The sequence below is a fragment of the Mustela putorius genome, unplaced genomic scaffold, assembly GCF_011764305.1.
Source record: "Mustela putorius furo isolate JIRA1106 unplaced genomic scaffold, ASM1176430v1.1 tig00000242_pilon_pilon_pilon, whole genome shotgun sequence".
Taxonomy (NCBI): domain Eukaryota; kingdom Metazoa; phylum Chordata; class Mammalia; order Carnivora; family Mustelidae; genus Mustela; species Mustela putorius.
Genome location: NW_025421325.1, coordinates 648,887 through 793,065, shown reverse-complemented (window position 1 = coordinate 793,065; position 144,179 = coordinate 648,887). Strand labels below are relative to the sequence as shown.

The window sequence follows — 144,179 nt, the reverse complement described above, 5'->3', positions numbered from 1 at the left end:
CTGAGCAGTAATCACTTATCAAGATGTGAAGAAAGAAAATATGATGGAAAAGTATAGGTTCCTTTCAATGTGGACAGCTGACAGCATAAGACATAGTGTGAGAAGCTGGGCAGTGGTCAAAGAATGGACTATGTATCATGCTAGGTCCTGGATAGTGAGAAGATAGCATTAGAGTTTGGGGTCTATACAGAGTAGTAGAAGTTACATTGTGGAGTAGGGAAAAAGAAGAGGAAAGATGAGTGTCAAAAAGATCTGAAGTCCCCAAGGGTAGAAGAAAGTACTTAAGCCACACTTGACCTCCCTTACAATTGCCCCAGAGTGGATCCAGCCCATTATCCTCCTTCTAGAATCCGGAGCTTTCCATGGAAATTGCAAAGACAAATCTTAGACTAAAACTAAATTATTAATGGTCCTTAAACAAAATGGCCTTTTTATCTGACAACACACTTGTTCTCATTGCTTGCTAACTGCTGATCACACAGCTTACATTTTCCTTTGTTCTCCAAGTGGTGCATAAACTTTATGAATTCTTGCCGTATTAAAGAATGACAGGATGGGATTTCTTCAAAGAGGTGTGATGGTAAATCCAGGCAGCCAAGTACTAAGTTTTCACTAAGTCTGTTCCTATTCTAAACAAAGACTCTTAGGAAAGCACAATGAAAATGAATTCTTTAGAAATAATATTCACTAACCTCAAAAAATATAATTAGAACTTCTAGTACTATGTTGAACAATAGTGGGGAGAGTGGGCATCCCTGTCATGTTCCTGATCTCAGGGGAAAGGCTCTCCGCTTTTCTCCCATTGAGAATGATATTCGCTGTGGGTTTTTCACAGACGGATTTTATGAAATTGAGGAATATTCCCTCTACTTTGAAGAGTTTTAATCAGGAAAGGATGCTATATTTTGTCAAATACTTTTCCTGCATCAGTTGAGACCATGCAGTTCTCTCTTCTCTTATTAGTTTGTTCTGTCACATTGATTTGCAACTGTTGAACCACCTTTGCATCTCAGGGATAAATCTCACCTGGTCGTGGTGGATAATGCTTTTAATGTACTGTTGGATCCGATTAGCTAGGATCTTGTTGAGAATTGAGGCATCCAAATTCATTAGGGATATTGGTCTGAAATTCTCCTTTTTGATGGAGGTCTTTGTCTGGTTTTAGGATCAGGGTAATTTTTTGGCTTCATAGAAAGAGTCTGGAAGTTTTCCTTCTGATACTATTTTTCGAAACAGTTTCAGGAGAATAGGTATTATTTCTTTGAATGTTTGGTAGAATTCCCCAGGGAACCCATCAGGTCCTGGACTCTTGTTTTTTGGGAGATTTTTGGTCACTGCTTCAATCTTGTTACTGGTTATTGGCCTATTCGTGTTGTCAACTTCTTCCTGTTTCAGTCTTGGAGATTTATGCATTTCTAGGAATGCATCCATTTCTTCTAGGTTGCTCAGCTTATTGGCATATAACTGTTAATAATAATTTCTGATGAATGTTTCTATTTCCTTGGTATCAGTCATTATCTCTCCCCTTTCATTCATAATTTTATTAATTTGGGACCTCTCTCTTTTCTTTTGGATTAGTTTGGCCAATGGTTTATTGATCTTATTGATTCTTTCAAAAAACCAGCTTCTAGTTTCATTGATGTGTTCTGCTGTATGTCTAGTTTCTATCTCATTGATCTCTGCTCTAATCTTAATTATTTCCCTTCTTGTGCATGGGGTAGGCTTAATTTGTTGTTGATTCTCCAGTTCTTTAAGGTGTAAAGATAGCTTGTGTATTCAGGATTTTTCCTTTCTTTTTTTTTTTTTTTCTTCAAGTGAGGCTTAGATGTCAATGTATTTCCCCCTGAGGACTGCCTTTGCCATATCCCATAGATTTCAGACAGATGTGTTTTTGTTCTCATTGGTTTCCATGAATTGTTTAAGTTCTTCTTTAATTTCTTGGTTGACTCAAACTTTCTTGAGCAGGATGGTCTTTAGCTTCCAAATGTTTGAATTTCTTCCAAACTTTTTCTTGTGATTAAATTCCAGTTTCAAAGCATTGTGGTCTGAGAATATGCAGGGAAACATCTCAGTCTTTTGGTATTGGTTGAGACCTGATTTGTGACCCAGTATGTGGTCTCTTCTGGTGAAAGTTCCATGTGTGCTCAAGAAGAATGAGTATTCTGTTGTTTTAGGGTGGAATGTTCTGTGTATATCTATGAGGTCCATCTCGTCCAGTGCGTCATTCAAAGCTCTTGTTTCTTTGTTGATCTTCTGCTTAGATGATCTGTCTATTGCTGACAACAATCAGACAACAAAAAGAAATAAAAGGTATTCAAATTAGGAAAGAAGAAGTCAAACTCTCTCTCTTTGCAGATGACATGATACTTTATGTGGAAAACTCAAAAGACCCCACCCCCAAATTACTAGAATTCATACAGCAATTCAGTAATGTGGCAGGATACAAAACTAATGCACAGAAACCAGTTGCTTTCTTATATCTTAACAATGAAACTATAGGAAGAGAAATTAGAGAATTGATTCCATTCACAGTAGCACCAAAAAACATAAGATACCTTAGAATAAACCTAACCAAAGAGGTAAAGGACCTATACTCTAGGAACTACAGAACACTCATGAGGGCGCCTGAGTGGCTCAGTGGGTTAAGCCACTGCCTTCGGCTCAGGTCATGATCCCAGGGTCCTGGGAACGAGTCCCGCATCGGGCTCTCTGCTCAGCAGGGAGCCTGCTTCCTCCTCTCTCTCTGCCTGCCTCTCTGCCTACTTGTGATCTCTCTCTGTCAAATAAATAAATAAATTCTTAAAAAAAAAAAAAAGAACACTCATGAAAGAAATTGAAGAAGAAACAAAAAGATGGAAAAACATTCCATGCTTATGGATTGGAAGAATAAACATTGTTAAAATGTCTATGCTTCCCAGAGCAATCTACTTTCAATCCTATCCTGATCAAAATACCATTGGCATTTTTCAAAGTGCTGGAACAAACAATCCTAAATTATGTGTGGAACCAGAAAAGATCCTGAATTGCCAAGGATATGTTGAAAAAGCAAAATGAAGCTAGGAGCATCATGTTGCCTGATTTCAAACTATATTACAAAGTTGTGATCACCAAGACAGCATGGTACTGGCACAAAAACAGACACATAGATCAGTGGAACAGAGTAGGGAGCCAAGATATGGATCCTCAACTTTATAGTCAAATTATCTTTGACAAATCAGGAAAAAAATATCCAAAGGAAAAAAGGCAGTCTCTTCAATAAACAGTGCTGGAAAAATTAGACAGCTATATACAGGAGAATGAAACTTGACCACTCCCTTACACCATACACAAAGATAAACTCTAAATGGATCAAAGACCTCAATGTGAGAGAGCAATCCATCAAAATCCTAGAGGAGAACATAGGCAGTAACCTCTTCAACATCAGCCACAGCAACTTCTTTCAAGACATGTCTCCAAAAGCAAGGGAAACAAAAGTGAAAATGAACTTTTGGGACTTAGATCAAAAGTTTCTGCACAGCAAAGGAAACACAATCAACAAAACAAAGAGGCTACACAGGATGGTAGAAGGTATTTGCAAATGACACTACAGACAAAGGGCTGATATATAAGGTCTATAAAGAACTTCTCAAACGCAACACACACAAAACAGATAATCACATCAAAAAATGGGCAGATGGGGGGTGGGATTATGGACATTGGGGAGGGTATGTGCTTTGGTGAGAGCTGTGAAGTGTGTAAACCTGGTGATTCACAGACCTGTACCCCTGGGGATAAAAATATATGTTTATAAAAAATAAAAAATTATATTAAAAAAAAATGGGCAGATGATATGAACAGACACTTCTCCAAAGAAGATATACAAATGGCTAACAGACACATGAAAAAATGTTCATCATCATTCGCCATCAGGGAGATTCAAATCAAAACCACATTGAGATACCACCTTACACCAGTAGAATGGCAAAAATTGACAAGGTAAGAAACAAAAATTGTTGGAGAGGCTGTGGAGAAAGGGGAATTCTTGGGGACCCTGGGTGGCTCAGTGAGTTAAGCCTCTGCCTTTGGCTCAGGTCATGATCTCAGGGACCTGAGATGAAGCCCCACATAGGGCTCTCTGCTAGGCAGGGAGCCTGCTTCCCCCTCTCTCTCTGCCTGCCTCTCTGCCTACTTGTGATTTCTGTCAAATAAATAAATAAAATATTTTTAAAAAATTAAAAAAAAAAAAAGAAAGAAAGGGGGGTGTGCCTGGGTGGCTCAGTGGGTTAAAGCCTCTGCCTTCGGCTCAGGTCATGATCCCAGAGTCCTGGGATCGAGCCCCGCATCGGGCTCTCTGCTCAGCAGGAAGCCTGCTTCCTCCTCTCTCTCTGTCTGCCTCTTTGCCTACTTGTGATCTCTGTCTGTCAAATAAATAAACAAAATCTTAAAAAAAAAAAAAAAGAAAGGGGAACGCTCTTACACTGTTGGTGGGAATGCAAGTTGGTACAGCCACTTTAGAAAATAGTGTGAAGGGTCATCAAAAAATTAAAAATAGGGTCACCTGTGTGGCTCAGTGGTTTAAGGCCTCTGCCTTAGGCTCAGATCATGATCCTGGCGTCCTGAGATCAAGCCCCGCATCGGGCTTTCTGCTCAGCGGGGGGCCTGCTTCCCGCCCCCCTCTCTGCCTGCCTCTCTGCCTACCTGTGATCTCTGTCAAATAAATAAATAAAATCTTTTAAAAAAAATTTTAAAATAGAGCTACCCTATGACCCAGCAATTGCACTACTAGGTATTTTCACAGATATAGTGAAAAGAAAGGCCATATATGCACCCCAATGTTCATAGCAGCAATGCCCACAATAGCCAAACTGGAAAGAGCAGAGGTGTCCTTCAACAGATGAATGGATAAAGAAGATGTGGTCCATATAAACAATGGAGTATTGTGCCTCCATCAGAAAGGATGAATACCCAGCTTTTGTATCAACATTGACGGGACTGGAGTACATTATGCTGAGTGGAATAAGTCAACCTGAGGAAGTCAACTATTATATGGTTTCAGTTATTTGTGGAACATAAGGAATAGCACGGAGGACATTAAGAGAAGGAAGGGAAAAATGAAGAGGGAAAATTGGAGGGGGAGATGAACCATGAAAGATTATGAACTCTGAGAAACAAACTGAGGATTTTAGAGGGAAGGGGTGTGGGGGATGGGTGAGCCTGATGATGGGTATTAAGGAGGACACATATTGCATGGAGCACTGGGTGTTATACACAAACAATGAATTATGGAACACTATAACAAAAACTAATGATGTACTGTATGGTGACTAACATAATGTAATAAAATATTTTTTTTTAAAGATTTTATTTATTTATTTGACAGACAGAAATCACAAGTAAACGGAGAGGCAGGCAGAGAGAGAGGAGGAAGCAGGCTCCCTGCTGAGCAGAGAGCCTGATGCGGGACTTGGTCCCAGGACGCTGGGATCATGACCTGAGCTGAAGGCAGCGGCTTAGCCCACTGAGCCACCCAGGCGCCCAATGTAATAAAATATTAAAGATTAAAAATAAATACTTACATACTTATTAGGTGCAAAGAACCCTCAAAAAAAAAATAAAATTGCATCAATATTCCCATCAAAAATCAAAGTGAACTTATAGGTACAGGAGTGAGTAATGACTTTGCAACCCAATAAGTACCTAGAGAGTTTAGGTAATGTTACTTTCTCATCAAAATGTTTTAGGATAAATTTGACCTAAACTTTATCTTTCTTTCTTTCTTTCTTTCTTTAATCTGAGAGAAAGAGAGAGAGAGAGAGAGAGCACAAGCAGAAGGAGCTATAGAGGGAGAGGGAGAAGCAAGCTCCCTGCTGAGTGGAGAGTCCAAGGTGGGGCTTGATCCCAGGACCCTGAGATCATGACCTAAGTGAGCCAAAGGCAGATGCCTAACCAACTGAGCCACCCAGGTTCCCGTAACCTAGCTTTTATCTTTGCCCATGTAAACAAATGCCTATGAGCCATGGATAAGTAAATGAAATTAGTAACTGCTTGACAGAAGACCAACAAATGCAGTTGCTATGATTAGGTACTAAGATAGAATTGTTCTAAACAGCCAAACTTTACTGAGTACTAACTATGTACCAGGATTGTTCTAAGCATTTTATACATGCTTATTTAAAGTTTGCCACAACCCTATGAAATAGGTAATGTTAGTATCTCCATTTATAAAATGAGGAAATGAGGAAAAACTGAGAGCTTTCTTCCTAAAGTCAGGAACAAGACAAGGATGTTCACTCTCACCATTTGTATTCAAAAGCGTACTGCAAGTCCTAGCCACAGCAATTAAACAAAAACAACAACAAAAGTCAGATTGGTGAGGAAGAAGTAAAACTTTCACTATTTGCAGATGACAAGATACTCTATAAAGAAAATCCCAGGGACGCCTGGGTGGCTCAGTTGATTGGACAACTGCTTTCGGCTCAGGTCATGATCCCGGAGTCCCGGGATCAAGTCCCGCATCTGGCTCCCAGCTCCACGGGAAGTCTGCTTCTCCCTCTGACCTTCTCCTCATTCATGCTCTCTCTCACTGTCTCTCTCTCAAATAAATAAATAAATAAATAATCTTTAAAAGAGAAAAAAAAAATCCCAAAGACTTCACCAAAAGACTAGTGAAACTGATAGATGAATTTAGTAAAGTCACAGGATATAAAACTAATGTGCACAACTCCGTTGCCTTTCTGTACACTAATAATGAAGCAACAAATAGGGAAATTAAGAAAACAATCTAATTTATAAACAAATTGTACCTCAAATTATAAGATACCTAGGAATAAAATCAATCAAAGAGGTCAAAGGCCTACTCTGAAAATTAAATCATCGATGAAAGAAATTGAAAGACACTCCATGCTCATGGATCAGAAGAACAAATATTGTTTAAATGTTTATACTATCCAAAGCAATCTACACATTTAATACAATCCCTACAAAAATACCAACAGCATTTTTCACAGAGCTAGAACAAATTATGCTACAATTTATATGGAACCACAAAAGACCTCAAATAGCCAAAGCAGCTTTTTTTTTAAATTTTTTAATTTCTTTTCCGCGTAACAGTATTCATTGTTTTTGCACCACCCCCAGTGCTCCATGCAATCCGTGCCCTCTCTAATACCCACCACCTGGTTTCCCCAACTTCCCATCCCCTGCCCCTTCAAAACCCTCAGATTGTTTTTCAGAGTCCATAGTCTCTCATGGTATACCTCCCCTTCCAATTTCCCTCAACTCCCTTCTCCTCTCCATCTCCCTATGTCCTCCATGTTATTTGTTATGCTCCACAAATAAGTGAAACCATATGATAATTGACTCTCTCTGCTTGACTTATTTCACTCAGCATAATCTCTTCCAGTCTTGTCCATGTTGCTACAAAAGTTGGGTATTCATCCTTTCTAATGGATGCATAATACTCCATAGTGTATATGGACCACATCTTCCTTATCCATTCATCCGCTGAAGGGCATCTTGGTTCTTTCCACAGTTTGGCAACCGTGGCCATTGCTGCTATAAACATTGGGGTACAGATGGCCCTTCTTTTCATTACACCTGTATCTTTGGGGTAAATACCAGTAGTGCCATTGCAGGGTCATAGGGAAGCTCTATTTTTAATTTCTTGAGGAATCTCCACACTGTTCTCCAAAGAGGCTACACCAACTTACATTCCCACCAACAGTGTAAGAGGGTTCCCCTTTCTCCACATCCTCTCCAACACATGTTGTTTCCTGTCTTGCTAATTTTGGTCAAAGCAGCTTTTAAAAAGAAAAGCATAGTTGGAGGCATCACAATTCTAGACTTCAAATTACATTACAAAGCTATAGTAATCAAAACAGTATGGTACTGGCACAAAAATAGACACATAGATCAATGGAATGAAATAGAAAACCCAAAAATGAACCCATAATTATATGGTCAATTACTCTACAACAAAGCAATAAATAATATCCAATGGGAAAAAGATGGTCTCTTCAATAAACAGTGCTGGGGAAATTGGACAGCCAAATGCAAAAGAATGAAACGGGACCACTGTGTTATATTTTGTATACACAAAAATAAACTCAAAATGGGTTAAAAACCTAAATGTGAGATCTGAAGCCATAAAAATCCTAGAAACAGTAATGTCTGCATAGGCAGTAATGTCTCTGACATTGGCCATAGCAACTTTTTTCTACACAGGTCTCCTCGGGCAAGGGAAACAAAAGCAAAAATAAACTATTAGGACTACAGCAAAATTAAAAACCTTCTGCACAATGAAGAAAACAATCAACAAAACTAAAAGGCAACCTACAAAATGGGAGAAGGTATTTGCAAATGGCATATCAATAAAAAGCTAGTATCCAAAATAAAAAAAGAATTTATAAAACTCAACAATAAAATAAAGCAAATAATCCAATTTTTAAAAATGGGCAGAAGACATGAAAGGACATTTCTCCAAAGAAGATATCTGGATGTCCAACAGACACATGAGAAGATGCTCATCATCACTGATCAACAGGGACATGCAAATCAAAACTCCAATGAGATATCACCTTCCATCTGTGTAGAATCAACAACAAAAGAAACAATAGGTGTTGGCGTGGATGTGGAGAAAAAGGAACCCTCTTACACTCTTGGTGGGAATGCAAACTGGTGCAACCACTCTGGAAAACAGTACTGGAGTTTCCTCAAAAAATAAAAATAGGGGCGCCTGGGTGGCTCAATGGGTAAAAGCCTCTGCCTTCGGCTCAGGTCATGATTCCAGGGTTCTGGGTTCGAGCTCCGCATTGGGTTCTCTGCTCAGCAGGGAACCTGCTTCCTCCTCTCTCTCTGTCTGCCTCTCTGCCTACTTGTGATCTCTGTCTGTCAAATAAATAAATAAAATCTTAAAAAAAAATAAAAATAAAAATAGAACTACCCCACAATCCAGCCATTGCACCCCTGGGTATTTATTCAGAGAATACAAAAACACTAATTGGAAAGGATATATGCACCCCTATGTCTATTGCAGCATTATTTACAATAGTCAAATTATGGAAGCAGCCCAAGCGTCCACTGATAGATAAATAGATAAAAAGAGGTGGTATATATACACAATGGAATGTTACTCAGCCATTAAAAGAATGAAATCTTTGCAACAACATGGGTGGATCTAGAGAATATAATGCTAAGTGAAATAAGTCAGTCAGAGAAAGACAAATACCAAATGACTTGACTAATATATGGAATTTAAGAAACAAAACAAAGAAACGAAGAAAGGGACAAATGGAAAAAAAAAACTCTTAAATATAGAAAACAAACCAGTCGTCATCAGAGGGGAGATGGGTGTGGAGTTGGGTGAAATAAGGGAAGGGTGTTAAGAGTACATTGATCGTAATGAGCACTGACTAATGCATAAATGGTTGAATTATATTGTACACTTGAACTTTTAAATTCTTTTTTTTTATTTTTTAGATTTTATTTATTTATTTGCCAGAGAGAGAGAGAGAGTACACAAGCAGGAGGATCAGCAGGCAGAGGAAGAAACAGACTCCCCACTGAGCAGGGAGCCTGACATGTGGCTTGATCCCAGGACCCTGGAATCATGACCTGAGCCAAAGGCAGACGCTTAACTGACTGAGCCACCCAGGCGCCCCTTTATACTTGAATCTAATATAGCACTGTATGTTACTTCTATTTGAATTAATAAACAAGAAAAAAAAAAAGAATGAAATCTTGCCATTTCCCATGACATGAATGGAGCTAGAGAGTAAAATGCTAAGTGAAAATAAGTCAGTCAGAGAAAGACATTTGATAGGATTTCACTCATATGTGGAATTTAAGAAACAAAACAAACAAGCAAAGGGGGAAAAAGGAGAAAGAGAGAGGTAATCCAAGAAACAGACTCTCAGCTATAGAGAACACACTGATGGTGCCAGAGGGGGCGGTGGGGGGTTTGGGGGAAATAGGTGACGGGGATGAAGGAGGGGACTTGCCGTGATGAGCACTGGGCATTGCAAGGAAGTGTCAAATCACTGCATTGTACACCTGAAACTAATAAACACTGTATGCTCACTATACTGGAATTGAAATACATTCTTTTTCAAATGGGAAACAAAGGTTCCAGACTGGTAGTGACAGGAGTAAAACAAAGAGCAGAGAAATCCCAAATTTAAAGTAAAAATCAAGAAGGCAAGTGGGTTTGGTTAGTTCTCCCCTCTCCTAGAAATTCTCCTTCTGATGCTAAAATTAGAAGGTTCTGGGTGATGTCTCATTATGTCAATTCTAAGGTATGTGACCTTTAATGCCTTGCCCAAATCCCCTAGGATTGTTATGATTCTGTATGAACTCTGTGGATATAGATCTAGGACCTCCAAGACTAAAATGAACTTAGATGCTTTGCGCCTGTTACCAAAGAGCCATGGTAAGGACTTCTGACTTGACTGAGGGTGAGATGGCAAGTCATTTGAGCAATCTGAACAGAGAAATGTCATGATTTTTTGTTTTTCCCAGATCACTCTGGCTGGATGTGTAGAAAATAGATTGGGATGAGGACAAAGATTGAAACAGAGAAACTAATTAGAAAGCCATTGAGATAGTCCAGGTGAGAAGTAATTATGGTCTAGATTAGGGAGGGGTAGAGGAGGTAGTGGGAAATAGATTTTTAAATATATTTTAAATGTAAAGCCAGTAGGGTTTGCTTATGGCTTAATCATGGGCTATCTCTAAGTTTATTGGCCTTAACAACAGATTAAAAGGAGTCTTTCTAGTCAATAATATGGAGAAACACATGAAGAAGGATAAAAAATTAAGAATTCACTTTTTGATGGGCGCCTGGGTGGCTCAGTGGGTTAAAGCCTCTGCCTTCAGCTCAGGTCATGATCCCGGGGTCCTGGGATCAAGCCCCGCATCGGGCCCTCTACTCAGCAGGGAGCCTGCTCCCCACCCCTCTCTCTCTCTGTCTGCCTCTCTGCCTACTTGTGATCTCTGTCAAATAAATAAATAAAATCTTAAAAAAAAAAGAATTCACTTTTTGAGATTTTAAGTGCGAGATGCCCTTTAGACACTCAACTGACAGCATTTAATAGGCTTTGATATACATGAGTCTGTGCTGTAGAAGAGAGATACCTTTGTTTTTTTCCTCCTCCTCCCACCATGTTCTCAAGCAAAGATTAAACTCATATCAAGCTACAAATTAAGATGGAAATTTTGCACATTCTCCTTTTAGAAATAGTTTAATTTCAACAAGGGACAAAATGTTATGCCATTTCCTGGTGGCAAAATTTCAGACATTCATATTACTGCAACTGGGGCCAATAAAAAGGGCATGTTAAGTGATGCCTGGGCCATACCACAGAAGTAGAGATGTATCATACTTGATTGCCACTCCTCAGGATTATCTCAGTGTTCAAGAAGCGGACATCCTTAGAGAAATGTCAATGAGTATCTTGACATTTTACCACTTTGCAAAAGAAATTTCTTGGGTTAAGTATGTTCTTAGATTAAACAGATAGTTGGTAAAATTGTGCTTAAAATAAATTCACTCCCTTTTGCTCACTGAATGGTTTTAAAATATGGATGAAGAGGAAGAGGTAGGTAATGTGTTCACAAGCTGCAATTTTATCAGGAAATACATGGAGACACTGAAATCACAGCACCCTATCAGAACGTGTGAAAAAAATAGAGTATACATGAAATGGTTTGAAGTCAGACCTTTTTATATGCAAAAAAGACACATATTTTTCTTAGATAATACACCTAAAGTTAACTGCATTTCTCAATACTAAATTTTATTTCTGTAATTGGATGTATAGTTGAAAAAAAAGGAACATTCCCTTAAATGGTCCAACAGATAACACTGCCAAAACCATTGTTACTTTGTTTTATTTATTTATTTTAAAGATTTTATTTATTTATTTACTTGAGAGAGAGAAATAGAGAGCCCGAGCAGGGGGAGGAGCAAAGGGTGAAAAATCTCAAACCAAAAAAAAAAATCTCAAGCCGACTGCTGTGTGCTGAGCGTGGAGCCTGACACAGGGCTCCATCCCATGACCCTGAGATCATAACCTGAGCCAAAACCAAGGTCAGACACTTAACTGACTGAGCCACCCAGGTGCCCCATATTTCATTTCCATGTTATTGTTTGTTATTCCCAAATGTTCTTCAAAATAAAAACCCTTATTTTCTTATATCTCACACTAAATTTAGAGTGCTGTATTTAGCTAACATGTCTAACACACAATACTTTACAAAATAAACATACATTGTATTTATCTGGTTGACCTGTACAACAATATTTTGGAACATGTTATTAATATCCCCATTTTGCAAAGGAGAAAATCTGAGGCTCAAAAAAAGGTTAAATGATATGCCTAAATTTATATAATCAATTGATTGTTTTAAACCAGGATATAGTTTGGTTCTTCAGATTCCGTATCTTGCTGCTGCTTCGCATTTCCCCTCCTCCCAACACACAATACCTGTTCAAATTTCATCCATTTTCCTCTTCCTTGAGACCATAACTTTTCTATTAATAGAGGCTTTCTTGAGAAAATACACACCCCCCTTGCCAAGATACTTACCCTTGCCCAGACTGGAAGAACAATCAAATGTTTTCTGTGAGCCTGACAGAGGAAGGGAAGAGCTTGTCTGACTATGCCATTTGTCCCTCTTTCTCCCTGACTTCCTTCTCTTACCTTGCAAATCCCATCTAGATCTAGGTTAACAGTTGCTTTAAAGTCTTTTTAGGTGCTCTTGAATGGCTCAGTCTGATAAGCGTCTGCTTCTGCTCAGGTCATGGTGCCAGGGTCCCAGGATGGAGGCCCGCATTGGGCAAGGAGCCTACGTCCTCTCTCTCTCTCTGTCTCTCATGAATAAATAAAAAATAAATTTTTAAAGATTTTTATCTATTTATTGACACAGAGAGAGAAAGAGAGATCACAAGTAGGCAGAGAGGCAGGCAGAGAGAGAGGGTTCCCCCTCTTTGCTGAGCAGAGATCTGGGATCTCTGAGATCTCAGCCCCTGCAGGCTCGATCCCAGGATCCTGAGATCATGACCTGAGCCGAAGGCAGAGGCTTAACCCACTGAACCACCCCGGCACCCCAATAAATAAAATAATTTAAAAAATAAATAAGGGGCACCTGGGTGGCTCAGTCATTAAGCATCTGCCTTTGGCTCAGGTCATGATCCCAGGGTCCTGGGATCAATCCCCACATCAGGCTTCCCCTCACTGGGAAGCCTGCCTCTCTTTCTCCCACTCCTCCTGCTTGTGTTCCCTCTCTTGTTGTGTGTCTCTCTGTCAAATAAATAAATAAAATAAATAAGTAAACAAATAGAAAATGAAAAAATGTCCTTTTAATTCCAACATCTGAGTCATGTCATAGTTGACCTCTATGGATTGCCTTTCCCTTGAGAGTGACCAACAGTTTTCTGGTACTTTGTATATCACGTAATTTTAGATTGTATCCTAGAGATTGTTGTAGAATGTTGCAGAGACACTGGATTTTATTATATTTCTCTTAACAATATTGTCAGTTTTGTTGTAGCCGGTAATGAATTTGGTTAGACTCAAACTGCAAACTCTGTCTCACCTGTGGTGAGTGGCAGCTCAAGTCTCGGTTCCGTTCTGTTCTTTTCTCTTTAGCTGTACTGCTTGCAGTCTGACACCTTGTATACTTTGGGAGTCAGCCGGAGTCTTGGGCAAAATTTATATGCAAAAGTTGGGGCTCCGTTCTCTAGCTCTTCCCTTTCTGGGATTCCTCCCTCATGCTCTGTGTCCCCCCTATTTGCCCCACACTTATTCTTCACATCAGAAAGATGGCTAGCTTTCTATTGGTGTTTTAGCTGCTATCTGCCCTGAAATGACTGTGACCTGAACTCAGTCAGGGAGAAGCTGCAAGGAAATAGGAAACTCACGCTGACACAGTCTCTTCCTTCAAGTTTTGTTTTTTTTTTTTCAAGATTTTATTTATTTGTCAGAGAGAGAGAGGAGAACAGCAGGAGAAGCAGGAGGCAGAGGGAGATGGAGAAGTATACTGCCTGGTGATCAGGGAGTCCGATGCAGGACCTGATTCCAGGACCCCGGGATCATAACCTGAGCCAAAGGCAGATGCTTAATCGACTGAGCCACCCAGGCACCCCTCAAGTTTCAACTCTTATCAAAAACATACTGCTTGGGTGCCTGGGTGGCTCAGTGGGTTAAACCTCTGCCTTCAGCTCAGGTCATGGTCCCAGGGTCCTGGGATTGAGCCCCTCATCCGGCTCTCTGCTCAGCAGGGAGCCTGCTTCCTCCTCTCTCTCTGCCTACTTGTGATCTCTGTCAAATAAATAAATAAAATCTTAAAAAAAAAATTGCTTTTGTCCGCTCTTTACAGGTAGGTTTTGTTGTTTTTTGGGTTTTGTTTTGTTTTTTGTATTTTTTTCCAGACTTCATAATTGTTGTCTTCAGGAGGTTTGGTGTATTAGTTTCCTATACCAGAAGCATAATCTCCCATATAGATCTTCATTTCAGTTGTCTGTTGCATCAGCGTAAAATTTGGTGGTTTAAAAAAACAACTATTTGTTTATTATTGTTGTTGTTGTTGTCGTTGTTTTAAAGATTTTACGTATTTGTCAGAGAGAGAAACACACAGTGAAAGAGGGAACACAAGCCAGGGGAGTGGGAGAGGGAGAAGCAGGCCTCCTGCCAAGCAAGGAGCCTGTGGGGGGCTTGATCCCAGGACCCTGGGGTCATGACCTGAGCAGGAGACAGGTGCCTAAGGCCTGAGCCACCCAGCTGCCCCAAAATAACAACTATTTGCTCACAATTCTGCAACCTGGGCTGGACTTCACTGAGTACTTCTTCTCCATGCAGTGTTGGATGCAGCCATCTGGAGGCTTGAATGGGGCTGAAAATCCAAAATAGCTCCACTCACATGCCCGACACCTCAGATGGAATGGCTAGAACAGCTTGGGGGCTGATCAGATGGCTCTCTTTCTGCTTTCTTTCTAGCAAGATAGCTGGACCTCTTTATGTTATGGCTTAATGTTTCAAATGGAAGTATTCCAAGAACAGAAGCCCCAATATACAAATATTTATAAAGCCTCCGTTTTGCATTGCACTTGTTAATGTACCACTGGCCAAAACAAATCACATATCTAAGCTAAGAGTCAGTGCGGGAAGGGACTACACAAGAGTGGTATGGCCCACTGAAGTCACCAATGGAACAGTCTAGCATCATCTCTTAGGCACCTTTCCTACATTCAAGTTACAGGTTGCCTCTCCCCACTTTTTTTTTTAACCTCCAGGATCTTTCTCTATCCTTTGTCCCTCCATTTCCTGTATCCTCAGTCTCTTTCTCTCTCTATTGATTCTTCCCCTACCTTCCTCTTAAAATAACACAGAACTCAACTTAACCCTAGCACCCATCTCTCTATTGTCCCTCAAAATCAGACTTCTTAAAGCAGTTGTCCCATTCTTCTGTTTCCAATTCTCCATCTTGGGGTTATTTGACACCACAAGTGATACGGCTTCACTCACACAACTACACTGGATTGCTCTTGCCAATGTCACTCACACCTTTTCATTGCTAAACAGAATAGATGTGGCTTGGTTCTCTGAATTAACTCTCAACAGCATTGAGCCATGTAGACAAATTCCTTCTTAAAACACTCTCTTACGTGGACTCAGCTTACTTTATCTTACCCTCTTGACAGCACAGTTCCTGGCTGCCCCATTTATTCCATGTCCATTTTTTAAAGTGTTGCCATTCCTAAGCTTTTATCTTGTATCTTTTTTCATTCCAAACATTGTTTCTTGTCATCTCCTCTTTTTCAGTACCTTTAGTTACCCTCTATATGCTGATAACTCCTGAATGTAAATCTTTGGCCCAGATCTCTCTCCTTTAGCTTCAGAAGTATACATCCAATTACATACTCAACACTTCTGCTTGCTTACCCCATAGGGAACCCAAAATCAAGTCATCGCCCCTCTCCCCAAAACTACTTCTCTTCTTAGGATCCTTCTCTTCATGATCGACACCATCAATGGCTCTAGCCAGATGCCTGATTATCCTTTTACCCACTGCCAGCTCTATCCAAAACAGTGTTCCATCCCCAAGTTGATCAACCACCAATGATCTGATTTTGATTTCTGCCAGACTCGTAACTAATTTTTCTGAATACACTGTCAGGTTTGCTGCCATACCCCATCCACATCCCAGTTCCCCATGCACACATATACAAAAGCTATTTATCACAGAAAATCCAGAATGATCTTTCTATATGAAATTTTTCACTTGTTTTAAATCCTCCAGTGGGTCTCCAACACCTGTAGAATAAAGTCTCAACTCATTACTTGAGTTACAAGGTCCTTACAGATCCAGCACCTACCGCTCAAAGCTCCTTTTTTTAGCTCCCTTCAACTCCTCTCAAATCTCACCCTTGATTCATTTTCCCTTTGCTGCTTTTCCAGTGACACACAACCTCACCCAACCTGGCACCAGAAATTCAACATGCTATCTCTGACGTTAGGCTAATTGGCTGTTCTGTCACTCACTTAGATGTGTGACCTTGAGCAATTTACGTGACCTCTCTGTGCTTCAGTTTCTTATCTGTAACATCAGAATGGTATCTAGTTCATAAAGCTGTTGAGAGAATAAACTTAGGTAATGTATGCAAACTCCTTGGCATAGTGCCTAGCATGTAACAAACACTGAATTAGCACTATGGCTTTTAGGAGTGCCTGGGTGGCTCAGTCAATTAAGTGTCTGCCTTTGGTTCAGGTCATGATCCCAGGGTCCTGGGATTGAGCCCCGCATTGGGCTCCCTGCTCAGTGGAGAGCCTGCTTCTCCCTCTCTCTCTGCCTGCTGCTCTGCCTAACTGTGCTCTCTCTTTCTCTGTCTCTGTCAAATAAATAAATAAGATCTTTTTTAAAAAAACACTGTAGCTTTTATTCTTTTTCCCCAGCCACACTACTACTTTTAGTTGTTCAAACTGTCTATTCTTTTCCTTCCTTCGGAACCATTTGTGGGCTGTTCTCTCAGCCTAGAACATTCTCCTTCCCCACAACATTCCGCTGACAACCTCCCCCTCCACCACCACCATCCTCTAACTACCCTTTGCCTGGCCAGCCCTTACTCATACTTCAAGTGTTAGTTTGGAGATCACTTTCCACTAGAAGACTCACTTCCAAATCACTGTATTTCTTTCTGTTATAGTATTTTTCACACTGAATCATCATCTCCTGTTTATTTCTTTGCATCTCACTAGATTGGAAATTCTGTGAGTATTTTTTCTTTCTCACTCTGTTCCTGTAATGGGCTGAATCATGTGCCCCCCAAAATACATATGAAGTCCTAACTCTCAATACCTCAGAATGAAGTTATATTTAAAGATAAGTTCTTTTTTAAAAAGGTGATTGGAGGGCACCCAGGTGGCTCAGTGGGTTAAACGTCTGCCTTCAGCTCAGGTCATGGTCCCAGGGTCCTGGGATTGAGCCCCTCATCCGGCTCTCTGCTCAGCAGGGAGCCTGCTTTCCCCTCTCTCTCTGCCTACTTGTGATCTCTCTTTCTCTGTCAAATAAAAAATAATAATAAAAAAAATTTTTTTTAAAGGTGCTTAGAGACACCTTGGTGGTTCAGTTGGTTAAGCATCTACCTTCAGCTTGGGTCATGATCCCAGGGTCCTGGGACTGAGGCCCACATAGGACTCCTTGCTCGGGGTTTGGGGTCTGCTTCTCCCTCTCCCCCTCCACCCGCTTGCACTTTCTCTTTCTTTCCCTCTCTCAAATAACTTAAATCTTTTTTTTAAAGGTAATTAATCCAATATAACTGATGTCCTTTGAAGAAGAAAAGATTTGGACACAGAAATGTATGTATAGGTGGCTCAGTCAATTAAGCCTCTGCTTTCAGCTCAGGTCATGCATGATCCCAGGGTCCTGGGATTGAGCCCAGTGAACTGGGCTCCCTGCTTGGCAGGGAGTCTGCATCTCCCTCTCCCTTTACCTGCTACTCTGCCTACTTGTGCTCTCTATTTCTCTATCAAATAAATAAATAAAATCTTTTTATTAAAAAAAGAAATATATATGCAGAGAAGAAAGATCATATGAGGGCAGGGGAGAAGACAGCCATCTAAGTCACCTACACTAAGGAGAAAATCTTCAGAGATATAAACCCTGCTAACATCATGGATTTCTCCATAATTGTGAGACAAGAAGTTTCTATTGTTTAAACCACCCAGTCTATGATACTTTGTCAGCCAACTAATACATTACCTCATGTAGCATTTAGCAATATGCCTTGCAGAAATAAGAACCCAAAAATATTTGTTGCATGAAAACAAATCATCCCATTTTTTGCAATCTTATTAGAAAATGCTCCTGTTGTGGAATACTGTGCAGCCATCAAAAATGGAATCTTGCCATTTGCAGCCGTGTGGATGGAACTAGAGGATATTACGTTAAGCGAAATGAGTCAAACAGAGAAAGACAATTATCATATGATCTCATTCCTATGTGAAACTGGAGAAACAAAACAGAGATCATAGGGGAAAAGAGGAGAAAATAAAACAAGACAAAATCAGAGAGGGAGATAAACCAGAGGAGACTCTTAACTATAGGAACACACTGAGGGTTGCTGGTGGGGAAGGGGGTAGGGAGATGGGATAACTGGATAATGGACATTAAGGAGGGCACGTGATGTAATGAGCACTGGGTATAAGACTGATGATTCACTGACCTCTACCTCTGAAATCTATAAGTTAATTATAAGTTATAATTAATTATATAATTATATATAATTATAAGTTAATTAATTGGAATTAAATTTTAAAATAAAGTTAAAGAAAATGCCCCCAGTGAATTGGAGTAATTAACAATAATGAGCTAAGCCTTCTTTTCCAGACCAAAGATACTGTGAGACTACACCAAAATCTAAATCTGAACATCAAGTTTCCAACACTTGCAAATCATGTCCTTTTTTTCCTCCTTTCAGAAACAGAAGGTAGGAAATCTTAAAAGATGTTTATAAACAGCTGAAGCAAAAGAGAAAATTTACAGTACCTACATTCCAAGAAAATTTGCTTTTGATTGGTTTCATCACTGTAATTTAGTCAGTGGGGGTATGTACTTGAAAAGTCACCAAAAGTGCTTAGGTTGCCTGCAACAGTCATCAGATACCCCCAAGTCCTTCAGGTACCCAAAAGTAGTACCAAGGAGAAAAGAAATATTCTAATAGATTCTCTTTCTAGGAAACAACTTTCATTTCCTCCTTAACTTTCTCTTGATGGGCTAAGACAACCAAAAGCAGAGAATCAAAATCATTCCTCTACCTTCAGTATGCTGCTATGTTAGTACATAAAGGTTATTTAATCTTCCTCTCAAGAAAAAAATGAGGATCCCTAAAATTTACAGAGTCCATTTGAATATAATATCTGCTGGAAGATTAGAATTAATGGGAACTCAAAGTCTATAATGAAAAAAGGTCTTTTAAAAGATTTTATTTATAAAGTTAGGGGCACCTGGGTGGCTCAGTTAGTTAAGCAACTGCATTCAGTTCAGGTCCTGGGATCAAGCCCCACATCAGGTTCCCTGCTCTCCAGGGAGCCTGCTTCTCCCTCTTTGTCTGCTCCTCCCCCCACCTTCCGTTCATGCTCTCTCTCTCTCTCTCAAAATAAATAAAATATTGAAGGGGCTCCTGGGTGGCTCAGAGGGTTAAAAGCCTCTGCCTTCAGCTTGGGTCATGATCCCTGGGATCGAGCCCCACATTCGGCTCTCTGCTCCGCGGGGAGTCTGCTTCCTCCTCTCTCTCTGTCTGCCTCTCTGCCTGCTTGTGATCTCTGTCTGTCAAATAAATAAATAAAATCTAAAAAAAAATATATTGAAAAGAACAGATTTTATTTATAAACTTATTTGAGAAAGAGAAAAGGCAGGGGGGAGGAATAGAGGGAGAGAATTCCCCAGTAGACTCAATGCTGGAAGCAGAAACCCATGCAGGGCTTGACCTAATGACCCTGAGATCATGACTTGAGCTGAAACCAGGAGTCGGATGCCTGACCCACTGAGCCACCCAGGTGCCCCACAATGAAACCGTTTTATATTGCATTTAGTTTAAAACCCTCAATCATCTAAGATTTCTATAAAGGCAACATTGAAAAATATGGTTTAAAAAAAACAAAGAATGGGGACACCTGGGTGGCTCAGTGGGTTAAAGCCTCTGCCTTCGGCTCAGGTCATGATCCTGGGATCCTGGGATCGAGCCCCGCACTGGGCTCTCTGCTCAGCGGGGAGCCTTCCTCCCACCCCCCTCTCTCTCTGCCTGCTTGTGATCTCCGTCTGTCAAATAAATAAACTCTTTTAAAAATAAATAAATAAATAAATAAAGTATAACATTGATTTCTAGACAATGCAACAAACTTATTATTTCCTAATATTATAATTTTAAAATAACTTCAGAAAACTGAAAACATCTTCTCTTATTTGAAACATTTGCCTTCCTTTTGTTGTTATTGTTTGTATTATTGTATGTGTAGTGTGTGTATTGTGAAAACCATGACTTCAGTGTCACATGTATTTTAACTTACACTTTGATGTAGCTCTGTGACTTTGGTCATGTCATCTGGCTTATCTGAACCTTGGTTTCCTTTTCTGTAAAATAAGCATACTTACCTCATAAGGTTATGAGGCTTAATGAGATAACATTTATAAAATAGCAACATTGTACCTCTTACATAGTGGACATTTAATAAATACTAATCTCCTTTCCATGCTTTCCTTCCTTTTTTTTTTCTCTAAAGATTTTATTTATGTATTTGACAGCAAGAGAGAGAGAGAAAGAAAGCACAAGCAGGTCAGAGGGGCAGAGGGAAAGGAAGAAGCAGGCTCCCTGCTGAGCAAGGAGCCCACTGGGGGCTCTATCCTAGGACCCTGTGATCATGACCTGAGCTGATGGGAGATACTTAGGGGATTGAGCCTCCCAGGCACCCTCCCTGCTATCCTTCGTGAGAAAGGAAAATAAAAGACACCCAGAATGTGTCTTCCCAAACTCACAAAGAAATTTGGTTATATTATCTGGCTTCATGCTCCTGCAGCCTGTGCGAAGAAGAGAGTCTCATACTGCCACAGATCAGTGTAGAAAGAGTCTGGCCTTAGTGATGATGATGATGATGATGATCATAGTGGAGGTGTGTGAGTAACGTCTCACACATTAAAATTCTCTCTTCAGATATTAAGGAATGTCAACCTCCTAACACAATGCTTGGTGCACACTAATTGCTATTCAAATCATAGTTCACTTTATTTTTTTAGTATCTACTTCGGAGCTTCTTCATATATGTCACTAAAAGGAAACATATCTTTGATTAAAGATTATTTATTTAGGGACATCTGGGTGGCTCAGAGGGTTAAACCTTTGCCTTCGGCTCGGGTCACAGTCTCAGGGTCCTGGGATTGAGCCTCCCATCGGGCTCTCTGCTCAGCAAGGAGCCTGCTTCCTCCTCCTCTCTCTCTGTCTGCCTCTCTGGCTACTTGTGATCTCTGTCTGTCAAATAAATAAATAAAATCTTTTTTTAAAAAGATTATTTGGGGCGCCTGGGTGGCTCAGTGGGTTAAAGCCTCTGCCTTCGGCTGGGGTCATGATCCCAGGGTCCTAGGATCAAGCCCCATGTTGGGCTCTACTGCTTAGCGGGGAGCCTGCTTCCCTTCCTCTCTCTGTCTGCCTCTCTGTCTACTTGTGATCTCTGTCTGTCAAGTAAATAAATAAAATATTAAAAAAAAAAGATTATTTATTTATTTGAGAGAGAGAGACAGAGGGCATGGGCAGGCCTGAAAGAGAGTGCAAGGGGAGGGGCAGGGTGGAGGGAGAAGCAGGCTTCCTGCTGAGCCAGGAGCCCAAAGGGGGACTGGATCCTAGGACCCTGGGATCATGATCCCAGTCCAAGTCAGACCCTTAACTGACTGAGCCACCCGGATGCCTCCAAATATCTATCTTTAAGTGTTCAGCCAGAAACCCATTAAGGGCTTAGCCAGTCCCATTTGATAAGGAAAAGTATACTTGAGTCCCAGGTCTCCATCTTACAAATAGAGGCACAGTGCTGCTTAGTGGGCTGGTTGAGAACTGCACCTCTAGATGTATGTGTGGTTTGGAAAGCCTACAACTGCATTTTTTTAGCTATTAAGAAGCAAGACGGTTTTTCTTAAAGTTTTGGATAGTTTGCTGTCCTAGAAGCACTGGGATGGACATATCATCCTGCCCAAACCTCACTGCTTACTCCTAGAGAGCAGTCCCAGAGCACTGCAGGGGATGCGATGTGGAGCAGAAGAGGAAGGAGGAAGGGGCCATGAGATGGAGAAGATTTCATACCATAGAATATATCCCAGGGAGAGCTCTAAGTGTGTTTGGAAGAAATTCTTTGATAAGCATCTTGGAGAGGAGCCTAGGGCGTCAAGGTCCTGCTCAGGCAACAGACGATGTAAGCTAAGCAGATATGCATGAAGCAAGAAAAAATATTTTTTGCTCCTGAAAAGGACGAAAATGTAGAACAGAGGAAATGGACTGAACCAGTAGGACAGCAGAAAACCTTACCTTCACCAAATCCTCAGAAAATCCTATAGAATCCACAAGCACCTGGTGTCAGTTGGTTTCCTGTAGTGATTCATGAAGGCAGAAGAGCAAGGAGACCCCAGCTAACGTCTGGGCTCCTTTCGAGAGCCGCATCTGGTCCTGACTGTGAAGGGGTGGGTGACAGTAACACGAGATAAACCACTTCCTCGGTCTCTCTGACTAGTCCCCGGCTTCTCCATCTCTTTGCCTCTGTGTTTGGTAACCACGTTATTGACCAGAAGGTAGGCCATCGATTCTAGACAGCGACTGTCCAATGGCACACAGAGGCGTGAAACAGGTGTGAGAATGATCATCCCGTCCCGAGGAGGAATGAAGTATCACTACGCGATTTGCTAAAACAACACTGAATTTATCATTGGCGCCATCTGAATTTCTGCCAAGGAAAAACATCTAATCAGGGTGATTGCGCGAAGTGTTTCTCGCCCACTATGATGCTGCTGAAGTTAATCAACAAGCATTTATTAAGTACTTAATTACATGCCGTGCTGTGCTGGATATCCGCAGAGAGAACTGTGTGCACAGGCCCCCGCTCTCCGGCAGTTCACACATGGAGAATTGCGTAGGGGTAGGGGAGGAGACCCAAAGGAAGCGAAAATGCCGTGAGTTCCTCATATGGCCAAGTCCATGTACAGATTCGACATGCGCTTTTCTTGTAGATAAGGAAAAGGAGGTGCACAGGGGTCTGTCGTGGAGCTGAAGTTCAAACGGAGTTTTCCAGCTCTGAGGCTCTCTCTCCAGACCACATTGTGGGAGGAGGGCAGGCTGACGTGGGAAAGGGTACTCAGAATAAAAGGACACCTTATAACAGTAAGATGACTTCTAAGCATTTAGGGGTGCAAGGCAGAGATACGTATGTTGCACGTAATTTGTGATCAAAGAAAATGTGCCGCGTAGATACTTTGTCTCAGGCCCTAAAATTTGAGATGAAAACATTCTACTCATGATCTCAGGCTTGAGGAGTGCTGTAGGGCAGTGGTCCGAGAATTAGCTGCGCTGCTCTCTCCTAACCCTCCCAACCCACCCCCCAGGTTATTTAAGAGATTCTGACACCGCCTTTAGGATTTTCTTTTTATGCCTTGCCTTGCCTTTCTCCTTGAGTAAGGTCAACTCAGCCACCATTTCTTGCATACTCAGTTCTGGGCTGTGTGTGATGGATTCTGACTTAGGATGTAGTAGGGGCTGGAATGGGGGAAGTAAGGCATGTCCCGGCAACTTTTAGTGATTACAGGGAATAATTATTATTGGGAGTCAGACAGGAACACCTGTCTCAGTTGGTAGATCATGTGGCTCTTGATCTTAGGGTTGTGAGTTCAAGCCCCACACTGGGCATAGAGATTACTTTAAAAAAATAAATAAAATAGAGACCTCGAGATGGCTCAGCCGGTTAAGTGTCCAACTTTTAGTTTCAGCTCAGGTCATGATTTCAGGATTATGAGCTCAAGCCTCAGTCCGGCTCCACACTGGGCATGAATCCTGCTTAAGATTCTTTCTCAGGGGCACCTGGGTGGCTCAGTGGGTTAAACCTCTGCCTTCCGCTCAGGTGGTGATCTCAAAGTCCTGGAATAGAGCCCCACATCAGGCTCTCTGCTCAGCAGGGAGCCTGCTTCCCCCCTCCCTCTGCCTAACCTCTCTGCCCACTTGTGACCTCTCTCTGTCAAATAAATAAATAAAATCTTTTTTTTTTTTTTAATTATCTTTCTCCCTCTGGCTGTATCCTGCATGAATGTATGCTATAAATAAATAAATAAATAAAATATTGGGAGTCAGACAAAAATGGTATGTGCTTGTATCTAAAGAGATAAGAAAGATTTTTGTCGTCTTTTTAGCCCTCTAAACTGTGAACACCTGGCTTAAAATTTGTTCATTTCTCACTCGATAAAAGATAAACATTGGTTAGAATAATGTAAAGAAAGAAAATGATACTTTTTTAAAAATTCAGGGTTATTACTTTCAAGTGGCTGGAGAAATATTGTTAGGGAAGGAAGAGGGAGTGGCATGTTGCTAACTTTTGTGAGTGTGTTGAGTGGGTAGACATTATTTCTGATAAGCCAGAGATGACTCTTGGTCTCAGCTCAGGTCATGATCTCATGGGTCCTGAGACCCAGAAGACCCCCCCCCCCAACAACTCCCCCACACACCTCACCCCCCAGGCTCTGTGATCAGCAGGGAATCTGCTTAAAGATTCTCTCTCTGCCCCTCCCCCTACTTGCATGGCCACACACACTCTCTCTCAAATAAATAAATCTTTATATATATATATATACATGATTTATATATAAATACATATATAAACTTCAAAAGCTGACACTGTTTCAGACATGGACTATGAGGAGGGTTCTTAACTCATTTTTCTCCAATTTTATTTCTCTTGGCTACTTTGCAATGACACACAAAAAAACACTTTAATCTTTTAGATATATATTCTATTTATATTGCAGGATATTTTTGTCTAAAAGAAATTTTTCTACCTATTTTCCAAAGCATGATTCTTTTCTAAACTTTTTTTTTAAAGATTTTATTTATTTATTTGTCAGAGAGAGTGAGAGAGCAAGCACAAGCAGACAGAGTGGCAGGCAGAGGCAGAGGGAGAAGAAGGCTCCCCACCAAGCAAGGAGCCCGATGTGGGACTCGATCCCAGGACGCTGGGATCATGACCTGAGCCGAAGGCAGCTGCTTAACCAACTGAGCCACCCAGGCGTCCTCTAAACTATTTTTCATTGTAAAACTAGAATACCTGCTAGAGAAATATACCTCTACTTATGCACTAAGTGGCACAAAGATACATAAAAAAAGAGGTAGAAGAATGTTCACTTACTGCATTGTTCAAAATAACAAATAACTGAAAGCAAACTAAATATCCATTATTTAATGACAGGTTAATAGACTATGGTATTCATAACTAAAACACTATTCAACAATTTTTAAAAATGAAGAATGTTTGGGCGCCTGGGTGGTTCAGTGGGTTAAGCCTCTGCTTTCAGCTCTGGTCGTGATTTCAGGGTCCTGGGATGGAACCCTGCATGGGGCTCTCTGCTCAGCAGGGAGTCTGCTTCCCCCTCTCTCTCTGCCTGCCTCTCTGTCCCCTTGTGATCTCTCTCTCTGTCAAATAAATAAAAAAAATCTTTTAAAAAATTTTAATAAAAATAAAAATGAAGAAGATCTATTATATGTCATAAAAACAACAACAATCTGGTTCTGTAATGTAGGAAAAAATAATTAAAATATAATTTTATTTCTGGAAAAAATGTATATGGACTAGAAAAACCAAATGTGTGTGTGTGTGTGTGTGTGTGTGTGTGTGTGTGTGTGTGTGATTTATTGTTTTGTTTTGTTTAAAGTAGGCTCTATGCCCATGGTGGAGTACAACACTGGGCTTGAACTCACAACCCTGAGAATAAGACCTGAGCTGAGATCAAGAGTCAGACACTTAATCAACTAAAGCATCCCCAAAAACAAATGTTTTAATAAGCAAATATATGTTATAAAAGTGTACAAAAAAAATCTGGAGAAATACAAACACAAAGATGCTTATAAGTAGGCTTGAATCACCTGTTCAAAAATTTAGAACTTAAGTGTTTGAAAAGTCATACGTTGTAAAAATTTCAGAGTGCAGAAAAATTTAAAGTGGAAACAAAACATTTCTCTACATCCTCAGTCCTACTCAATAGAGGTAACTGAGAATGATTCTTGTATATTCCTATAGAACATTTTCATAAGTATACAAAGACAAATACATGAATAGTTATTTTGCCTCAAGTGAAAATACTTATGTATAATTGCAAATTGAAATTTTTTACTTAATATATCGTTCTGCAGCACATATTTATCAATGCATATCTATTCCTGTACTTTTTAATGGCACGTCTCATCAGCACAGTAATTTATTTAACTAGTTTTCTATTGTTGGAAATTTAGATTGTTGCTGTTTTTAATAGAGAATGTTCCAGAAACAATGTTGCAACAAATGTCCATAAACAAATATCTTTCTTATTTTTTCTAGCATAACTTAGGGAAAAGTTTAGCTACAATTAAAAAATAAATGTCTATTTTATTTTTAATTTTTTACGATAAATATTTAAAACTTGGATAAATGTTGATTTGGTAAGTTTGACACACTTTGCAAATTGTTCTCAAAATGTTGCTGTAATTCACAGGGTTTCTAACAGTGTGCAATTCTCACCAATACTTTTCATCTTTGTCAATCTAATAAATAAAATGGCATCTTTTGTTGCTTTCATTTGCATTTTAAAAATTATGAGTGAAGTTTGCATTGAACATTCTTATGTTGTATGCATTTCTATTTCTGTGAACTACTTTTTGTTTGCACATTTTTTTTTTTATTTATTTTTTTTAATATAATTTTTTATTTTTTATAAACATGTATTTTTATCCCCAGTGGTACAGGTCTGTGAATCACCAGGTTTACACACTTCACAGCACTCACCAAAGCACATACCCTCCCCAATGTCCATAATACCACCCCCTTCTCCCAAACCCCCTCCCCCCAGCAACCCTCAGTTTGTTTTATGAGATTAAGAGTCACTTATGGTTTGTCTCCCTCCCAATCCCATCTTCTTTCATTTATTCTTCTCGTACCCACTTAAGCCCCCATGTTGCAACACCACTTCCTCATATCAGGGAGATCATATGATAGTTGTCTTTCTCCGCCTGACTTATTTCGCTAAGCATGATACCCTCTAGTTCCATCCATGTTGTCGCAAATGGCAAGATTTCATTTCTTTTGATGGCTGCATAGTATTCCATTGTGTATATATACCACATCTTCTTGATCCATTCATCTGTTGATGGACATCTAGGTTCTTTCCATAGATTGGCTATTGTGGACATTGCTGCTATAAACATTCGAGTACACGTGCCCCTTTGGATCACTACGTTTGTATCTTTAGGGTAAATACCCAATAGTGCAATTGCTGGGTCATAGGGCAGTTCTATTTTCAACATTTTGAGGAACCTCCATGCTGTTTTCCAGAGAGGTTGCACCAGCTTGCATTCCCACCAACAGTGTAGGAGGGTGCCCCTTTCTCCGCATCCTCGCCAGCATCTGTCATTTCCTGACTTGTTGATTTTAGCCATTCTGACTGGTGTGAGGTGATATCGCATTGTGGTTTTGATTTGTATTTCCCTGATGCCGAGTGATATGGAGCACTTTTTCATGTGTCTGTTGGCCATCTGGATGTCTTCTTTGCAGAAATGTCTGTTCATGTCCTCTGCCCATTTCTTGACTGGATTATTTGTTCTTTGGGTGTTGAGTTTGCTAAGCTCTTTATAGATTCTGGACACTAGTCCTTTATCTGATATGTCGTTTGCAAATATCTTCTCCCATTCTGTCAGTTGTCTTTTGATTTTGTTAACTGTTTCCTTTGCTGTGCAAAAGCTTTTGATCTTGATGAAATCCCAGTAGTTCATTTTTTCCCTTGCTTCCCTTGCCTTTTGCGTTGTTCCTAGGAAGATGTTGCTGCGGCTGAGGTCGAAGAGGTTGCTGCCTGTGTTCTCCTCAAGGATTTTGATGGATTCCTTTCGCACATTGAGGTCCTTCATCCATTTTGAGTTTATTTTCGTGTGTGGTGTAAGGAAATGGTCCAATTTCATTTTTCTGCATGTGGCTGTCCAATTTTCCCAGCACCATTTATTGAAGAGGCTGTCTTTTTTCCATTGGACATTCTTTGCTGCTTTGTCGAAGATTAGTTGACCATAGAGTTGAGGGTCTATTTCTGGGCTCTCTATTCTGTTCCATTGATCTATGGGTCTGTTTTTGTGCCAGTACCATGCTGTCTTGATGATGACAGCTTTGTAATAGAGCTTGAAGTCCGGGATTGTGATGCCACCAACGTTGGCTTTCTTTTTCAATATCCCTTTAGCTATTCGAGATCTTTTCTGGTTCCATATAAATTTTAGCATTATTTGTTCCATTTCTTTGAAAAAGATGGATGGTACTTTGATAGGAATTGCATTAAATGTGTAGATTGCTTTAGGTAGCATAGACATTTTCACAATATTTATTCTTCCAATCCAGGAGCATGGAACATTTTTCCATTTCTTTGTGTCTTCCTCAATTTCTTTCATGAGTACTTTATAGTTTTCTGAGTATAGATTCTGTGTCTCTTTGGTTAGGTTTATTCCTAGGTATCTTATGGTTTTGGATGCAATTGTAAATGGGATTGACTCCTTAATTTCCCTTTCTTCTGTCTTGCTGTTGGTGTAGAGAAATGCAACTGATTTCTGTGCATTGATTTTATATCCTGACACTTTACTGAATTCCTGTATAAGTTCTAGCAGTTTTGGAGTGGAGTCTTTTGGGTTTTCCACATATAGTATCATATCATCTGCGAAGAGTGATAATTTGACTTCTTCTTTGCCGATTTGGATGCCTTTAATTTCCTTTTGTTGTCTGATTGCTGAGGCTAGGACCTCTAGTACGATGTTGAATAGCAGTGGTGATAATGGACATCCCTGCCGTGTTCCTGACTTTAGCGGAAAAGCTTTCAGTTTTTCTCCATTGAGAATGATATTTGCGGTGGGTTTTTCATAGATGGCTTTGATGATATTGAGGTATGTGCCCTCTATCCCTACACTTTGAAGAGTTTTGATCAGGAAGGGATGCTGTACTTTGTCAAATGCTTTTTCAGCATCTATTGAGAGTATCATATGGTTCTTGTTCTTACTTTTATTGATGTGTTGTATCACATTGACTGATTTGCGGATGTTGAACCAACCTTGCAGCCCTGGAATAAATCCCACTTGGTCGTGGTGAATAATCTTTTTAATGTACTGTTGAATCCTATTGGCTAGTATTTTGTTGAGTATTTTCGCATCTGTGTTCATCAAGGATATTGGTCTATAGCTCTCTTTTTTGGTGGGATCCTTGTCTGGTTTTGGGATCAAGGTGATGCTGGCCTCATAAAATGAGTTTGGAAGTTTTCCTTCCATTTCTATTTTTTGGAACAGTTTTAGGAGAATAGGAATTAGTTCTTCTTTAAATGTTTGGTAGAATTCCCCCGGGAAGCCGTCTGGCCCTGGGCTTTTGTTTGTTTGGAGATTTTTAATGACTGTTTCAATCTCCTTACTGGTTATAGGTCTGTTCAGGCTTTCTATTTCTTCCTGGTTCAGTTGTGGTAGTTTATATGTTTCTAGGAATGCATCCATTTCTTCCAGATTGTCAAATTTATTGCCGTAGAGTTGCTCATAGTATGTTCTTATAATACTTTGTATTTCTTTGGTGTTAGTTGTGATCTCTCCTCTTTCATTCACGATTTTATTTATTTGGGCCCTTTCTCTTTTCTTTTTGATAAGTCTGGCCAGGGGTTTATCAATTTTATTAATTCTTTCAAAGAACCAGCTCCTACTTTTGTTGATTTGTTCTATTGTTTTTTTGGTTTCTATTTCATTGATTTCTGCTCTGATCTTTATGATTTCTCTTCTCCTGCTAGGCTTAGGGTTTCTTTCTTGTTCTTTCTCCAGCTCCTTTAGGTGTAGGGTTAGATTGTGTACCTGAGACCTTTCTTGTTTCTTGAGAAAGGCTTGTACCGCTATATATTTTCCTCTCAGGACTGCCTTTGTTGTGTCCCACAGATTTTGAACCGTTGTATTTTCATTATCATTTGTTTCCATGATTTTTTTTCAATTCTTCTTTAATTTCCTGGTTGACCCCATTCATTCTTTAGAAGGATGCTGTTTAGTCTCCATGTATTTTGGTTCTTTTCAAACTTCTTTTTGTGGTTGAGTTCTAGCTTTAGAGCATTGTGGTCTGAAAATATGCAGGGAATGATCCCAATCTTTTGATACCGGTTGAGTCCTGATTTAGGACCGAGGATGTGATCTATTCTGGAGAATGTTCCATGTGCACTAGAGAAGAATGTGTATTCTGTTGCTTTGGGATAAAATGTTCTGAATATGTCTGTGATGTCCATCTGGTCCAGTGTGTCATTTAAGGCCTTTATTTCCTTGCTGATCTTTTGCTTGGATGATCTGTCCATTTCAGTGAGGGGAGTGTTAAAGTCCCCTACTATTATTGTATGATTGTTGATGTGTTTCTTTGATTTTGTTATTAATTGGTTTATATAGTTGGCTGCTCCCACGTTGGGGGCATAGATATTTAAAATTGTTAAATCTTCTTGTTGGACAGACCCTTTGAGTATGATATAGTGTCCTTCCTCGTCTCTTATTATAGTCTTTGGCTTAAAATCTAATTGATCTGATATAAGGATTGCCACTCCTGCTTTCTTCTGATGTCCATTAGCATGGTAAATTCTTTTCCACCCCCTCACTTTAAATCTGGAGGTGTCTTCGGGCTTAAAATGAGTTTCTTGGAGGCAACATATAGATGGATTTTGTTTTTTTATCCATTCTGATACCCTGTGTCTTTTGACAGGGGCATTTAGCCCATTAACATTCAAGGTAACTATTGAGAGATATGAATTTAGTGCCATTGTTTTGCCTGTAAGGTGACTGTTACTGTATATGGTCTCTGTTCCTTTCTGATCTACCACTTGTAGGCTCTCTCTTTGCTTAGAGGACCCCTTTCAAGATTTCCTGTAGAGCTGGTTTGGTGTTTGCAAATTCTTTCAGTTGTTGTTTGTCCTGGAAGCTTTTAATCTCTCCTTCTATTTTCAATGATAGCCTAGCTGGATATAGTATTCTGGGCTGCATGTTTTTCTCATTTAGTGCTCTGAAAATATCATGCCAGCTCTTTCTGGCCTGCCAGGTCTCTGTGGATAAGTCAGCTGCCAATCTAATATTTTTACCATTGTATGTTACAGACTTCTTTTCCCGGGCTGCTTTCAGGATTTTCTCTTTGTCACTGAGACTTGTAAATTTTACTATTAGGTGACGGGGTGTGGGCCTATTCTTATTGATTTTGTGAGGCGTTCTCTGAACCTCCTGAATTTTGATGCTCGTTCCCTTTGCCATATTGGGGAAATTCTCCCCAATAATTCTCTCTAGTATACCTTCTGCTCCCCTCTCTCTTTCTTCTTCTTCTGGAATCCCAATTATTCTAATGTTGTTTCGTCTTATGGTGTCACTTATCTCTCGAATTCTCCCCTCGTGGTCCAGTAGCTGTTTGTCCCTCTTTTGCTCAGCTTCTTTATTCTCTGTCATTTGGTCTTCTATATCACTAATTCTTTTTCTTCTGCCTCATTTATCCTAGCAGTGAGAGCCTCCATTTTTGTTTGCACCTCATTAATAGCTTTTTTGATTTCAACTTGGTTAGATTTTAGTTCTTTTATTTCTCCAGAAAGGGCTTTTATATCTCTCGAGAGGGTTTCTCTAATATCTTCCATGCCTTTTTCGAGCCCGGCTAGAACCTTGAGAATTGTCATTCTGAACTCTAGATCTGACATATCACCAATGTCTGTATTGATTAGGTCCCTAGCCTTCGGTACTGCCTCTTGTTCTTTTTTTTGAGTTGAATTTTTCCGTCTTGTCATTTTGTCCTGAGAAGAGTATATGAAGGGGCAAGTAAAATACTAAAAGGGTGGCAACAACCCCAGGAAAATATGCTTTAACCAAATTAGAAGAGATCCCAAATCGTGAGGGGGGAGAAAGGGGATAAAAAGAGGTTCAAAAAGGAAGAAAGAAAGAAAAAAAAGAAAAAAGAAAAAAAAAAAAAAAAGAAAAGAATTTAAAAGAAAAGAAAACACCTAAGAAAAATATAAAAAAGAAAAAATATATATGTTAGATAAACTAGTAAAAAATCGTTAAAAAAGAAAAAGGTAACAGTTAAAAAAAAATTTACCCAAAGGCGAGAAGAAAAAAAAAAAATCAAAAAGAAAGAAATTAAGTTAATCGCAAGACTAAAAAAAAATCACAGGGAAAAAGCCATGAGTTCCGTGCTTTGCTTTCTCCTCCTCTAGAATTCTGGTGCTCTCCTTGGTATTGAAACCGCACTCTTTGGTAGGTGAACTTGGTCTCGGCTGGATTTCTTGTTGATCTTCTGGGGGAGGGGCTTGTTGTAGTGATTCTCAAGTGTCTTTGCCCCAGGCGGAATTGCACCGCCCTTACCCGGGGCCGGGGTGAGTAATCCGCTCGGGTTTGCTTTCAGGAGCTTTTGTTCCCTGAGCGCTTTCCGTAGAGTTCCGGAGGACGGGAATACAAATGGCGGCCTCCTGGTCTCCGGCCCTGGAGGAGCCGAGAGCCCAGGGCCGCACTCCTCAGTGCGCGCTCAGAGAACCGCGCCCAGTTACTCCCGTCTGCCTGACCTCCAGCCGCGCTCCGAGCTCACCAAGCCTGCGACCGGTTCAAGGTCACCCCGAGCTGCGAGCTTACTGTCGGCTCAGTCTCTGTAGCCGGCTTTCCCGTTCCAATACCCACAAGCTCTGCGACACTCAGACACCCCCGATCCTTCTGTGACCCTGCGGGATCTGAGGCCACGCTGACCCCGCGTGGGCTTCGCCCCGGGTAGCCTCTGGAGCGATATCCCTCAGCGGAACAGACTTTTAAAAGTCCTGATTTTGTGCTCCGTTGCTCCGCCGCTTGCCGGGAGCCGGCCCCTCCCCCCGGGGTCTATCTTCCCATCGCTTTGGATTCACTTCTCCGCTGGTCCTACCTTTCAGAAAGTGGTTGTTTTTCTGTTTCCAGAATTGCTGTTCTTCTTCTCTTCGATCTCCGATGGATTTTCAGGTGTTTGCAATCTTTAGATAAGCTATCTAGCTGATCTCCGACTAGCTGAAGTAGTCTCAGCTTGCTACTTCTCCGCCATCTTGACTCCTCAACCTTGTTTGCACATTTTTAAGAACTTTCTTGTTTGTCATTAACTTAGAAAGCTTTTTGCATAATAAAAGAATTGGCTCTTTATCACATGAGTTAGCATTAGGATCATGGCATGATTCATAATTACAGAGTAAACAATTTTGTGTTTGTATTCCAGACTTTTAAAAAACTATTATTTTTATTGTAGTAAAATATTTATAACATACCATTTGCCCTGTTAACCATTTTTAAGTGTACAATTTTGCGGCATTAATTACATTTATAATAATATGTGATGATCACCACTATTTATTTCCAAAAATGTTCATCATCTTAAACAGAAATCTTTAGCCATTATGGAATAATTCCAGTTCTCTCCTTTCCCCAGCCCATGGTAACTTCTAATCTACTTTCAGTTTCTCCTAGATATTTCACAAAAGTGGAATCATATAATATTTATCCTTTTCGATCTCACTTATTTCACTTAGCAAAATATTTTCAAGGTTTACCTCACCCACATTGCAGCAAGTATCAGAACTTCATTCCTTTTTATGGCTAGATAATATTCCATCTTATATATACATACTTTATTTTGTTTATCAGTTCATCTGGTGATGGACACTCAGGTTGTTTCCACATTCTGTCTATTGTGACCAGTGCTGTAATGGACATCTATGTACAAGTACCCATGTGAGTGCCTGCTTTCAAATTCTTTGGTTATACACCTAGAAGTGAAATTCTCTTATGGTAACTTTATGTTTACCATTTTGAAGAACTGTCAAACTCTTTTGGCTTCATCACTTAATTCCCATCAGCAATATACAAGAGTTCTAATTTTTCTACATTATCGACATTTGTTATCTTCCATTTTTCTAAGTATAGTAATTTTTGTCGCTGTGAAGTACCATCTCATTGTAGTTTGACTTGTATTTCTTTAATTGAGGAAAAGAGTTGAGCATATTTTCATATGCTTCTAGGGCATTTGGAGATCTTCTTTGGAAAAAATGCCTGTTCAAGTTCTTTGCCCTTTATTTTAATTGGGTAGTTTGGTTTTGTTATTATTATTGTCAGTGTTGGTGTTGTTCCTATTTTTGAGATGTAAGAGTTCTTTCTATATCCTGGATATTAAAACCCTCTCAGATATAGGATTCACAAATATTTTCTCATTCTGAGGGTTGCCTTTTCACTTTCTTGATAGTATCTTTTGATACACAAAAGTTTTTAAATACAATGGTGTCCAATTTATCTATTTTTACTTTTGGTGTCATATTTTTAAAACCATTGCTTAATTCAATCAAGGTCAAACAAATTTGCCTTATATTTTAACAGTTTTATAGCATTAGCTCTTAAATATATCCTTATTTATTTGAGAGCAAGAGAGAGAGAAAGAGCATGAGCAGGGTAAGGGGCTGAGCAGGGAGCCCTATGTGGGATTCAGTCCCAGGATTCTGGGATCATGACTTGAGCTACAGGCAGATACTTACGGATTGAGCCACACAGGTGACCCTTAAGTTTATATCTTTAATCCCTTCTGTGTAATTTTTGTATATGGTGTGGATATTCAGCTTTTCCAACACAATGTGTTGAAGAGATCATCTTTTCCCTCATGAATGATCTTAGTATCCATGTTGAAAATCAACTGAACATAGATGTGTGGGTTTATTTCTCAGATATCAGTTCTATTCCACTGGCCAATACATCTAACTTTATGCTAGTAGCACACTTTTTTTTTTTTTAAACAGTGATTTTTTCTTTAAAGGTTTTATTTATTTATTTGACAGAGAGGAATCACAAGTAGATGGAGAGGCAAGCAGAGAGAGAGAGAGAGGCAAGCAGGCTCCCTGCTGAGCAGAGAGCCCAATGCGGGACTCGATCCCAGGACCCTGAGATCATGACCTGAGCCGAAGGCAGCGGCCTAACCCACTGAGCCACCTAGGCGCCCAGTAGCACACTCTTTTGATCACTATGGCTCTGTAGAACGTTTTGAAATCAAGAAGTGTAAGTCTTCCCAATTAGCCCTTTTTTTTTTTCAAGAATATTTTGGTGATGCTGGATTCCTTGAAATTCCCTGTGATTTTTATAATGGGTCCCATTTCTGAAAAAAAAATATTGTTACGCTTTTCCTAGTGATTACTTTGAATCTATATTATCCCTTTGGATAGTATGTGATCTTAACAATATTAATTCTTTTTTTTTTTTAAAAGATTTTATTTGTTTATTTGACAGAGATCACAGTAGACAGAGAGGCAGGCAGAGAGAGAGGAAAACAGGCTCCTTGCTGAGCAGAAAGCCCGATGCGGGACTCGATCCCAGGACCCTGAGATCATGACCCGAGCCGAAGGCAGCGGCTTAACCCACTGAGCCACCCAGGCGCCCCAACAATATTAATTCTTGCAATCCATGAACATAGGATGTCTTTTCATTTGTTTAGGTCTTTAATTTTTTTCAGCAATATTTCTTAGTTTTCAGTGTACAATCTTGAACTTCCTTGGTTAAATTTATTCTTAAGTGTTTTCTCTTGGTTTTGGCCCTGATCATCTCAGGGTCATGAGATTGAGCTCCACATCACGTTCTGTGCTCAGTGTGGAATATGCTTAAGAATATCCCTCTCCTTCTGCCCCTCCCCAATGTTCACTCTCTCTCATAAATAAATAAATATTCCTCAGTGTTTTATGTTTTCTGTTGCTTTTGTAAATGGAATTACTTTTCTTAACTCCTTTTTTGTAGTGTTTGTTGATTGTATATAAAGATGCAACTCATTTTTTGAATTGACTTTATATCCTGAATCTTCCATGAATTTGTTTATTAATTCTAACAGTATTTTAGTAGATTCTTTAAAGTTTTTTAGATATAACATTATGTCTTCTTTTTTTAAATGATTTTATTTATTTATTTGACAGAGAGACATAGCGAGAGAGGGAACACAAGCAGGGGAGTGGGAGAGGAAGAATTAGGCTTCCCACTGAGCAGGGAGCCCAATGTGGAGCTTGATCCCAGGACCTTGGGAAGGCAGACTTTTAATGACTGAGTCACCCAGGCACCCCAACATCATGTCTTTTAAGAATAGAGGTAGTTTTAGTTTTTTCTCCCCAGTTTATTTTTTTAAGATTTTATTTATTTATTTGACAGACAGAGATCACAAGTAGGCAGAGAGGCAGGCAGAGAGAGGAAGGGAAGAAGGTCACGCTGAGCAGAGAGCCTGACTCAGGGCTCCATCCCAGGACCCTGGGATCATGACCTGAGCCAAAGGCAGAGGCCTTAACCTACTGAGCCACCCAGGTGCCCCTTTTCTTCCCAGTTCAAATGCCTTTTATTTTTCTTGCCTAATTTCTCTAGCTTTGTATACTTTCATAGCATATATTTGCATATCAAAACATCTTTTTTATATGTGTATTCTTTTTTCATTAAAAAAAATAACATGGGGTGGCTGGGTGATGGACATCAGGGAGGGTATGTGTTGTGGTGAGCATTGTGTATTGTATAAGACTGATGAATCACACATCTACACCCCAAAACAAATAATGCATTATATGTTAAAAATAATTTAAAAATTGTTAAATAGAACATGACTATTATTTTGCTACTATTACTACTACTTTTATGACACACTATATTACAGAGCCTCTTTTTGCCAACATATATAGAGCTATCTTATTTTTAAAATTGTTGGATGATACCAAAGGGGAACCTGCACCTCAAAGTTTAGAGCAGCAATGTTCACAATAGCCAAACTATGGAAAGAGGCTAGATATTCATCAACAGATAAAAAGATAAAGAAGATGTGGTAAATATACAGAATGGAATATTATTTAGCTATCAAAAAAGTGAAATCTTGCCATTTGCAATGACTTGAATGGGACTAGAGGGCATTATGCTAAGTGAAATAAGTCAATTAGAGAAAGACAATAATCATACGATCTCACTCATATGTGGAATTTAAGAAACGAAACAGAGGATCATAGGGGAAGGGAAGGAAAAATAAAGCAAGATGAAATCAGAGAGGGAGACAAGCTATAAAAGACTCTTAATCATAGGAAACAAACTGAGGTTGCCAGAGGGGTGAGGAGTAGGGGAATGTGGTGGCTGGGTGATAGACATTTAAGAGGGCACATAATGTAATGAGCACTGGGTATTATATAAGACTGATGGGGACACGTGGGTGGCTCAGTGGATTAAAGCTTCTGCCTTCGGCTCAGGTCATCCATCTCAGGGTCCTGGGGTCGAGCCCCACATCGGGCTCTCTGCTCAGCAGGGAGCCTGCTCCCCCACCCCCGCCTCTCCGCCTACTTGTGATCTCTCTCTCTGTCAAATAAATAAATAAAATCTTAAAAAAAAAAAGACTGATGAAATCACTGAACTCTACCTCTGAAACTAATAGTACACTATATGTTAATTAATTGAATTTAAAATTAAAAAAAGATTTGTATCCAAAATCTATAAATAACTTATAAAATTCAACACCCCAAAAATTAATAATCCAGGTAAAAAATGGGCAGAAGACATGAATAGACACTTTTCCAAAGAAGACACACTGGTGTCCAACAGACCCATGAGAAGATGCTCAACATCACTGATTATCAGGGAAATGCAAATCAATACAATGAGCTATCATCTCACACCTTTCAGAATGGCTATAATCAACAACACAAGAAACGACAGGTGTTGGCGGGGATGTGGAGAAAAAGGAACGAACTGCACTGTTGGTGGGAATGCAAACTGGTGCAGCCACTCTGGAAAACAGAATACAAGTTCCTCCAAAAGTTAAAAGATAGAACTACCCTATGATCTAGCAATTGCCCTACTAGGTATTTCCCCAAGGTATACAAAAATACCAATTTGGGGGTGGATACCTGCTCCCCAATGTTCATAGCAGCATTATCTACAGTAGCCAAACTATGAAACAGCCAAAGTGTCCATCCACTGATGAAAGGATAAAGAAGATGGAATATTACTCCTCCATAAAAAAAGAATGAAATCTTGCTATTTGCAGCAACGCGGATGGAGTTAGCATTATGCCACGCAAAATAAATCAGTCAGAGAAAGACAAATACCGTATGATTTCACTCATACGTGGAATTTAAGAAACAAAACAAATAAACAAAGGGGGAAAAAAGAGAGAGAGAGGAAAACCAAGAAACAGACTCTTAACTGTAGAGAACAAACTGATGGTTGAAAGAGGGGAGGTGGGTGGGGGATGGGTGAAATAGATGACAGGGATTAAGGAGTGCACTTGTGATGAGCATTCGTCCTACGGAAGTGTTGAATCACTCTATTGTACACCTGAAACTGATACTACACTGCTTGTTAACTAATTGGAACTTAAATGAAAACTTGAAAAAAAATTGTTGGATAATATCTAGGTATGGATACATAATTCACTTAACTATTCTACAAACAATAGATATTTGGGTTGTTTCCATTTACTTGGCATTTGACATTTATTTTATTTTTTTTAAAAGATATTATTTATTTATCAGAGAGGGGGTGGGGAGAGAGCGAGCACAGGCAGACAGAATGGCAGGCAGAGGCAGAGAGAGAAGCAGGCTCCCTGCCAAGCAAGGAGCCCGATGTGGGACTCGATCCCAGGATGCTGGGATCATGACCTGAGCCGAAGGCAGCTGCTTAACCAACTGAGCCACCCAGGCGTCCCATGGCATTTGACATTTATATTTTAATTTTAAGTTGTCTTCTTCTTTCCCATACAGAAGTTTGAAACTTTATGTAGTCAGATTGATTGCACTTTTTTCTTTAGTGCTCCTGGCTTTGGGGTCATGCATGGAAATTCCTCCTTTTCTTATAGACTATGTTACAGTATGTTTCCCCTAGAATTTTTGTTAATTTATTTTTAAGCTTGAATGTTTGAGCTATTAGGAATTTATTTTGGCTTAAGAACTATGGGAGTGGGGCACCTGGGTGGCTCAGTGGGTTAAAGCCTCTGCCTTCGGCTCAGGTTATGATCTCAGGGTCCTGGGATGGAGCCCCGAGTTGGGCTCTCTGCTCAGCAGGGAGCCTGCTTCTCCTCTGTCTCTGCCTGCTGCTTTGCCTACTTGTGATCTCTCTGTGTCAAATAAATAAATAAAATCTTAAAAAAAAAAAAAAAAACTATGGGAGTGATCCAGCTTTATTTTCTTCCAAGTGGCTAGCTGCTTTCCCCAATATCATTCATTAAATAATCCATCAACTTATAAAAGATATCTTATAAATTATACTTATAAAAGAAATATAAAGTTCAAGTTGAAAAAGGAGTAGGGCAGAGGTACCTGAATGGTTCAACTGGTTAAGTATTTGCCTTCAGCTTAGGTCACAATCCCCGGGTCCTGGGATAGAGCCCTGCATTGGGCTCCCTGCTTAGTAGGGAGCCTCCTTCTCTCTCTGCCCCACCCTCTCTACTCATGCTCTCCCTCTCTTTCTCTCAAATAAATAAAATCTTTTAAAAAAAGAAGAAGAAGGAGTAAGATCTTTTCACCCCCACAAGAGTTATATAGGCAAAGACAGACTCTGAGAGTAAGTTTCCTTACTCTCAGAGAGTGAAGATTACTTACTTATCTTTCAGAATTGAATCAGAGCCAAATTAGGGAGCTCCTGCTCAGCTCAGTGTGGAAGACTATAGCTTCTTTTTTTCTTTTTTTTTTTTTAAAGATTTTTTATTTGTTTATTTGACAGACAGAGATTACACGTAGACAGAGAGGCAGGCAGAGAGAGAGAGAGGGAAGCAGGCTCCCTGCTGAGCAGAGAGCCCGATGCGGGACTCGATCCCAGGACCCCGGGATCATGACCCGAGCCGAAGGCAGCGGCTCAACCCACTGAGCCACCCAGGCACCCAAGACTATAGCTTCTAATTTGGGTTCTCTACTCATACCCTTCCGTCCAAGTCTCTCTCTCTTTCTAGTTTTCTCTGTGAAACCCAACTCAGTTGCCACTTCATCCATAAAGAAATTATTTCTTCATTCCCCAAAAGTTTATTTTTGGGGGCGCCTGAGTGGCTCCGTGGGTTAAAGCCTCTGCCTTCAGCTCAGGTCATGATCCCGGGGTCCTGGGATCGAGCCCCACATCAGGCTTTCTGCTCAGCGGGGAGCCTGCTTCCTTCTCTCACTCTGCCTGCCTCTCTGCCTACTTGTGACCTGTCTGTCAAATAAATAAATAAATAAAATCTTAGAAAAAAAAAGTTTATTTTTGCTCCTGGTCTACTTTAAACACACATCAGAATGTCCAGCAATCCCCTTCAACACTTGGGTCCAAGACTAGAAAGAGGAAATAGGAAAGGGTTGACAGAAGATACCAGAGAATTGGGCTGAGGCTGGAGACCAGAACATAGTTAGAGAGCATAGTTAGGGGCTGCCTGTGTGGCTCAGTGGGCTAGACCTCTGCCATTGACTCAGGTCATGATTTCAGGGTCCTGGGATTGAGCTCCGCATCCGGCTCTCTGCTCAGCAGAGAGCCTGTTTCCCCCTCTCTCTCTGCCTGCCTCTCTGCCTACTTATGATCTCTCTCTGTCAAATAAATAAATAATTTAGAGAGAGAGAGAGCAGTTAGGAGAAAGCTGAGACCCAATGGGAACTCATGAATATAATTTACTCAGTCCCTGTGGAGGCTCATTTTAAAGACAAAAGGATAGGCAAAATCTGAGATTGGCATTTACAAAGACTAGCCAGAAAGCAAGGAATAGAAAAAAAGAAACATAGAACCTACTGATTGTTTTAGTTTCCTACAGGGCCTACCAGTGTCCCATATTGGAGATCTTTAATAAGTACTTATTGAGGAATGAAAAAATGAATAAGAGAGTACCAAACATAAAATCAAACTCCAATTCTATTATTAACAAGTGACCTTGGGCAAGTCATTTAAATTCTCTTACCAATTTTTTCAACTGTAAAATGCAAGTAATAATATTACACAATCCCAGCTCTGAGGACCGTCATAAGGACCAAAATAGTATGTTGTTTTCAAATGTAAACTTGAAAATTTTTGTAAAATTTTGTAAGTTGTCATGCCCACATAAACACTGCACCTAGGATCCTTCTTAAGGAAAGACAGGACATATACAACCCATGTACAAATTTACATATTATTTGCTTTTGTCTTTTGTTTTCTCTCCTTTTTAACACTCTAAGTAACTTAATTTTCATTTACTCTAAAGAATAAGTCCATGTCTTATATTAACTAAGGTGTTATAAACAACAGATCCCTGTGTATCCTAGCTTATTTCACATTGGTTCAAACAACTTCAGAGACTTAGAAGCTTTGAGGTTTTCTAAATATTGGAAAAATCAACGTAATTATTTTATAAGTTATTGGGGGGACATTTTCAAATGTGCTTCAAACTTCAGCACACAGAATTATGAATTGTATTTTAAAACAAAATTTTTAGGGGCGCCTGGATGGTTCAGGTGGTTAAGCATCTGCCTTTGGCTCAGGTCATGATTCCAGGGTCCTGGGGTCTAGCCCTGCATCAGGCTCCTTGCTCAGCAGGGAGCCTGCTTCTCCCTCTCCCTCTGCCTGCTGCTTCCCCTGCTTGTGCTATCTCTCTGACAAATAAATAAATAAAATCTAAAAAAAAACCCCAAAATTTTACTTCTTACAGCTTCATTAAGCAGGATATCACTGCAAAAAGCTTAAAGCCCCATCTTCCAGTTATTCTGAAATAATGAAATCCTTCATGAAAATGCAGAAAACTAACCTGGCTGGATTACAGAACCTGGCACTTAGCATTACAGTAGAGCCAGAAGGGAGCAGAGATCAGATGAGGTTAGCTCTAGAATTACTAAGTAGTGGCCTTGATTTTCATGAAGGTTATAAATGAAGGTTACACTTTCATAACGGCTACATTTTCATCCTGAGTTTCTGTAAATGTTTCTCTAAAACTTTATTTTTTATAAGATTATATTTATTCATTCAAGAGAGAGAGAGAGAGAGTGCAGTGGGGGAGAGGGGGAAAGGGAGAGGGAGAAGCAGACCTCACGCTGAGCAGCAAGCTCAACTCAGGGCTCAATCCCAGGACCCCAAGACCATGACCTCAACTGAAGGCAGATGCTTAAGCAGCTGAGCCACCCAGGCACCCCTGTTTTTCTAAAACTTTAAATGAAAACAATTTTTTTGGTCTAAAACTTCATATATTTGGTATCTATCCAAAAATAAATAATTTTTGGAAGTTTTAGCAAATTTGTTCTCCCACTCCCGAATTAGTCAGTGAAACCAAAATAAACTTTTCTGCCTTCAGAAACAAGTGTGTTTTTAAATGTCAGTACAAGAACTTTAGGAGAATACAAACCAATAATGTGGGAGGAGGTGATGGGTAACAAATCTGAAATTTCATAGGTTCTGAGGACTTCTAATATACCTTTTTCATCCAAATATGAAATGTTTAGTTACAATTGGATCTATTTGTGGGACCTGGTGCTCTCAAAGGCCCACATATTTATGGAACAAATAAATAGAAGCTGCAGAATATTTCTGAGTGCTCACAATATCCTTAAATTCCTTTCTAGATAAAAAAAAAAAAAATTCCAGGAAAAGTATAAAAGCAAAAATAATTTGATATACTAAAATAACTGTTGACTTACTTTTCTGTCTGTTCATTGAAAGGGAAATTGTCAGCAGCATCTCTCTGGGTATCTAAGAGACACTTAGCTAGAAAGCATTATCCAAAGCCAGAGCTTGGGATTAGTGTATTCCTGACAGAAGAACGGGGAAGCTTAAGAGAATCATAGAAAAGTCTAGCTAAGATTGGCTCAATCTAAAATTTGATTAAAAAACCAAATTAAGGGCGCCTGGGTGGCTCAGTGGGTTTAGCAGCTGCCTTCGGCTCAGGTCATGATCTCAGGGTCCTGGGATCGAGTCCCGCATCGGGCTCTCTGCTCAGCGGGGAGCCTGCTTCCCTCTCTCTCTCTCTGCCTTCCTCTGTCTACTTGTGGTTTCTCTCTGTCAAATAAATAAATAAAATCTTTAAAAAAAAATTAAAAAAAATTTTTTTTAATTTAAAAAAATTTAAAAAAATAAAAGAAAACAAATTAAAATCAGTATTAGTAGCTAATGAGATCTCACTAGAGGGCGCCTGGGTGACTCAGTGGATTGAGCTGCTGCCTTCGGCTCAGGTCATGATCTCAGGGTCCTGGGATCGAGGCCCGCATCGGGCTCTCTGCTCAGCAGGGATCCTGCTTCCCTCTCCCTCTCTCTGCCTGCCTCTCCATCTACTTGTGATTTCTCTCTGTCAAGTAAATAAATAAAATCTTAAAAAAAATAAAAAATAAGAAATATTAATTGAGCAACTATTGTTTACATGCTACATGTTACTATGGTCGGATGAATAAGGGAAGTTGTATTAGCAACACTATAAAGTGAATTAAGGACACATTTTACACTGATGTTAAAAAAAAAAGGAGATATTATTAACACTTCAATATCTGTGATTGGGCTAAGCACTGCTCGAAATAATGTTGATGGTGATAACACTTATAGCAAAGATAAAGCTTCAGACCTGAATCAAAAGGTCACCTGTTTGGCAGAAAAACAGTTTCTTCCTATTTTCTTATTCCTCAAGGTGAACAGATACAAGAACTTTCACTAAAAATATTTCAATCATGCCACAATGAAAAGTCACGTACCTTTATAAATATCATTTCTTTACAGGGTTTTGCTTATTTAAATTACTTTGATCAACACTAGAACATTATATGGACATTTTAATAATCTTTCCCGATAATGACTAAATTTTCATTCCCCATACATGTCATCTGTGCCTGAGTACTATAATAAATCCTTTTCAAATTTTTGGAGAGAGATCCACAGAACTGTATTCCTGCACCTAACCTATTGTTTCTGTTTATATCCCCTGAATACGAATATCAATGTCTTTTAGTGGCAATCATATGATTTTCTTTATCTCTAACTTTTGACCTGGGCATAGTAAACATAACTATGCTTGCATGGCTAGGCCTAAAGAAAATGATGAGGCAAAGACATATCTTCTTTCTAAGGACGCCAAGGTGGATCAGTCAGTTGAGCATCTGCCTTCAGCTCAGATGGTGCTGGGATCAAGTCTAGCATTGGGCTCCTCGCTCAGCAAGGAGCCTGTTTCTCCCTCTCTCTGTGCCAGCCGCTTCCCCTGCTTGTGCTCTCTCTCTCTGAAAAATAAATAAATAAAATCTTTAAAAAATAAACAGTCACCTTTGTCATTCCATAGGGCAACCTTTTCTCCTGCTCTTTCTAATCCTTGGGCCTCACAGCCTCCCACTGAGGCACAGCTCCTGGCCTGACAACCTCTCTCCTCTACCAACCCACTCCTATAAATTCTTGCAACGTTCAGAATTCTATTTCCTGGCACCATTGCTCCCTTCTGGTTTCCACAGGGTAATCACAGATTATTCCTACCCTAAAGCCTTTTAGCCGACCAAGTGCACCATCATCTTTCCCCCCCACTACTATTTTTATTTTGAAAAATTTCAACTTCCAGGAAAAAAAGACATACTGAACTATTTGAATAATGTAATATTTTAGTATACTATTAAAACAGCGACTGTATATGTTAATAATGTTTCAATAAACCTGACTTACACAAAAAAGTGACTAACATTTTGAGTGCTTAGAGATAGCACTGTAACAAGAGCATTACATGCATTATTTCATTTAATCAAAAATCCCTCCAAAATTGGATCTAGTAATATTTCCATTTTTACAGATAAAGAAACTGATTCCTAGAGAATTTAAATAAGGTGCCCAAGATCATACCCCTAGTAAGACAGAATTCAAATCTTCATGACTAATTCCAGAGCCTTGGTCTTAAACAGTATAATGTACTTATTAAAGTATACTGGGGTGCCTGGGTGGCTCAGGCTATTAGGAAACTGCCTTTGGCTTAGATTGTGATTCCAGGGTCCTGGGATTGAGCCCGGAATTAGGCTCCTTGCTCAGTAGGGAGCCTATTTCTCCCTCTCGTGCGGCTGCTCCCCCAGCTTGTATGTTAGCGCTCTCTCTCTCTCTGTCAAATAAATAAATAAAATCTTTTTAAAAATAATAAAATAATTTTTATACCTTATAATATTTATAAATATTATAAATAAAGGTATATTTGTAAATATACCTTTATTTATACCTCTTTTTATAACTAAAAACAACGTGTGAATCTTGACTGAATTTTAGATGATGGAAAAGAACTAAAAAAGGTATCTTAAAGAGCCCCTCAGTGGATCAGTTGGTTCAGCTTCTGAGTCTTGGCTCAGGTCATGATTTCTGCCTCCTAAGATGAAGGCACAGGAGGAGAAATGAGGGCAATCGCCTTGAGATTCTCTCTCTCTCCCTCTGCCCCTACCCCTGATTGTGCTCACTCTCTCTTTCACTCTCTAAAATAAGTAAGTCTTTTATTTTTTTTTAAAGATTTTATTTATTTATCTGACACACAGAAAGAGAGATCACAAGTAGGCAGAAGCAGGCAGAGAGAGAGGGGAAGCAGGCTCCCTGCTGAGCAGAGAGCCCGATGCGGTGCTCGATACCAGGACCCCAGGATTATGAGCCGAGCCAAAGGCAGAGGTTTAACCCACTGAGTCACCCAAGTGCCCCCATGAATAAGTCTTTTTAAAAGATTTTTAAAAATTAAAAAAATATTTTGGGGAAATTTTGGAAAATTTTTGCCATGAATTGTTTATTAGCAAACATGGAGCTACTTATTGGTTTCTTAGTTGTGATAATGATATTGTGGTGAAATAGGAAAGTGCCCTTATTTTCAGTCGATGAAGTATTTGGAATGAATTTTCATACTGTCCTCTAAGTATTTTCAAATGATTCCCTTAACATGTGCATGAACACTAGAGCACACATGCACACTCACTCACAGCGCTGTGGTATAATATGAACTGATGAATGGATGTGAGGGTCACATGGGTGTTCACCGCACTAGTTTTAAAACACTTCCCTAGGTTTGAAAATTTTCAAGACCAAATGTTGAAGGAATATGAATGCCTGGAAATGGCTCTTGGAAAACAATTTATAGGTGGCGCCTGGGTGGCTCAGTTGGTTAAGGGACTTCCTTTGGCTCAGGTTATAATCCTGAAGTCCAGGGATGGAGTCTCATGTGGGGCTCCCTGCTCAGCGGGGAGTCTGATTCTCCTTCTGACCCTCCCCCTTCTCATGCTCTCTCTGTCAAAATAATAATAATAATTTATAGAACCTCAGGAAATTTTAAAATTTAGATTAGGTGGAGTCTTGTATCAGCTTTTCCTTGACTGATACTTGAGTAATTTTATTTCCAATGTCATAAACAGGATTACACCATATGCAATGCACAAATAAGCATTAAAAAGTATGAAAGTGTGCATATTCCCACTAGTAGCTGAGTCAGATCAGGAACTGATGTTTAACACAATTTTTTTAAACTTTCTTTCCATTTTTACAACATAAAAATCATGGATTTTGGGGCGCCTGGGTGGCTCAGTGGGTTAAAGCCTCTGCCTTCGGCTCAGGTCATGGTCCCAGGGTTCTGGGATCGAGCCCCGCATCAGGCTCTCTGCTCAGCAGGGACCCTGCTTCCTCCTCTCTCTCTCTGCCTGCTTCTCGGCCTACTTGTAATCTCTATCAAATAAATAAAATCTTAAAAAAAAATCATGGATTTTCAGAAAAGTTTTATTTATTTATTACATTAAAAAGAAACAAAAGCCCTAAAAATCCTGAACTGCTTCATTTCCCATTAGTGAAATGTGTAAATATGTCATGTAGATTAGAATCTTTATTCTGTTCCTATCATCTACTGGTGGAGTTTCCAGCTATAAATGGCAGCGGTAGGATTCTATAGCTGGCTCTACTCATGCATGGAGCTGTGCCTCCAAACACAAACTAAGGAAGACTGAGAAAAGTTAATGTTTTTTAAAAAGAAACAAGTGGCGGCAAAAACAGTTAAATTCTTGGATTCGGAATGCAACCTTTAACACGCAAGCTCTGGCCACCACCCGACCTGATCAGAGATTGCCGGAAGCCAGGCGGTCAGTGCAGCCGCGGGAGGCCTACAGGCCTGTATCTCAGGGCGGGACACGCCCCCACATCTTGGCCAATCGCGAGTGAGGAGGCGGGGCTCGGGGGAAGACGGAGGCGGAGCGGGAGCAGGAGGGGGTGTGTCTGAAGTGGGGGAGGCTAAGTCTTAGAAGGTGGCAATTTTCCTAGGCCGGCGGCGCGGGGAGCAGGTGGAGAGGCCCGGCTGGCCGGGGCTTCGGCCTCAGGCTTCGGGAAATGGCCACGAGGGGCAGGATGGAGGACGTGAGTGCGCGGAAGTGGAGGGAGGCTGGTCCCGGAACCCCTTTCTTCCCTTGCTGGGCGCGCGGGGCGGAGACTGCCAGGGGAAGCCACCCTTCACCGCTGCGGCCGTGGCTGGAGGCGGCGCTTCCTGGGCAGGGCTGACCCGGGGCGCGGGATCCTGGGACGAGACCCCAGGAGGCAGTGGGGTCCGCGACGCGCCCGCCGGCTCTGGGCTTCTGTTCCCGGGTGGAGGTCGGGTGGGCTGCTGGGCGGTGGGTGCGCGGATGTGGGGTCCCCTGACGGGCGCCCAGCTCACGTGCGGAGCGCGTCTTTCATCCCGGAACTGGGAGCTTCACGTGATGCGCGTCTGGCCTGACAGCCCTCCCTCGGGCGCTTCTCTGCGCGGGCGGCTGGGCTGCGCTCACAGGTCCTGGGGCGCAGGGGCGTCAGTCTCCCTCGTCGTGGGTTCTCTGCGTGGGCTTTAGAGCGCCGTGGACCCGGAGCGGCTGTGACAGGCAGTCAGGCCGCCGCCATCCCACGGGCTGACTCGTCGCTGTCATTGCTCAGAAACCCGCACTGGAGAAAACCAGTGTTGCGATGTTTTGACTGCAAGCGTGATAGTCATGGGAGGATATTTTAAATTGCCTTACTTCATGGGTCCAAACCAGATTACTAAACAAACAAACAAACCATAGGCCTAGTTTACAGTCTGTATAGTACAAAGTGAAATCTTGACTTAAATATATTGAAACTTTCTTAGGGGAAACATGTAATTGTGCCCAGAATTAACTGGTTTGCCTCATTGACAATTTATCCTTGAGAAATGCAAAGTTGACAGTTACATTAAAGCAGTAATTTGGATAATTACATAAACAGGAATATTACTGTGATCCTGTCATTGAATTAGGGGCATTAGGCAAGACACATAACAGTCCCAGGCCTACAAGAGCTTAGATTCTTATGTAAGTAACAACCACACTCAAAGTATCTTAACTAAGTATCTTAACTAAGATCCAAACAATTTTTAATGATAAAGCTAAAACCTACCATTTTTTTCAGTTGAAAAAATGTAAAACTAACTGTAAGACATTGAAGGTAGATTTGATATTCACATACATTTGAAGAAATAAATCATTGTTTCTGAATTTTTAAGGGTGACATTTGTAAGCTGACAGTGTATGGGGGAAAAATCAGGAAAATATGTGCAGTAAATGCTTCTTGGTTGATGCTAAGTTGCCCCCAGATTTTTGAATCTATAGCTTTTAGTTTTAGGATGAGTACAATTCTAGAAATCTGTTCCAGCAAACAAATGGAGATTAATGTTTCACCAACAGTTACATATCTAAATCACTTTAGATCTGAGCAAGTTGCCTGTTTTGGGTAATTTGTGGCTATGATTTCTACCATTCAGTAAAAAGCTAAAAATACGGTGTATGCCATAGGCCTAGACACTTAAAAGAGTTAACAGAGGCAAAGGCTTTTCATTTAGGGTTCACTGTTTGCAAGCTATGAAACCAACTCTGACTGATTTAAGGAAGAAAGGAATTTCTTTGAAATGATCAGAGTGAGTGAACACCTACGCCTCTGAAAGGACTCCAGTCAAGGGCGGCACAAGGGATCTAAGGGACGGGGGTCCTTTCAGAGTCTGCCCTGGACTGAATGTGCCTAGTCTCCCTTTGCTTTGTCGCTCACAGAAAGAATTGAATTGTCCGGCCCCCTTAGGTTCTACCAGAGGCCAGAGGTTCCACCTTCCCAGAGGAGGGTGAAAAGTACTGAAGGATGTTCCCATTGGGACTTAATGGAGAGGTAGACAGTGAGTCCCCAGAGGAGATCCAGTTATTATCACAAAAGAAGAGGAAAGAGATCTATGTGGGCAAAACAGAAGATATCTTGTCCAGGTCATGATGTAGTTCTTAAGAGTGTAAGCGAAGAAATTACATGGATTCCAGGAGTTATCTTCATTTTACCTTTCACATGGAAATGGTGAGTTGCCATCTGAGAGTGATGAGGCATTGTTACACATTTCCTGTAGAATCCACTAGACAGGGGATTTGTTTTATTTACTGAGTCTAATAAGTGATGTAAAGAAGAAACCATATTATCATTTCCAACCTGTTTAGTGTAATCAGGAGAAACAATACATATACATTAAAGAGGGAAAAATACAAGATAGCATTCATAAGGAAAAAATACAATACAGCTTTGGTGGCTGGGTGGGTTAAGCAGCTGCCTTTGGCTCAGGTCATGATCCTGGGGTCCTGGGATTGAGCCCCACATGGGGCTCCCTGCTCAGCAGGAAGTCTGCTTCTCCCTCTCCCTCTGCCCCTCCACCCCTGTGCATGCTCACTCTTGCTCACTCCTGCTTGCGCTCTCAAGTAAATAAATAAAATCTTGAAAAAAAAAGAACTATTCCAAATTAATATTATGAGCAGTACATTTTATAGCGGTTGTGAAGTAGAAAGAAAACAGTTGGCAGGACAAGTTGTTTCTTTGTTTTTGTTTTTTAGAGGGGGCAGGGGAGAGATTGAATCTTAAGCAGGCTCACACCCAACTCGGAGCCTGACTGGGGCTCCATCTCAACCCTGAGATTATGACCTGAGGCGAAATCAAGAGTCTGACACTCAACCGACTGAATCACCCAGGAGCCCCTGCATAACAAGTTTTATAGAGAACTTAAGGCATGTATGGATTCTGAAAAAAATAAGAAGGATATTTGTGGGGCCGTCTAGAAAGGTCATTTAGGCTAGGGGAGGAGGGTCATGCAAGGGAGGTAAATGGGAGATAAATGGACAGTAGTCTTAGAGTTAAGGTCTCAAGGCCTGCTTCGTTGAAATGTTAGATGCTAAAGGTATAATGAAGGTACAAAACAGTGTCTCTGTCCATGTGAAGCACACTTTTCCAACAACTTTGCTGTCCTGTGGTTAGCATTGGAAGTTGTAATAGACATGTGTGAGAATGCAGTAGGGACTTCTGTTCCTAGCCAGCATGGTGTAACAGGGACTGGATTCATTCTTCTGCCTGAAGTAACCAAAAAACTACATGCAATATCGGAAACAACATTTTTTTGAGCTATTGAACATTGGGCAGTGAAAGCCAGTGCTTTCCAAGAGGAGGGGGATGGAGTGAGTCATATGACTGCCCCAGCTGACCACCTTGAGAGAGGCTGAGGGCTGTGACAGGAAAGGGTGCCCCGGCAGAGTTCAGCAGGCTCCCTGAGTTGACGAGATGGAGCTGAGAGTCTGGGGAGACTGAGGCAACGAGAGTTCACGTGGCAGTACCTGGAGAGGAGAACTGAAAACGTGCAGAGTGCCCCTCAGGGAGTCCGCAGAGTCCTGCTCAGTATGGGCCTGTGAGGACATTGCCCACGGCCTGGAAAAGAACCACCTGAAATGACTAGAGGAAGCGGAACTTAGCGCTCACACAGGGCCAGGCATCGTGGCTAGTCCACTAGTCCAGCTGGAAACTCAGTAATTCACAGGATACTAGGTCTCACAGAGGTCTTACCTTCATAGTGGGGAAAAACTAGCCTTAGACTAAACATGGCTGTGGTCCCACAATAAATAAATAAACATGGTTGTGGTCCCACAATAAATAAAAAAAAGCAAGGCCAAAAAGACCAAACTGTTTCCAAGTAATTTAACTGTGTTCCAGAAAAAAACAAAAACTCAAGACTGTAGGAACACAAAACTGTCCCACACCCAAAGCAATAAATTGGGAAGTCTTTCATCCAATCCAAAATTACCAGGCACTGATGATTATGTAATGTAGTGAAGGTGTTAGGTAATGCTTCAGTGGGAATCATTTTGCAATATATATAAGTGTGTCATATTAACTCCTGGTACACTTTAAACTTACACAAAGCCATATGTCAACTGGATCTTAATAAGTTGAAAAAATTACCAAGCATGCAAAAGGCAGGAAAACATGACATATAAGTCAGTTGAAATGATTCAGAAATGACATGCTAAAAATAGCAAACAGGAACATTGAAAAATTATTATATGTTTTCTGTGTGTTCAAAGGGGTAAAAAGACATACGGAAGATATAAAAGAGATCCAAGTCAGACTTGGGGACATGAGAAGTACAGTGTTGGCTGACAGGGCAGTAGGAACAATGTTGAGGATCAGTGAAGCCAGTGTTCTTGCTAAGATAAGCCCTAGACACATGGGCCAAAGTAAGTAAAGGCACAGGGACTGAAAGAGATTTGTGAGGGATGGGCGCATGAGCAGTCAGCATCGGGAAGGAGAGAGAAGTAACGAGAGGCAAGACCCAAAAACTAGCTTGGGAAGGGATTCTAACACAGAGAGCCAGACTAAGAATTTGGATTTTGTGTAGAGGAGAATGGGGAGGGACTCAAGTTTTGGGGGAGAGAAACGTAAATGTTCATCTTAGAAGACATGGACTACAGCAAGACGTTGCTAAGGTCTGGAGACTGGAAGGCAAAGGCCATGAGAAATAATGGGACCTAGCGAGAATAGTGAAGAATGGAGAGCAAGATGAGACTGAGGGGCCAGAGTGGTAAGGCATTCCATGGGGAGCAAGGGAAGAGCAAGTGGTAGAGACAGCAGCGGCTGATACTGACTGTCACGTCTGTGCCAGCCAGTGTTCCAGCCCTTTTATGAATAGTAACTCGTCTGATCTCCCCCCTCCCCAAGCTATGAAACAGTTGCTATTAGCAGCACTGTGTTTCCTGAGATGAGAAACAGGCACAGAGATGAAGTAACTCCCTCACCACTAAGGAAGCAGGAGAACTGGTATCTGAATGGGGCAGTTTCCTTAGGAGCTTACCTGTAAGCATAATACTTACTGCTTTTGCATCTGGTCAGAGCTGATTCTCCCCACAGCTCCTGATAACCTCTCCTGCTTAGCCCAGGTCTTTGACAACACCCTGACTGACTTAGGAACACTGCTGAGGTAGGATTTGAACAGTTATTCATTCATCATCTATTCCGTGGGTGCTAACCCCCAGTCCCTGTTGGGCGTTAAGATTACAAAGACAAATATGTGGTGGGGAGTTGGTAGGTCTCATGTAATATACTTGGGAGGATAGGTAAGAGGTAGGACTGTCACAGGATAGTATGATAGAGGAGGCAAGCACCAAACTATGTGGGAGGGCGTGGAGGTGTGGTGTGATCTAGATGCTTGGCAGCCCAGGAAGGTTATGTGTAGGAATTGACCCAGCAGAACCTGGAAGGATGCGCAGATGGTAGCCAGAGGAAGCTCTGTGAAGATTGGGACATCTGTCTGCTGACTGAGAGAAAGTGGAAAAGAACAGAGTGTGGAAAAGAACAGAAATAATCAGAATCATATCGTAAGTTACAGCAAACTAAACAGGAAGCTATATGTAGGCACTGAATGAAAAAAAAAATTTGCAAAGCAGCATTGAATGCCTGAGTTTGGAAACTGAGAAGCCCGCCCCAGATCTGAATTAGGCTCCAGATTATTATTTTTATCTTTGTAATCTGGTGCCCAGAAACCATCCCTATACCATTTGTCTCACTCTACCCCTTCCAAAGAGTGCTTATCTGCTTCCAAATGCTATTCTCAGGCTTCCCTCTTTCCGATGAAATCTTTATTTCCATCCTATTTTTGTCCAGTTAGCTCACTTATAATATTATTTCATCCTGTATACCTTTATCCCCAGCTTCCCCAATGAAAATGTAATCTTTTGGACAGGGACTGTGTTTTATAATTTTTTCATCTTATAGTATCTTATATATAATAGTTTTCAGCAAGGGTCTTAGATTAAGAGATGGTTATATGGGGGCACCTGGGTGGCTCAGTGGGTTAGGCCGCTGCCTTCGGCTCAGGTCATGATCTCAGGGTCCTGGGATCGAGTCCCGCATCGGGCTCTCTGCTCAGCAGGGAGCCTGCTTCCCTCTCTCTCTCTGCCTGCCTCTCCGACTACTTGTGATTTCTCTCTGTCAAATAAATAAATAAAATCATTATTTATTTAAGAAAAAAAAAAAAAAGAGATGGTTATATGAGCCAGAGATCTGGTAGTACTGTTCCTGCCAAGACAGCACCTTTAAATGAGTCAGACTGAATTTTTAGGTTGCAGCTCAATGCCATCAGCTACTTCCGGTACTTTGCAAGTTGTTTTCATTGAGACTCTGGTATCTGTCAACTCAAGTCTCCTGGAACCTCTATCATGGTGATCTGTTTCCTTCTCTAAAACATTTCTATCATAACTGAAAGTTTAATAAAGCCTCCACCAACTTTCCAAAATTTTGTGGAACATCAGGTTGTAGTTTAAGAATTGGAACCATATGTAATTATTTCATCAATAATCTAAGTAATGTTAGATAAATCAATATCTAAGTTTGAGGACTTAAAGAAAACATTGTTTGCTTTAATCTCATTATGTAATACCTTACTTGAAGATAATTGAAGTAAGATTTCCTCAACCCATTTTAACACTTGTTTTCACCAACATGTATACAGTAGTTACCTAGAAGTTTATGTTATTTTTTTTTTTTTAAGATTTTATTTATTTGAGAGAGAGACAGTGAGAGAGAACATGAGCAAGGAGAAGGTCAGAGGGAGAAGCAGACTCCCCGTGGAACTGGGAGCCCAATGCGGGACTCGATCCCGAGACTCCGGGATCATGACCTGAGCCGAAGGGAGTCGTCCAACCAACTGAGCCACCCAGGCGTCCCGAAGTTTATGTTATTTTTAAACTCACTTTATGTAGGGAAGTTATTTTTCTTGCCTCTAACTTGTGTAATGGTTTTTAATGCTTTAGAATTTAGTAGATTTGTCTTAGAAACATAATCTGGAAAAATGGGGATTAAAAGATTGCTTCTGTTTTTCCGTACCTCAGGGTTCCTTGGATCTCACCCAAAGTATTGAAGATGACCCTCTTCTGGACACCCAGCATCTTCTACACCATTCATTACATGCTCAGTTTAGACCCAGATTCCACCCTCTTCCTACAGTCATCATAGCAAATCTTCTCTTATTAATTCATGTAAGTTGGCTGGGACAATAATCCATACAGAGGCAATGTTCTTAAAAAATATATATATAAGCTCAGGATGCCTGGGTGGCTCAGTTAGCTAAGCGTTTGCCTTCAGCTCAGGTCATGATCCCAGGGTCCTGGGATCCAGCCCTGTGTCAGGCTCCCTGCTAAGCAGGGAGCTGCTGCCACTGCTATGCTCTCTGTCTCTCTGTCAGATGAATAAATCTTTGAAAAAAAAATAATACACACACACACATATATATAAGCTCTTATGTATATATAAAATGTAATAATAATAATATGTGTGTGTGTGTGTATGATCTTCAGAGGGCACTTTGGCTACATCTACCAACTTTTTTTTTTTTTTTAAAGATTTTATTTATTTATTTGACAGAGAAAGATCACAAGTAGGCAGAAAGGCAGGCAGAGAGCCTGATGTGGGGCTAGATCCCAGGACCCTGGGATTACAACCTGAGCTGAAGGCAGAGGCTTTAATCCACTGAACCACCCAGGCGCCCCTACATCTACAACATTTAAAATGTACATACTTTTTTATTATATCTCTACTCCAAAGAATTTATTACAAATATATTTGCACATGTGTAAAGATATTGTTAATAATAGTAATGTTGTCTGTAATATCAAGATATTGCAACTACCACCATTCAGAGGACACTTTGTATTTCCCATCCATATGAAGGAATGCTCTGCAACTGTTGGGAAAAAAAACCAGGGTGGATGTGTATATATTAATTAGACTAGCCTTCATGCTTACATTGTTGAGTATTCACAAACACAGGTTTACATTCGGGTTTGCATGGAATGTTCCCATTTGCACATTTTAAAAGATAATTGAGAGGGCTGGTGTGTATGTTTATTCCCATATATAAACAGAAAATTTCTAGAAGCATTCACAAGATCCTTTAACACTAGGTGTCACTGTGGTGGAGGTCTGAGGTCCTCAGTAGAAGGCATACCTGATACATTTTACTATTTGCCTTTTGTACTATTTGAAATGTCTTTTTACCATATGCATGTGTTTTTCAGTTACTAAAATTTAAAAAATGTAGATAAATCTATATATTTTGACACAGAAATTTATCAATTTATCTACACTTAGAAAATAATGTTAAGGAGAGAAGTCCAGTTGCAGCAGAACACTAAAGATGTATGTGTTGCAACTAGCAGATAAATAAGTTCTGGAGAGGGCAACCCTGTCAGGACCCCTCTAACTCCTGAGAGCTTTTTCTGCATCCTTGCTTTAAAAAATTCTATCACTTTAAAAAAAGAAAAAAGTACTGGAGATCAAATGCATAGCCTAGTTTCTACAGTCAGCCATATTTTACATATTATGAACTTCAGAGTTGCCAAGAGATTAGATACCTTAATTGTCACCACAAAAAGGAAGCGGTCATGATGTGAAGTGATAGAGGTGTTAGCTAACACTGGGAAAGTAATTATATTGCAACACATAAATGTATCAAATCAACCAGTTGTAGGGACACCTGGCTGTCTCAGTTGGAGAAGGGTGTGACTCTTGATCTCAGGGTCATGGGTTTGAGCCCCATATTGGCTGTTGAGATTACTGAAACTAAAATAAAAAGTTTTTAAAAAAAGAAAGAAAAAACAAACCAAAAGCCAAGTTGTCCTCTTTTTTTTTTTTTTTAAAGATTTTATTTATTTATTTGACAGAGAGAAATCACAAGTAGATAGAGAGGCAGGCAGAGAGAGAGAGAGAGAGGGAAGCAGGCTCCCTGCTGAGAGCCCGATGCGGGACTCGATCCCAGGACTCTGAGATCATGACCTGAGCCAAAAGCAGCGGCCCAACCCACTGAGCCACCCAGGCGCCCCCAAGTTGTCCTCTTTAAACTGACACAATGGCATATGCCAGTTATATCAACAAGAATAAAGAAGTAAATAAATTCAACATCACATGCACACAAAAAGAAACCCCTAAATGGAAAAACAAATAAGCAAAACACCTGTACATGTGAACAGTCTTGGTGTAAGCTTATCGATGGCTCTGCATCCAGTCTGTTAATCATCTCCATTTTGGTCACTGAGATCTGAAGCACGAGGGAATATAGTTATTCTTTGCTACAGTGTGAAAAGTCAGGAGTTCTTAGCGATCCCAAGTCTTTATGAGAAGAATGAATGTGGTTCATTGACTCGTTCAGCCTCTGCTCCAGTGACACACACCATGTAGACTTGAATTCACAACTGAATACCCTGAGGAGAGAGGAGCATCCTTTTTCCTTGTGTAGATGTAGTTAAGTGTGGCCTGGTTCTACCAGGGCTTCCCAATCCCCGGATTATCAACTGAAGAGGTGGCCTCTTGGTCCCTGGATTATGGCCTGTTTTCTTCTTTTTTTTTAATAACGTATCTTTAATTTGTGTAACATACTCTCTATGTATTTATACCCCCACATACACACAAACATACACACACATGACTTTGAAAAACCTTTTTATATTAAAATGCCTGCCTACAGGGGCATCTGGGTGGCTCAGTGGGTTAAGCTCAGCTCTGCCTTCAGTTCAGGTCATGATCTCAGGGTCCTGGGATTGAGCCCCACATCAGGCTCTCTGCTCAGCAGGGAGCCTGGCTCCCCCTCTTTCTCTGCCTGCCTCTCTGTCTACTTATGATCTCTCTCTCTCTCTCTCTTTCTCTGTCAAATAAATTAAAAAAAAAAAATCTTTAAAATGCCTGCCTATGATACTGTGGGATCGATTGCCCTCATTTTAGGACTAAGAAACTCTTATGTTAAAAAGCAAGAAAAATACCAGCATTACCCTGATACCCAAACCAGATAAAGACACCACAAAAAAAGAACTGTAGGCAAACATCTCTGATGAACATAGACACAAAAATCTTCAACAAAATACTAGCAAACCAAATCCAACAAAACATTTAAAAAATTCATTTACCACAATCAAGTGAGATTTATTCCTGGGTTGCAAAGGTTGTTCAATATTTGTAAATCAATCAACATGATTCATCACATTAATTATTTTAAAAAGGATAAGAACCATGCCATCATTTCAATGGATCAGAAAAAAATTTTGACAGAGTACAATATCCATTCATAAGAAACCCTCAACAAAATACGTTTAGAAGAAACATACCTCAACATAATAAAGGCCATCTATGAAAAACCACAGCTAGCATCATCCTAAATGGGAAAAAAAAAAAAAAACTGAGCTTTCTCTTAAAGATTTTATTTATTTGTCAGAGAGAGAGAGAGAGAGAGAGCACAAGCAGGGGGAGCAGCAGAGGCAGAGGGAGAAGCAGACTCCCCACTGAGCAAGAAGCCCAATGTGGGGCTCGATCCCAGGATCCTGGGATCATGACCTGAGCCGAAGGCAGACACTTAACCAGCTAACTACCTAGGCGTCCTGTGCTTTTTCTTTATAGCCAAGAACAACAAGGACTGTCCACTCTCACCACTTTTATTCAACATAGTACTAGAAGTCCCAGCCTCAGCAATCCAACAACAAAAAGAAAGAAAGGCATCCGAATCAGCAAAGAAGAAGTAAAACTTTAAGTTTGTACATGACATGAGACTACACATAGAAAGCCTGAAAGACCCACCAAAAAACTGCTAGAACTAATAACAAATTCAGTAAAGTCACGGGATACAAAATCAATGTGCAGAAATCTTTTGCATATCTATACACCCAATCATGAAGCAGTGGAAAGAGAAACCAAGGAATCAGTCCTATTTACAATTGCACCCAAACCCAAAAGCTACCTAGGAATAAACCTAACCATAGAGGTAAAAGACCTATACTCTGAAAACTATAAAACACTGATGAAGAATTGGAAGATGACATAAAGAAATGGGAAATCATTCCACACTCCTGGATTCAAAGAAAAAAATATTGTTAAAATGCCTATACTACCCAAAGCAATCTACACATTTAATTCAATCCCTGTCAAATACCAAAATACCAACAGCATTTTTCAGAGAACTAGAACAAACAATCCTAAAATTTGTATGGAGCCACAGAAGACCCCAAATAGCCACAGCAACCTTGAAAAAGAAAAGCAAAGCTGGAGGCATCACAATTCCTGACTTCAAGTTCTAGGACAAAGCTGTAGTGATCAAGACAGTATGGTACTGGCACAAAAATAGACACATAGGTCAATGGAACAGAATAGAAAACCCAGAAATGAACCCTCAATTACTTGGTCAGTTAATCTTCAACAAAGCAGGAAAGAATATCCAATGGAAAAAAGACAGTCTCTTCAATAAACAGTGCAGGGAAACTGGACAGCAACATGCAAAAGAATCAAACTACACCATTCTCTTTTATCATACGCAAAAATACACTCAAACTGGATGAAAGACCTAAATGTGAGACCTGAAGCCACAAAACTTGAGGAAAATACAGGGAGTAATTTCTCTGCCATTAGCCATAGCAACTTTTTCTAGAAAAGTCTTCTGAGGCAAGAGAAACAAGTTAAACTATTGGGACTACATCAAAATAAAACGCTTCTGCACAGCGAAGGAAACAAACAACAAAACTAAAAGGCAACCTACAGAATGGGAGAAGATATTTGCCAATGACAAATCTAATAAAGGGTTAGTATCCAAAACATACAAAGAACTTAAAAACTCAACACCCAAAAAACAATCCAATTAAAAAATGGGCAGAAGACATGAACACGTATTTCTCCAAAGAAGACATCCACCTGGCCAATAGACACATGAAAGTATGCCTAACATCACTTATCATCAGGGACATGCAAATCAAAACTACATGAGATATCTCCTCACACCTGTCAGAATGGGTAAAATCAACAACACAAGAAACAACAGATGTTGGCAAGGATGTGGAGAAAAAGAAACCCATCAGCATTGTTGGTGGGAATGCAAACTGGCGCAGCCAATCTGGAAAACAGTACAGAGGTTCAACCAAAAGTTAAAAATAGAGCTACCAGCAGTCGCACTACTAGGTATTTACCCAAAGAATGCAAAAACATGGGGCCCCTGGGTGGCTCAGTGGGTTAAGGCCTCTGCCTTCTGCTCAGGTCATGATCCCAGGGTCCTGGGATCGAGCCCCGCGTCGGGGTCTCTGCTCAGAGGGGAGCCTGTATCCTCGTCTCTCTCTCTGCCTGCCTCTCTGCCTACTTGTGATCTCTGTCAAATAAATAAATGAGATCTTTAAAAAAAAATGCAAAAACATGAATTCAAAGGGATACATGCTCCCTGTTGTTTATAGCAGTATTATTTACAATAACCAAATTATGAAAACAGTCCCAAGTGTCCATCAGCTGATGAATGGATAAAGAAGAGGTCATAAGGGACGCCTGGGTGGCTCAGTTGGTTAAGCAGCTATATAGGTATATATATATATAGTCCCCATATCGGGCTATATATATATATATATATATATGCCTCTCTGTCTATTACCCAGCCATAAAAAAGAATGAAATCTTACCATTTGCAATGATAAATGGATGGAGCTGGAGAGTATTAATGCTAAGCAAAATAGTCAGAGAAAGACAAATGCCATGTGATTTCACTCATGTGGAATTTAACAAAACAAATGAGCAAAGGGGGGAAAAAAAAAAGAGAGACAAACCAAAAAAGAGACTCTTAATTATAGAGAACAGACTGATGGGGGGATAGGAGAAGTAGGTGATGGGGATGAAGGAGGCACTTGCCATGAGCACCGGGTTGTGTACAGTTGTTGAATTACTATATTGTACACCTGAAACAAACATTAAATTTCCACTCCATATACATTAATTAACTGAAATTTAAGTAAAAATTTAAACAAGCAAAATGTCTATATGCTACTTCATAAAAAATGGATCAGTTTGCTTCAATGTACAGTGTTTTCATGTATAGGGATTTCTCGACCTTTCAGTTTTTTCCTTTATGGTAATAGGCATCTTGAGTTGCCCTAGCAAATATGACTGCTCTTGACAAATCACATAGACAAATCATATATATTTTAAGTAGATTTATTATATGCTAGGATAGCCTACTATTGGTGTTTGGTGATGAATACCAAGGATACATTTTTCTTTATTTGATTTTTAAAATTACAAAATAACTTCCTTATCGTAACAAGTAAAACATTACCAAAGCGTACAAAGATGAAATCCTATCTTCTCTTTTATCTGCTTCAGCCCTTTTCTCTGAGTTAATAAATGGGTGTATCTCAGTGCCTTTCGTTCAGTTCGTACAAAAAGAGGGTGCCTGGGAGGCTCTGTCGGTTAAGTGACCGACTGACTGTTGATCTCAGCTCAGGTCTTGATCTCAGGGTCCTGAGTTCAGCCCTGTGTTGGGCTCCAACCTGGGCATGGAGCCTGCTTAACATACACACATACACACACATTCATACATATTTTAAAGGATTTCCCCTATTTCTTCCCTCCGCCCCCCAGTTGGATAATACTGTATTTATCACTCTGCCCAAGTGTTGCACACACTTAAGCCTGTGTCAGACTCCCCAGCAGGCTTGTTAAACTAGATAGCTTGGTGACATTTCCAGATTCTCCTGGTTTTGGGTGGGGCCTGATAATTTGCATTTCTGACTAGCTCCCTTGTGATGCTGATTGTGCTGGTCTGTAAACCACACTTTGAACTACTACTCTATAATTTACTAATCCTAACATACAGACAGCCCATCCAAATTAATACAGGAAGATTTAGTTAATTCTTTAATAGCTCAATACTACTCTGTTTTATGAGTAGATGTATTTTAATTTACTCAAGCATTCTGCTATGGATGAACACATATCCTTGGGCAATTTTCCGCGTTTTTGCAAATAATAGAGAATGCTGTAATAAATATTGGTAGTCATAGAGCTGTCTGAACTGGGGCTGTTACTTCTGATGAGTAGAGTTCTTAGGACAGGATCAAGATGCTTCCAGATTCTTTTTCCACATCTCTTCCCAGACCAGCAATATATGAGAATATATGAGAATTTCTGTTTGCCTGTATTTTGGCACCAGTCTTTTAATTTTTTGTTGATCTAATTGCATACTTGTTTTTGTTCTCTTAAAACTGAAACTAGAAATAAAGTTTTTTAAGTCATGATTTTTATTAGTTACCTCTGAAGCACTAAATTAACTGCTTTTACTCTTTTCAATAAAAGAGAAGTGGGCAAGAAATTGTTTAAGTATTCATCTCTGTTAGGTGGGATTTGGGGTGACTTCTCTTATTTGTGATTTGTTTCCAAATTTTCTGCAAATTTTTCTCCAAATTTTCTGTTTAAAATATTTGTAAAATGGGGAAAAAAAAGTTTGTAAATTCATTTATAAAAATAGGATCACAAAAGTCATAGGTATGACTATGTGCTTGGGTGGTAAATATCATTTCTTAATTCTAAATATTGAATATTAATCCTACTGCTTTCATTTCCACCAGGTTGTATTTGTCATTTTAGCATTTTTAACAGGTGTGCTTTGTTCTTACCCTAATCCAATTGAGGACAAGTGCCCAGGAAACTATACCAACCCACTGAAGGTTCAGACAGTCATAATCCTTGGAAAAGTTATTTTGTGGATTCTGCATTTCCTTCTTGAACGCTACATCCAGTATCACCACAACAAAGTTAGAAACCAAGGCTATAACACGATCTACCTAGCTACGAGGCATCTTAAAGGACTTGCACTGATGATACACTCAACCGGTGAGTCTGGCTCAGCTTGTCTGTGGCTTGCTTGTGTGGTGGAATTGCCAGCAGAAGGCAAATGGGGGGTTTGACTTTATAATCAAATATAGTCTCTCATATTTGTGAGAGTGATGTGTGTTGTGGCCACTAAAATAAGATCAGCTTATTGTCTTGAAGCTTTTTAAATAATATGGTCTTAATTTTCTTTCTTTTTTTTTTTTTTTTTAAGATTTTACTTATTTAGGGGCACCTGGGTGGCTCAGTGTGTTAAGGCTCTGCCTTCGGCTCAGGTCATGATCTCAGGGTCCTGGGAGAGAGCCCCACATCAGGCTCTCTGCTTAGCAGAGAGCCTGCTTCCCCCTCTCTGCCTACTGCTCTGACTACTTGTGATCTCTCTCTCTCTGTGTCAAATAAATTAAAAAAAAAAAATCTTAAAAAAAAAAGTTTTTTTACTTACTTATTTGACAGAGAGAGAGAGAGAGAAACACAAGCAGGAGGAGGGGCAGGCAGATGAAGAATAAAAAGCAGGCTCCCCCCTGAGCAGAGAGCCCAAGGTAGGGCTCAATTCCAGGACCCTAGGATCATGACCTGAGCTGAAGGCAGACCCTTAACTGACTGAGCCACCCAGGTGCCCCAGTATAGTCTTAATTTTCCTTTCACATCTGTGTTTGTTATCATGGTGGGGGTGTGAAAAAATTTCCCTCTTCTGGGAAGATTTTTGGTTGAGACCCCACTATAATAAAAAGTTAACAAGAAAAAATAAACAAATTTATTAACATGCATACTTCCTGGGGCACCTGGGTGGCTCAGTGGGTTAAAGCCTCTGCCTTCGGCTCAGATCATGATCCCAGGGTTCTGGGATGGAGCCCCACATCGGGCTCTCTGCTCAGTGGGGAGCCTGCTTCTTCCTCTCTCTCTCTCTCTGCCTAGTTGTGATCTCTGTCAAATAAATAAATAAAATATTTTAAAAAAAACAACAACAAGGTGCATACCTCCTGTGTTTCATGGGAGAGACCCCAAAAAACCGAGTAACTCTCTAAAAGGGGCCACACCACCACCTTTAATACCATCTCTAGCCAGAGAGACCATAGACATTGTGGTGAGGCAGTGGGAGGAATAATGGGAGGGTGAGCAGTAAAAGCTCTGGAAACAACGTTAAGATTATTATGCAGATTTAAGTCTGCCTTCTCTGTGGATAATAGTTTCTAAGCCTTCTTTTCCTGGTACAGAAAGGACACGCTTACAAACTAGTTTTCCTTTGTAACTGTCTCTTACAAAAGGGTATCTTCCAGGGCACCTGGGTGGCTCAGTCAGTTAAGTGTCAGCCTTCAGCTCAGGTCATGATCCTGGGGTCCTGGGATGGAGCCACACATCGGCCTCCCTGCTTGATGCAGAGCCTGCTTCTCCCTCTCCCTCTGGTGTTCCCCCTCTCCCTCTGCTGCTCCCCCTGAGAGAATAATGCTCTCTTATTCTCTCTCAAATAAGTAAATAAAAGTTTTTTAGAAAGGTAACTTCCATCAGCTTTCTGGGATTCACCCGTGTCTGCTGTTTCTTAAAACTAATCAGCTTAAAATAACCCTTATGTCAGGGTGGCTGAGTCGGTTAAGCGTCTGCCTTTAGCTCAGGTCATGATCTTGAGATCCTGGGATCAAGCCCCAAGTCGGGCTCCCCGCCCAGTGGGGAGTCTGTTTCTCCCTCTGCCACTCCCCTTTCTTCTCTCTCTCTCAAATAAGTAAAATCTTAAGAAAAAAATAATCCTTATGCCCCAAAGCATATTTTGGGGTGACATTTCCTTGCCCGCATTGTGAACATTGTGTCCATGTATCTGCCTGTGCATGATGTAGACTTTTCCCCCCTTCTGGTATGAGCCGTGTTAATCATCTCAAGAAGATAAGCTGCTGTTGCTATTTGATACTTGTAGGGTGAGAGGAAGAAATTGGCTTTACTTTAAATGAAGTTCAGTGTTTCTTTTAGTGAGAGACTGTGATATTATAAAATGCATTATCCAAAATGGAAAACAAAAGGTTGGAAAGTCTGCACAGGACTTAGCTGCATTAGTACCCACTTTGTTGATTTTGCAAACATCTTAAAAAGGCGGAATGGAATTAAATTGAACTTCTTTAGGCATTTTTGCCTTGGTGTTTTGCCTTTTTAGAGAACCTCGTTTTCGGATTGAGTCCAGAATAAATACTTAAACATTTTGAAACCAGATTTGAAGATAATTTTTTCCCCCAGAAAAACAGCTCTACAGAATTTAAATTTTTTTTCTTCTGTGTTCTATTAATACATTTTCTTAAAGGGCAGGTGCGAGTTCATCTACTCTGCGATGTTCTCAGTGGCAGCTGCAGGGCCATGTGATAACAGAGAAGCATTTTATAGAGATGGCTGGTTTTGACTCACTGTGGGGTGGAAGGGGGACATTTTTACCTCTTCCTTGAGGAAGAGCTTGGCTTGTTATGTTCTGCGCTGATGTGTAATACTTGTTTTTGGCCAGAAGATGTCACTATAACCTTTCCTCCCACCCACTGAAGATAAAAGCAAAAACCCATTTTTAACTTAAAGACGGTATATGCATTATAACCAAAGTAATGTTCAGTCTCTTAAGTGATCGGTCTGGAAATAGTACTTTTGAGGCCCACCAAGGGTTGTCTGATCCTTACCTTTCTGCTCACTTTCAAATTCTTGCTAACATATGACCCTTAATATTTCTAAGCAATTAGACCCTTACTTTTAATTGCAGATGGCATGACTTTTATGTTGCTCATATAAGGACCCAGAAGATCAAAGAGACTGGGGCAGGTATTGACCTTGTTTCTACTCTAAGTATTTTATCTTATATGAAGAATGAAAAGGTAAATCCATGAGGATGTAGAACATCCAGCTAATCAGATGAGTGTTTCTATGGCATGTGATAGTATTGTGGGCTAGTGATTAACTTCATCCTGATACCTTTTCTCTATAAAATCGGTGAAATAATATTTCTCACACAAACTCTGTTGCAGGAGGAAGTGAACTAACAGTACCTAGTAGGTAAAAGCTTCTGCCTTCAGCTCAGGTCATGATCCCAGGGTTTGGGGATCAAGTCCCGCCGGGGCTCCCTGCTCGGCAGGGCGTGTTTCTCCCTCTGCCTGCCATTCCCCCTGCTTGTGTGTGCTCTCTCCCTCTGACAAATAAAGAAACTCTTTAAAAATAAAACTACTACTACTAATTTTGGTTTTGTATAATCTTTAAAAATCCCAGGCACACTGCCCTACAACCCTTCCTCCAAGCAAGTCCCTGTGGCAAACTCACAGTCATACCTTACATGATGCCAAGACCCAGCCTCTTTGCTCCAGAAGTTTACTTTTCTTCTGCGCTGTATTCTTCAAAATGAAAGTACAAAACAAGGCTAATGATCTTTAAAACCAAATAATGGATATGCTAAGTGTGTGTGGGGAGGAACAGTTCATATTGATCATATAGTATCCAAGCACCATCCCAAGTATTTTTCACATATTAACTTCATTCATTCCTCACAAGAGCACTGTGAGGAAGGTACTGTTGTTCCCATTTTTCAGACAAAGAAGTTGAGGAGCAGATGTGTCAGGTCATTTGTCCATAGTCAGCAGCATGTCCCAGATGTCCAGCCAGGTGGTCCACATAACTGCAACATTCTTAACTTCTGTGCAGTTTTCTGCTGGTACATTATGTGACCAGGATGGGCAACCATGGTCCTCAAGAGCCTCTGGGTTCAGAAGAACTGGGATAATGCAAATTTCCAGAAACTTCATCCTTATGTATTTATTTATTTGAGAAAGAGAGAGTAGGGGGAGGAGCAGAGGGAGAGGGACAAGCAGACTCCCTACTGAGCACAAAGCCCAACAGGAGGCTGGATCCCATGACCCTGAGACCATGACCTGATCCAAAATCAAGAGTCAAACACTCAACCGGCTGAGCCACCCAGGCATCCCTGCATCCCTTTTTAAATGCACAGGGGACTTCATGCAATGTCATTATTAATAATTGTAGAGAACAAAAAATCGTAACTTGGTTTTTAAGAAAATCCAGATTCTTATTAACTCTTAGTTGCATTGGGGGTTTTTCCCTCTAGAAAGCAGCAGTTCGGGGTTTTTACCAACGCTCCCTTCACCGCTCCATATAACAGGGCCTGGGTATGCACCTGCCTTGTGGACCCCATCTGGGCTCTGCTAACCCTGCACTTCTCTGTCCTCTGCAGGCAGCACAGCTCTCCTCCTCGTGCTGTGCGTGCAGCACTCCTTCCCGGAGCCCAGCAGGCTGTATCTTGACCTCATCCTGGCCATCCTGGGCCTGGAACTGATCTGTTCCCTGACCTGTCTGCTCATTTACACAGGTGAGAATTACAGCGAGACTGTTGGGCCAAAGATCATTAACCAGTTGTTTCATCCCTGATCATGGAAGCGTGGCCATTATCTTTGCGGCAAGGTTTTCCTAGCGGCTGGGAGCCTGTTGAGCACCTGTACTTTTCATTGCTGACCACTTGGAAACTTGCATGATTTCAAACCAACAGCAACATACCAGTGATGCTTCTAAATTTGTGTCATAAACTAATTTTTGTCAAAAACAAAACAAAACAATACAAAAACCTAATTTTTATCAAGTCAAGTGACACCTTATCTTTAAAAAAGACCAAAAACAAAAAAATTGAAAAGACCCACAGACATTTGCTTCTTCAAAGGCAACTGAGATGTAAGTCTGGCATTTAAATTCAAAATGACAAAATACAAAATAAGTGAGTAAATATGTGTGCAAAACTGCATTTAGCCTAGACTTGCTTTAGGATAAACCATTTAGGAACTCATTTTCTAAATTTAGAGCTGTCTAAGGATTGATCTATTTGTCTCTCTGTGTCTCTCTCTCTTTCTCAGAACTCTCAGGGGTTAAAATTAAAGGAAGCTTTACTTTAGAGGGGTGCCTGCGTGGCTCAGTTGGTTAAGTGGCTGATTCTTGATTTCGGCCCAGGTTAGGATCTCAGAATCCTGGGATCAAGCCCCACATCAGGCTCTGTGCTCAGTGGGGAATCTGCTAGAGGATTCTCTCTCTCTCTCTCTCCCCCTGCGCGTACTCTCCCTCTAAAATAAACAATCTTAAAAAAAAAAAAAAAAAGCTTTAGATATATTAACGTGAAAAAAATGGAAGAATACTTTTTTTTTTTTTTTTTTTTGGAAGAATACTTTTAACAGAAAAAAATGCAAGCCCTGGAAAAATCTAGGTTTCATTCCTGCTGCAATATGGACACGCAGTAAAATCTGTCCAGAATAGTAGCTAATTTTCTGGCACTGCTTAACAGTTATTTTGTGATAATAAAATATCTTGTGTATCCATTTTGAAAAAGGTCATTTCTTTTTGCCAAGAAGGGCAAAGTCACACAGGTCACAGCTTATGTTTCACTTTACTGATTTTTTTTTTTTTTTGTGCATCTCCTTAGGCCAATAGGAGAGCATTTAGAATATGAATGGTATTACTACTTTGTAAATGTGAATGTCACATTATTGATTGATCTTTATAAATGTTTCTATAATTATTAGCTAACAATGAGCCAAATTATGGATAGGATTACATTTTGTACCTCTTTTTAAAAAAATAAATGTATATCACCCACTTAACTTCCTAGAAAAGAATGAAACTAGTTGTTTTGTTGTTGTTGTTGTTTTTAAGATTTTATTTATTTATTTGAGAGAGAGAGAGAAATCATACGAAAGGAGGGTGGGGCAGACAGAAAGAGAAGCAGGCTTTCGGCTGAGCAGGGAATCCAATGCAGGACTTGATTCTGGGACTCCAGGATCATGACCTGAGCTGAAGGCAGTCCCTTAACCAACTGAGCCACCCAGGCCCCCAGAATGAGACTAGTTTTAAAGTAAGATTAGTTTTTCAATATATAAGAAACAGCTTGCTATTTCAGTAAAGTGATCCATATGACAAATGAATACTGAATTACCTTTTTGATTGAGATCAGTTCCAGTCTACGACATGTCTGTCAGATGCTATAAATAAGGTTATAGTTTAGGTCTGAATAGAGAATTCACTTACCCCGTTACTTTAGTACTCTACAACTTTTATTTACTACAAGGGGTGCAGGCCTTCTTGTAGTAAAGATCTATAGAATGCTCTGTGACATAGAAGGAGGTAACAACAATATTCCAAAGATCATGTGAATGTCAATCATGTAAATAAGGGAAATTAATACTATTAAAATGTAGTCCAAGATTTATTTCTCTAGGACTTACTGTACTATTTTTAAAGGATTTAAAAGGATTTGCTGTAGCATCTATAATTAATTATAAATAAGACATCTAAGAGATAAAAGCAAAAACAAAATCCTGAGAGTGTTTAAGAGTTAAAGGAAACAGATATTCCAAGAATCCTGACAGGAACTCATTTTTACATTTGGACACAAATAGTTACATGACACCTAAAATTAAACAAAAAGGGTTTTATTTCATTCTTTTCCATTTATTTTAATATATTGCCTTCTAATTAAAAAGAATTGCTTTATTCTATACTCAAAGACTTTGTAGCATATTTCTTCTTTACTTTTTATTAATTTTTAAATTTTTATCTGAATAAAAACACCATTAAAAAACTATCTTGTTGGGGTGCCTAGGTGCCTCAGTGGGTTAAGCCTGTGTCTTCAGCTCGGGTTATGATCTCAGGGTCCTGGGATCAAGTTCCACATCAGGATCTGCTCAGCGGGGAGCCTGCTTCCTCCTCTCTCTCTCTCTGCCTGCCTCTCTGCCTACTTGTGATCTCTCTCTCTGTCAAATAAATAAATGAAATCTTTAAAAAAAAAAAAAACTATCTTGTTAAATCTCAAAGGAATATGCTTCCTACTGTAAGAAAACCTGATAATTGGTAATTCACACTCTCAAAGTAAATAGATGGTTTAGATAGGAAAGGTTTATGATAATTGTAATTATAAACTTAGGGTTTCTGCAAATACTTAATTTCTTTAGAAGATTCAAGTATGAGTGTTTTACCTCCACATCCTCAAGAGTAAGCTTAATTTATTAAATTACAATGTTTCCTTAAATATACTATAGGGTTTTGGGGGTTTTTTTAAGGTTTTATTTTTTTATTTGACACAGAGAGAGAACACAGCAGGGGGAGCAGCAGAGGGAGAAGGAGAAGCAGGCTTACCGAGCCCAGTGCAAGGCTTGATGCAGGGCTCAGTGTGGGGCTCCATCCCAGGACCCTGGGATCATGACCTGAATGGAAGGCAGACCTTAACCTACTGAGCCACCCAGGTGCCCAAGACCTTTTTATTTTGTCAGACTGTTGTGTGTCTTTTATTTCTGTCCCCTTTTACTTTAATACTATGTAGCTGTTATTTCCTGTCCCCCAGTTCAAGAAACTTACATTTTTTTCTAAGCTTCTTCCTTTATTCAGGGATTATTTGGGGAAAATACCATTTTAGAAAACTAAGATGTAAACACTGAACAGTTCAGATTCACTCGTAGACATCACATAACAGGTTCAATTCTCAGCCTTCATTTTTACTGGATGACCTTGGACATAGTTTACCTCCTGGAAGCTTACCCCTCACTAGCTTCAGGCCTCTGGTTTTTCTGGTTTCCTGCCTGCCTCAATGGGGCTCCCTAGTCTGCTCTGTTGAGGGCTCTCCCTGACCTGTTGGAGGGAGCTCCGCAGCTCGGTCTGTCTCCTCTAACCTGCAAGCTAGAGCACATCAGGTTTTGTGCCAGTGCCATTCAAAGCCAGAAGGTGCTTCTCATTTCCAACTTCCTTGCTGTACCTGAAAGTCAAAGGCATCTAGGTACTGGGCACGCTTGGTTCTTCTGGTGGCATACTGTGTGCTTCCTCCTGGTCCTTCCTGGTGGACCCTCTGCACATCTCCCAACTTTCTCACTTTTTAAATTTTATTTCATCTATTTATTTGAGATAGAATAAGAGTGAGAGAGAGAGAGAGCACAAGCACGGGGAGCAGCAGGCAGAGGGAGAGGTTAGACTCCCTGCGGCAGGGAGCCGGATGTGGGACTCAATCCAAGGACCCTGGGATCATGACCTGAGCTGAAGACAGCTGCTTAACTGACTGAGACACTTAGCCCCCCCCACCACACAACTTTCTCACTTTTAACCTCTTCACTCCAACTTCTTGAGCCTAATTCTCAGCTGAAAGTACACATTCGAATCACATGAGGAGCCTGGAAGTTCCACAAAAGGAGAAACAGAGTGTCTCATGACTCTGCGTATATATCCAAGACATTTCCACAAAAACACATACACAGTTGTTCAAAGAAGTGCTGCTTATAATAGCCCAAAGGGGAAAACATCTAATTGATGTTAGGATAAACTGATGGATAGATAAACAAAATGTGTTCAATCTATACAACAGAATATTACTCAGTCCTAAAATGGAATGACTACATGGACTGATGTACTAGTATGTGCTGCAATGTGGATGAACGTTGAAAACATTATGCTAAGTAGAACCAGTCATTGCGAAGACAGTCTATGTATGAGCCCATGGATATGCAATGCCCAGAACAGGCACATGTACAGAGAGGAAATAGATGAGCAGTTACCTAGAGCCAGAGGGCAGGGGGCAAATGGAGAATGACCACTAATGGATACTGGGTTTCTCTTTGGGGGTATGAATGTGTTCTAAAATTGACTGTGGAGGTGATTGCCTAGTGCTCTGAAATACTGAACCATTGACTTGTATACTTCCAATGGGTGAATGCATGATATGTGAATTATATCTGAAAACTTGTCATGAAAAAGGAAATAATGGCATGTGGAGCTTTTACAAAATGTAATGTGGGGGTCTGACCTGCCCCTCCCCCCGCCCCAGCCCATTCCCATGGCAGATACTCTCATCTATTTGGTGTAATTCTCATGTCCATTCGGGGTTGACAGTCACTGCCTCCTTCTCCCCTGGTTTTCTCCCCCCTCGTAGCCATCTCTGGGGGAGACAACTCATGTCAGCCCGGTCCCAGAGTTATTGTTCAGGTAGGGGAGAGCCCAGCCCAGTTAACTGCTGTCCAGGGTGCAAATTGCCCCAGTTGCTGTCACCCCTGAGAGGTGGAGTGGCCTTCACCGTGTCTGCTTCTCTGCCTCTTTGCCACTGACTTCCCCCACTTGCAGTACCTGGACTAGGTGGCTGAAGCCACACAGATTCATTTTCTCACAGTTCTGGAGGCTGGCCTGTCCAAGGTCAAGGCATGGACAGGCTTGGTTTCTCCTGAGCCTCCCTTCCTGAGCTGCCTTCTGTGGGTGTCTTCACATGGCCTTGTGCTCTGTGCAAGCACATTTCTCCTGTCTGATCAGGGCCCCACCCTTATTACCTCATTTAATGTTAAATACCTCACTGGAGGCCGTTTCTCTAAAGACCATTGCTTCGGGGTGAGGGCTTCAGCATGTCAATTTTCAGGGAACACGGTTCAGTCCATAACATCACTTACCCTCACAAGCTGCCAAGTTCATCAATGGCCTCCAAACTGCTGCATCCCCTGGGTCCTCTCCATGTCTTCACCTTCCTGGCAGTGACTGCTCTTTCCCGGTTCTCCTCCCTCTCTGGAGATGCATTTTCATTCCTTTTAACAGATTCTTCCCATCTCTTTACTATTAGTGGGTGTCAGCTTTCCCGCATCCTTTTTCTCTACCTACTGAAAGTTACGGTCCCCACACTAGTAGACAGTCCTCAGGTGAAGAGAGTCATCCAGACCTTTGTATTCACCTGCTCAGTGATCATTTCCATGCTGGTGTTCCAGTGTACCAAGACAGAAGTGACCTGAACATCTGTCTCTTCTTCCAAACCTTCCCCCATCCTGTCCCTCCTCCCCTCCCTCTGCTAAGAGCATCAGCCTGCAGCTCCTGCTCAATTCAAAACCTTTTTGTCATCCTGGATTCTTTCTTCCCACTTACTCTCTCCCCTCCCTCAGTCATCAATCCTGTTCAGTTGGCCTGTCTCCCATATCTGTCTCCTCCCCTCTGTCACTGTCACTGCCTCAATGAGACACTCATCACATCCTGTGTGGATAATTCCCATAGGCTTGCTACTGCTGTCCCTTCCTTGTTCTCTTAACTTTGTATTCCTTCCTTCTGCCAATGTAATTGTATTCAGAAGTAACTCTTATCATTAACAATTTCCCTGTTCAGAGTTTTCTGAAGTCTTGGTGTAGCATAAAAGACCCTCCATGAGGGGTACCTGGGTGGCTCAATGGGTTAGGCCTCTACCTTCGGCTCAGGTTATGGTATCAGGGTCATGGAATCGAGCCCCACCATCTGTCTCTCTCTGCCTGCCTTTCTGCCTACTTGTGATCTCTCTCTGTCAAATAAATAAAAAAATCTTTAAAAAAAAAAAAAAAAAAAAAATAAAGAAAAGAAAAGGTCCACTATGAGCTGGCCCTACTCATCCCTGCCCTTCAGGGGTGATGGTGAGCTCCTTTCAGTGACTCCCATATACTCTCAGGACAAAATATCAATGCCTTGGCAGTCACTCATGTCTTGCCTGCCTACCTTTCCACCCACTCATACACACACACAAACACACACCCCTTGTGAGTACACACACACACCCCTTCTCAAGGTCTAAGTATTTGTTCAGGCTCTTCCCACACCTAAATCACCCTTCTTCTCTCCTCCCCTAGTCCGTGCAGTTCGTTTTCCTGTTTCCCCCAAGACTGGACTCAAGCCCCTCCATCCTCCTCCATGATCGTCCCTCCCATCCCAGTTCTGCTGAGTTAAAAGGGGCTGCTTTCCAGGGCTGCCACAAGCTCCTCATGCAAGCTTCGATTTTGGTTCTTTTCATACTGTCTTGGAATGTAGACTGATGATCTGTATTTTTCCCTGAAATAGTAGCTCTTTCTATAGGATAGTATCAACAGTGGAGGTTGTTGGAAAAAAGTCATGGTTCCTGGACTGGAAACCCCCTACTTATTTAACTTCTCTGGGCTTCACTTTATTGTAGAAGGTAGGGGTCATAAGGGCATCTGCTTCAGGGGGTGGTTCTGAGAACTGGATGAGGCTGTCCATGCACAATAGTTCACCTGTGCCTTCTGTCTTTTAAATTTTCCAAAAAATCGTAGCTGTTATTATGACCAGTAATAATGACACTCTCTGTAGTCCAGTGTTTATTTCAGGCCTGCTCACAGATTTTCAATAAACCTGTTTTTTCACTTTATGAAGCATTTTCGTCCATATTAACTTACTTGAAAAGCATAGCCAATTATTATAATTTGAAAAAATGGACGTAAAAGTTTTTTTCATAATTAGGTAACCTGACTATAATGACTTTATTATTTCAGTGAAAATTCGAAAATTTAATAAAGCCAAACCACAACCTGATGTACTTGAAGAAGAAAAAATCTATGCTTACCCCAGCAATATTACCTCGGAGACTGGATTCAGGTAAGCTTCGGGTGGGGAATGAAAGACTAGAGAAAGAGAATTATGAGGCTCCCCTGCCTTGAAAATCTAGGAAACATTCTTATGCTTGGAATTTATGATTATGCATATGTGCCTTAGATTTAAGTTTGATTTGCTTACTCCCATTCCCCTGGATAAAACCAAGTCTGATGAAAGAACCTCATTTTGGAATATTACCTTGGCTTACAGCATCTTAAGAAAAAGTCCCAAATACAATACGCTGTACTGGAAACTGGGAGGGGACCCATTTGCAAAGAGACAAGCGAGTATTGGTGAATATATTGATTCTTCGCAGGCCTATTTCAAGCCTAGAAGAGATCGTTGAAAAGCAAGGAGACATAATTGCCTACCTGAAGCGACACAATGCCCTGTTGAGTAAGCGCTTGTTGACTTTCACTTCCTCTGACCTTGACTCTCCGCCTGGTCACGTGTGAGCTGCTCAAGGTCAGGAGAGCAGTTGCAGAGGAATGCAGAGGAATCTAAGACTGATCGATGACCTGACAAGCTCTTCTCAGGAATGCCAGTTTTTGCCAGATAACATTTGACAATTTTGGTTGGAAACTTTAATTTTGCTCTCACCTGCATGGCTCTTTAGTAGGTGAGACTTTTGGGTCACTTGAAAGTATTTCATAGAGCCTGGATATCTCGAGGAGAACGTCTGTTTTTGCACATTTTGAAGTTGTTTAACTGTCTGGTTTATCCTACGATCAAAGGTGTAGTTTAAACGACTCTTCCTGCCCAAGATTAGAACCCGGTAATAATTTGGCTATGTATATGGAGGTAATCTGACACGATGATCTAGTTGAAACAATGGTTTGATCAAGTAAGTTTTCTCCACTCTTAAACTGATGAGAGAAGTCATTATTTTTTGTGGTTAATGTTGTTTTCCCCTGCAGAGCCTCATCATGTACTCGAAGTGCTTGTGTGCTTGTAGGGATGACAGCTTGGCCTCTGTAGCTCTTATGGAGAACATCCTCTTTGTACGACCAGTCTCAGTAGGTGGTTGACTATGCAAACTCCTGTAGTTTTCCATTCTCCAGAAATAAGATAATCAAGATCACTTGGACCAGTGTCAGACTGACCAGTGTTGCTTGTTACGTCAGCAGCACCTTCCACTTACAACAGCTGACATACTTCAGAGAAAACTTGAGAACATTCCCCTTATTTTAATCCCTCTTCAAGAAGTTGCCATGTGTTTCAGTATTGACTATACCTTGATTCGATCAAGAAAAGTATGTTCTTTGGCTTTAAGTTGATCCAAAAAACATCTTTTTTAGCCTTGAATTATGCTTTCTTAAGTTTTATTTATTTGAATAATCTCTATACCCTGTGTGAGGCTCGAACTCACAACCCAGAGATCAAGAGTCACATGCTTTTCCAACTGAGCCATCTGGTCCACCTTGGATTATACTTTAAAATTATGAGACTAAGATGTCACATAAACTTACATATAGATATCAATCATATCTAATTCTCCAGGTGAAATGAAGCATTTTTATGAGTAAAGGGCATTATTTCCCCAGTTTTCCTAGTTTGCCCCTTTAATTCATCCATTTGCATTGGCACCTTTATGCGCTGCCCTAGAAAGCTTAATTGAGGGGAGGCGCTATTTGCAATCATGTGTGTTGGTCCATTAACTGAATAATCAAGATCTCATTTGAAAATCCATACACTATACACAGCTATTTGGCAGGGGCTGTATTGATTTTGTCACATCCAGGTACTTAGGAGGACGAACACCGGTTTCCTTTAGATCTAGTCACTGCTGGGACATTCTAAAAGTTCTCTGTCAAGAGAAAAGTGATGGTGTGTCACCCATAGTCAGTCCCCTTGAGGCCCCAAAATGGCAACATTCACAAACTAAAGCCAAATAGCATTTTTAAAAATTCAGATCATATCCAAGTTTCCTAACTTATTTTCTCCCTTCTTCTTCTTCTTTTTTTTTTTTCCCTCTTTCCTTCCTTTTTAATAAGTATATCTCAAAGCCATTGCCTTCTCCGGAAATCTGTCTCTGTGTTCTGGAAGAATCTGTAAACTGCTTTTGTTGGTCTGCAAACTCCTCAAGAGCTTTCCTGGGTATAATCTGAAACTGGCCCTTGTACATGGAGGGCTGGGAGAGACCAAAGAAAGGGGCAGACCCCTCCATACTGCTTAATAAACCAAGAAACTGACTTGTATTTACAAGGCTTGTCTGGGGTGCCCACAAGGTGAGCAGATCCCTGCATCCACCCGCCAGAATCTTCAAAGTGTATAAGGAGGCCTTAACTGGGTTCAGTCACGTAGACCATCCAGAGCTGTCAACAGCATACCGCTGTCTCAAATCTGTGTCCTTAGGCCAGCTCCCATTGTGCCAACGGTGTGCAGAACATACATTCCAAGGACAGGAGAGGGGGTGAGCAGCCTCTGATGGCCCAAGTCCAGCTCGTGGGTGAACTGGCAGTCATATCCTCTCAATGACCTCCCCACAACAGCCTTCAGCTATTTTCCTTTTAAAAAGGAAAACACCAGGGTACCTAGGTGTCTCAGTGGGTTAAGCCTCTGCCTTTGGCTCAGGTCCTAGGATTGAGCCCTGCATTGGCCTCTCTGCTCAGTGGGGAGCATACCCCCCCCAACCAACGCCTGTCTCTCTGCCTACTTGTGATCTCCGTCAAATAAATAAATAAAATCTTTTTAAAAATAAATTAATAAATAAATAAGGAAAACACCAGTAGGAGATGATTCTTACTTAGTTTTAAGTTCACTTGGAGTCTGTAGTCAGTTTCTAGTGTTTATAGGATGAACTTTGGCTTACAGAGAAAGCTATAGTTAAAAAGTTGGCATACTCAGATTCTGCTTGCTGTCTGTAGAACCACAAAGACTTTTCTAAACTCAATAATGAACGTATCAAACAATAAGAAAAATTTAACAAGGTATCAAAACCAGGAAAACAGGGTAATGAACAAAGCATTTTAAATGCTATTCACCAGGAAGGTGGTGTGCTAGTACAGCAGATAAAAAATTAAGATGACCCTGGTTTGTAAGGAGGAAGGAGGGGACTAGGATTTCTAGGCTCTGTGCTAAGTGAAATAATGGCTGTCAGCCCAAGGAACTGGAACTTGGGTACCAGAGTACCAGTACCATAGTAGGGAAGGGGCTGTAGGAACTCCAGGCAAATCAATGAGTCAAGCAAGGCAGCTACAAAGGTTACCAGCACTGTGTCAAGTTTGAACCAAAAGAATGAGGGAGTGGGGCGCCTGGGTGGCTCCGTGGGTTAAAGCCTCTGCCTTTAGCTCAGGTCATGATCCCAGCGTCCTGGGAACCAGCCCCACATCAGGCTCTCTGCTCAGCAGGGAGCCTGCTTCCCTTCCTAGCTCACTGCCTGCCTCTCTGCCTACTTGTGATCTCTGTCAAATAAGTAAATAAAATCTTAAAAAAAAAAAAAAAAAAAAATATATATATATATATATATATATATATATATATATGAGGGAGGACATGGGAGGAGACCTGGATAGTGTCAGATCTAGGAGGGTGCCCTGATGCTATGTGAGGGGTCCCCTGAAATGGGATCCACTGAAGAGTTTCAAGCAAGGAAGTTACAGAGTGGGTTTTCTTTTCTGGAGGATCCAATTACAGTACAAGGAGGAGGAAAGCTAGGTGGCGGAAAGAGTTGGCTCTGAACTAGGGCAGGCACAGTTACATTGAAAGTCAATGTATATATGTATAATATGTATTTCTATAATTTGGGGATTTTATTTCAGATGACAATAGCATCATGACTTACAAGCTAAAAGCTCGTTTTTTAGAAGACACTGTTGAAAATTATAAGGAAAAAAATAATTTGAAATCCCACTGCCAAGGAATTGTACCAATACTGCCTGCAGTCCTGTGTCTCACCCATTGTGGGTATTATCAGTCTGTTTCATTCTAGCCCATCCGATGGATTAAAATACATCATTGTTTCTCATTGTATTTCCTTGAATTTCCTTTCAATACTAATGACATTGAGCATTTTCCTCCATATTTCTCTGGCCTTTTATCAGGCCTTTGTGATATATATGGATCAGGTCTTTTGCTTATTTTTCTTCTGGGATAGTCTTTTTCTTAACAAACATAATATTCCTTTATATACCAGGATAGTCCTCAGTTTCTGTTTGTTGGAGATATTTCATTGTTTTGTGTTCTGCCATGTTCTCTTCCTACACTGCAGCCTCGATTTTATCTGCTGCAGCTCGGGTGACAAAGTTCATACCAGTGAATCCCTACAAGCCACATCAGATGTTTTCTTGTGTGAGAGCCAACAGTATCTGGAGTGAATGCTGCTGCCGCTTTCTTCTCCATCAGTACCCACTCTCTTGGTTATCTTGTGGCTTTAATACAGTTTACAATCTCACAGTTCCCAAATGTGTACCTCCAGCCAGGTCTTGAACTCCAGGCTCATGTACCCAGCTGCCTCATCTAGAACTCTAATGTCCAAGACACCTCAAACATAACATGTCCAAAGCAGGGCTGTCTGCCAAAGCTGTTCCCTGTCTCCATGGTGATGGTTCCTCTACCCCTCACATCCCATACACAGTCTCTCAGCAAATCCTGCTGAATTTTCCTTTAAAACTGATCTAGAAGCTATCGTCTTCACGTGGATTATTGTAATAGTCTCTTAAGTGGTCTTCTAGCTTCTAACTGCCACAGTCCACTCCCCCAAACCTCTCACACACCTTTCCGAAACATCAGTATTTAATAAAATAACAAAGAGATTCTTCTAAAACATCCATCAGATTGGGGTACTCTAGTGGCTCCCTTTATCTCAGTAAAACCAAAGCCGGACAGGGACCTCCAGGGCTCTAGAAAATCTGCCCCATCTCCCACCTTTAACTCCTCTCTCTCATCCTACTCTCCCACTGCTGACTGTTTCAGCTCCATTGTGAGGCCCACCTCAGACCTTTGTAGCTGCTGTTCCATCTACTTGGGATGATCAATTCCCATATACCCTTCATCCTTCAAGTCTTTGTAAAATGTTACTTTCTCAGTGAGGCCTGCTCTGGACCACTATTTAAAACTACGGGCAGGCGTCTACGGCCATACCACCCTGAATGCGCCCGATCTCGTCTGATCATAAAACTACAGCTTTCCACACACTCAGTACTTTCTATCTCCCTTACCCTTGTAGGGGCTTATACTCTGTCACCCCAAAATAGGCCACTTTGACTTATTATTTGGAATTAAAGATGCTTGAGAAACAGCAAATGCAGGGACACCTTTGCCTGCCTCTGTCCCCCTGACAGGAGATTATAAATCTCCCCAGTGAAAAGTGTCCTCCCTGTAGCAGGAGGGTAGAAGACACCCATATGACCAGGGATAGGATTTTGGGCTAGAGACTATAGAGATTTTTTTTTTTTTTTTTTAAACAGACAGAGATCACAAGTAGGCAGAGAGATAGGCAGCAGGATCCCTGTCGAGCAGAGCCTGATGCGGGGCCCGATCCCAGGACCCTGGGACCATGACCTGAGCCGAAGGCAGAAGCCTAACCCATTGAACCACCCAGGCACTCCGGGCTAGAGACTATATAAATGAACCTTGTTACTTCTTTATCAGTTCACTACCCCCAAGCCCAAACCCCTTTGTCTTGTCCATTTTTCATAAATGTATTGTTTCTTTCTCTTAAAGGTTTGTAAGTTTCCTGCATTGATCACTTGAGTCTCATCTTTTTTATGGGGCTTTTTTGATGGAACTTCAAACCACCACCAAAGGGCACCTGGGTGGCTCAGTCCTTAAGTGTCTGCCTTCAGCTCTGGTCATGATCCGAGGTTCTGGGATCCAGCCCCACATAGGGCTTCCTGCTCTGCAGGAAGCCTGCTTCTCCTTCTCCCCCTCCCCCGGCTTGTGTTCCCTCTCTCATTGTGTGTCTCTCTCTGTCAAATAAATAAAAAAATTTTTTGAAAAACAAAACAAAACATTAAAAAAGTTCATCCAGTAAATGGTGTTGAGACAACGAGGTAACCCATTAAGGGAAAAAACGGGTTTGTGAAAGGCTTTCCATCTGAAATGGAACTGGAGAATATGAAATGGAGAACATCACATAGGCCTTTAGAAGCATGGAATTTAAGAAGTGAGACTGATTTCCCATAAATGCCTGTTTTTCAGAAGATAGACTTATCTCCTAACCAATGAACATCAACCAAGAATCTCTCCCCATCCTCAAGCAATGAATTTATTGTTTGAACTCTAGCGGGACCCCCCCGCCCCCCCCCCCCGCCAACTCCTTGCCCATAAATACAGTCTGTCCCAAATCCTTAACAAATTCACCTGTAGCTTGCTAGAACTTGCATTCCCTGAATTGCAGTTCCTCTGCTATTCCCGGATAAACTCAAATTTCTGATAATTTGAGCTTGCTTCAGTTTACCCCTTGATTTAGGTTAATAGATTATTATATCTCTACCTTAGAATTCGTATCTAATAAATCCTAGCTGACTCAAAGACTTCACTGTTTAAAATGAAACTATGAAAGTACTATAAATTATGGGAGAGGTTTTTAAAATTCAGAGTAAGGTAACTTTTTGAAGTTTGACATAGAAGCCATAAATGAAAAACCTGACATATTTAACTACATAAAAATTTGAATTTCCCCTTGCACAACCTCTTATGAGATGAATAAACCAAAAGAAGACAAAAAACTGGATTAAAAAAAATATTTACAGGGATGGTTGGGTGGCTCGGTTGGTTAAGCCTCCGCCTTCGGCTCAGGTCATGATCTCAGCGTCCTGGGATGGAGCCCTGTGTCGGGCTCCCTGATCATCGGGGAATCTGCTTCTCCCTCTGTCTGCCACTTGCTCTGTCTGTATGCCTTCTTTCTCTCTCTCTCTGACAAATAAGTAAATGAAATATTAAAAAGATACATTTACAATTAATGTCACAGACTGTGACTGATTTATAAAAGGGAAATGTGTAGTTGGCATAGGCTCCTAAAACCCTTGAAATTTCCTAAAAGCTCTAGGACCATCTTTTGTTGTAACAGTTGGTCTTTAAGCGGGTTTCTGAATAGTCCCAGAGCCACAAAAATGAAAGGAGTGGCTTATTTTTCATAACAAGCCCCTTTCAACCACACCTGAGTTTTTGGTAAATCCCCTAAGGAAAGGGGCTGGTTGCCTGGAAGACCAATCACATGACAGAGAGTCAGAACTTTTTTTTTTTTTTTTAATTTGACAGCTAAAGAGAACACAAGTAAACAAAGCATTAGAGAGAGGGGGAGAGAGAGCAACAGGCTCTCCGCTGAGCAGGGAGCCTGATGCGGGGCTCGATCCCAGGACCCTGGAATCATGACCCCAGCCGAAGGCAGCCGCCCAACCAACTGAGCCACCCAGGTGCCCCGGAACTTTTTTTTTTTTTTTCTTTTTAAGATTATTTATTTATTTGACAGAAGAGAGAGTAGAAGAGCACAAGCAGGGGGAGAGGCAAAAGGAGAGGGAGCAGCGGTCACCTGCCAAGCCGGGAGCCTGATGTGGAACTTGATCCCAGGACCCTGGAATCATGACCTGAGCCGAAGGCAGTCACTTGACCCACGGAGCCACCCAGGCACCCTGAGTTGGAACTTACAGTCCTCCTATGCTGACCTGTGGTGGAGGAAAGAAACTAGGTAGCTAGGAGATGAGTGGGGGTGAGACTGAACTGTATAATCCCTTTCTACCTCTTGAATTTTGAAACTTGATTTTTATACCGATTCAAATATTACATTAAGTTTTTTTTTTTAAGATTATTTATTTATTTGGGGCGCCTCTGCCTTCGGCTCAGGTCATGATCCCAGGGTCCTGGGATCTAGCCCCGCATCGGGCTCTCTGCTCAGCAGGGAGCCTGCTTCCCTTCCTTTCTCTCTGCCTGCCTCTCTGTCAAATAAATAAAATCTTTAAATATATATATATATATATATTATATATATATATATATTTATTTATTTATTTAAGAGAGGGTGGGGGAGGAGCTGAGGGAGAGGAACAAGCTGACTCCACACTCAGCATGGGAGGGAACCTTGATCCTACTGAGCCAAAACCAAAATCGGTCATTTAACCAAACTGAGCCACCAGATGCCCCTACATTTAAGATTTTAGAAAGGAAAGCAAAAAACACGCAGCTCACAGGTCAAACATAGTGGCTAAAAATCATGTGAAAAAATGTTCCACCTTATTTTTAAGATTTTATTTACTTATTTGACAGGTGGGGGGTGGGCAGGCTCCCTGCTGAAGCAGAAGGCCTGATGCAGGACTCAATCCTAGGACCCTGGGATCATGACCGGAGCTGAAAGCAGAGGCCCCAACCCACTGAGGTACCCAGGCACCCCAATGTTCCACCTTATTACCTATGTGGGAATAGAAATTAAACTGGGTATACTGCCAGAGAGGGAGACAAACTGTAAGACTCTTAGCTAGAGGTTCATATACGTTGATGGTGTTGGATTCAGCTGCCTCCCCTTTCTAAACTCCCCTACATGTTCTCCAACTGACCAATACTGACCCATAGCTAGGGACATTTCTATACCCCTTATTCATCAGGAAGACATTACAGAAGATGAAACCTTCCACCTACAACAACCTTAAAGATACAAGGTCAAATTTGTTCAGGGGGGAAACGATGAGGGAGCCGAAGGCTAGCTAAAGACAAAGCATAGGCTGACACCCTGCAACCTCCCCCTCTCCCTCCACACTCCTGGGTGGGACAAGTGTGACGTTCTACCAGAATCTCCCAACTATCTTAAAGTTAATGCCTTGCTAGAGGGGAAAACAATCTTAACTTGACAATAGCAGGGCCTCTGGTATCTTGTAGGTCCTCTAGCATATGAAAGTTCTTTTGAAAATCTCCCTTTTCCTTACTTCCCCCAACCCTGAACTGTATAATTAGCCACCCCTCACAATCCCAGTGCAGCAGCTCCTTCTGCCCATGGGTCCTGCCTCCGTGCTATAACAAACCACCATTTTACACCAAAAAAAAAGCAGGGGGGGGGGGGCGCTCTTAACTATAGGAAACAAGCTGAGGGGTGCTGGAGGGAAGAAAGGGGGGCTGGGGTAACTGGGTGATGGAGAATAAGGAGGGCATGTGATGAGCACTGGGTATTATATACAATAGATAAATCACTGAACTCTACCTCTGAAACTAGTAACACATTATATGTTAGTTAACTGAATTTAAATTAAAAAGAGTAGCAAGAGTGGGATTAGCAATACCAATTTAGCTGGAGTATGCACAAACGGATATATCAATAATGGTCAAATAAGTGGGAAAACATTCTAAGTGGTAACTTGACCTAATAATTTTGACTCCATCTTTCCTACAAAATTATTCATGTGTGAAAAGTTATATGAATGAAGGTTTACTTCATTATTTTCTCTTTTTTTTACAGATTTTATTTATTTGAGAAAAAGAGCATGAATGGGGGGGGGAGAGGGAGAAAGAGAAGCAGATGCTCCTCTCAGCACAGCAGGGAGCCTGATGCAGTACTCAATCCCAGGACCCCGGGATTCATGACCTGACCCGCAGGCAGATGCTTAACTAAGTCTCCCAGGTGCCCCTACTTCATTATTTTCATATTGAGTATATGAATGAAATGGATTCAGTAGGTGAAGGCCTCTGCCTTCGGCTCAGGTCATGATCCCGGGGTCCTGGGATCGAGTCCTGCATTGGGCTCTCTGCTCGGCGGGAAGCCTGCTGCTCTGTCTCTCTCTGCTTGCCTCTCTGCCTACTTGTGATCTCTGTCTGTCAAATAAATAAATAAAATCTTTAAAAAAAAATTATGTATATACACATAGCAGCATGAAATAATGCCTCTAATATATTGTTAAGTGAAAGAAGCATGTTGTTCAACATAGTTGTATAATGTTGTGGCATTCCACTTAGGTTAAAAATTGTGTGTGTGTGTGTGTGAGAGAGAAAACTGAGACAGAAGGATATAAAACAAACAATACTTCATACTGTAAAGATTGTGTAACTGTGGAATGGGAGAATGAAAGGTAGAAGGGTTGAAGGAGAGTAAAGAATTTTTGGCTTTTTATTCTATTTCTGTATTCAAAATTTTTAGAGTGACTATTATTTTCTAATTAATAAAGAAATATTCCATATATAATAAATTAAAAATGTGGGGCGCCTGGGTGGCTCAGTTGGTTGGACGACTGCCTTCGGCTCAGGTCATGATCCTGGAGTCCCGGGATTTGATTATTTTGACGGGCTCCCAATCTCTTTGGGGAGAGGCAGGCCTCTGAGAGAGAGGAAAGGGAAGCATGTTCCCTCACTGTCAGAGAGGCAAACGCGGGAATCGATCCCAGAAAAAAAAATAAAAAATAAATTAAAAATGTAAGTTACAACTCAGTTTATTTAGTACAACTGCTTTTTTTTTTCTTTTTTTACAATTCTGCTTATTTGAGAGAGAGAGAGGGAGAGAGGGAAGAGAGGGAGAAGCATGGCTCCCCAGCTGAACAGGGAGCCCAACATGGGGCTCCATCCCAGGACCCGAGCTAAAGGCAGTCGCTTAACTTACTGAGCCACCCAGGCACTCCTACAACTGCTTTTTTAAGTAATAGTGCATGCTATACATACAAAGAAAAGATGGTACTTGAAAGAAAAGATGGTGGGAATACACAAATTTCCCATGTTTCTTCCCTAAACCACACTAAAATAGTAAAGAATTTGTTAAGCACGAACTCAGAATGACTGAAGAAAAGGAGAGGAAACAATTTTTTTTTTTTAAACATAAAGCAGCAAAACTCTTCCAGAGTGTTGCTATTTCTGCTCCAAGTGTGATCTCTGGTCTGGTGCTGGCACCTGGCAAGCAGCTCACAAGAAGAGGAGGCTGGAGAGCCAAGACGTAAATCAGCTCTGTCACTAAGCATTAAGATCAGGGGACTTTTTTTTTTTTTCCATAGCAAGATTTCTGAATCAGGAAGCAGTGTGCTGATTTAAATTCCGGTGCAAACTCCTTATCTCCTAGAGGACTAGTAACTCTCTGTTAATGGTTCAAGGATTGGCTACCTGAGTGGCAGTGGTTTTCCTTAACTGTCTTTACTCCTTTGCTTCTCTCTTGAACCCACACTTCTGTCTGGCTTTTGCTTCCATTACTCCCCAGAAACTACGGTTGTCAAATAGTTGACTAGAGGCTTCCATGTTTCTCGGTCACTACTCACCCCTTACTGTCTTGGATCTCGAGAGCATCTGAGTTCATCATGGCCTCCCTGCCATTATTCTAGTCTATTCTATTCATCTATCTATTTATTTGACAGAGACAGAGATTGAGCATAAGCAGGGGGAGCCAGCAACAGAGGGAGAGGAAGAAGCTGACTCCCCACTGAGCAGGGAGCCTGATCTGGGACTCAATCCCAGGACCCTGGGATCATGACCTGAGACAAAGGAAGATGCTTAACCAAGAGAACCACCCAGGCGCCCCACCTCCCTGATATTCTTGCTTTGCTCAGCTACCAGGTCTCCACAAACTTTTGGTATCTTCTCACATTCCTGGTGATCTCTTCTTAGTCTCCTTTGCTGTTTCCTCATTTTCTAGACCCAGTTCCAACAGTTATATGTAGCAAAATTCATGTTTAGTATGATGTTCTGTGATTTTTTTTTTTTTTTTTTTAAAGTACAGACGGGCACGTGGGTGGCTCAGTAAGTTTAAAGCCTCTGCCTTCAGCTCAGGTCATGGTCTCAGGGTTCTGGGATGGAGCCCCACATCGGGCTCTCTGCTCGGTGGGGAGCCTGCTTCCTCCTCTCTCTCTGCCTGCCACTCTGCCTACTTGTGATCTCTCTCTCTCTGTCAAATAAATAAATAGATGTCTTTAAAAAATCATAAATAAATAAATAAATAAATAAAAAGTACAGACAAAGTTGTATGACCTATACCACAACAGTAATAAGTTGAAACTCTGGGGAGGTTGAGATGAGGTGAAGGGGGGAGGGGAGGTAGTTTCCTTTTTTTTTTTTTAAAGATTTTTTTTTTTTTAAATTTATTTGACAGAGAGCGAGCGATCACAAGTAGGCAGAAAGGCAGGCAGAGAGAGGGGGGAAGCCTCCCCACTGAGAGGAGAGCCCAATGCTGGGCTTGACCCCAGGACGCTGAGATCATAACCTGAGCTGAAGACAGAGGCTTAACCCACTGAGCCACCCAGGCACCCAAGATTATTTATTTATTTGACAGAGAGAGCACAGCAGGGGGAGTGGCAGACAGAAAAGGCAGAGGGGGGAAGCAGACTCCCTGCTAAGCAGGAACTTGATTCCAGGACCCTGGAATCAGGACCCGAGCTGAAGGCAGCTGCCTGACTGACTGAACCACCTTCCCCTCTTTGTTGTTTTTAAAATTGTTTTTTAATTTGTAAGTAAACTCTACACCCAATATGGAGCTTGAACTCAAGACCCTGAGATCAATAGTTACATGCTCTACCAACTGAGCCAGCCAGACAACCCTAGATGAATGTGCTTTGCATATAGGACACATGGGAATCTTTGGGGTCAGACAGTGGGCTGTGGTGGACAAGATAACGAACCCTCTCCAAAGATGTTCTTGTCTTAATTCCAAGAACCTGTTTGTTAACTTAAGTGGCAAAAGAGACTTGCGGGTCTAATGAAATTAAATCTCATGAATGATGGAGAGATTATCTGAAAATGCTCGTATTGGTCCCGTGTAATCACAAGGGTCCTTAAAAGGGGAAGAAGGGAGCAGAAGCGTAAGAGGCAGTGGAAGACAGTAAATTTCTGTTGTTTTAAGCCACAGAGGTGTGATTCATTTGTGATAGCAGCAATAAGAAACTATTACAACAATCAAGATAAATAACTTCATCAGCCCTTTCCCCCCAAATTATCGAATTCTATATTCCCTTTGTAATTAAACCCTCCCCTATTAACCACTGACGAGGATCAACCCGTTTTATATCTATATAGTTTTGTCATTCCCAATTATGTTGTATAAATGGAATCATACGGTATGTAGCCTGCCTGTTAGGTCTGTCGTCTTTCACTTAGCTGGTACATTTGAGATCCATCCATGTTATGATTATCAACAGTTCAGTCTTTTTTATTGCTGAATAGTATTCCACGAGCATACCCGTTTATCCCTTTCTCAGCTGAGACATTTGGGTTGCTCCCCCTTCAAAGGTCCTATGAATAAATCTGCTATAAACATTTGCATTCATTTTTTTAAAAGATTTTATTTATTTGACAACAGAGATCACAGGTAGACAGAGAGACAGGGCAGAGAGAGAGGGAAGCAGTCTCCCTGCTGAGCAGAGAGTCCCATGCGGGGCTCCATCCCAAGATCCTGGGATCATGACCGGAGGCAAAGGCAGAGGCTTTAACCCACTGAGCCACTCAGGCGCCCCTGCATTAATGTTTCTGTGTGAATTTCGTTGAAATGATATTTTCATTTCATTTGAGTAAATACATATGAATGGGATTGCCAAGTAATATGGTAGGTGTATCTTTAACTTTATAAGAAATATAAGAAATTGCCAAACAATTTTCTGAAATTGCATTCCTAGCAGTACCATAATAAAAATTCTAGCTTCTCTGCATACTTGCCAGAGCCTGACATTATTACTTTTGAAAAATTTTAGCTATTCTAATAGGTGTGTCATAGTATCTTACTGTGTTTATGTTCATTTAACCAGCCGCTACAATCTTAACCATCTTTTCATGTGCTTATTTGCCATCTGTTTGTGTTCTTCAATAAAATGTCTGTTCTAAACTTTTATCCATTTTTTTACTGGGCTGCTTGCTTTCTAAGTGTTGATTTTTAATTCTTTTTATTTTTTTTTTTTTTTTTTTTTAATTTTATCTATATTTGTCCATTGTGCAAACCACAGGCTGCGGAGTTGTGAGATCATGGGACTTCGGCTTGAGGGCGCCCTTTTAATTCTTTTTATATCTTATCTGTCCATTGTGCAAACCACTGCGGAGTTGTCTGGGACTTCTTGAGGGTTTGCGTTGTAGTACATTCTCAAAGCATTTCCTTTGCTTCTTTGGGTTGTTTTCTTATGCTCAGCTATGGGTGAGCCTGGAAATAGTCACAGAAAGGGAATTCCCTTCTCTTCCTTCCCTCCCCACTTTCTTGACTCCCTTTTCCAATGATCTGTGACAGATAGATGGGGTTTTCTTGCAAATTTAACTTCTGTGTAATTGTGCCTTTCTGTACAAATGGGCCTGCACTATGGACAAAGCAATAAAATAACAGCGGGGGGTCCTCTACCACTCCTTCAAGGAGGGGTCTGCTTTCCTGGTTCCCACTGCCTGGGAGTGCAGATCCCCAACTGGAATTAGGTCTGGCTTCTGGGCAAAACTAAGAGGGAGAAAAAAAAAATCCCATCCCTGGGCCTTTTTTCTGGCCCTCTCCCAGGATGGATTGCTCTCTGAGTTTTTGCTCTCTTTGATTCATTATCTCACTCAGATCAAAGCTGAGAGATAAAAGGAGAAACGCCCCAGGAAGTCCCAGAGACCAACTTACAGGATACTCTTCAAGTGTGTCCGTGAACACTGTCTGCTATTTACTTTTTGGAGTCCCCAGATAATTGCTTTTCTCTCCCTGGATTTTCAAGGTTGGAGAGCCCAAGGGTTCAGTCCTGGGCCCTTGTCTCATCTCTGATTACACACACTCCCTTCCTGATTTCCTCCAGTGTCACTGCCTAAATGATTCTCCAAATTTATATTGCCAGGCTTTCTCCTGAACTCCAGAACTGCTGGTCCAAATGTATGGTTGACACTTGGATATCTTATAAACATTTAAAAATTAATCTTTTCAAAACTGAACTCCTGATCTCCCCTACCCCAAACCTGCTCCAACCATCTTCCCCATTTCAGTAAAGGCAAGACCATCCTTGCATTTGTTCAGGGCAAAAAAATTTCATGCCATCTTTAATGTTTGAGAGACATAAAGAATCAGCATTTTGTGCATTAAATAATATATAGAACACTACGCTCAAAGGGAAGATTAACTTGAGAAAAAGTTAACATGTATAAAAAATGAAAAATGATTAGAGAAAAAAGTGACCAGAGCATTCCCTGTCATAACTTAAACACTGACTATTAAGTTAACAAAAATAAGAATAAAAGTAAATGGTAGATTTGGATGAAAAAAGACTGCATGTGTGAGTTGGGATGGAAAGGAAGGCTGGTAGACAGTTGCTACGCAATAGAAGAATGTTATTAAGAAATACAGAGATATGGGGCGCCTGGGTGGCTTAGTCCTTCAATGAGTCTGCCTTCAGCTCAGGTCATGGTCCCAGGGTTCTGGAATGGAGCCCTACAACAATGTGCTCCCCACTGGGCAGGAAGCCTGCTTCTCCCTCGCCCACTCCCCCTGCTTTTGTTCCCTCTCTTGCTGTGTCTCTGTCAAATAAATCTAAAAAGAAAAAATGGAGATAAATGCCAAAAGACCCTCTGAAGGGCTGAAAGTAGTTATCTCTGAGAAGAGGGGGTCGGGGACACTTGAGATTGAGGTTTTTTAGAAGTTGTGGAGAACTTTTTGGCTTTGAAGCATATACATGTATAACTCTAATAAAATAAAAATGGTGGAGGATACATACCAAATTGTTAAGATAATAACAAGCGTTCTTTTGTGAACTTAGCCTTTCATTTACAAATCATATATTCCTATTATACCTGAATTTTCTTAAGGAGCATATATTATAGTTTTATTTAAAAAGCATAATTGGGGGCACCTGGGTGGCTCAGTGGGTTAAAGCCTCTGCCTTCGGCTCGGGTTGTGATCCTGGGGTCCTGGGATCAAGCCCCGCATCAGGCTCTCTGCTTGGCAGGAAGCCAGCCTCCTCCTCTCTCTCTCTCTGCTTACTTGTGATTTCTGTCAAATAAATAAATAAAATCTTTTTTTTTTTTAAAAAAGCATAAAGTATATTAGTCAGGGATCTTCAAACAGGAGGTATCTATCTTCTGTTAGATACTAGGTTATCTATATAACACAAGATATCTGTATCTCTTAAGATTCCTAATATTAAAAAACAAAGATATACTTTGTTTTTAAAAAATAGAATATATATGATACAAATCATCAATGTATCATCATACATATTATATAGAGAGAGGAGATATTATATAGAGAGCAAAAAACATATATATATATATAGAGAGAGAGAGAGAGAGAGAGCCACATACTTTGAGGAACTGGCTTTGATCATGGAGGCTAAGTCTGGTGACCTGCCATTTACAAACAGAAACCTAGCAAAGCTAGTGGTGTGATTCCTTCTGAATCCAACGGTAGATAAGAGATGTGGCAGCTCAAGTAGACAGAAAAGAAGAGTGAATTCTTTCTTCTGCTTTTATTCATTCTATTCAAGCCCTCAACAGATTGGATGAAGCTCACCCACGCATGGGGAGGTCCATCTTCTAGTACACCCCGATTCAAATGCTAATTTCCTCTGGAAACACCCTCACAGTCACACACAGAAATGTTTAATCGGGGTACCCTATGTCTAGTCAAGTTGATATATATAATTAACCTTAATATGAAGATGTAAGAAAATATTGGGTATCGAATTTGCAATCTTGGTATAAGCATCACTTTCTAAGGACCTGAAACTAGAATCCACAAAATTTTAAGTGTCTTTCAGTAATTTATACCAAGAAAGATTTTTAAATAAATATTATTAAAATGAAAATATGTAGATTAAAAACAGAACCTCTCAGCTGGGAACTCCCTCAACTTCTGTAATGTACTGAATCGACCCAATCTCATCTGTAGAGGCGACCCAATCTCATCTGTAGAGGCGCTTTTAAGCAAACAGGCTTGGAAGATGGAATGCAGAAAGGGTCCACAGCAAACACCCCCCCACCCCCGTTGAACAAATAGGCCCATCAGGGGACCCACCTCAAAATAGCCACAGGCTCTTACTGACCCATGGGCTACTTACAACTAGGCAGTAACCAAAAAAGGGATGATCCCATTTGTCCCCAACCTTTTCACCAGCCCCTACTTCCTCCAGGCCAACAGCGACCCTGCCCACCATTCTCTAGCACTGCATTCAATCAACTTCTTTGTTCCACCTCAGGCGAATTCTTTCACCTCCCGCCACCACTTTCACCCTATCACTGCCCCACATTTAGGGGCCCCCATCTGATTGAGACACCCCATTTAGACACCACACCACCCATCCTCTTTACCTTCCTTTTAAGTCAAGATATTAACTGTCAAGATCAAAGACTAAATATTCCTGTGTTCTGTATTCCATTCTTTCCCTCTAAATTTTAAGGGAGTGGTTCTCATCTTTTACTCAGGACTCCTCTACACATGTAGGGGGCTAAAATAAACTTCCACCTATCTTCCTAGTTCTTGCTCCTCAGTCTTCTGTTGGCTTCTCGGCAAGTCCTATGAATTGTCATTTTCAAACTATATCCTTTCTCCCAAGTTTTCTTACCTCTCCCAGTGCTTGTTTCTAAGCATTTACTGAGGACTCCAAAATTTAGATCTCCAACTCACACCACAAATCTGAGTGTCAGAGTGATATGGCCAGTAAGAAATCTGACTGTACCCAGTTCCCTGATTCAAGCCCCTTAGTGGCTTCCCATTTTTACTTAAATCCTAATTAATATACTTGCATGGCTCCTTACAGTCTGCTTTCTTCCCATCTTTTCTGCCCCTAATATTGGCCTTGTTACAAATTAGTTCACATAAAAAGGACTTTATATATACTGATTTATGGATTTAGTCATCACTACAATTATACACAAAAATGTTAGCACGGTTAATGTGTGTACATGGAAGGTTACACCAATAACTTCTATATGCCTATCATTTTAATTGGAGTAACCATGTTGTATTAATTGGAGTAACCATGTTGGAATTTGCCAAAAAAGTTGTCCAGGGGTGCCTGGGTCACCAGTAGGTTAAGAGTTGGTTAAGAGTCCTACTCTTGACTTCAGATCAGGTCATAATCTCTGGGTTCTGAGATCAAGCCCCATGCTGGGCATGAAGCCTGTTTAAGAGTCTCTCCCCTCTTTGCCTCCCCACCCCCCCATCTCCCTCTCTAAAAAAAGTTGTTCAATTGAAAACAAAAGGACAGCAAAACGTAATCTTGAGAAGTTCATCATGGTTCATATATATAAAATTAGGCAACAGACAACAGAAGATGTAAAGCATCTTTTGTTATACTACTGCAGTAAAAAAAAAAATACAAAGCCAACAGAGAGACCACTTGGACAGGCCATCAGGCCACCCATCTGAAAGGTACTGCTCAAAAGATATCCAATTTGCATTCTTTCTAAGGAAATGGGCAGTTAATATTTGTAGTTCAGTAACAGCCCGTTTTTTCATGAAACTTGGAACTAGCCAAAATCAACACAACTGCTTTTAGACAAGATGAGGAATAAACAGGTTCATTCAACTGCAAATGCACCCTTTCAAACTTCAGGGGGGACCAAAAACCTTACCCCAGAACACAAACGGAAACCACCTTTGCTTGTTCTTTTTATTTTAAAGTAAGTAATAGAAAAAGCACATGAAGTGAAATGTCCATATACCATCATCTAGATTCCACAGTTAATCAGCATTTTGTCACATCTGGCTTGACATTTGGCTTCATTTATTGCACTCTGTCCTCCCATTTTTTTTTTTTTTTTGCTGGTGTTCTTTATAAATGTAAATTATAAAAACAAAATTGCACCGATTACATTTCACCAGAATCTCTAATTAGAATATTTCCTGAATCATGTATTTTTAAGCATATCTTTAACATGCCACTGTATTCCCACTTCCCTCAGTCAGGAATGTCTTTTTCAATTGTTCAAATCAAGCTCTAAAACATGACTCACACATTCATTATGTCTATTTTCTTAAAAAATATAAAGATTTTTGGTAGAAGAAAAAAAAAAAGAGGAAATGATATACAATTCAAAACAGGGAAAGATATGAAAGTTTGGAGCATATACACATACATATAAAATTTCGTGGTCATGCAAAGTAAGTATTATCTACAACTTGTAATTAATTTAAGTCCATCATAGAAAATGAGCAGAACCTAGGTCCTTCTGGTGAATTCAGTAGTGTCCGGGAGTTAAACAGGAGCAGGCATCCTTAAGAGCATAGCATTTGCTTTGAAAAAACGGTTAACTCCTGAGACACACAGTCAGGGATCAGTACAAATTAGTTATTACACTTTTAAGAAAATGCTGAATAAAAATAAATATGCCATCATTCCTGAGTAGTTTTTACTACGTGGTGATCCATTTTATTCTCTGGCATGGTATCTAACTATATCTGTTATTACTAAGACTTTCCAATTCTCCACAATGTCTAAAACAAAGAACTAGGGGCACCTGGGTGGCTCCATCGTTAAAGGTCTCCCTTTGGCTCAGGTCATGATCCCAGAGTCCCAGCATGAAGCCACCCATCACGTTCCCTGCTCAATGGGGAGCCTGCTTGTGCTCTCTCAATAAATAAAATCTTTTAAAAAAGGGGGGAGGCAATTTAGAATGAAATGAAAACTATGTAAAGGGTTTCTAAGAAAGCAGATGTAGCAAGTGCCACCAGCAGCTGGCTCCTTAGGGTAAGGGGAAAAGCTGTCAAACACTGGTATGTTAAAGGCTCTCTCTGATGCCTACCCCCAACCCCTTCAAATTGAGTGCTTAGAGAAAACCAAGGTTACAATTGGCTCCTGTCTAGTACACAACTTGTACATGGCAGCAAGAGCAGTTTGTTTTTTTAAGACTTTTTTATTTGACAGATCCTGCAAGTAGGCAGAACAGCAGGCAAAGGGAGAGGAGGGAGAAGCAGGCTCCCTCCTGAATAGGGAGGCTGAGGCAGGGCCTGATCCTAGGACTGTGGTATCAAAACCTGAGTGGAAGGCAATCGCTTGACTAAGCCACCCACATTCCCTGAGCACAATGTTTTAATAGCACAAGTTCAGAGCTGAGGCTAAGGTGACCAGTTGTTTTGGTTATTAATCCCTTGCAAACTCCATCTACACTCTGACAAACTTATCACCCACAGACCCAGCAAACCCCTTTATTCCTGGAGAGAGGCATTACTGTTTTCTAGAGAATTGGTGAAACAAAATAGAACTTTCTTCTTGGATTAAAATGAGAAAGAAAAAAAACTGGGGGAAGTGGAAAAATTAGCTTTACTGACATATTAATACACTAGCCCATCCACCTTCCATTCTTTAAAACTAACTAACTACTAAGATGATCCAGGCAGTTTTCACTCACAATCTGTCCCCATACAGATCCTGAGAGGTTTTGAATCAGGTCCTACATAGAAATAAGGCCTAAGAGGTCTAGTAAAAGTGTCAGTGAAAGTATAGATGTGAGATTTTTCAGTCCTGTTATAAAATGAGATCTCACCCAGCTCATAGTCCAAGAAAATGCCAATGCCTCTGGGGTTCACAGCCAAAAGCAGCACGGTTGCCGTGGCTCCCACCACCTCATAGCGATCTTCCTGCCGCTGAATCACCCAGCAGCCCTGCCAGGCCTGCGAAGATCTCCTGGCCTTAGGGGGGAGTGAGTCTTTGCAAATCCCCACAGCCCATTCAGATTTGTCTCCCACTTCTACCTCCCAGTAGTGCCTGCCAGAGTAAAAATATGGAAAACCCAGGACAACTGTGTTGGCTGTAAACCTTTTTGGAAAATGAGGAACATTCTGTTTTCTCTTCGAAAACGTCACGTATTTCTTATCCTCTGAGACAATCAAGTTGGGGTGTGCCGTCTCGTGGTCTAGGATAATGTCTACTCTAAATTTGTTTATAATTTTCTGCAAAGCAGAATACTGGGGAGGAAAGCTGCAGCCTTCTCTTCTTAACTGGATTGAGAAAATTGATGGACTGATCTCATCCTCAGACCTCCTGTAGAAATTTTTAATTTGTGACAGCAATTCCACTTCAGACAGCACACTGTTCTCAACTACTTTACTAAGCAGACCTCTGAGTACGGAGATGTAGTTTGAAAATGCGGTGATGTTTGCACTGAGTTTCTGCTGAATGTCTTTCTCTTCATCAGCTAGCCTCAAAAGAACGGCTTCTTGATCACGGTCTAAAAATTGCTTCAAGCACTCAAATTCAGAGAGTAATTCCTGCCTTTGATTTTCCACCTTTTCTTTCAGCTCTAAGGGTTTTTTGCTTTGAATGTTTATTAATTTCTGAACATTTTCCATCTGCTTCTTCAAGGGCTCAATGTAACGGCTGAGCCTCTGCCTGTGATGAGAGGCAGCCTCCACCATGGGCCTCACCAAGTGGCCCTGGTGGTCAGGGGGCTGTGTGCACGTGGGACACAACACCTCGAGGTCCTCCTCACAGAAAAGGGTCAGGACCTGGTTGTGCTTCTCACACAAATGTTTCTCTTCCGGCCTCCTCTTCTTGGTCCTGGTGATGTGGAGGAGCTTGGCAATGTCAATCATCCTTCCCAGCTGGGTGTTGCTCCTTAAGTGCCTCTCCTGGCACGTGTGACGGCACACAGGGCATGGGAACCTGTCCTTGAGATCAGCCCAGGACTGCTGGATGCAGCAGCGACAGAAGTTGTGCCCACATTCGGTGGTGACAGGGTCTCTGAGGTAATCCAGACAGACGGGACAGTTGGCTTCTGCCTGGAGTCCTGCCAGGGCTGCTGGGACTGCCATTGGGCTGTGAATGAAGACCTGGACTGAGGTGGGTTTCCTTCAGGAGCGTGGGCCCCACGCTCAGTGGGCCCAGTATTTAGTGAGAACTGGATACACCCTAAAATCTCAGGCGTCACTCTACTGCAATCTCCTGAAGTATGATCTTCAGGCCTTTTAATTCCAGCTGCCACCAGGAGCTCCTCCGCATCTGTAGCCAGTCACAACTCAGCTAGACAACTACTCTTCAGCCTCTGGAAATAGAAAATAAAGCCAAGCTAAGCAGCTCTCCCAGGAGAATTATTTCCTCACATCATTAATTACTACAGAGAAGTTATTACTTCCTTAAAGCAAAATAAAAAACTCTGGATTTGTTTCAGGGGGTCCTACCCACTTACCAGAGTCTAGTCTGATTATCCTTTACTAACCCCCGTCTTTTGTTCCCATGCCTTTGTTTCTATGCCCCATCTATTCCTACCCACCCAGTACCACAATCTCTGTATCCCATCAACCTCCCATTAACCCCAAGTTGGGCTGTGGCAAGCTCATGAGCTCTGGGACAGGAAGATGTGTAACACCCAAATTAAGGCACAGCCTTGGTCACCTATTGGTATAACTTGGAGGAATTCATTTTACATGCCATTAGTCTGTGAATTATTTAGAGATAAAGGCAATCGAGACTCAATCAAGAAAGGCCTTTTACCTCCATCTTGATTGGCTTCAAAAAATAATTTCCCCATTCGTGGGGGAAATCTGCAATTATAAATAGGGAATTTACATTATATGAGGTCCCTGGTAAAAAGAGAGCTATTACCAAAGAGAACTTTTTCATGTAAGAAACTTATGTGTGTAACATAACAACCTTTGTTTACCACAGATTTTTTTTCCCACTCATCTTCCTAGGAATTGCCTCCCTCAATGCCAGAAGTCCTGATCTCTGGATGGTATGAAGTCTCAATCTCGTGGTGGTCTTTTGAGTCTATCTTTGTGACATTCCCGTGCACAAATACATAATTAAATTTTTTCCTGTTAATATATTCTACCTCAATTCTTACACTAAGCATAGAACCTAAAAGCACAGAGAGAATTTTTCTTCCCCTATAATCCCAAACTCTTAGAATCAGGTAAGTAGAACTCTAACAACACTATAAATTTTTGTTTTATGAGATTACAGTATTTAAGGAAACTTCCTCAATTTTGAAGCTTGAAACATAGTTTCTCTGATGGCTCAGAATTCACATATATCAAATTTGGTTTGCTTTTTTCATCTTTGGTCCTAGAGGGGAGGAAATACTATTTTCCCTCTATCTTCCTAGGTTCTTGGCCAACACTCCACACTAATCAAAAGATGTATTAACACAAAAAAAAACCACGTAATTTTTATAATATACATACATCCTGTACCCAAGGGAGATACTGAGCAAAAGTGAGTAACTCCCCAAAATGGCCCAAGCCACCACCTTAGAAACCATCCCAGGTAGAAAAAGATGGTGGGAGTGGGGGCCAGTTTGAAGTTATCAGGCTAAGCAGAGTAAACAAGGTCAAGGTTAGGCAGATTTGAATCCTAGCACTCTCCAAAGATAAGGGTTTCCAGAGATTTAGTCCTGCCCCTCTTCCTGATAGAGATCAAGAAACCCTTACAAATGGGTATTTCTCTGAGGAATTTCAATTTCCCTTACAAAGGGCAACATCTATTCTATTTTTAAGGAAGGATTCTCCAGCATTTGCTGTCTTTTGAAAGTAATTAGCTTGAAAAAATCTCTTTACACTGTGAAAGAGCATATTTTGGGATGGGAAACCCAAAACAAGTAAAACAATTAAAACCATCCTTTATAGGTTATAAAAAGCTTCATGTCAGATGAAGTTTTGCCAAGTACATTTTGCACCAAATTTATCAAAGACTTATTTTATAACTTTTTGAGTTTCAGACTTGTAGACATTTCAGGATGACCATGTGACCTGGAGCGTGAGGGAACTGTGCTCCCGGCATTTCTGCCTCTGCTTACACAGGTGCAGGATTTAGAGAGTGCTCAGTTACCCAAATCCTTTACTGGGCCCACAAGACCCCTCCATGGTCTGACCCTTTATCTGCTACCCTCCCCGTGCCCCAAGCTAGCTCCAGCCTCAGTTCTTCACTTTCTCCAAGGTGACCAACCTCTGGCCCCACGACACTGGCATACTGCTGACTAAGGTCCAGCAAAGCTCTAGCCCATTTCCTCCTCTTCCCTCAGATCTCACATATCCCCATCTGTCCTCAATACCCTAGGTTCAAGGTTCTTATCAGACACGTCCCTCTAGAAATCTTGGTGTTGTGGTTTGAGATCACACTGTCTTCCACACTAACCACCAGAAACAGTAAGGCTGGATCCTTATTTATCCTAAACGACCTTTAAACATCCAGCTCAGGAACTCATTAAATGTTAGTTTTAGATTCCTGGTGCTCCCTTTACAAGCTGTGACTTGGGGTAAACTACTTGACCTGAGACTTAAGTCTGCTCTGTTAAGAAAACAGATAGGTTAAATTAAGACCAAGGCCACGCGGGGCTTCAGAATCAGGCGTACAGAGGCCCATGGCTCTCAGCCCCCCACTTTCCCCACCACAAACCACTTTTCACCAAGACATCCTGTATAGAGAGTTCCACATTCAATGTCAGACCCACCCCTCTCTGGGCTTTGTCACACACAGATATTAATTCCCCTTTAGGACAGGGTGGGACCTGGGTACTATGTGTGTAGCAAGCATTTCTGGTGATTCTGTACAAGGTTGTTTGAGAGACAGGGAACACTTAACACATGTTTTGAAATAAGCCAAGCCCAAGTGTTATTCCTGACCAGGTGCGCTCTCTAGGCGCAGTCTCTTGCAGGTACTAACTCAGGGGCCCACAGATCTTCCCGCTCCAGCCTCCTGCGCCCACATCCTCCCATCTCCAGGCTGACCTGCAGCAGCAGCCTCCACTAACGCCCCTTCATTTGAGCAGAGAACCATATATAGGAGGGAAACCCGCATTAGGTGTGGGAAGGGGCGGCGGAGAGAGGACTCTAGCTCGCAAAGGTGGTTCTTCCTGTAAGTGTGAGGGGCATGGACAATGGATGGAATGGATGGATGGAGGTGTGGAGGGAGATTCCTGTGATTATAGAAGTGTCTTTGGCCTAAGAACTTGAGTCTTCCTCACAGTAACCACCTAGGGCATTTTCATTTCATTTATTTACTAATTTACTTACGTATTTTTAGACAGAGAAGTGGGGAGAGGCAGAGGGAGAGGGAGAGAGAATCTCTCAGTAGACTCCCTGCTCCTACTGAGGCCGGAGCACTTTAGGGCTCCATCCCAGGACCCTAAGACCATGACCTGAGCCAAGGAGTCTGAGGCTTAACCAGCTGAACCACCCAGGATTTCCATTCACTCATTTTTATTTTTTTTTTAAGATTTATTATTTCTGTATTTGAGAGTAAGTGAGCCTGTGTGAGAGAGGAGCAGAGGGAGAAGCAGAATTCCCTCTGAGCAGGAAGCCTGAGCGGGACTCCATCTCAGGACCCTGAGATCATGACCTGAGCCAAAGGCAGATGCCCAACCGACTGAGCCACCAGACACCCCTAGACAAGTTTCTTATTAACTTCCTTGAATCTTGTTTCTCTCATCTGTATTACAAAAACACACATACATAAATAAGAATACATCACTGGGCAGATCTTGTTTGGACCCTATACCCAACAAATCAACTGTAAAAAAATAAAAACTGTGCGACAGCTTGGAAAATCTGAGAACAGAGGGATTATTTGCTGATCTTGGTGTTAGGTTGAATTTTTTATGGGTGGGGGCACCTATCTGGCTCAGCCACAGAGCTTGATCTCGGGGTCATGAGTTCAAGTCCCATTTTGGGTGGAAAGATTACTTGAAGAGAGATAGGTACTGAAGTTCATTCAGATGAAGTGATATGTCTTCAAATAATATATTATGTAAACATTATCTAAGTGAAGAGAGGAGAGGCAGAACCAGAGTTGGAAGATAAAATAAGACTGGCCACATGTGGATGACTATTGAGAATTACTGCTTATGAGCATCTGTTATCCTATTCTCTTTACTTATGTATTTATTTTAAGTTTCTTATAATTAAAAAATATGGGAAAAATATGGGTGTATGTAAGGAGCTTCATAAATAATTTGAAATACTAATATTATTGCTCCAATGTCATAGTTTACTCTGTCAAATAAATAAATAAAATCTTTAAAAAAAAAAAAAACCACCACCCTTAAAAGGATCTTACACCATTCTAGAAAGAGCCCACCACCCTTCCTCACGTGATAGGTAGATGACAAAAACCTGAATGGGTGACAGATGCATGGCGGGTTAATCAGATTAACGCAGCCCCCCAACAAGCTCCTAAAAACTCCTAGATCTAATCTCCGAACTGGTAACCCTTTTGGGTCCCCTCCCTCTTTAGGAGCTATGTATTATCGCTCATTAAACTTTACTTTGCCGCCTACCACTCCGTCTGGTCTACCTCTTCCTTCTCTGAAGAGGTGTGCCAAGTACCTCAGACACAAAAGAAAAAGAAAGTAACAGCTAAATAATTTACTTCTTTTTGACACTGCACAGGAGTCCCTCTCCGGGATGTGTCCCGGTTTATTTATGCACTCACCTACTGAACAGTAAAACTTGTTTCCAAGTTTTGTTACTGATTTGAGAGACAAAAAAAGAGTGCCTGGCAGCAGATCAGGGGCAAAGAGAATCCTCAAGCAGATTGCCGGCTGAGGATGGAGCTTGCTGAGGCTCATCCCAGATCCCATAACCTATGAGATGACGACCTGAGCCAAAACCAAGAGTTGGAAGATTTTAACCAACTGAGCCACTCAGGCACCACCAATTATTTTGCTTTTAAAAGAGTGTATCATTTAAAATAAAGACGTGGGTGATTGTTCCCACACGAACCCTAGTTCCTAATGGATCCTCCCCACCCACGTAACTGTCTTAACTCATCTTCCAGACTGAGGTCAAAACCCAAGTTTTCCTTTTCCTATTTGAAGCTACAAACATAAGCTTCTATTACCCCCTTTACTCCATTCCCTTTACCAATTTCCTAATTCTATGCTTTCTGAACTCAAATATAATACTATTATTGTTCCACTTCAAGCACTGGAATAGCTTTTCAATACTCTCACAATAACGCTCTGAGGACACCAACATCTCAGAGAACTCCTATTTTCTGGCTCCACATATCTTTCCTACCACATAACTCAGCGGAGATTTTACATTTATTTTTGTTAACGTTTGGTTAATGACGCGACATTGGAGTGTAGAGTTCATGATCTGAATTCTCCCTTGTTTTCCCTCAAAATTGTACTACCTATTCTTATTCTTATGGCTATTCGTAGTGTAGGCTGAATAAATAGGAAGCCAAAAGGTAAGTCTTGCGGTAGGTTCCAACAGCCAAGATTTTCCTTGCTGTGACCTTACTTGATACTTAACATATCTGAGCAAAATTTCACATCTGTAAAATGTGAATGATAGTTCCTTACCTGCAAAACCCCTGTGAGGGCCAGAGGATGGGTCAGTCTTGCCGGGGAGATGCTGGCGCTGTTGGGGGTGGATCTTCCCCTAACAGCCCCCACAATAATGCCGTCAAGATCTCCTTGCTGCTTCTCCAACAGGCCAGAGACGGAAGCTCTTTGGAAGTCCAGTCAACGCAGCCCTAACACCTCCACTAACGAGTCTGAGGGAGGGCCTGGGAGTCAGTATTTCTTAAAAAGACTTTCTATGAGCCTGAGGAAACTCAAGTGTGGACAAGCCGCAACCCCGAGTTCTAGAACCCAGCGGACTCTCAGGAAGGCTCTGCTCAGCCAAACCTCAGAAAAGGTCTTGCTTCGCCCGCCCGTCCTCCTACCCTTTTGTCTGACCTGGAGCACGCAGCCCAGTCATCCAGGAAACGGACGACACGCGAAGCTTGCACCAGCCTCAGAGAAAGAAAGAGACGCCGACACACACTCAAGCGGCCAGCTCCCTGGCCAGCGGCGCCGATGTATCCTGCTTGGTGGTTGGCTGATCCCCTGGAAAGGGGTTGGTTGTCGGCTTGCGCATGCTCAATGACCCTGCTCGGAAGATGACCCGGGGAGGAGTACCTGAGGCTGTGCCCTCCCTCAGCCCTGAGGGCATTGTTAGCTTAGGTTGGGCATCTAATGTCCAATGGTAGGCTTTTTTTCAGATTCTTAGTATTTTTACTCCTTTGAGCAAGTTGAGGGTCAAACTAAGGTGTACTCCCTGGAGATTAGTTTTAAAAGCTTCACCAGCACTTCCCCTTCCCAAAGGCGAGGGAGTGAAGAGTTCTGCATTGTAAAAGCTTCACCTACCTTGGGATCACTGAATGGAGAAGGTGGTAAGGGTTGTAAGGTGATATGGCTAACCTTGAAATGAAGGGAACGATCACTTCTTTAATCAGTTCACATCTCATTAGGTGAGTAGGTAGGTCTTTCCCACCGTATAGGTTTATGCCCCACTGTGGTTTTATGACTTTTTTTTCCACCTGCCAAAAGATAGTCTTGTCATTCTATTTCTAGAAAATTACCTGTATTGTGGTATTTGCTATGCCTATTTTATAAGGGAGGTATGAAAATCAATACAAACTCTTTCACAATTCTAAAATAATTACTCAGACTTAAAAAAAAAAAAAAAAAAAAAAACCTACCATAAATCTAAATCTCATTCAGGCTTTTCATAAGAAGCTATAAAAGCTTAAAAAAATAGATGACATCAATCTACATAGATGGATATGAAAAAAACTCCAGATATATTTTAGTGAAAAAAAAAACATGCAGAATACTGCACAAACTTCCTCCTATTGGTATAAATACAAACTAAAGAGTGTTTTTTTTTTTTTTTTTTATATTTATATACGTATAAGATATTGGTGTAGGAATATTGAAGGAACTTAGTTATAATGCTGGAGAAAGCCAGAGCAAGTAGTGTATTTCACATCTCCTTAGTCGTTTTTGATCTGGAAGAGTTTCCAGTCCATCTGTCTGTTTCATAACACTAATCTCTTTGAAGAGCAGAGGGTAGTTATTTTGTAGATTGTCCTTCAGATAGGTTTGTCTGATGTTCCCTCACCATTTGGTTCAGGTCTGCCTCTTAGCAGGATTAGCAGAGAGGTGATGCTAAACACTTGGTGAACCACATCAAAACACACGTGCTATTGGTGACCATCACTACTGGAAACAGAAACTGGGGTCACTTTGTGAAGACGATGCCTGCCAGGGGACTCTCCACTGTAAAAATTGCTGTTATTCTTCTGAAATTAATCTCCGCAAATTTTTCATTAAACATAGGGATGGACTGAAGACTTGCATTCATGCAAGAACTCCAAACTTTTCTGTCCCACACTTCATTCCTCCCTGGAAGCTGCTGAAAAATATAAACCACCAGGGCAAGGGACTGGGCTCTGAAGGAAAAGCACCTGGGAAGCTGGGAAAGAGAAAGCACCTCAAGGGAGACTCCGAAGGACTCCTCGACATGACATCTGGGCAGCAGCCCAGGGAGCAGCTCCTCTGGATCAGAGCAGGTCAGAGGCTCCCTACAGGGCTCCTCTGAGACCCAAGTGCTAGAAGGCCAGGTGTATGTGAATGAATTAAGGGAGTGTCCAGACAATTTTGGATATAGTTTAGGAATAAAAGAAACACAAGGAGGTGGAGAAAAAAGAAAATACATGAGCCAATGATAAATAGTGGAAGAATACTGTGTGCACAGAACAGGAAAGTAATCAGTATATCTTGCGTGGTTCAGATTTGAATAGCCTTCAGATATGTAATGGACTGAATTATGTGTTCATCCCCAATGCATATATTAAAGCTCTAACCACTAGTACCTTAGAATGTGACTATATATTAGAAAGAGGGCCTTGAAAGAGGTAATTCATGTAAAATGGGGTCATAAAAATGCAACCTTAATCAAGTATGTCTTGTGTCCTTATAAGAGAAGGAGACCCTAGGGATGACTGTACACATAGAAATAAAGACCAAACGTGGAGATGATGAGAGTTTGCATCTATAAACAAGGGGAGAGTTCTCAGGAGAAACCAAATCTGTTGTATAGCTTGATCTTGGAATTTTAGTCTTGAGAGAAGTGAGAAAATAAATTTGTTTTACAGCCACCCAATGCTGTGTTTTTGTTTTTTTTTTAAGATTTTATTTATTTATTTGACAGAGGGAGATCACAAGTAGGCAGAGAGGCAGGCAGAGAGAGAGAGGAGGAAGCAGGCTCCCCGCTGAGCAGAGAGCCTGATGCGGGACTCGATCCCAGGACCCCGAGATCATGACCCGAGCCGAAGGCAGAGGCTTAACCCACTGAGCCACCCAGGCGCCCCTGCTGTGGTTTTTGTTATGTCAGCCCTAGAAAACTAATACAAAATACAAAAGTAATATAAAGATAGAAAATTAATTGTTTTTAAAGATTTTATTTATTTATTTGGCAGAGAGAGATCACAAGTAGGCAGAGAGGCAGGCAGAGAGAGAGAGAGGAGGAAGCAGGCTCCCCGCTGAGCAGAGAGCCCAATGCGGGACTTGATCCCAGGACCCTGAGATCATAACCTGAGCCGAAGGCAGTGGCTTAACCCACTGAGCCAGTCAGGCACCCAGAGAATTAATTTTTTTTAAGGAAATAGCTAATATAGGAGGGGTCAGAGACTGATAAGGGATTGTCCTAAATCCTCATTTTTCAGGTAGGATGTTAGAAGAAAATGCATCAGGGGCACCTGGGTGGCTCAGTGGGTTAAAAGCCTCTGCTTTTGGTTCAGGTCATGATTCCAGGGTCCTGGAATCAAGCCCTGCTTCAGGCTCTCTGCTCAGCAGGGATCCTTCTTCCTCCTCCCTCTCTCTCTCTCTCTCTCTCTGCCTGCTTGTGATCTCTGCCTGTCAGATACATAAATAAAATCTTAAAAAAAAAAAAAAGAAGATAATGCATCAAACTCAATTATACATAGGTATCCCTATTAGTATATTTGGATTCTAAACAGGAAAGAAGGAAAGGGGGACGGAAAGAAGGAGGAGGGAAGAGGAAGGGAAGAGAAGAGAATAAAAAGGATGGAAGAAAATAAAGAAAAAAAAAAACAGGAGCAGGAGAGTGGTAAGTCATTGCTTCTTAGAAACTAGTGATGAGGGCGCCTGGGTGGCTCAGTGGGTTAAGCCGCTGCCTTCGGCTCAGGTCATGATCCCAGCGTCCTGGGATCGAGTCCCGCATCGGGCTCTCTGCTCAGCAGGGAGTCTGCTTCCTCCTCTCTGCCTACTTGTGGCTGTCTGTCAAATAAATAAAATTTAAAAAAAAAAAAAAAAAAAAAAAAAAGAAACTAGTGATGATTAGCATTCATATGTAGGGCCTGTTTTTTGTAGTAAGCCTAGTTTAAAAAAAAAATGGAAGGTTTATCTTCATGTGTATCTTTACTAGAAATGAAAGTTAGACATAAAGGACAAATACTGTTTCTTTGCTCATTGTCACTGCTTAGGAGAAATCCAGTGAGCCACAGTTGCTGGTTTGATGGCACTGAAATGCAGAGGGAGGGCTATCCCTGGAGTCTAAGGGTGGGGGATGTGGATGGAAGTGTCCAACACTGAAATAGGTTCTACCTGAAGTTTAGTTTGGTTTGTTTTTGTTTTTTGCTTTTTTTAAAAAAGATTTTATTTTACTTATTTCACAGAGAGAGAGAGATCACAAGTTGGCAGAGAGGCAAGCAGAGAGAGAGGGGGAAGCAGGCTCCCGGCTGAGCAGAGAGCCAAGACCCTGAGATCATGACCTGAGCTGAAGGTAGAGGCTTAACCCACTGAGCCACCCAGGCATCCCTGAAGTTTAGTTTTTTTGATCTCTCAAGAACTTGATCTTGCTGACTGGCCTCAGAATGTACCTTCTCAATCTAACAGGTTACTCAGAAGTGGGGTGATTCCCAGCATCTCATTTAATAGCTCATGCATCAGACTTTTTATGAGCTCTCACTACATGTGAGGTACTAAACCAGAAGCCTGGGATGCAAAGATACCATTAGGAGTCCCCACCATCAGAGAACTGACAGTCCAGAGAGTGGAGAAACAGAAACTGTATATGGTTTATGGACTTCCTCAGTGTGTATCACTGTCCATCCATTCAAGGACAGAATGGAAGAGAAATTGCTTTCTCAGCCAAGGTCATCAGGCTGCTAAGCATTACGATTCTTAAGTTTTTTCTGGATCTTTCCGGGAACATACTATTAATATATAAATATATAAGAATAGGAATTTTTTGTTTCTTCATTTATGTTACAGTAAAACATGCTGTGTCTGTGCTTTTTTATACTTACGCACATCTAGAGATATTTTTGATATATGCATATGTAGATCTATTTCTTCTATCATTTTAAAATATTCACTGCCTCCTCAATGTAAAGACAAAGGGAATTTATTTGTGGTAGGGTTTTGTTTTGTTTTTTTTTTGGAAGAACTGGTAGTGTAAAACTTTTTTTTTTTAAGGTTTTATTTTTTTAATTTATTTTTTATTTTTTATTTTTTATAAACATATAATATACTTTTATCCCCAGGGGTACAGGTCTGTGAATCGCCAGGTTTACACACTTCACAGCACTCACCGTAGCACATAAAAATATGGAACGCTTCACAAATTTGCGTGTCATCCTTGCTCAGGGGCCATGCTAATCTTCTCTGTATCGTTCCAATTTTAGTATATGTGCTGCCTAAGCGAGCACTAAAGGTTTTATTTATTTGACAAATCACAAGTAGTCAGAGAGGCAGGCGGGGGGTGGGGGGGAAGCAGGCCCCCCGCTGAGCAGAGAGCCCGAGGGGGGGCTCGATCCCAGGACCCTGAAGACCATGACCCGAGCCGAAGGCAGAGATTCAACTCTCTGAGCAACTCTCTGAGCCACCCAGGTGCCCCGGTAGTGTAAAACTTTTATTTGTAAATATTGGAAATGCAAAACCAATTGCAATATATTCCCGTACCTTTCCCAGAAAAATTAAGGAATCACAAATACATTATTATAATTTTAGAAAAAAGGTATGTCTTATGGTAGTTGGAAAACAAAAGCAAATATACCATGCTTCTTAGGATCACAGTCTCCTAAGAATTAACCCGGGATTATGTAATATTTTAAATATTGTAACAGTTACTGCATATAGACAGAAACCCACCCCATCCCTCAAAATCTGGCTGTGGGATCAAGATTGCTGATGCTGCTAAAGGGAAGGAAAAATTCTCCTCTATCCTCAGGGTCTTCCTTAGTCCACTAAGAATTAAACTGGTATGAGACAGATGAACAGGAGGAAAAAAAAAAACACAAAATGTTATTATGTGTGCATGGAGGCCCTATATTAAAATTAAATCCCAAACACATGACCAAAGCAGGCATTTTTTATTTTTTTTTTTTTTTTTAAAGATTTTATTTATTTATTTGTAAGAGAGAGAGAGTGAGAGCGAGCACAGGCAGACAAGAGTGGAAGGCAGAGGCAGAGGGAGAAGCAGGCTCCCTGTGGAGCAAGGAGCCCGATGTGGGACTCGATCCCAGGACGCTGGGATCATGACCTGAGCCGAAGGCAGCTGCTTAACCAACTGAGCCACCCAGGCGTCCCAAAGCAGGCATTTTTTAAAAATACATTTTACATAAGGAGACAATAAGTGTGTGAGGAGTTGACAGGACAAAGAAAACTTATGCTGGGGAGTTTCAATTAGTAAGTAATTCTAAACAGAATTTGGGCTGGTGAAAAGTACCCAGGGTTACCTTATACGGCCTTCTTGGCTTGAACTTTCCCATCTCTGGTGATAAGGAGGTCTCCTTATCTCCTGGTACAGGGTGGGTCTCTTTCACAAGAGATTCATTTCCTCCTTTCAGTGGAACAGGAAAGTCTGAGTGTTGTCCTTGCATAGGCTGTGTTTTAAGTAGCTTTAATTTGAAATAATCAATATGCCATTTGGTATATTTTGGGGCGGCTTGCCCTCGCTCCCAGGCCACAAACACAGCAGGAGAGTATCAAATGGTTTATTACTCACTTACTGACTTTATGTGGACACCAGGATGGCTACCAATCCAAAAATGGCCTGAGAGAAGGGAGAAAAACGACTAGCTAGGGGTCTTTTGGTGGTTTAGAGGAGGTATCGAGGGGGTGCTAAGTTTCTCTGCAGTTGGACCTTGCTTGGTTAGAATCATCCCACCAAGCCCATGAAGGGACACCTAGTCTGTCCTAACAGCTTATCCAGGTGTGGGGGCAGAGGGTGAAGCCAGAGAGGTGAGGCTTAAAAGACATTATCTTCAGGGGCACCTGGGTGGCTCAGCCAGTTGAGCATGACTCTTGGTTTTGGCTCAGTCTCGGGGTCATGGAATCAAGCCCCCACTACCCTCCACGCCCCACCTTGGGCTTTGAGCTCCGCGGGGAGTCTGCTTGGGGATTCTGTGTCCCTCCCCCCTACTAAGTTTCTCTCTCTCTAAAATACATTTTTTAAAAAAGACATCAGCTTCAAACATCAGAAATGAACTCAGACTCTTTATTACAAGCATTTTCTATTAACATAGGAAGAAAATGGACCACATAGGATGCTTTACAAGGTGGTTCAGGATTCATCGTTGACTATACTTATTGAGAATGATTCTGAAGAAGGTCTAATAGAGAAATAAGGTATAACTTTTTCTGTAAAAACTTCACTGAATGTATATAAATGTGATCTATTACTCATATTGTAAAATGAAACTTCTCCTAACTCATAATCCAGAAAAATGCCAATCTGTCTTAGGTTTCCTGAATCCTCTGGGCCAAATGTACTAGTCCAGAACTGAATTTGCCAGCAGCCGTTGTTTGGGGTTGGGGAAAGAAGACCATTTCTGGGGAAGGATTCCTTACACATACCTAAGGACCATTCCCCTGTGCCTCTTACTTCTACCTGCCAAAAACGCCTGCCAGCATCAAATCCCTCACAACTCAGGACAGCTGGGTAAGAAGTAAATGTTCCGGGATTGCTAACATGACTTGGTCTCATTTGAGATGTTGCAGTTTTCCTGTCTTGTGAGATAAGAAGAGTGTGGTGAGCAGTTTCAGGATCTAGGGTCAAATCTACCTGAAATGTGCTGATCATTTTCTGCAGGCCAAAATACTGTGGGGGGAGACTGCATACCTCCTTCTTTAATTTATATGAAAAGGCCACTGGGGGTTGTAGGCATTCATATGTGTTGCGGATACTTTCAACACCCCTCAGTAAATCTAGGTCTGTCTGCAAACACTTCTCTGTTATTTCACTAAGCAGACTCCTTAGTGTGGAGTGGTGGTCTGACATTTGGTTTTTGCTTTCAATTATTTTTTCTTGAACATCATTCTCTTCAATTAGTAACCTAATATGGACTGCACCCTGCTCCTTTCCTAAGAAATGCTTAAATTGTTCAAAATCAGCATGCAGTTTCTGTTTTCGATTTTCCACCCTCTGTCTCAACTCAAGTAAATTTGAGACTTGCATTTGTAATCCCTTTTCAGTGTCTTCCACCTGCTTCTTCAAGGGCTCGATGTAGCTTTTGAGCTTCTTCCTGTGGTCAGCTGCAGCTCGCTCGATGGGTGTCAGGGGGTGGCCCAGGTGGTCGGAGGAGACCTTGCACCGGGGACACAGCAGCTCCAGGTCCTTCTCACAGAACAGGGACAGAGGCTGACCGTGCTGCTCACACAGGGCTTTCCCTTCCTGCAGTCTCCTCTTGCTCTTCCTGGTGGGAAGCTGCTGGACCAAATCGGTCACATGACCTAACTGCACGTTCCTCTTGAAGGTCCTATCAGGACAGTGGTGGAAGCAGACGGGACAGGGGAGGATGTCCTGTAGGTCTTCCCAGCGCTGGTGGATGCAGGAGCTACAGAAGTTGTGCCCACAGTCAGTGGTCACTGGGTCTCTCAGGTAATCCAGGCAGATGGGGCAGCTGGCCTCGGCTTGGAGCTCAGCCAGGGACGCTACAAAGGGCATTGTGCAGGGAGGGGTCTGTCTGAGGAAACTCCCTTCAGAAAGGCCTGGATCTGGGGCACCTGGATGGCTCAGAGGGTTAAACCTCTGTCTTCAGCTCTGTTTATGATCTCAGGTTCTGGGATTGAGTCCTGTGTCAGCCTCTCTGCTCGGCAGGGAGCTTGCTTTCCCCCTTTCTCTCTGCCTGCCTCTCTGCCTACTTGTGATTTTTGTCTGTCAATTAAATAAATAAAATCTTAAAAAAAAAAAAAAAAAAAAAGAAAGAAAGCAAGAAAGAAAAGAAAAGCCTGGATCTCTGGGAGCTGGAAAAATTAAGCAGCTGATGACTCTTCAGTCTTCTCTCTATTCCTTCCAAGCTGCCAGTGGTAGGTTTCCTGGATCTGCAGGAAACTCTGGCCACTCAAGCCTGTCTCTGCTCCTTTCCCTTCAGCTCTGCGGCAGCTGCCAGGAGTTATAGCCTCCCAATCAGTCTCTGCTCTCTGGCACTTTTGTAACCTTTCTTCAATGGCCGGAAATTGAAGCTTCCTTTGTAATCCTCTTCTTAGGAAAAAGCCACAACTCCAGGAAGGAACAGAAATCAATGTAGTTAGCAAAATCCAGATGTGAGCAACTGAGACAATTCACCAGTTTCTTCTAGAAAATAACAGGAAAGAAAAAAGAATACATATGAAAACATAAAGAGGATCTATTTCATTGACAACATTTTACCAGGTTCATTTACTGTATTCAAATACATTTTTAAAAAGATAATTGTCGTTATTTTGGTCAGTGGATATTTGACGATCTCTTAAAAAGGGTAATGTGATTTGGTTAATGAAGAGACTCTACACTTGGAAACAGTATAGTATTTACATATAAGCCCTATGATATCTAGGATTTGCTTCACAGTCTGAGGGGTAGGAAGAGTGGGGGTATAATTTGCTGCATGTGTACATGAGATATTGTTGGCCAAATTGTGTCTCCCCCACAATCATGTTTAAACCTTAACTCCCAGTACGTCAGACTGTGACCCTATTTTTCAAAAAAAGGTTTTTTTTTTTTTTAAGTTTATTTATTTTTAATTAATCTCTACACCCAGTGTGGGTCTTGAACTAATGACCCTCAGATCAAGAGTCACACATTCTTCTCACTGAGCCAGCCAGGCACCCCTGTGGCCCTCTTTTGTGGTAAGGCCTATAAAGTGATGATTAAGTTAACATGAAGCTGTTCAGGTGAGGCCTAATGCAGTATGACTGTTATCCTTGTAGGAAAAGGAGATATAGGCATGGGCAGGCATGTAGGAAAGGCCATGTGAGAACACAGAGGTAGGAGGCCATCTGTAAACCCAGAAGGCCTCAGGACACACCAAACCTACTGGTGCACCTTGATCTTCAACTTCCAGCCTTCAGAATTGTGACAGAACACATTTTTGTTGTTTAAGTCAGGTGGTGTGTGGTATTTGATTATGACAGCCCCAGGAAACTAATACATGAGGTTTATTAAACTATTTTTCTATTTTATAAGCTTAGCATGTTCTATATAAAAAACATTTTTAAAAAGGCTAACCAGGGTGTTACTGCCCTCTGCCAGCCAAGTCAGCTTCTGTCTTCCTCCTTTGAGCCATAACCCTTCTCTCCCTCTGTCTCAAAGTGTCAGATTCCCCCTGTCTCTGTGTCCTAGGGAAACTTAAGAGATTAAAGCAGATTAAAAATACGGGATAAAAATATAGTTAAATTTGGCAAGGTAGATATCCAATTAAAAAAAAAAAAAGAACCCTACTGCTGATTATTTTAGGTGGCAATAATGGTATTAGACATCTTCATTAAAAAAAAAAAAAAACCTGGAGTGCCTCGGTGGCTCAGTGGGTTAAGCCGCTGCCTTCGGCTAAGGTCATGATCTCAGGGTCCTGGGATCAAGTCCCGCATCGGGCTCTCTGCTTGGCGGAGAGCCTGCTTCCTCCTCTCTCTCTGCCTGCCTCTCTGCCTGCTTGTGATCTCTCTCTGTTAAATAAATAAAATCTTAAAAAAAACCACAAAAAACAAAACCAAAACCTGGGGCACCTGGGTGGCTCAGTAGGTTAAATCTCTGCCTTCGGCTCAGGTCATGATCTCAGGGTCCTGGGATCGAGTTCCACGTCGGGCTCTCTGCTCAACAGGAAGCCTACTTCCCTTCCTCTCTCTCAGCCTGCCTCTCTGCCTACTTGTGATCTCTGTCTGTCAAATAAGTAAAATCTTTAAAAAAAAACAACAAACCTTTTAGGGATGACTGTTTGGCTCAGTCAGTAGACTATAAGACTCAGGGTCATGAGTTCAAATCTCACGTTGAGCATGGAGCCTATTTAAAAAACAGTAATAAATTTTAAAAGATTATATGTATCTTCTAGGTAGACATACAAATAGTCAACAAACACATGAAAAAATGTTCTATATCACTCAGCATCAGGAAAGTACAAATTAAAACCACAATGAGATACCACCTCACTCACTTTGCCACAGAATGGCAAAAATTGAACAAGTCAGGAAATGAGAGATGTTGGCGAGGATGCAGAGAAAGGGGAACCCTCCTACACTGTTGGTGGGAATGCGAGCTGTTACAGCCACTCTGGAAGATAGTATGGAAGTTCCTCAAAAAGTTGAAAATAGAGCTCTCCTATGACCTAGTAGTTTCACAACTGGGTATTTACACCAAAGATACAAATGTAGTGATCCAAAGGGGTACCTGCATGCCAGTGTTTATAGCAGCAATGTCCACAATAGCCAAACTATGGAAAGAGCCCAGATGTCCATCAACAGATGACTGGATAAAGAAGATGTGTACATACAACAGAATATACAACAGAATACTACTCAGAATACAACAACAGAATATATACAGAGAGATGTGTGTGTGTGCACACATACACAACAGACTACTACTCAGCCATCAAAGAAAAAAAATGAAATCTAGCCATTTGCAGCACCATGGATGGAACTAGAGGATGTTATGCTAAGTGAAATAAGTCAGTCAGAGAAAGACAACTATCATATGATCTCATTCATATGTGGAAATTGAAGAAACAAAACAGAAGATCATAAAGGAAGAGAGGGAAAAATGTAATAACACAAAGTCAGAGAGGGACAAACCGTAAGAGACTGTTAAGCATAGGAAACAAACTGGACATTAAAGAGAGCACATGATGTAATGAGCACTGGGTGTTATATAAGACCGATGAATCACTGACCTTTACATCTGAAACCAACAATACATGATATGTTCATTGAATTTAAATAAAAATAAGTAAATATTTAGGGCACCTGGGTGGCTCAGTTGGTGAAGCAGCTGTCTTTCAGCTCAGGTCGTGATCCTTGGGTCCTGGGATTGAGTCCCGCATCAGGCTCCCTGCCCAGCAGGGAGCCTGCTTCCTCCTCTCTCTCTCTGCCTCTCTACTTGTGATCTCTGTCAAATAAATAAATAAAATCTTTTAAAAAAAGGTTAACTTCTACTACCTACCTCCCTTGAGCTTTCCTTCCATCTCAAAGTCCTCTGGTCCCTCCAGACCCATTCTCTGTGATCCACACTTGCCCACAGTCTCTTTCCATACCAAATCCCCCACCTTCCCTATCCCCACTCCTCTACTGGTTTTAAATAATAAGAATTTGGTGTGACACTGAATTCCAGTGTCTCTAAGTCTCTTCCTTACTTGGATTGCTTCGTGATAGATTTCCTGATTATTCTCAACACTGTTCTCAAAATTAGATCAGTAATGGATAAAATCACGTTAAAGTCCCTGCAACACCTAAAGTCTTGCTTTATCACCAAAACAAATTCCATGGCTGATCACAACCTAAAAAGAAATTGTATGTGTGTCTATATGAAAATATCAACAAATATCTAACTGGTCTTCAGTTAAGTCATCACACATCTATAAAACTGTGACCAAAGTTCTCTGAGACAGAAGGTGGAACAACAATGAGCATGGGGTCTGGCACCAAGCAGGTCCTCATACAGAAACCCCCGCGACGTTCCCACACCTCCCTCAGGTGTGGTCCAAGTGAGCAGCAGATGTTGGGTCCCACACAAACCCACAGCTGCAGCCCTTCCCTACCCCTACCGCCTCCTTCTCTGAGCTCACTACATCATCCACCCTGCTGCCTAGAAGAATCTTTTGCGAATGAATGCAACGGGGACTGCCGACCTCTCTGAAACCTCCCAGACCAGACCAAGTGGGTCAGGTCAGCTCCCGATTTACCGCCCTCAACCACGGCGGAGAGGTGCCTGCACGGGTCACCCCAGCCCCCCATCCGACGCTTGCTCGACCCTCGCCTTTGCTCCCGCTCTGCTGCGCCCTTCATTCTGGTCCCTTCCCTGAATCCCCACTCACCTGTGGCCTAAGACGCGCTCAGCAGCTCACGTTCGGCTCAGGTCTGGGCTCTGCGCTGGATGGGGAGCTGCTCTGACTTCTTAAGGCCTCAAGGGCGCTTGACTCCACCCACCCGGAACCACAGGCCCCGCCCCGCAGACACCCTGGTCTTCTCTGTTCCAGGTCGGAATACACAACCCGGCCCACGTTCTCTGTTTACTATTACATTCAAAATCCGACCCGTTTGGTTTTATACTCTTGTAAGGAGTTTCCTTTCCCTTGTCCCATTGGACAGACTCTGGATGCAATCATCCTCAGGATGCAGGCTCCTGATACTTCCCGTCGTCCTCTCTGATTGCATCTTCTGGGCCCAGGCTAGATTTGATCATCCTTTGTTCCCACCTCCTTCCACTCTGCACTTAACCTCCTCTCTAATTCCATCAGTGAACTGGTTTTCCCGCTCCAGCGAATGCTTTGGAAAGCCCTGTCTTGTTTTTCTCAATTAGTGAGAGGCATAACTTGTTGAGCAGTCTTGGCCTATTCTTTCTCAGCCTATTTTAGTATCTCCCACCCCTTGTTTATTCATTTTTAGAGATTTATTTATTTATTTACTTGACACAGAGAGTGAGCACAGGGGAGGGGGAACGGCAGAGGGAGAGGGAGAAGCAGGCTCCCCGCTGAGCAGGGAGCCAGATGCGGGACTTGATCCCAGATCCTCCAGATCATGACCTGAGCCAAAGGCTGACTTAACGGAATGAGCCACCCAGGTTCCCCATCGTCAGTCCTTTAAAGGAGATGTTTCCAGAAACTGTCCCTGTGTCTGCTTTCTAATTCATAAACTCATTCTGTAATTCTCAACTTCCACAGGCTCACAAGTTTCACAGGCAGACAAGCTTTCAGTGGCGTCTTCTTTCTTTTTGCTCATTCAGGAGGTGGGGGTCTTTTAGGGGATTTGATGAATCTTCCCAAATAGTCTATACATAATAAAAGCAAATGTTTATATGCTTTATATGTGTTTTTGTACAAAACATTTCTCTTTGTGTATCTCCAAGTGGGAGCAACCTGTATATTAAATAGCTGTTTTTCTTTTGTTTTTACCCTGTATTAGCACATATACTTTTTTTTTAAAAAATATTTTATTTGACAGAGACACAGGGAGAGAGGGAACACAAGCAGCGGGTTGTGGGGGAGAGAGAAGGAGGCTTCCTGCCGAGCAGGGAGCCTGATGTGGAGCTCTATGCCAGGACTCTGGGATCATGACCTGAGCTGAAGGCAGACGCTTAACGACTGATCCACCCAGGCGCCCCCACATATACTTCATTTTTATTTTTAAAAATATTTACTTAAGAAATCTCTACACCCAACTTGGGGCTCAAACTTATGACCCTGAAATCAAGAGTTGCATGCTCTTCCGACTGAACTGCCCAGATGCCCCACACATGTACTTCATTTTAAAATGTGTTGGCATCTTTAAGAAAAAGCCTCAGTGGGAAATATAAACATGATGAATATTTTCTGAAGAATCCTCTCCCTACCCCTCTTCCTAACATAAAAGAAGCTTGAATTTCGTGCTGAGGGGCTGAGGGAGATGGTTCTTTGGAACAGTAGTCTGCCATTGGCTTGGTTTGCTTTGCTTTTCCTGCTTCTCTACAAGCTTGGACTCCATTACAAATTTAGCAAGCCAGCTTATGGCCAGCAGACCTGCCTCAGGGATTCTTCAGGGAAGTCCCTAGCAACTATCAGGACAATTTGATCCAGGGATTTCTTCTTTTATTTGATTTCTTTCACTGGCTACCCCTGCACCAGGCTTTTGAGGCAAGAATTCAACAAACATCTCTGAGTCCACAGACCCAAAAGTAGGGTAAGTCATTCCTACATGCACAACTAGGAACTCCCTTCCCCTGTATTAGGGCTTTTCCTTTGGGAGAAGCCACTTTGCTTCCTTTTGTACCCCATACCCTGTTGGAGAGGGGAATTCTTGTTAGAATTTTACCTGATTTCTTTATGAACCAGTTCATTTGCATTTGGTTTGTTTGTTGTTGCAGCTTTTGGTATATTGGTATATTGGCATATTTTGGTATATTGGACAAGACTTGCACTATTAGATGTGTTTTGTAAAAGGGAGATATTTGGAACTTGGGCTTTTGGTTATCTGTACAAACATGAGTGACTCTTAGCTTTCTTCCTCCTATTTGGTTGCCTCCAAATAGAGGGTTTAGGTTTGGCTCTCTCAGCTTGTCTAGAAAGCCTTGAGATCTGTTGATGAGGAATGAATATTCACAGAGGTACTCTGGCCTTCATTTTGTTTGTTGCTGCAGCTTTTAATATCTTTGGACAAAACCAGCCATGTGCTAATTGGAAAATGGGAAATGACTAATTGATGGATCCATAAATTATAATGCTATCTTGCAATTAGATTTGTTTTTGAAAAACAGATATTTGGAAATTGGGTCTTTAATGTCCTATCCACAAATATTAGTGAAACAAAGGCTAGTTTTGTTTATATCCTGTTTGTGTGTATGTGTTCATATGTGCTGTAAATGTGAGATATTTCCTCTACCGCCAGATGGTATCACTCAACATTCATTTAGAAAAGAGCACTATTTAATGGGTTTAAAGTCAAGCACTTACAAAAACTGGGCATTTTAGGGGCGCCTAGGTGGCTCAGGGGGTTAAAGACTCTGCCTTCGGCTCAGGTCACGATCTCAGGGTCCTGAGATTGAGCCCCACATCGGGCTCTCTGCTCAGTGTGGACCCTGCTTCCTCCTCTCTCTCTCTGCCTGCTTGTGATCTCTCTCTGTGTCAAATACATAAATAAAATCTTAAAAAAAAAAACAAACCAATAACAAACTGGGCATTTTAAAACTCAGAAAGACAGAAACTGACCAAATGTTTTCCTTTTTTTAAGATTTTATTTATAACCAAATGTTTTTCAAATTCATATAATTTGGGATAATGTTTGGTAAACTAAAATTCAAAGGTGTTGGTTTAATTAAAATAGATGTGTCTTTAGGTTATCAACATTAAATATAAAACTTTTATTCTACCAAGGTTTACTAAATGTCAACAGGCTCATGTTGTCTTTGTTGCAATTTGTCAGAAAAAATGACTTAAAAATGGTGGTTAATTTTTTCTGTCTACAAAGTTTTCATGGATAATTGTTAAGAGCAAAAATGTTAAATAAATTAAAAAGGTTTACAGGTAAAACTTTAAATAGCTTCAAATTTAAATTTAAAACTTTAAATAGTTTTGGTAACCTGAAACTTTCACATTTTGCCAGGTTAAATGGTAAATTGAACTGAATTCACTGGATATTTAAGTCTTTTTTTAACAAGATAAAATACTGAAACATGCACCACGGAATGTAGGTTTATCTGCTTTTGGCTTCTTATTACAGAGAAACAAAAGATAAGTCTGGGTCTGCTAGTAAACATGTTTTATGCTTTATTGAAAGTTATACTATGAAAACACATTTCTAGAAATTATGAAATACATCCATAAATTTGCCCATTCTTTTTATTTTAATTTTAAAGATTTTATTTATTTATTTGACAGAGATCACAAGTAGGCAGAGAGGCAGGCAGAGAGAGAGAGAGGAGGAAGCAGGCTCCCAGCCGAGCAGAGAGCTGGATGTGGGGCTCTATCCCAGGACCCTGGGATTATGACCTGAGCCGAAGGCAGAGGCTTTAACCCAATGAGTCACCCAGGCACCCCAAATTTGCCAATTCTAAATTTACCAGCATTCTAAAGAATTCTGGTGTAGTAGTTCACAGTAGGTTACTACTTAGCTTTCACTGGAGACTAGGATTTTAAAAGTTAAAATTCTAGTAAATGTAGACTCCAATTCCCTCCCCTTCCCACTCTTCTTAACACGAAAGAAGCTCAAATTTCATGCTGGGAGAGATGGTTCTTTGGGACAATAGTCTGCCATCTCCTAGAATTGCTGGCTTTTCAAATAAAGTCTTTCCTTGCCCTAGCATCATGCTTCTCGACTTACTGGCCTGTCATGTGATGTGAGCACAGGGAGCTTGGACTCGGTGACATGATTACATTTTACTGAATTAGTAACCATGTTATATGCCCTTTACAAGTGTTTTATTTTTCAAAAGGCAGAAAGGCAGCAGAGAGAGAGGGGGGAACAGGTACTGAGCAGAGACGCAGGGCTCAATGCGATGATGACCTGAGCTGAAGGCAGAGGCCTAACCCACTGAGCCACCCAGGTGCCCCTACGAATGTTTTATTTAAATATCTAATTGAATCTCTGTAGCCAATTCATGAAACAGTGATTGCCATTATCTTCAATATATAGAATTGGGAAATGAGCTTACAATGGGTACCTTATGCAAAGTCAAATATGATTGAGATCTTATAAGAACAGGAAGAGACACTGGATGCAGACATACAGAGATAAAGCCATGCAGGGACAAACGGAAAAGCAGGCCATTTGCAAGCCAAAGAGAGAAGCCTCAGAAAGAACCAAACCTGTAATACCTCGATTTGGATTTCTAGCCTCTAGAACTGCGAAAATAAATGTCTGCTGTTTAAATAGCTCAGTTATGGTATTTTGTTTGGCTACCCTTGATCAATACAAGTATTGTCACTCTTGAATACTGTTTAGCTGGTGTGATATGGTATCACAGTTGTAGTGTGTGCAATTTAAAATGACAGTCTCCTGATTACTGATAAACTTCCTCATCTTTTTATGTATTTATGGGCTGTTTATAATTTCTCTGCTGTGATGCACCTTCAGTAATACACCCATTTTTATGTTGGGCTTTGCTTAGCTATGGCTGCTATAACAAAATACCATGTACCAGTGGCTTGAACATTTATTTCTTACAGTTCTGGAGGCTACCAATCTGAGATTGGGGGCCAACATGTTCTGCTTTTTTTTTTTTTTTTAAAGATTTTATTTATTTATTTGAGAGAGAGATCACAAGTAGGCAGAGAGGCAGGCAGAAAGAAGGAGGAAGCAGGCTCCCCTCCGAGGAGACAGCCCACAGCCCGATGCGGGGCTTGATCCCAGGACCCTGAGATCATGCATGTTATGGTTTTAATGAGGGCTCTCTTCCTGGCTTGAGGATGGCTGCTTTCTCACTCTCAGCTTGGATGGCCTTTCCAGGTGCCAGATGCTGGGGAAACAGATTTCTCTTTTCTTATAGGAGCCCTAATCCCATTTTAAGGTTTTCACCATCATGACCTCATCCTAATTAACTCAACCTAATTAACTTCCAAAGGCCCCACCTCTAAATGCCATCATATTCCAAGTAAGGGCTCAACATATGAATTTTGGGGAGAAACAAATATTCGATCTACAACAGGCTTTCTTTTTCTTATAGACAAATAATAAGTTTTTGTATGTCCTAGAAATGAATCTTTAATTATATCCAATGCTGATATCATCTGATTTTTATAGCTTCCCTTTTTACTTTTTATGTATCTATGAAAAAAAAAATTAACTTGATAGAATGTGTCAATTCCTTCCCTTAGAAATTACGTTTCTTTCTTTTATTGATTCTATTTTTCCCAGTCAGATTTAAAGAGATATTCTCCTTCCTCAGTGAGATGACTCTGCCCTCACCCCAACCTCAGTCTATGCGGGATACATCTGACTTGGGCCCAGTGCTGTTAAATTGAGAAAACTGGAACATTTTGGCTTTATGTACATTTGGTGAGACCAAACACATCAGGAAACAATTACCATTGAAAAGATAGTTTATTATTTACAGTGCTCAAGAATGGAGGTCATGCCACATCATGCAGGGTCATGTGGGAAATACCAGTCAACGGGCAATAGAAAAGCATGCATAAACGTTTATTGGGGTTTTCAAAGGAATGAATGGTTGAGGCACCTGAACAAATTTAGGCTTGGTACATTTTGAAGGGGATGATTATTTGTCTGGTGACTGGGGGGGGGGGGATTGACTTAGGGGAGAGTGTTCTGAACTTCAAAAGCTGGGAATAGTAGGGGGCTGTTGGCTGTAGTTGGTTTACATATCAAAGCTATAGCCACAGGCGATTTGTTTGCTCATTCTAGGGATTAGCTAACCAAAGTGGAGGCAGTCCCTTCCTGGATTTACATACACACACACAATGAAATATTATTAAGTCACTAAAAAAAAAATAAATAAAAACTTATCATTTATGACAACATGGATGAAACTTGAGGGCATGTCTGAAATAAATCAGAGAGAAAAAGACAAATACTGTATGAGGTCATTTGTATGTGAAATCTTAAAAAAAAAAACCAAACTCATAGAAAAAGAGATCAGATTTGTAGTGGGGGGCAGTGAGGAGGGAAGCCGATCAAACGGTACAAACTTTCAAATGTAAGATACCTGAGTACTGGAGATGAAATGTACATCATAAGGACTGTGTAGTCAACACTGCTATATGAAATATTTGTAGTTCAGAGAGTTGATTCTGAGAGTTCTCATCACAAGAAAAACATTCTTTAAATTCTTTTTTGATGTGTTTATGTTGCAGGGTTGCAGGGTTCTTGTCTCCCACAGTCGAAGACTGAGTCTCATGGGCACTAAAGGGTGAAGTGAAGTGAAAATTTATAAAGGGAAAGTGGGAACAGAGAGGAAAGAAAAGGCTCTCTAGAGTGAAAAGGGGTCCCGAATGGGTTGCCACTGAAGGTTTTTAGGCTGGTCTTTTATTGAAAACTTGACCAGGCAATTTGTGAGCCTGAGATTCTTGTACCTTCTTGGTTTGAGGAAGAACTATTGATGAGGGAGCTATTGATGACGCCCTTAATGACTGACTTCTTTGAGGTTTGGTCATTTTCTGTGATTGAACTGTAGCTGCCAGAGACAAATACTCCCTAACCGGGGCCTGCCGGGTGGTCTGGTCTACTCCCTTATCTCTTGTTCACTCTGGCTTAGTGCTTTCACCTGCCAGGAAAAGTTTCAGAGCCTCCTAAGTGGCCCCCTACCTCTCCTGCCTATACCTTAATCCTTTCCTTTCTCATTTATGATGAGGGAACAGAAGGCAAGCTGAGGACAAAGCAGAAGCTGACACTCCATAAACCACCCCCACCATGGGTATATATGACATTCCTCAGGTGCTTCTGGCTATCCTAGAGCTAAGGAGAGGAAAAACAAAGTTAACGTCCAGAGATCACAATCCTGCAAGACCTGAGTCTCCCTCAGTTTACAAATGTTTTAGCAATCTATAAGAACAAAGCATTTCTATCAATAACCTAGCTTCCAGAAAGAAATGTAGTTACAATTAAATGTCCTTATAACCTGTAGCCTATTGACAGATACTGGAAGCAGGCAGAATGTAAGGTTCCTCCAGGAAGCTTCCAAATATCTTAATGTTAAAGTCTTGCTAGAGGGGAAAAACAACCTTAACTTGATAATGGCCAGGCCTCTGATATCTTGAAGGTCCTCTTTAACATATGAAAATCCTTCTGAAACCTCCCTTTTCCTAATCTTCCACCGACCCCCGCCCTCCCCAGCCCCTCTTTCTGGCCACTGTCCCTCCCTCTGTTTTAATAAACCACCATTTTTCACCAAAGACATCGGAAGAATTCTTTTTGGTGTCAGCTCCGGACGTCACTGCACCGGACCCCACCAATTTTCCAAAACCATATCAATTTATAGGAGATGGTAGATATTAACTAAACTGACTGTGGAAATCAGTTCACAGTATATGTAAATCAAGTCATTATGCTGTATGCCTAAAACTTACGCAGACTGTGAGTCAATTAAATGTCAAAAACTGGGGAAAAACATGATTAATAAAATTACTAGAGAAATTAACTACATTTTAATAAAATGAGCTCTCAACAAAATAAGATGAATTCTCAAAACTGTTTTACCCTATGCTTACCTAAAATAACAGTTATGAATAGCAAAACAATACACATACCTATTCTGTAGTTTAAGACATAATTAAAATGATAGGTTAATACAATATATACAATTCAGGTTGGCCATTTTGTGAGTTAATCACTGGATATTATGTATGAAATATGATACAAGTAAACCAAATACTAAAATGTATGCCATTTTCATTTTTTAAAAAGAATTTATTTTTAAAATATTTATTTATTTGAGAGGGAGAGAGAAAGCAGGAGCAGGGGGAGAGGCAGAAGCAGACTCCCCTCTGAGCAAGGACCCCACCTGGATCCCAGGACTCTGGGATCATGACCTGCACTGGAAGTTGCTTGACTGACTGAACCACCCAGGCACCTCAAAATGTATGCCATTAAAAAAAAAAAAAAAAAAAAGAAGAGTACATTTTAGGAGAAAAACAGTATTATAATTTTTATTTTACTCCAATTTTATAAATTTTGCTGGGGCGTAAGCCTCACACCTGTGAGTTGGTTGGAAAGATTAGTCACCGAAACTCTGTAAATGTCCTAGTTATTAAGTTTAGCTGCCCAGTTCCAGCTTGGTTAGTTGTGTGAAAAGAGAATTTTGTCAGCCTTTTTTGGAGGATCCCAGCCAGCACTACCATAGTACTGACTGAACGTCCACTCCACAAACACCCTCCTACCCTCCTCATCTCCTTCTGGGTAAGGTGAGTTTTTTTTTTTTGTTTGTTTTGTTTTGTTTTAAGATTTTATGTATTTATTTGACAGAGAGACACAGCGAGAGAGGGAACACAGCAGGGGAAGTGGGAGAGGGAGAAGCAGGCTTCCCGCTGGTCAGGGAGCCCGATGTGGAGCTCGATTCCAGGACTTTGGGATCATGACCTGAGCCGAAGGCAGATACTTAATGACTGAGCCACCCAGGTGCCCCAATGAGGTGAGTTTTGAAATAATGGTCCAAACACTTCCACGAATTCAGTTCCTCCTGATTCCCATTTCTGCAATAACACAGAAGGTTGAAGATTGAAGACTTCTGTCTAAATAAAACTCTTCTATTGTCAAACATGGACTTTCAAGACTCTTATGAAACTGGTGTATTTATAGGACACATGTAGATATATAGCATTAGGTAAAGTCATAAAACATATTTCTTGGTGTTGATAAAACAGGAATGGTAAATAAAACATGCTCAATTTGAAGTCTTTACTTTTAGAACTGCAAAATTGTGGGATGTCTGTGTGACTCAGCTGGTTAGTATCTGCCTTTGGCTCAGGTCATGATCCTAGGGTGCTGGGATCGAGTCTGCATCGGGCTTCCTGCTCAGTTAGGGAGTCTGCAGCTCCCCCTGCTTGTGCTCACTCTCTCTGGCATATAAATAAATTAAATCTTAAAAAAAAAAGGAACCCCAAAAATTGCAATTTCTAATTGACTCCCATTCATTTCCATGAAACAACACAAATTCTGTATTATCATTAGTTACTGATATAGAAGGACAAAAGGTAACTCTCTTGCATTGAAAATACACTGTAACTCTTAAAATTGTGTTATCCAAAACTTAACAGAGATTATACACTATCGTAAGGACATTTCATATTATAGAAAAAAAATATAATAATACACAGGGTTCCAAGGAGTTCACTCCTCGTCTGTGATTTTTACAGGTAGTAAGAGAACTTGAAGTGAGTCCAACAGAGAAGTAAGGCCTAAGTGTTTCTATGAAAGTACCAGTGAAGATTTAATTATAAGATCTATTACTCATATTATAAAATTAGGTCTCGGGGCACCTGGGTGGCTCAGTGGGCTAAAGCCTCTGCCTTCAGCTCAGGCCATGACCCTAGGGTCCTGGGATCGAGCCCCCGCATCGGGGTCTCTGCTCGGCGGGGAGCCTGCTTCCTCCTCTCTCTGCCTGCCTCCCTGCCTACTTGTGATCTCTGTTCGTTAAATAAATAAAATCTTTTTAATTAATTAATTAATTAAATCTCTCCCAACTCATAATTCAGAAAATGCCAATTCATATGCTTTGGACTGCACTCCATGACCCACTTGAATGCTGAGTTTGCTAGTAGTAACCGTTTGGTGTTTGGTAGGAGGAAAAGCATTTCTGGGGGGAAGAGTCTGCACAAACCTATGGAAAATGCCACTTTCTGACTACTGGCATCAATCCTTCCAAAACTCAGTAAAGGGAGTAAAAAAGTAAATGTCCTGGGATTATATGGGAAGTTTGCATCTTTCCATATCCTATACTTGTTTGTTTTCGGATGAAATAAGTTTGGGGTGGGCAGTTTTCGGATCTAGAGTAAAATCCACCTTAATATGCTGATAATAATTTTGCTGGACAAAAATCTTTCTTTAATTAATAAAAAAAACTCCTTTTTTAGGAGCTTTAGGGGCTTTTTAGGTTTTTATATCTGTTATGCATATATTCAATACTTATCAGTAAATCTGAGTCTGCCTGTATACACTTCTTTGCTATCTCACATAGCATTTTTTTTTTTTAGGATAGAAATATGATCTGAAATATGCCCTTGGTTTTCAATTTGTTTGTTTGTTTTAAAGATTTTATTTGTTTATTTGACAGAGAGATCACAAGTAGGCAGAGGGGCAGGCAGAGAGAGAGGAGGAAGCAGGCTCCCAGCCGAGCAGAGAGCTGGATGTGGGGCTCGATCCCAGGACCCCGGGATCATGACCTGAGCCGCAAGGCAGAAGCTTTAACCCACTGAGCCACCCAGGCACCCCTTCAATTTGTTTTTGTTCAACATCCTTCTTTTCCATCAAAAATAAATTTTATAAAAGAGGATCCTGTTTCTCTTCCAGTAAACGCTGAAGTTCTCCATATTCAGACTGCAATTCCCCCCTCTGCTTTTTCCCCTTCCACCTTAATTCAAGTAATTTTGAGGCTTCGATCTAACAACCCTCAGCATTTCCCACCTGCTTCTTGAGAGACTTGCTGTATCCTCTGAACTGCCTTTTGGGACCAGCTGTAATTTGCTCAATGGGCCTTAGGGGGTGATCCTAGAGGTTAGAGGAGACCCCACCCTGGGGAAACAATAGTTCCAGGTCCTTCTTACAGAATGGGCCAGAATCTGTGCTTCTCACACAGGGGTTTTGTTAGTGGAAACTGGGTTTGCCTTTTGGTGGGTGTTGGGCCCAAAGACCAAGTCTTTGACAAGTCAAAGAATAGGAAAAGAAAAGGTTTTCCTTGCACCAAGTGAAAGAGAGCACCAGGGACATTTCCAGAAGCAGTGTCTCCCTCAACAACAAGATTAAGGAAGTTTTAAACTAGGGGTGTGTTGGGCTGGCAGGAAGGGCTACTAAAGATGGCGAAAGTTCCCGCCACAAGACCTGAGCTCGGGCGGGAGAACAAAGGCCCAAGCAGGAATCTGAGACCCCCGCCCCGGGCTCCTGTGGACCAATGGGATCCCGACGAGCAGGCAGGATATCCAAATAAGGGAAACTTGCCAGAAGACCCCTGAGCTTTCCCCAAGACCCCTTAAAAGCCCCCTCCTCCCTGCCTTGGGCGCGAGGGTGCCCACCTCCTCCGGGAGCAACTTTCCTGGCTCCCCTTCTCCTGAACCCTGAAACTTCGCTGGAGACCGTTTTTAATAAATCTTGCCTTGCACCCACTTTGCCTGGTGTTGTGTTTATCTCGCCGGAAAAAGCTTTACATTTGGTGCCGAAACCCGGGAAGGAGATTGAGCCCCCACACAGTGGGGAGGCTCTCTCCTTTCCCTGGCCGAACTGGACCTGCCTTTCCCAACACCACTTCCAAAGCTGTGGTGAGTTTCTCCGATTCCGCGCCTCCTTCCGGAAAGCCCTGCCCTAATTGCGACCGCGTCAGGGTGGACCCCACGGGTCACTAGGTGACCTCCATGACTCCGAGAGGCTGGGAGACGTCCTAACCTCTACGGCAGTCGACACAGTTTTTCCGCAACCCAGTGGTGGATGAGGGGACGCCTTCCTCCAGCCCTTGGGTTGCCCGGCAACGAATCGTGGGGACCTCCCAATCCAAATTCGACCCTAAAACATCCCGGGGGTGTTTTAGGCCTGCTGGCCAATCTTAAAACCCTGGAACTGGACCAGGACCTGTGAAAACGACGTTACTGTACTGTCGCTTGGCCACAATATCGATTAGATAATCAGTCCCAATGGCCTCCGGAAGACATGTTTAACTATCATATTTTCATGGACTTAAATAACCTCGGCAGACACCAAGGCAGATGGGCCAAGGTCCCTTATGTCCAGCTTTCTGGACTCTGCACTCTCGCCCCTTCCTCTGCTCTCACTGCTCCACCTCTCATGTCCTCTTGGCCTGCTCCCCTCCCCCTACCCTGCCTGCCACCCACTGCTCCCAAAGACTTGGACCTCTCCTCCCCGTCTCCTCTCTCTGAACCCCCAGAAAGCTTCACCCACCCACTGACAAGAGGGCCTCTGGTTCCTCCTCCTCCTCCTTCCCGCGTTCCTTCACCCCAAGGTCCCTTAAATTCAGGATTTCTGAACCAGTGCTCTCGTCTACCCCTCCTTCTCCCCCTCCCCACTCCTATCTGAACTCCTGACAAATTTATCCGCAGTAAACGGGAAACTCCAATCAAAGTTTACTGAAGGTCAAATAGGCTCTTGTTATTTGTTAAAATCTGCTAGCAAAGAGATGACTAGAACTGATGGTTACTTGTGTCTCTCAGAGTTTTAATGGGTAATTCTTAAGGTAGCTTTCAAAGTCTTTGGTAACCATTAACCGAATGAGATAAGTTGTTTCGAGTCCATGTGCCCTTCTCTCTACAGGACCTTTCCCAAATTGAGAAACGTTTGGGCTCCTTTTCGGCCAGTCCTGATAACTATATTAAAGAATTCCAATATCTGGCCCAAGCCTATGACCTCACCTGGCATGATTTACATGTGGTCCAGACCACCACCCTCACCATAGAGGAGAGGGAACGGATCCAGGCTGCTGCCCGGGAGCATGCGGATCAGGTCCAGCTCACTGATGCTGCCATGCCAGTTGGAGCCCGGGTGGTCCCAGCTGTAGACCCAGGTTGGGATTATCAGGATGGCCAAGATGGCCACTGGCGCCGCGACCGCATGGTCCAGTGTCTCATAGCCGGCATGCGGGCAGCCTCTAATAAGGCCATTAATTACGACAAGATTAGGGAGATTGTCCAGGCCCCTACGACAACCCCACCATGTTTCTTAACCAGTTGACCAAACCTTTAACCCAGTACACTTGCTTGGACCCTGCCTCTCCTGTGGGGGCCACGGTACTGGCTACTCATTTTATCTCTCAATCGGCACCGGATATACAGAGAAAGTTAAAGAAGGCTGAGGAGGACCCTCAGATCCCCATTTCTGACTTGGTGAAAATGGCATTTAAGGTCTTTAATTCCCGTGAGGAGGTGGCTGAGCTTAAACGACAAGCCATATTCCAGCAAAAGGTTCAGTTGCAGACCCAAGCCTTGGTAGCAGCCCTGCGGCTGGCCGGCTCCAGGAGCCAGCAGAGAGGGGCAACCAATTGCACCCCGCCGGGGGGCCTGTTTCAAATGCGGGGCCGAGGGATATTGGGCTCGCCAGTGCCCCAATCCAAAGCCGCCAACTCGGCCTTGCCCTCAATGCCATTTGATGGGCCACTGGAAATCCGACTGCCCTAACCTAACCTCGGGGTATCTTCGGCGCCTCAACGTGGGGGACCCCCCGAGACAGTAAGTCTGGCCTTTCTTTTTTTTTTTTTCCCAAAGATTTTAATTATTTGTCAGAGAGAGAGTGAGCGAGAGCGAGCACAGGCAGACAGAGTGGAAGGCAGAGTCAGAGGGAAAAGCAGGCTCCCTGCGGAGCAAGGAGCCCGATGTGGGACTCCATCCCAGGACACCGAGATCATGACCTGAGCCGAAGGCAGCTGCTTAACCAACTGCGCCACCCAGGCATCCCAAGTCTGGCCTTTCAACTGCTTGGATTGGAGGACGACTGACGAAGCCCAGATTCAGCCACCCCTCTCACCCAGGCCGAGCCCAGGGTTACGCTCCAGGTAGTGGGTAAGTCCATCTCTTTTTTGCTGGACACGGGGGCTACCTACTCTGTTCTCCTTCCTACTCGGGACTTACTCGAACCTCACCAATTACTGTTATGGGGATCGATGGGACCTCCTCCAATCCTAGGGTGACCCTTCCCCTTACCTGTAGCCTGGATGGGTTTTCCTTCCCCCACTCGTTCCTATGATTCCTTCCTGCCTGGTCCCTCTACTGGGTAGGGACATTCTCCAGAAACTAAGGGCAACTATCTGCCTCTCCCCTTCCTCCCTTCTATCCAACTCAACCCGTCTCATCCTACACCTCTCCACTCCCTCGACCCTCACTCCAGATGACCTACCTACTGTAGACCCTCAGGTGTGGGACACCTCAGAACCCATCATCGCTTCCCACCTTACCCTGGTTAAAGTACAGCTTAAGGATAACTCTAAGTTTCCCTCAAGCTCAGTTCCCTATTTCCTTAGCCCACCGCCGGGGCCTGAAACTATCATAGAATGGCTTTAAGGTCAGGGACTCCTGATCCCCATCATTTCCCCCTGTAACACCCCATCCTCCCAGTACGCAAGCCCTCAGGGGCTTATCGACTGGTACAAGACCTTAGGCTTATCAACGAGGTCGTGGTCCCCCTCCAACCAGTCGTTCCTAACCCTACTGTCTCGTGTTCCCCCAAACACCTCTCACTTTACTGTACTGGAGCTACAAGACGCCTTTTTCACCGTCCCTTTGCACCCTGATTCCTATTTTCTTTTTGTCTTCACCTGGGAGGATCCTGACACACATGCTTCTGAACAACTAACTTGGACTGTTCTACCCCAGGGGTTCAGGGACAGCCCTCACATTTTCGGCCAGGCCTGCAGACTTAACAGCAGTGCGTCCTTACGGCCAGTACTCTACTACATACGTGGATGACCTCCTCCTCTGTAGCCCCTCCCTCTCGGTCTCCCAAGACGACACCTCCACCCTACTTAACTTTCTGGGGACCAAGGGATATCAAGTACCCCCCTCTAAGGCCCTCAACATGACCTTAGGGCAGCCCATCACGGTCTACTCTCCTGCCGACTCACAGAGCTCCTTAGCCACCGATACCTGGCCCATCTGACTCCCTTGTCTCCAGCTATTCCATCTGCTATTCCTAGAGAACCCGCATCTCTCTCTCTCTACCTCCCCCCCACTTAAACCCTGCAACTTTACTGCCAATACCCTTGCCAGATAAGGGGTGGATCTACATCCAGGACAGGATTGCCCTGCCAGGCAATCTGGTGCACACCTTGATTACTGACATCCACCAATCCCTCCATAGTGGCCCATAGGCTCTCCACTAATTTCTTCAGCCATTGTTCTATCATCATTTCTTATCTAAGGTAATCGAAGTTGTCCACAGGGCTTGCAAAACCTGTTCCGCCGTGAATTCACAAGGAGGAATCCGCAGACCAGGGCCTAACCAACAGCTCCGAGGTCATCAGCCGGGGGAAGACTGACAACTGGACTTCACTCCCATGCCTCGCCATAAAATACATTCACAGGCTGGATCGAGGCATACCTCATGGCCTGGGAAACAGTGGACGTAGTGGCTACAATACTCATCGAGCGTATCATCCCGAGGTTCGGATTGCCCTGGACCCTCCAGTTGGACAACGGACCTGCCTTCATCCCCAGTGTAACCCAACAGGTAGCTGAGAGCCTCAACATAACCTGGAAACTTCACATCCCATACCACCCACAGTCATCGGTAAGGTAGAAAAGGCCAACGGGCTGCTCAAAGCCCAACTCACCAAACCTACCCTAGAAACCCATCTTTCCTAGCCTACACTTCTGCCTATAGCTCTCACCAGACTCCTGGCTAGACCCTGTGGGTCTTCAGACTTAAGCCCATTTGACTTACTATACGGCCGGCCCTTTCTTAGAAATCATAGCCCTCCAGCCATTTCCCCGCCTCTTTTATCCTATCTACCTTACCTCACTCTACGTCGTAGGGATACCCCTCCCTATTGACTGGCCACTCCCCAACTTCAGGGCCACAAATAATACGGTCCATATGGGCCCCATGGGGGAAACATATATATTATTAATGTGTCCTCCCTTACCACCGCAGCGGCCATATCACTAACTCCTCCCTCCTGTACTGTACCCCCTCGGGAATATTTCTCTTGTGCCCTCAGGGAATCTATCGCTGCCTGACCACTAACGACTCCCTGGGCTGTATATTCATCCTACTATCTCCTTCTACCACCATCTACTCTGAATCCCAGCTGCTGTCCATCCTATTTCCCCAACACCATGGAGGAAGGGCTGCCTTCCTCCCATTCATAACAGGGGCAGGAATAGCCACAGGGGTGGCAACTGGAACAGCAGGGATAGGAACCTCCATAGACTTTTTTCTTACAAACTCTCCCAAGCCCTGAATGATGACATGGAACGGGTTGCTGACTCCCTCACAGCCCTATAGACGCAAGTCACCAGCCTAGCAGCCTTAGCTCTACAGAACCGATGGGCCTTAGACCTTCTGACCGCCGAAAAAGGGAGGACCTGCCTATTATTAAATGAAGAATGTTGTTACTTTGTTAACCAATCATATAGTTACCTCCAGGATCAAAGAACTCAGGGATCGGATCCAAGCACGGTGGCGAGACATGTCCTCCTGGGGCCTGGACCCCTACAACTGGGTCACCTGGCTGCTCCCTCTGGCGGGACCTGTATGCATAATCCTCCCTGTCTTTTCCGGTATTTGCAGGGTAGCCTACAAGAACTTGCCTGAGTATCTGTCAATCAACTCCTCCTCCAGCCCTACTCTCGCCTGCCCACTTCCGACTACCCCTACGACGACGCCCCCTGTCAGCAGGAAGTAGCCAGAACTGAGTCGATGCCCCTGACACCATTATATTAAGCAAAAGGTTGGAATGTTGGGCTGGCAGGAAGGGCTACTAAAGATGGCGAAAGTTCCCGCCACAAGACCTGAGCTCGGATGGGAGAACAAAGGCCCAAGCAGGAATCTGAGACCCCCGCCCCGGGCTCCTGTGGACCAATGGGATCCCGACGAGCAGGCAGGATATCCAAATAAGGGAAACTTGCCAGAAGACCCCTGAGCTTTCCCCAAGACCCCTTAAAAGCCCCCTCCTCCCTGCCTTGGGCGCGACTTCCGCCACTCTGCTTTCCAGAGTGGTGGAACCTCGCCCGAGGGTGCCCACCTCCTCCAGGAGCAACTTTCCTGGCTCCCCTTCTCCTGAGCCCTGAAACTTCGCTGGAGACCGTTTTTAATAAATCTTGCCTTGCACCCACTTTGCCTGGTGTTGTGTTTATCTCCCCAGAAAAAACTTTACAGGGTGTATGCTATTCATGAAAAGGGTTGGCAAAGGAGAGTTCAGTGTAAAATTGGGGCAAAAGTCATCCTAAACTGACAGAGGCCAGGTCCTTGTACACAAGGGCCAGCAAGGGTCATCGTCATCAATTCTCCACTCCACTTAGTCTGGAATTTGAGTGTTCAAAGGGGTTTAAATCCTGCAGAAATGACTCACGGAAGTGTATTAGGCAAATCTTTCCTTAACTACTGAGGTTTTTGCATTTTTTTGTAATCCCAGTGCCTCCTAAGAAGTTCTACAAAAAGGGTGCTAGAGCCAGTCAGGCCTAGATCATAAAATGGCTGGAGGCCTAAAATGTCTTCTTAAGTCAGGAGAACTATGTCTCCTCTTTATTTCTTTGTCCAGGGACCCCTAACTTTCTGCTTACAAGTTTCTCTTCCTGTCTTCCTTCTGTTCCTGTCTTTCTTCTGTTCCTCATGGTGGGAAGAGGCTTACAGTACCATTCAGGAGACAAAACTGGTGTTCTTCTTTAAGTCCCTGTCAGGGCAGTTGGTGGAGGCAGCTGGAACAGGGGAAAATGTCATCTAGATTTTCCCAGCACTGGAGAAAGCAGGAGCCACAGAAATTGTACCTGCAGTGGAGGGTCACTGGGTCTCTCTGGTAATTCAGGCAGATGGGGCAGCTGGCCTCAGCTTGGAGCCATTATACAGGAAGGATTTCTTTCTGAGGTTTCTGTATTAAGAAGGGACTGATTTCACAATCTATATGAATCAAAGCATCCATCATGCTGTATGCCTTAAACGTACACAGTGATGTGTGTCAATTATTTCTCAATAACACTGGAAAACCTTTCCAAAAGGTGGGGGGAGGGAGTGCTGATTCTCTAGGGGCTAAGGAAAAATGAGAAGCTGGTGAATCCTCAGTTTTCTCCTTTTAGAAATCAGTACATAGGAGGCTACAGTCCCTGAAGTTTGGCTCAGTTCTCTTTTCCTTTATTTCCAGAGGAATCTTCCAAGAAGAGCCACAGATCTCCACGTAATTACTGAACTTCCTATATTCACTGGCCCAGATGAATTGAAGGTCACTATAGAGTCTTCTCAGTCAGAAAAGAACCCAAATTACCAGCACTATGTTGTTCCTAGGGACAAGATATCTCCCTCCCACTTTTATTTATTTTTTTATTTATTTATTTTTTAAAGATTTTATTTATTTGACAGAGAATACAAGTAGGCAGAGAGAGAGAGAGAGAGAGAGAAGCAGGCTCTGCACTGAGCAGAGAGCCCCACGCAGGGCTCGATCCCGGGACCCCGGGATCATGACCCGGGCCGAAGGCAGAGGCTTTAACCCGCTGAGCCACCCAGGCGCTACCCCCCCCCCACTTTTAAAAAAAGATTTACTTATTTGAAAGAGAGAGAGAGAGAAAGAGAACGATGAGGTTGGGGGGGTTGGGTCAGAGACGAGGAAGAGAGAAATTTCAACAGACTCTGGGTTGAGTGCAGAGCCCTACTCAGGGCTTGATCTTACAACCCTGAGACGGAGACCTGTGCTGAAATGAAGAGTCAATCACTTAGCTGACTGTGCCACCCAAGTGTGCCAGCCCAAGATATTCTCCTTTTATTTTAATTTTAATTTTTAAAGATTTTATTTATTTAATTGACACACAGAGAGGGAGAGCGAGAGAGAGCAAAAGCACAGGCAGGAGGAGTGGCAGAGGGAGAGGGAGAAGCAGGCTCCCTGCTGAGCAGGGAACCCCATGCAGGGTTTGATCCCAGGACCCAGGGATCATGACCCAAGCCGAAGGCAGAGGCTTAACCGACTGAGCCACCCAAGTGTCCCAATATTCCCCTTTTAAAAAGATGCCCAGTGGGGCACCTGGGTGGCTCAGTGGGTTAAGCCTCTGCCTTCAGCTCAGGTCATGATCTTGGGGTCTGGGATCGAGACCCACATTGGGCTCCCTGTTTGGTGGGGAGTCTGCTTCTCCCTCTCCCTCTGCCTGCTGTTCTGCCTACTTGTGTTCTCCATCTCTCTATCAAATAAATACATAAAATCTTAAAAATAAAATAAAAAGATGCCCAGTGAAGAATTTATTCTTCCTTTTTGACATGAACAGCACTTCATGTTGGTCAAATAATAAGACAAGTTGCTACCAAAGATATATTCCACTAATATTTAAATTAAGATAGAAGGAGGACACTCGGGTTGCCCAGATGGTTGAGCATCCGACTCTTGGTTTTGGCTTGGGTTGTATGATCTCGGGGTCATCCAACCCCGAGTCGGGTTCAACTCAGTGCAGAGTCTGCTTAAGATTCTCTTTCTCCCTCTCCTGCTTTGCCCCTCCCCTGCCCGTGCTCTCTCTAAAATAAATACATATTTTAAAAATATTTTATTTAGGGGCGCCTGGGTGGCTCAGTGGATTAAGCTGCTGCCTTCCGCTCAGGTCATGATCTCAGTGTCCTTGTATCGAGCCCTGCATCAGGCTCTTTGCTCAGTGGGGAGCCTGCTTCTCTCTCTCTCTCTGCCTGACTCTCTGCCTACTTGTGATCTCTCTCTCCATCAAATAAATAAATAAAATAAAATAAATAAATAATAAATAAAATAAAATCTTTTAAAAAATATTTTATTTATTTGTAGGAGATAGAGAAAGCATGAGACTGAGAGCATGAGCAGGGGGAGAGAGGAAGAGGGGGAAGGAGAGTCCCTTGCTGAGGAGAAATCTTAATGTGGGACTCCATCCCATGACCCAGAGATCATGACTTGAGCCAAAATCAAGAGTCAGACACTTAAATGACTAAACCACCCAGGCGCCCCAATAAATACATCTTAAAATACAAATAAAATAAAGGTAGAAGACGATTACCATTTTGCAACCCCAAATTTATTAGTGGGTCCGGGCAATGACCAGCATACTATTAGCATCACAAAGAGTGAGGGAAAAAAACAAACAAGCATATTAGACCTCCTGAAGAGAGCAGGCAATAGAGTGAAAGATTTTCCTTTAATTAGGAACAAAAATGCCTGCACCCAAAAATACCACTTTGAAACTTCTTTAAAAATAAAATGGTGGGGTGGAGGCACCTGGGGGGTACAGTTGGTTTATCATCCCACTGTTGGCTTTGGCTCATGTTGGGATCTCAGGGTTGTGACATTGAGCCCCAGGGCAGCTCTGTGCTCAGCAGGGAATCTGCTTCAGATTCTTTCTCTCCCTCTAAAGCCTCTCATGCTTGCTCTTTCTCTCCTATAAATACATCTTAAAAAAAAAATTAAAATAGTCATCTGAGGGGTGCCTGGGTGGCTCAGTCATTAAGCGTCTGCCTTGGGTTCAGGTTGAGCCCTGCCTCGGGTTCCCTGCTCTGCAGGAAGCCTGCTTCTCCCTCTCCCACTCCCCCTGCCTGCTGTGTCTCTCTCTGTCAAATAAATTAAATCTTGAAATTAAAAAAAAAAAGGTCTTCTGAATGTCATGAAAACAATTCATGAGTGAAAAGTTTTCCATAGTGACTTTGTGTGCACTCATCACTTCCCTAGAATCTGGACAGTACTGGGAGCAGCTTCTTGTGCACACCTTTCAAATAACCTATGCATATGAGAGTATGTATTGAACAAATGTGTGTATGTATTTAAGAAATGGGAGTATTCCGTATGTTCTGTAAATTTTTCTTTGAATATTTTATCTGAGAGATTGTCCATGTCCTCACATATAGTTCATTCTATTTTAAAATGTGTTGCAAACATGGGGAAATGTCTACATGGGAAATATAAATGTAATGAATGTATTTTGGAAAGCCTGTAGGCTGTCCTTTCCTCTCCATTATTATTTTCCCATTATGTTTCCTTCAATTTGTTGGCTAAAAATACCTTCCATTTACTCAATGGATTATATTTAAAGGATACTGAAAGATATGAATCAACAGCCAAATGAAGCAAAACACAGGACAAGACTTCAACGAGTTCCTGTCCTTATGGAGTCTGGGGCCCAGCATGGTGGCACAAAGGAACTCTGCTTCACCAATCTGGAAGCTCTCCAACCCCCTCCTTTTTTGCCCCTCCTACTCCCTCTCCCCCATCTCTTCCTTCTTTTTAAAAAGTTTTTTTTTTTTTTTTTTAATTTATTTGAAAGAGAAAGACGAGCACACACATGAGAGACAACGCAAACAAGAAAGCACAAATGAGGGAATGGGGAGAGAGAGAGAGAAGCAGGCTCCTTGCTGCGCAGGGAGCCTGACACAGGGCTTGATCCCAGGACCCTGGGATCATGACCTGAGACAAAGGCAGATGCTTAACTGAGCCAGCCAGGAACCCCCTTTTTGTTTTTTTTTATGGAGGTTTCATTACTTAAACATGGCTGATTAAATCATTGGTCATCGGAGACTCATTTCACCCTCTACTAGTCTCTCCCCTCTCTGGAAATCAGGGTGGGACCATAAGTTCCAACCTTCCCATTCTTGGTTATTTCTCTTGGCAGCCATGTCCCCCAAATCCCCTAAAGGGGGCTGTGGTGGTTGAAAGGGGCTTGTTATGAATAACAAAACACCTATTTCACCTTCATACAGTGAAGGAACGGAGGACGGGAAATTATTATAAAAAAATGCTCCCATTACTCTTAGCAGCCATGAAATTACAAAGGTTTTGGGGGGCTGTGAGCCGGAAACCATGGGCAAAGACCAAATATGTATGAGAAATATATTTGGGTTGTCTGAATGATGACCACATAACAGTAGATTATTCTCCTGAGAATCCAGCCCTATGATTTCAATTAAAAAGTGATATATTAATTTTATGATTTCTTCTGCAAATATTAGCCTCTTAGTTATAAGAGTTAAGAGGCATCTTAATTACTGATTCTTCACCCTTGAAGATTTTATCTTCAAGTTGACCAAATGACTCACCTTAAAAGACACTTCAAGGAGAGACCTGGGTGTGCCTCAGTTGGTGGGGTGTAATCTATAGAGTGGGACAGACCCACCCAAACATTCACTGAGATGCAAATTGATCCAAACAGGATTGTTCTTTCAAGGCTAACCCCCCCCTCACCTTCAACAACCTGTAATCCTACATAAGGTGAAATGGTAGTGGTGCTGTCTACAAGGGGGACAGGGTGTTGAAGATTTAAAAAACTAGCCTGCAGTATGGTTTGGCCTTACTTTGGCTCTCCAGTTTCTCATAGGAATAAAAATATTAATAACCCAAATTACATTGGGACTCAATGACCTTAATCACTGAGCCTTACAACCCCCAGCTAGCCTCAGGATCTCTTCTCCCGCTCCCGCTACGGGGTCATTGAGCAGGCGCAGGTCCCACACCGGCCCACTTGTGGGGGAGGGGCATGGCCAATCGCCGCACGGAACAAATGTGCACCTCTGACGGAGGAACTCACACGCTCAGTAGCGGGTTGGGGTCAGTAGCAGGCTGCTGCCTGTCAACTCAGGGCACGCTTGAGCAACTGAGCAGCGTACTCCAGGTAAGCTGGGAGGGCCCGAGAAAGGGCTAGGCAGCTGAGCAGAGGTTTCTTGAGCATCTTCTGGCCTCCTGATTTCATGGTCCAGGTTTGTGTGCGACTGGGTCTCCTCAGACTCTGTCTCTGAGAGAAACACAAGATTCCCTCTCCGACTGCCCTCCGCCAAAAAGCCTTTTATTTATCTTTAAAGATTTTGTTTATTTATTTCCTAGCACAAGGAAGGGGACCGGCAGGCAGAGGCAGAATCAGGCTCCCAGTTGAGCAGGGAACCTCATGTGGAACTCGACCCCAGGACGCTGGGATCATGACCTGAGCCAAAGGCAGACGCTTAACTGACTGAGTCACGCAGGAGTCCAGCTAAAAATTCTTTTATTTTTTATTTTTAAAATACTTTATAATTTATTGGACAGAGATCACAAGTACGCAGAGAGGCAGGCAGAGAGAAGGGTGGGGGGGGGGGAAGCAGGCTCCGCGCTGAGCAGAGAGCCCGATGCTGGACTCCATCCCTGGACCCTGGGATCATGACCTGAGCTGAAGGCAGAGGCCTCAACCCACTGAGCCACCCAGGCGCCCCTAAAAATTTTTTTTTTAAAAAGAAGTAAAGGGATGCCCGGGTGGCTCAGTCAGTTAAGCGTCTGCCTTTGGCTCAGGTCAAGATCCCAGGGTCTTGGGATCGAGTGCCGCACCAGGCTCCCTGCTCAGTGGGCAGTCAGGTTCTCCCTCTACCCCACCTCCCCTACTTATGTTTGCTCGCACTGTTTCGGGGGCGTACTTCCCTGTGTATCCTTTCGCAAACTCATAAATCTTTTTTTTTTTAAAGAATAGGGTCCCTGGCCTGAGCACTGATGGATGTAGTCATAATGAAGGTGGTGTGACTGCCTGAAGTGGAGAGATTTTTACTGGAATGCTAGATTGCAAAGTGGCCACATGACCTCCAAAGAAGGATTGTTGGTGTGTTAAGGTAGGATCTTCCAATTACCAGTACTGGCACCTGCCTGGTGAAGTCAGTCATCCTGTATTTCTGATTTGTAGGCCTTGTAGGTAGGCAGTTATCTTACCCCCCCCCCCCCCATGATGAGGTGAGGCTTTAGTATGTTAATACCATGAAGTCAGGTCCCTGGAGTCCAGTATTGAGACCTGGAAATCTACAAGTTTGTTTATTAGCCTGATACTTACGAGTTCATACTAGCCAATATTTTTCAGCAGCCACAAGAATAAAATAGGTAACAACTTTGAGGAAAAATAAAGAATTCAGACCATGAGTCATACATTCCCATGTTATTAACCAAAAGTTAACAAAAAATAAAGGTAAAACCACAAGTATGATCTGTGCTACGATGGAAAAATACGTGGAGTCAGGAAATAAGAGTAGGGACCAGATGTTGGTGGCCTCAAAGTCTTATCTACAGTAACGAAAAAGTTTTGCTTTGGAGTTGTGAAACTAATTGAACAGAGAAGAGATAGTCAAAATAGTAGGCTAGTTGTAGTAAATTGGACTGGGAAAATGGCCCCAAAAGTTGCTTATTTAATTTCATGGCTTGAGTCTGGGTAGTGAGTTACAGGACTTAAGTATGTGGGAAACAAAGGACCCACTAGGAACCTGGATATGGGTAGGAACACCACCCACCTCCTTTTTATTTTAAATTAAATACTCTCTTTAAGGGCATGTGGGTAGCTCAGTCAGTTGAGGGGCAGACTCTTGGTTTCAGCTCAGATTGTGATACTGGGGTCCTAGGACTCAGTCCCCAGTTGGGCACTGAGCTTAGTGGGGAAATCTGCTTAAGGAGTCTGTCTCTGCCCCCTCTCATGCACACTCTCTCAAATGAATAAATCTTTTATTTATTTATTTTTTAAAAAGATTTTATTTATTTATTTGACAGATCACAAGTAGGCAGAGAGGCAGACAGAGACGCGGGGTGGGGAAGCAGGCTCCCTGCTAAGCACAGAGCCCAATGTAGGGCTCGATCCCAGGACCCTGAGATCGTGACCTGAGGCTAAGGCAGAGGCTTAACCCACTGAGCCACCCAGGTGCCCCTGAATGAATCTTTTAAAACATAAATGAAATACTCTAAAGCCATATAGCTGTTTTTTTTTCTGATTTCAAAAAATTCCATTCCTATTTGTTTAGCTATAAACCTTAGGCAATACTCTTAAAACTTCTCATATTTACCCAATCCAAAAGTATCCATAAAATACAGAATACAATTTTATTTTAAGCTTATGTATGTAATCTTTATATCCAACATGGACCTTGAGCTCGACAACCCTGAGATCAGGCATCCCTCACTCTTCAAACTGAGCCAGCCAGGTTCCCCAAAATACGGAATTGGAAACAAAGGTTAGGGACCCTTGTGACAGTGTTACTCATAAAAAGTTAGATTGGAAAATCAGAAGAATTAGAAGACACATTATCATTATTTGTATTTCTTTTTTATTGTGTGGGAGAGGAAAAATAATTCCCCCTCTATCCCTCTAGGTTCTTGGCTGAAACCCTCATCTGTAATAAAAGAGGAATAGGAGAAAAAAAATTATGTACTCAAATCTGCATGTAAGGGAGACTCACAAAGATGAAACTCAGAAAGGCAGTGAGGTAGTTCATCCTGAACTAAGGAAAGAGATACGGAAATAGGGGAGGAAGGTAGTTCACAGGACAGTTTAAAGAGAAAACACGGTGAAGAAAGTTTGCCCTGACAAGGATTTAGTCTCCCAGATGAAAAAGTTGTCTATACTAGTTCTCTTCCAGGCACGGGCCCCTTGCATTGTAAATTGCACTTACAAAAGCATAGCTTCTATTCAGTTTTCAGAGCTTCTGTGTTTGCTGTTTCTCAAAATAAATAAGCTGAAAATCATCTTTATGCCAGAGAGACATATTTTGGGATAGTGTATCATGCTAATCTCCAATTGCAGTGTAATAAAAATGTTTAATGTAGGGGCGCCTGGGTGGCTTGGTTATGTCTGCCTTTAGCTCAGGTCATCATCATGGGGTCATGGGATCGAGCCCCATATTGGGATCCCTCTTCAGCGGGAAGACTGCTTCTCTCTCTCAATCCTTTTACTTGTGTTCTCTCTCTCTGTCAAATAAATAAATTAAAAAAAAACTTCAAAATTCTTTTAAGAAATTTATTTTGAAAGACTGTACACTAACCAGGGGAGGGGCAGAGAAGCAGCCTCCTACTGAGCAGGGAGCCTGACCATCCAATCCAAGGACCCTGGGATCATGACCTGAGTCAAATGCAGACCATTTAATCTATTGAGCCACCCAGGTGTCCCTTAAAAAAAAAAAAGTTTAATGTAATAATACCATATTCCTTCTTCAAAATTAGAATCTATGCGGGCGCCTGGGTGGCTCAATTGGTTGGGCAACTGTCTTTGGCTCGGGTGGCTTGGGTCAGAGTCCTGGAGTGCCGGGATCAGGCCCCACATTGGGCTTCGAGCTCCATGGGGAGTCTGCTTCTCCCTCTGACCTCGCTTCTCATGCTCTTTCGTTGTCTGTCTCTCCGATAAATAAAATCTTAAAAAACAAAATTAGAATCTGTGCACTTTCTCTGCCAAACTACCATGAGTAATATTTTTTTTTTTTACTCATGAGAGGGGTAAGACATAGATAGTGGCTTATAGACTAATATAGTGCTATAATGTAATATATTACATGATACAATATTGAGATAGTTGGGCTGGATTTCCAGAAGCTTTACAAGATTTTCTAATAATACTTGTGTCTGTGGGTTCCCAAGGCTACCTTAAATTCAGATAGTGCTATAAGGACTCGGAGTTCAGCGTAAATTGTACTCACAGCTGTGATTGATTATAGTGAATGGACTCAAAACAAAATCAGAAGGAAAAGTGCATGAGGTTCAAGTCTGGAGGAAACAGTGGCAACATTCAACAGTTCTCTCCCAGTTAAGTCACATAGGACCCATTTAATTCTTTCAGCAACACATTATGATAATACATGTGAAATGTCCACCAGGGTAGCTCTATTAGAAGCTTTTATTGTCCAAGGTGGTTTTTTTTTTTTTTAAGATTTTTATTCATTTATTTGACAGATCACAAGTAGGCAGAGAGGCAGAGAGAGATGAAGGGCTCTCTGCTCAGCAGGAAACCTGCAATGTGGGGCTCAGACTCCCAGGACCCTGGGATCATGACCTGAGCCCAAGGCAGAGGCTTTAACCCACTGATCCACCCAGGCGCCCTAGGTGCTTTTTCTTTGGGAACAGATCATGAGGTCACTCTCTGCTTAGGCTATATCAAATTTCTAGATTATCAGAAAGAATGCTGGCAGCTAGCATAAACCACATTAGTTGTACCAGTGTTTTAGGCTTGGTGAGCCATTGTTACCAGGGAATTGTGGGACCCCTCATACAATCCAAGCTCTAAGACTGGAGTCAAGGGCCAACTTTGCAAGCCCGGCTTTCTAAGGATGGCAGTCTTAGGCCTCTTACAGTCCCTCTTCTCTGTACAATACCACTTACTGAGCTTCTGTTCTGGGCAGGTACTGCATGCCATCCCCAGTGCACTTGGATATGTTTGCTGAGTTCTCTAAACCTCAACATTAGGGGTTTTTACCCAACTCTCACTGCATTTGCAGGGTTGATTAAATCAACTGGCCATTGGTGATAGCCTCCATCTCCAGGGCCTCTCCCTAGGAGGATACAGAGTAGGGCTGATAGTCTGCAACCCTCCAATCTTGCCTGGGTCCTTCTGGTGACACACCTCCATTCTAAAGCTATCCTAGGAGTGCTCAGCCAGCACTTAACCTCATTAGCGTGTAAAATGCACTCTTGCCACTAGAGGGTGAGTTTAACTGTGTTAAGAGCCCTAGTCAGGAACCTAGGCCAAAGACCAAATAGGATTTCTTTTTCTTTTTGAAGAGTTTATTTATTTATTTGACAGAGATTACAAGTAGGCAGGCAGTCAGAGAGAGGAGGAAGCAGGCTACCTGCTGAGCAGAGAGCCCGCCGTGGGGCTCGATTCTAGGACCCTGGGATCATGACCTGAGCTGAAGGCAGAGGCTTTAACCCACTGAGCCACCCAGGCGCCCCCCAAATAGGATTTCTTAATGTCTCCTGAGTACCAAGAAAAGCATAGTGTGCTTAATGGTTTAGTATGCTAGTAGTTAATAGCAGGCAGTTTTATGACTTTGGATAAGCGTATTCTCAGTTCTCATAAATAAGTTCGTTTCACAGCTGTAATTAAAAATTTTAAGTCCCCCACAGTCAAGGCTAAAGATTTCACCCTACTTGAAGCTTAGCCTGTTGATATTTCATGGTTGCTGCCAGATGACACAAACTCCTGGCTCAGACAGGACTCAGTGACTCACTGGCACCGTCCATAACATAAGCATCAGGTTGGCATCAGTTCCACGTATCTCCCAAGTCTCTCATACTGAATGCTGTGTACACCATGGACTTGTCACACCAAAGAACTCTTTTGAGTTAGTTTTTAAAGATTTTATTTATTTAACAGATTGAGAGTACACAGGCAAGGAGAGTGGCAGGGAGAGGGAGAAGCAGACTCCTCACTGAGCACGGGAACCCAATATAGGGCTCCCAAGCCAAAGACAGCTGCTTAACTAACTGAGCCACCCAGGCGCCCCATTGGCGGACCCACTTTTATAGCAAGCCTGTTCCTGATCCACCAAGAAGACTTTACCTCCTCTTTCAGGGAAAGAGAAGTGGCCTCAGTGAAGAGCCATGAGGGCCCTGCATTCTTGGCATACCCAGGAGACCATGCAGTGACACTCAGGGCCTGTGTGAGAGCGCCTCTCCCAGCATTAATTGACAAACTTTGAAGGGTTTAATTGAGGAGAGTCAGTGACTGTGGAAGGCACTTAGCACAGTGTTTGACACACCAGAGACTTCTGGGCTCTCTCCATAAAGCTTTAGAATTCAACCTAGTGAAGATGTGAGGAAAGGGTCACTAGGCAGAGGGAATACTATTTATACAGATGGGGAGACCAAAAGGGTCTAAAAAAGACAGCGGTGCTAAATGAGAGGAAGTGGAGAAAGGAGCTATGTGGGTCAGGCTGTGTTGGAAAACCCACCTTTTACCAGCCCATTCCTGCCATCCACACTCACAGGACATGAACCCTGCTGTCCCCTCCCATGTGTGGATGACAGTGGCCCGAAGATCTGGCAACTTACTTGGATTCAAGGTATGTGTTAGATGAGGTGAGTAGAAACCATTTCCCTGAGGAGGTAACATTTGAGAAGATCAGAAGGAAAAAGGCAGAGGTACACAAAGATACTTGGGTAGAATGCTTAGGCAGTTACCTCAGCATGTTCAACCAAAACAGTTGTCTACTGCAGTGAATCAAGAAGAATGATAGAAGCCAAGCTCAGAGTGACAAGTATGGTCAGTTTTGAATGTGTTAGGAAACGGGAATCTGGATAACATACAAGGGACACCTCTATACTATCGAAATTCCTGTGAATTCTGTTATTTCAAAGTATTAAAAGTTTTAGAGAAATTACCTTAAGGCTCATCCAAATGTTTAACTCAAATGGAAGTGGTACAGGGTTTTGTACACGATGTTGAGGATTTAAAGTACCTTTAGAAACTGGAGCATTTTGGGGTGCCTGGATGGCGTAGTCCGTTAAGCATTTGCCTTTGGCTCAGGTCACGATCCCAGGGTCCTGGGATTGAGTCCGAGGTTAGATTCCCTGCTCTGGGGGCCGGCCTCTCCATGTCCCTCTGCCGCTCCCCCCACTCAGGTTTCCTTGCTCTCTCAAATCTCAAAAAAGAAAGAAATTACAGGATTTTAAGCTCTAGAAAGAGATGTTAGGAGTTGTATATTTGAAGGAAGTTTTTATAACTTGAGATGGCAAATGGATGCAAGGGAAGAATGACGGAAGTAGGCTGACTGGGTAGAGGGGTGGCACCGTAATTCTCTTGAGACCTGATTGCAGCTTGGACGAGGTTAAGCTGCCATATTAGGTCCGTATGTCTTAAAGGGTGGCAGCCTGCCCAAATGATAAAGACAATGAGTAGAAAGAGCAGGGAACATAAGTAATAAATTGTGTGTCCCAGTGCTCTACAAAATGAACTACACCTCTCCCTTTGATGTAAACATTTAGATGAGCCTGAAGGTGATTTTTTAAAAAACTTAAATACTTTGGAATAATAGATTCACAGGAGTTTAGAAAGACTACGGAGAGGTCTCCTCCATATTCTTTTTGTCATCCAGATTCCCATGTTTCTTTTATTTTTTATTTATTTTTTAATTTATTTGACACACAGAGAGAGCACAGGTAGGCAGAGAGGCAGGCAGAGAGAGGGGGGGAAGAAGGCTCCTCACTGAGCAGAGAGCCCGACGCGGGGCTTGATCCCAGGACACTGAGATCATGACCTGAGCCGAAGGCAGAGGCTTAACCCACTGAACCACCCAGGTGCCCCAGATTCCCATGTTTGTTAATGATACTGCATCAAAACCAGACAAGTATGTACTTTTTTTTTTTTTTTTAAAGATTTTATTTATTTGAGAGAGAGAGAGTATGAGAAGGGGGAGGGTCAGAGGGAGAAGCAGACTCCCTGCCAGGGAGGGTCAGAGGGAGAAGCTGACTCCCTGCCAAGCAGGGAGCCCGATGCAGGACTCAATCCCGGGACTCCAGGATCATGACCTGAGCCGAAGGCAGCCGCTTAACCAGCTGAGCCACCCAGGCGCCCCTACAGTTTGTTTTTTTTAAGTTAATATTTCAGAGTAATATTCAAAGATCATGACCCCTTCCTCTGTAAATACTTAGCACATATTTCCTAAATGTAAGATATTTTCTGTAGCTGTGATGCAGTTATCAAATCTGGGAAGTGTAATTTTGGTGTTACTATTTAATAGTGCATATTCAAATTTTTGCCATTCTATGCTATCTATTTTTTAATTAAAAAAAAAGTTATTTATTTCATTGGACAGAGTGAGTTCACATGCAGGGGAGGGGCAGAACGAGAGGCAGAAGCAGACTCCCTGCTGAGCAAGGAGCCCATGTGGGAGTGGATCCCAGGACACTGAGATCATGACCTGAGCAAAGGCTTTAATGACTGAGCCGCCAAGGCACTCCCATGCTGTCCACTTTAGAGCAATTTATTTGCTGTCTATACTCTAGATACCTAAAATTACAAATTTCTCTTAGTAGTTTCTTTAATCTCTTAATGTAGAAATTCTCCCATTTTTTTTTCAGTGCCATCGCATAGAGTTAAAGACCATCGATTTGCCCGTGGTTTAGATTTTAGTGATTGTTTCCTTGTGATTAAATACAGGTAAATTTCTTTCTTTTTTGGGGGGGGTTACTCTGATGTTTCCT

General features: G+C 41.9%; 3 protein-coding genes and 1 non-coding gene across 5 annotated transcripts; 1 reads left to right on the top strand and 3 right to left on the bottom strand.

Annotated features, from left to right (window-relative positions):
* The first annotated feature begins 47,370 nt into the window (after positions 1 to 47,370).
* TMEM192 (transmembrane protein 192) lies at positions 47,371 to 74,785 on the top strand. Of its 2 annotated transcripts, XM_045078279.1 has the most exons (6): positions 47,371 to 47,524; positions 54,328 to 54,474; positions 61,852 to 62,116; positions 66,315 to 66,449; positions 73,381 to 73,483; positions 73,797 to 74,785. In XM_045078279.1, the coding sequence occupies exons 1-6, from the start codon at positions 47,498 to 47,500 to the stop codon at positions 73,933 to 73,935; spliced, it is 816 nt and encodes a 271-aa protein (XP_044934214.1). In that variant the 5' UTR covers positions 47,371 to 47,497; the 3' UTR covers positions 73,936 to 74,785. The 2 variants fall into 2 exon arrangements, with proteins under 2 accessions (XP_044934214.1, XP_044934215.1); XM_045078280.1 differs by lacking the exon at positions 66,315 to 66,449.
* Positions 74,786 to 91,745: 16,960 nt separating this feature from the next.
* On the bottom strand, positions 91,746 to 101,035 carry LOC101686642 (putative tripartite motif-containing protein 75). Its single transcript, XM_004775540.3, has 2 exons — positions 100,550 to 101,035; positions 91,746 to 95,287 (listed from the first exon to the last, which is right to left on the bottom strand). Exon 2 carries the CDS (start codon positions 95,055 to 95,057, stop codon positions 93,648 to 93,650), a length of 1,410 nt encoding a protein of 469 aa, XP_004775597.1. The 5' UTR covers positions 95,058 to 95,287; positions 100,550 to 101,035; the 3' UTR covers positions 91,746 to 93,647.
* A 4,605-nt stretch (positions 101,036 to 105,640) lies between these two features.
* LOC123391577 lies at positions 105,641 to 105,747 on the bottom strand. The gene has a single exon (XR_006606268.1). It is a non-coding gene; the product is annotated as a U6 spliceosomal RNA (small nuclear RNA).
* Positions 105,748 to 107,603: 1,856 nt separating this feature from the next.
* On the bottom strand, positions 107,604 to 108,986 carry LOC123391562 (putative tripartite motif-containing protein 75). Its single transcript, XM_045078402.1, has one exon. It carries the CDS (start codon positions 108,984 to 108,986, stop codon positions 107,604 to 107,606), a length of 1,383 nt encoding a protein of 460 aa, XP_044934337.1.
* Between the last annotated feature and the right edge of the window lie 35,193 nt (positions 108,987 to 144,179).

What these genes read in the sequence shown, in the direction of transcription:
- LOC123391562 (XM_045078402.1), bottom strand. Translation starts at nt 108,986, where the DNA reads ATGCCCTTTGTAGCGTCCCTGGCTGAGCTCCAAGCCGAGGCCAGCTGC.
- LOC101686642 (XM_004775540.3), bottom strand. Translation starts at nt 95,057, where the DNA reads ATGGCAGTCCCAGCAGCCCTGGCAGGACTCCAGGCAGAAGCCAACTGT.
- TMEM192 (XM_045078279.1), top strand. Translation starts at nt 47,498, where the DNA reads ATGGCCACGAGGGGCAGGATGGAGGAC. An exon ending in CGAGGGGCAGGATGGAGGAC is followed by an intron (nt 47,525 to 54,327) that starts GTGAGTGCGCGG and finishes TCCGTACCTCAG; the next exon opens with GGTTCCTTGGATCTCACCCA. An exon ending in ACTGATGATACACTCAACCG is followed by an intron (nt 62,117 to 66,314) that starts GTGAGTCTGGCT and finishes TGTCCTCTGCAG; the next exon opens with GCAGCACAGCTCTCCTCCTC.